The 144,179-nt window shown below is 37.2% G+C and overlaps 1 pseudogene; it reads right to left on the bottom strand.

Moving 5' to 3' along the window:
• Window positions 1–116,968: 116,968 nt before the first annotated feature.
• LOC118835513 lies at window positions 116,969–121,320 on the bottom strand (annotated as a pseudogene).
• Window positions 121,321–144,179: the final 22,859 nt, after the last annotated feature.

Here is a 144,179-nt window from a genome sequence, read left to right as displayed (position 1 = left end):
TCCATGTGTTCTTTTCTCTGTTATGTTTTTCTCTTTCTCTCTCGTCTCTTTTGAATTATTTCAGCGAGGAGTTGATCCAGGCCCCTATTATTTTCCCCAGGGAATTTTCTTTTACTCTAGAATCATGGATAAATTACAGTGGGTTTCAAGTATTCATTTATCCAAATTTATGTGATGCTTTTATAAAAACAGCAAAAATGACTATTTCAGGTTTAGCACTTTGATATACATAGGGTCTGATACAACAAACTACCTTCATTGTCTTGTTTAGAATACAGGCCCCATTAGTGTAGAGAATGTGGCATTCATTGTATTGTATAAAGAACCCAGAGCCTTGGAGAGGTTGGTTCATTTATTTCATTTACTAGAACTGTGTCCTCGTGAACTGTTTGAAAAATGGGATGATTATTCTATTTTTCAGCAATTATCCAGAGATATCAGGGGCTGTAACATTGAAATTTCAAGGGGACAAGCAGGGATAATCCAGCTGCTCACATAAGATGAGAAGTTTCTTTAGAGAACATTATTTTTTGAGTGAGACAATGGAAGCCAGTGAAAAGTGCTCAAGTGCAAAAGATGATATGAATAATACACTGGAAATGCAAAATGAGCAATGGGAAGGAATGAATATAACCTTGTCACCAGATGGTGAGGAGAGTGGCCTGATGGAAGCAGACAATTCATATTGGGGAAGAGGTGGGGATAAGGTTGGAAAGGTGGATTGGGGCCAGACTGCAGAAGCCAAAAATGATTGTACTTGGCCCTGTAAGCATTGACATACTTAAACCTTTCTCTAGGAATTAACTCTTGTCCTATGGATCTCAAAATTTTAGCGAACTTATTACTCCATGACTATCACAAGTCTGACACAAGTTCAGAAGTGCAATTGCAGTGAACCATGCACTTCAGTTTTATTTTTGCATATGAAGGGTCACTGTATACCTTTTAGCAAACAGAACAGTAGGAATTCCTTCAGCTCTTTCCCATATTATTTCTCTGGTCCTGAAATGAATGGAGAACTTGTTCTAATCTTTAGCAGATTCCATGGCTTTCAGAAATGAAGATTTTTTGTATATTTTACTCTCTATATTTTATATTTTCAGCCCAAGAACAGCTACTATATTGCTGTTGCTGTTTGTACTTTGTTCTCAAAGAGGACAGTGACTTCAGGGAGGTGATGCCATGATATGCAAGTGAATTGGATTTAAGTGAGGGGGTGCTATGCAAAGTCACCAGCCTCACTTTCTCCTCCGGAGCCATCTGGGTCCAGTGGCCAGAAACGGATCAGGATAACTGGAGATGACCCAGGATGCAGTGGGGGACTTCGGCCTTTTCAAACTAAGGTCTTTAACAGGTCTCAGTTTGATTGAGGCAGTGCACATTCAGTGACTGAGGCTTAATAAAATGAGGCAAAGAATGGCCTCTTTAAAAAAATAGATCTGGGAGGGGAAGATCCTCAGGATTTCTGGCAAAAAAAGAAACAATTGTTATTTACATTCATTCTGAGCCAATCAGGGCCCAAAGGGTAACCAAGAAAGACTTGATCTGGGACCAGAGTGAGTTGGGGTTAAGGCTGGTCTTTAAGAGAAACAAATGAAAACAAGAAAAAGAAGTTTCAGAGATTAAAGATCCACCTGCAGGTAGGGGTGTGATACCCTCTGTGGAAAGAAAGAAAGAAACAAAGAAGAAAGAAAGAAAGAAAGAAAGAAAGAAAGAAAGAAAGAAAGAAAGAAAGAAAGAAAGAAAGAAAGAAAGAAAGAAAGAAAGAAAGAAAGAAAGAAAGAAAGAAAGAAAGAATGGAAGAAGGAAGGAAGGAAGGAAGGAAAGAAAGAAAGAAAGAAGCAGGGAGGAAGGAAGGAAGGAAGGAAGGAAGGAAGGAAGGAAGGAAAAAGAAATAAAGAAAGAAAGAAAGAAAGAAAGAAAAGCAAGAGAAGGAAAGAACGAAAGAAAGAAAGAAAGAAAGAAAGAAGGCACGGAAGGAAGGAAGGAAGAAAGAAAGAAGAAAGAAGCAGGAGGAAGGAAGGAGGAAGGAAGGAAGGAAGGAAGGAAGGAAGGAAGAAAGGAAGGAAGGAAGGAAGGAAGGAAGGAAGGACGGAAGGAAGGAAGGAAGGAAGGAAGGAAGGAAGGAAGGAAGAAAGGAAGGAAGGTGAAAAACCAGAAAACTGTAGGACCAGTAAGTGCCACCCTGCTTCCAGTTTGCTCATGCAAGTATGAGGAGCATTCTTTCTTAATAAATTACTAAATTGGAGAAGAGACTATTAATTCTGTAGTTTTATGACTGCCCTGTTTGCCCTACCAACAAAGAGTCTTAATAAATGTGCCAAGTGGCCAGGAAGAAGCTAGACAAGTATTGATTTTGCAAGGAATAGCAAGTCACTTATGTCCTTGACCTCTTTTCCCACTTTAAAATCAGCTGTCTCTCTCTCTCTCTCTCTCTCTCTCTCTCTCTCTCTCTCTCTCTCTCTCTCTCTTTCTCCCTCATTCTCACTCTATCTGTCTGTCTGTCTGTCTTTCTCATACACACACACACCAAAGACACACACATGAAGGAAAACCCTGACCCTCAAATATGACCAAGGCTTTCTATGAACTCTATCACAAATTATCAACATAATAAAAAAGATCACCTAAGAAAGCTGAAAAGGTCACTGTCTTCCTGATTGTCTATATCTTATAAATCCCAGAACATAAGTATGCTCTCAGAGAAAGTCTTCCTGCTGTCTTTATCCAGAAGTCAATGGCCTTTTCCTCCTCCAGTTTTGCAAGAACACTCATCTTTGAACCTACTGTACATAGAACAGCAATTAAAGGTATTGTGGTGGCAGGCCTGCTATGGAGAATCTTTTCTTTTTCATTCTTGGAAATAGGTGGACACTTTTAAACTGTTTCGAAAGCCATTTCAAATCTTACCCTCCAAGCAGCTGAGAAACATCTTCAAGAAATTCTTAAGACAGCACAAATACATATTGCTTTTTGTAGCAAGAATCCAATGTTATTTTGACTTTGTAAAAAAATCTAATTAAAGGGGAATAAAGTTTACATTTTAACAACTCAAGTCCAAATCAATCCAAACAAAATGTTTGAGGCAAAAGCAATCTAATAAATAAATGGCACAACATGGATTATGGGAAACTCAGTTTTGCACTGCAGAAAAATATGACAGGATATCAGAGGCATTCCGGTTCTTATTTCTGAAGTAGATGGTAAATAAATAAGCCTGACTATGAAATCCATTTTATGACGAAGTCTCTAGAGAGTAATTCCTGATGTGTACTCAAGATTAGAACATCTGAAAGAAAAGCAAGTTCTTTCCAGGAAAGCAATGATAGATAGTCATGGCAGATAATCAACCCAACAATCATTTATCACATGCCTATTGTATGCCAGGCATGGTACTAGGGGAAAGGGCTACAAAGACTAATATGAAACAGTTTCTGTTTGCAAGGAGCTTCTGGTCTATAGAGGGAAAGAGTACATACATACATATATATATATGTATATATATATATATGTATATATATATACATATATATATGTATATGTATATGTGTGTGTGTGTGTGTGTGTGTGCAGAAAAAATGCAAAATAAATACAAGATTTTTTTGAAAAAGGGTGGTACTAGCAGCTGTGGGAATGAAGAAATGTCACATATGCAAGGCGGCACTTGAACTAAGTCTTGAAGGAAACTAGAGGGAGAGGTAAAAAGAGTGTATGGGGTAATGACAGTAAAAAGGCATGCAGACTGGCAATGGAATGTCCTGTATGAGGAAGAGGAAGGAAACTAGTTTGGCTGGAGAATAGGATACATTTACAGTTGAAATGTATATAAAGCTAGACAAGTAAGTTTGGACCAGATTGTGAAGAACATTAAGTGTCAAATAGAGTTTATATTTAATCCTAGAGAAAACAGATAGGCCCTCAAGTTTCAATAAGGATGTGACAGGGTCAGATCTGAGTTTAAGCAAATTGCTTTAGCAATATGGAGGATAGATTGTAGAGAGGAGACTTTGGAAGCAAGATCATTTAGGTTGTATTTGATAAGTTGGTCTACCATAGACATATTTTGGAAGCAGTTCTGTGATTAATGTATGAAGATTAGATTAGGGCAGATTTTCTCATATGCAATGATATTCTGTGGTCATTGTGGCTATATTTGGCCTGCTGAAAATGAGAGTTTATGTGTTACAGTGTGAAAAGTTATGGCTTGACATTGCAGAATCTGGTTCTGAATCTCTATTCTACTGTATACTAGCAAGGTGACTTTGAACAATTTATATAACCTCTTTGGGTGTCAGTTTCCTCATATATAAAAGGCTTGAGTTGGATTATAAGGTCTCTAAGGATCCTTCCAGATTTAAGTTTTACAAACTATAGATTAACATCCATCTTTCTGCTGTGGTGCTCCTACCTCCTTCTATGCATCCTCCCACCATGATCTCTAGCCCCTGACATAAGGCCACGCTATGTGGTAAGAACTTGCTCTATTTACCTGACACCAGCCACAAAGTCATGCTATCTTTCTTTGATGCTATTCCTATTTCTCTCCATCAGCTAACCCCACTCCCCATTCCTTCTCTCAATCTGAGAGCAATAATTGAATCAAGACTATCATTTCTCCTTGAAAGAATGCACATTAAGATCCATCATGGCTCTATTCACCATCACTGTTCAATGTACCTTGACCACTACCTCCTCACATACATTGTTCCCTTTAGTAGAATGTAAGCTCTTTGAGAGCAAAAATATCTTTCTTTTGTATTTTAATGCCCAACACTTTACACAGCATAATCTCCTAAAGTGATTTTTCAATATTTCATTATAGCATAATTTTTGTTTGCTTAAGTAGGATACTCTTTTCAAATTGGTCAAGACTTGTGATTTCATATGTTTAGAGCATGTCTCTTGAAGAAACTCCCTCTTATCAATGTCAATCTGCAACTCTTATTGAACTTTTAGTTTTAAATTTTTCTGGAGTGCTGAGAAGTTGACAGCTTTGTTCAGGGTCACATAGCCAGCATGTGTCAGAGGCTGAATGTGTTCCTAGTTCTTCTAATTCCAATGCAGCCCTGTATCCATTATGCCAGCTTGCCTCTTGTGAAGTATACACAGTCAGGATAAAATAAAGGAAATTCAACTCATGCAATGGCTAAGACTTTTAGTAAGTAGCTCCATCTTATTCCTTGTGGGAGAGTGACCAAAACAAAAAAGTGAGGAAGTTCTTCTGCTCCTCATTTCTTTCAATCCCCTGCTAAAGCTTTTTCTAAATTACTCCCAAAGAATTCCATTTCCTTTTTGAGATTCACTGTGGTTGTGCTAGAGGCAAATTTAAACAGAAAGTCATTTACTTCATGGTTGCATAAAGATATCGAGTTTAGATAGATTTGATATGTCAATAGAAGAAGGCTGTGCTGAATGCAAAATCAAATTACCCCTTTCCCTATTGGGACTTCAACATCTGCCTCAGCATAGATTGATTAGAGCAAGGCAGGTCATCAAAAGCCCTTTGTCTATGTTTGACTGGGTGAAACAGCTGACAAGTGGCCATCAGATTACCACAGTGGGGCAGCTGCTGTGATAGGTGTTTGACAGCTGACTTCATTAGAGTCCCTAAGATGCATGCAGGAATGGATTTGTCCTTTAATTGAGCTGGACCAGCAAGCAGCCCACAGAAGAAATGGGAATTAAAGTGGTTGGAGACTGATAAAGTAACCCAAAGGGAGGACAGGTGAATCTTCGTGTATGACACTACATAGTGTACTGATATACCTTTGGATGGAAATGCTGTTGGTAGCTTGTGTGTGCTTAAATGATTTTATTCATGAGGACAATTGGTATTGTCTGTTGGAATAATTAAAGAAGTTATTTATTAATAGATGTTATCTATTAAAAGAAGTTAGTTACTAAAAGGGATCTTTTGCTTTAGCAGATAAGGCCCGTGATGGAAGCCCACTGATTCAGCAAACCTGGAAGTCATCTTTTCCTTCCTTTTCCATCCTTTATTTCCTTCTCCTTTTTATCATAGTACTTTGAACTCCTCCTTTGCATTTTTTGTTTTTTTTAATAATAAATTTATTTTCATTTTTAGTTTATAACACTCAGTTCCACAAGTTTTAAGCGTCCCAAATTTTCTCTTCCTCCCTCTCCTCCCCCCTCCCCCACAAGATGGCATGTAATCCAATGTAGGTTCTATATACACCTTCACATTGAACTTATTTCCATAATACTCCAGTTGTAAGGAAGAATTGTAACCAGTGGGATGAATCATGAGAAAGGAGAAATGAAACCAAAAAATAAGGGAAAAAAAAGAGAGCAAAAAGTTTGCCTCCATCTGCATTCAGACTCCATACTTCTTTCTCTGGATGTGCATAGCTTTTCCATCATGAGTCTTTTGGAGCTGTCTTTGAACCTTTCATTGCTGTGAAGAGCCAAGTCTATCAAAGTTAGTCCTTACAGATACTGTGTGTCTGTAATCGTGTATAATGATCTCCTGGTTCTGCTCCCCTCACTCATCATCAGTTCATATAAGTCATTACAAAAACCAGTAGTTTTTAACCTTCTGTGTGTCATGGAGCCCTTTGGTTGTCTGGTGAAACCTACAGATCCCTTTTCAGAAAGACGTTTTAAAAGATTTTGTTGTAATCAGCCAAAATCTGCTTTCTCATCTCCCTACCTGTCTTTTCTGTTTCTCCTTTTCAAAAACGAGCACACCAATAAAATAAAACCCATTGCAAACATGATCGGTCAATCAAAACACGTCTGCATTGGCCTGTCCAAAACATTGTTTTTTTTCTCTTTTTGCATTTCGAGTCCTTCATCTCCCTCTCTCAGAAGGTGGGCAACATTTTTCATCATTACTGTCCTAGAATCTTGACTGGTTATACACTGATAAGACTTTAGCACAACATTATTCCATCACATTTATGTACCATAACTTGTTCATCCATTCCCCAATTTATAGGTACCCCCCAGATTCCCATTTATCTCACTCAAAAAAGCTGTATTTTGCTCAGAGCTAATTCATCCCTTTATCCTCTCTCTAATTCCCCCCCTGCCTTTTCCCCTTTACCTTCTATTTACCCTTTGAATGAGATGTACTTGTGTGCCACATATGACTCTGGGTTCAATAAAAAAGGGCCCATTTAGTAGATGTTCTGTTATTTTGCTTTGTGAGCTCCTGCCCCAGCTGGAGTTCTCCTTGTAAATGCAGAATTTGTGCCATGTCCTGGTCTTCACTTTAGGAAGCTTTTTCTAGGCATATCCTTTATAGAACAGGTGAAAGAGAGGCTGAGGTCTATGGATTTCACTTCTTTTTAAAAAATATTTTATTATTTATTTAATATTTTTAGTTTTCAGCATTGATTTCCACAAGATTTTGAATTACAACATTTCTCCCCATTTCTACCTTCCCCCCCCACTCCAAGGTGGCATATATTCTGATTGTCCCATTCCCCAGTCAGCCCTCCCTTCTGTCATACCACTCCCCTCACATCCCCTTTTCCCTTATTTTCTTGTAGGGCATGATAGATTTCTATGCCCCATTGCCTGTATACCTTATTTCCCAGTTGTGTGCAAAAACAATTTTTTTGAATATCTGCTTTTAAAACTGAGCTCCACATTCTCTCCCCTCTTCCCTCCCCACCCACCATCCCTAAGAAGGAAAGCAAGTCAACATAGGTCACACATGTATCATTATGCAAAACACTACCATAAACACTTATGTTGTGTAAGACTAACTATATTTTGCTCCCTCCTATTCTGTCCCTCTTTATTCAATTTTCTCCCTTGACCATGTCCCTTTTTGAAAGTGTTTGCTTTTTATTACTTCCTCCCTCTACCTGCCCTCCCTTCTATAATCCACACTTTTTAATCCCATTCCTCCTTCTTTCTTGTGGGGTAAGATAACCAATTGACTGTGTATGTTATTCCCTCCTCAAGTCAAATCTGATGAGAGCAAGAGTTACTCATCCCCCCTCACCTGCCCCATCTTCCCCTCCAAATAAGTGCTTTTTCTTGCCACTTTTATGTGAGATAATTTACCCAATTCTATCTCTCCCTTTCTCCCTCTCTCAACATATTCCTCTCTCCTCCCTTAATTTTATTTTTTAATATCATCCCTTCATATTCAACTCATGCTGTGCCCTTTGTCTATACATACATACATACATACATACATACATATATATATATATATCCTCTTCTGCTACCCTAATACTGAGAAAGGTCTCCTGAATTGTACACATCATCTTTCCATGTAAGAATGTAAAGAAAACAGTTCCACTTTAGTAAGTCCCTTATGATTTCTCTTTCTTGTTTACCTTTTCATGCTTCTCTTGATTCTTGTCTTTGAAAGTCAAATTTTCTATTCAGCTCTAGTCTTTTCACTGAGAAAGCTTGAAAATCCTTTTTTTATTGAAAATCCATATTTTGCCTTTGAGCATGATACTCAGTTTTGCTGGATAGGTGATTCTTGGTTTTAATCCTAGCTCCATTGACCTCTGGAATATCATATTCCAAGCCTTTAGATCCCTTAATGTGGAAGCTGCTAGATCTTGTATTATCCTGATTGTGTTTCCCCATTACTCAAATTGTTTCTTTCTGGCTGCTTGCAGTATTTTCTGTTTGATCTGAGAGCTCTGGAATTTAGTGACAATATTTCCAGGAGTTATCTTTTTGGCATCTTTTTCAGGAGGCAGTCTGTGGATTCTTTCAATTTCTATTTTACCCTCTGGCTCTAGAATATCAGGGCAGTTCTCCTTGACAATTTCTTGAAAGAAGATGTCTAGGTTCTTTTTTTGAACACAGCTTTCAGGTAGTCCAATAATTTTTAAATGATCTCTCCTGGATCTATTTTCCAGGTCAGTGGTTTTTCCAATGAGATATATCACATTGTCTTCTATTTTTTCATTCCTTCGATTCTGTTTTATAATACCTTATTTTCTCATAAAGTCACTAGCTTCCACTTGCTCCAATTTAATTTTTAAGGTGGTATTTTCTTCAGTGGTCTTTTGGACCTCCTTTTCCATTTCACTAATTCTCACTTTCAAGACATTCTTCCCCTCATTGGCATTTTGGAGCTCTTTTGCCATTGGAGTTAGTCTATTTTTAAGGTGTTATTTTCTTCAGTATTTTGGGGGGAATCTCCTTTAATAAGTCATTGACTTGTTTTTCATGGTTTTCTCACATCACTCCCATTTCTCTTCCCAACTTTTCCTCTACTTCTCTTACTTCCTGTTCCAAATCCTTTTTGAGCTCTTCCATGGCCTGAGACAAATTCATGTTTTTCTTGGAGGCTTTAGATGTAGTCTCTTTGAATTTGTGGACTTCTTCTGGCTGTATGTTTTGGTCTTCTTTGTCACCAATAAAAGATTCCAAAGTCTGAGTCTGAATCTGAGACCGTTTTCACTGCCTGTTCATGTTCCCAGCCAACTACTTGACCCTTGAGTTTTTTGTCAAGGTAAGACTACTTGCAGAGTAGAGATTACTTTGTCCCAAGTTTGCGGGGCTGTGCTGTTGTTTTCAGAGCTACTTCTACACAACAAGCTCTGCCACACCAGTGCTCCTTCTCCCCCAAGTATTGCCAACCAGGACTGTGGGCCAGATCCAGGCAGGGCAAATCAGGCTTTCCACTACTGCTCTAATCTGCTGCTTAATTCCTCCCACAAGGTGGGCCTGGGGCTGGAAGCAACAGCAGCTGTAGTTCTGGAAGCAGCCTCAGAGCTGCACCACCTCCACCACCCCAGGGGCAGTGGCCAACTGCAAACTTTTTGCTCTGTCCCAGCAACTTTTCCCAATAACCTGCCCCAATATCCTTGGTATCTGTGGGTTGGGAAGTCTGGTAACTGCCACAGCTCAATGATTCAGAATCCTATGACCGGTTCCACCTGGCTTCCGGTCTGATTGGTCCTGGTGGAGCCCAGGCTGGGCTCTGCTCTGTTCTGCTCCCAGCTCCATGTGACAGATCTTTCCTACCTACCATCCAGGCTGTCCTGTGCTGAAGCCCTGCTTCCCTCTGCTATTTCATGGGTTCTGCAGCTCTAGAATTTGTTCAGAGCCATTTTTATAGTTGTTTGGAGGGACCTGGGGGAGAGCTTAAGCAAGTCCCTGCTTTTCAGCTGCCATCTTGGCTCTGCCCTTCCTCCTTTGCATTTTTTTTATTCTTGCAATTGGACTATAATCTCCTTGAGGGCATAGAGTATTTAAATTTTAATTTTTTTTGTATGTTGAATGCCTGTCACAGTTCTATGTAAATGTTGTTGTCATGCAGTCATTTTTCAGTTGTGTCCAACTCTTTGTGACCTCATTAGTGTTTTCTTGGCAAAGATACTGAACGGTTTGCCATTTCCTTCTCAAGCTCATTTTACCGATGAGGAAACTGAGACAAACGTAGTTAAGTGACTTGTCCATGGGCACACAGCTAGTAAGTATTTGAGGCCAGATTTGAACTCAGGAAGGTGAGTCTTCTTAACTCCAGACCCAGAGCCCTATTCACTGAGCCACCTGGCTGCCTCAGGTATGCCCATAGTAGAGATTTAATGAATATTTCTCAAATTGAATCATAGGGCAGAGTGATATGAGACAAGATGAGCTTTTGAAACAGCAGCATTGAAGGGAAAACGAGGGTTACAAATAAAAGGGAAAGGAGGTTGTGGTATTTCATGATATGCCAGAAGGGTTTCCTGGAAGAGAAGGGATTAGAGTTCACTAAATTAGATGGTTCATACTAAATTTCATCTTTCATAAGCAATCAGTTCAGGAACTTATGCTAATACTTTTGAGTGATGTGCAGATGACAAAAATGATTAAGGCATTTGAATTTAATAAAACACATCAAAATAATGCATTAATTCACTTTAATGCAAAGACAATCACAAAACTGACTAGGATGGATAGTTTTATGCTACAGATTTGTCTTTTGGAGAAATAACTTTTAATTGAGGCATCAGCACTAAAATAGAAGAGCTTCATTTCTCTGTGCTATTTGTATCTAGGACAAGATTCTATATAAGATCAGTAATAAGAATTTCACACATATAAAGATTTTTTTTAATTTACTTTGACTCTTGGAAATTTTTTGGCAGAGTTACATTCATACCACTATATACTTTACTGAAAATAGTCAAAGGTAATTTTTTAAAACTGGCACTGGGATAACTAGATACACTAACAAATATCTTATTTTACTCTATCTTTATATATCTTCATAGGGATTTGCTGGTAAATGTTTAACAACTGCCTATGTGATATTCTTAAAATTTAATATTTATTACTCATCTTTTCTCTATCATTTTATTAAGTTTTAAAAGTCAATAACAATAAGTCAAATCTTGATTTTTAGTGGTTGTTGATTTTTGAGGGGTCAATGCTTACACTGAAAATTAAACAATCAGCTCTCCTGGATCAATTTTAGATGGATCTGGTATACTCCTGTTACTTATCCACCAATTTTTTGAAAATGATCTACCATAAAAAGGAAATGATTCATTTTAAAATGACAATTCCTTTTACCTACTTTTTCCTTATTTAAGGTGATGTTAAAAAACAAATGACCAATGACTAGCAGCCAAGAGAAAAGTAAGAGATTTGGGCAATTAATTGAATGGACAATCAACTCATCAACAATTGAGAACTGGTTACACTAAGGCCTAGCTTCAAGTAAGAACTACAAAAGATATTAGATGCTATCTAGTTTATTTTCTGATATGGATTAGGAAACTGAGTCTTGGGGTGGTTAAATGATATCCTCAGGGTCATACAGATAATTGGTTGATGACACGGGCCTTTTAACTCTGATTCAATTCTTTTTTTTTTTTTTTACAATGTCATGCTGCACAGATTACCTAGTCCAACTTCATTTTAGAGATGAGGAAAGAGAAACAGGGATGTTATATGACTTGCCCCAATTCACATTGGTAGTAAATGATAGAATTGAGGTTTACTGGTGTCCTGACTCCAAATCCAAAATTCTTTTCACTGTACCATTCTCCCTTTCAATTTTCTTTGACAGTAGCTGTAAAATTTGATGTCAATTGCTTAAAAAAAGAAGAAACTAATAGAATGAAATGTATATGTTGTCCCTTTAAAATATCTTGATGTATAGTTCTTGCTTCACATGCATGTGTTTGACCAACCAGTATGTCAATGACTAGATACACTATAGTTTGATTGAGTAATCCTCAGTAATAATATATTCCAAGTCCATATCTCTGAAAAATGGTGTGGTATGAAAGGCTGAGGTCTTCATGTTATTCAGGTTTGTGCAGTGTATTTACAGTAAAATGAGTTTATGTGATGCCTTTTGTTTGGTGTAATGAACTGACATGATATAAATGGAATAAACCCTAAGAGGTAAATGTGGCTCGTCCAGTGGTTTGTGCTAATGTCACAAAAATCAACAGTGACATAAACACTGCAATTACATAATGATGACTAGCCAAAGGAAAACTAGGGTGTGGGAAAACACTGATGCTAGCTTCATTTTGAGGAGAGTTATAATATTCAACTAAACATATCAGTGTCTCTAAGCAGTGTCTGAGTCAGACCTGCCTAAAACAAAAACCAATGTGAAAACCACAATCCTAGTATTTACTCATGATTCCTTTGGAATTAGAACGTAGGAATTGGAAGGGATCTTAGAGATCACATAAGGTCACCTAAGTCACTGATATGTAATTGAGAGAGCACTGTACTTAGCAATAGAAAACCTGGGTGTGGGTCCTTCCTCTTCTGCTTCTTGGCTTAGTAACCTTAATTAAGTCATTTAATTTCTCTGGGACTCCTTGTTATAAATTTTAAGATAGAGGTTGTTAATGTATTTGTGGCACCTTAGAGGGTTATTGTGAGGAAAACACTTTATAAATTGGAAAAAAGTCTATAAATTTGAGCTGTTATCTAGTTTAACTCTTTCATTTTCCAGATGAAGATACTGAGGTCTACTAAAGTTAAGTGACTCATCCAAAGGCATAGAGCTAATTAATGGCCAATTCCTTTAGAAAGGACAAACTATGACCTGGCTTCATAAGGCAACTCATTAAGTATAAGTTCTCCTATGGACCTGTATTATAATTCAATACTTTTGTAACTACAGCTCTTTTCCATTTGATGGTATTAATATAAATTAATCATTTAGATACCATTTATTTATGTGGGATTATTCTCAAAATAGTAATTGTATTAATATGTGGAAAATGGACACAGACAGAAAAAGAGAGAAAGAAAGAGAGCCAAGGGGATAGAGAGACAGGGAGAGAGAGAGACAGAGACAGAGAGAGAGAGACAGAGACAGGGAGAGAATGCAGTGGTGCAAACTGACCACAATATTTTTCTTCCTTTGTGTTTCTCCTATGAAATAGCCTACTAATTGGCATCTCTGCTTCTGGCTTCTCCCCTCTCCAATCCATCCTTCACACAGCTGCCAAAATAATCTTCCTAATTCATGGGACTGTTGAAAAAGCCTCACATGCTCTGCAGTCTAGCTAAACTAAACTGAACTGGTGATGCTTTCATGTTACCCTGCCCCTCTCTGTGCCTTCACGCAGGCCATTCTCCTCTGTCTGAAACACACTTAATACTCATCTCCACCTCTTAGAATCTTTCTTTGCCTTCAAAGTCTAACTCAGGCACTACTTCTTCTGTGATACCTTCTTTGATCCTTCATTTGAAAGTGATTTTCTTCCCCCATCAAATTATCCTAAGAGCAATTCCTGACTCTCTCCTTTTCCCCTAACTTATTCTTTCTCATGTAATGTTTATTAATATACAAGCCTTATTCACAATGTTAGACTCTAAATTAATTCACAGAGGGGATTGTGGCTATCAGCATTGTGTACTTAGTGCCAAGCACAGAACTTTGTATATAAATGGGGTCTTAGTAAATGTTTGTGGTTGTTATCGTGTGGCACATCTTTATAGAGTTAGCAAAGATGAAATTAGCAGTGTTTTGTAATTAGACTAGATTCTAGGATGCCTTCATGCCTCTCATATTTACTTTTGGAATCAAAGTTGATCCAGGATTTTTGGAGAACTTAAATCCCAATATTGTTAAGAATATAAGCTTATTCTTACCCTCAAGTTATCCAAATTCATTAAGTCCAAATAAAACAGATCCAACTCCAGGATTTGATTGGGTGAGTTTATCATAATCACTTCCATTCCATGTAAGTAGGGGAACTTCTGGATTTTGGTTCTGCAGCTAGGTTGTATCAGGGTAACCTGGACTGAAGTTGATTGTGCTGGACCAGTTTGCCTGAAATTCATGGAGGCAACCACAACAAGACATTAGGGTAGCTGGGAATCTAATTCAGGTTTTTATATATTTCAGTCCCTTATTCTTGAGGTGGTGAAAGTGATCTCCATTATTTTGAGAGATGCCTGTTCTCATATGGGAGAATGAGGTGTACACTTGACCTGTGCAGATCACATTTTCCCCCTGCTCTTCCTGCATGTGTCATAACATCATCAACTTTGCTAAATATTTTATTTCATACAGAATTAGCAATAAAATAACCCCAAGGTAAAGCATAAACTTTAATTTTTAGGACTACATAATTCTGGTCATTGCCTGGGACTGAAGGATAACAGTTTCTGAATCCTCAGGCCAGGCCTATATTCTGAGTTTTAGACATCAAAGGTGAATGTCATGAGCAGCCTCTGGCTTTCACACACCAAATTGGTAGAATCAATCATTGAACCAGACAACTGGATGGCTCTCAAAATGGTTGAGGCCTGGGAATATGGAAGTAAAAGGATCTCCATTTTGGTTTAGCTGGAAAGACATCTGTGCCAAAGGCACAGATCTTCATAATGAGCTGGCTGGGCAGTGATTTGTTGACATGAGATCTGCCTTTTGTTGAGAAATTTCCATAGTATAAGCCTATTTTATCACCTTTAATTAGGTTTTAATTTTTAAATGTTATTGTTTTTTTTTTCAATCATCAAGAAAGATAGAAAGTTCCATGTGTAAATATATATATATATGTATATGTATATATGTATGTATGTATATGACAGTAATATATATGATGGAAAAAGCTCCAAATTAAGTGGATGTCCTTTAGTCAGAAAATAGTAGAATAAATTTTGATTTGTGATTATAATGGACTACTACTTTGCCATAAGAAACAAATATTCTATAAGAAACAAAAATGACTTTTCCAAAGAGGCATTAAAACATTTGTATGAACTGATATAATATGAAATGTACAGAACCAGAGCCACGGTTTTTTACTCTGCACAAGATTTGTGGGATTTGTGTGTGTGTGTGTGTGCACACATGTGTGCCCCCACACATGTATGTTCAATATAATCATAACAATTAATATTAATAATTTAAATTTATTGTTATTGTTTGAAAGTGAGCCAGAGAATCTGACTAGACTTATGTTAAGAACATTAGTCACCTGCCTATTCACAGGGATTGACCCATTTAGAAAAAAAAGGGTATTAGAGTACAGGACAGGCAATTTTGCTGCAGAAAAAGAAGAAAACAAACTTATCTGCTGTTGAAGTGGTTGTGCTTGACAGAGAGAGAGAGAGAGAGAGAGAGAGAGAGAGAGAGAGAGAGACAGTGAGACAGAGAGACAGAGAGAGACAGAGACAGAGACAGAGAGACAGAAGTTGAATACAGAAATGATTTTTTTCCTCAGAAATAGCTGATAACTCACTCTTTTCCATTCTTTTATGGCTGTGAAGATTTATGATTTATTTGATCTTATTGAGATTGTACAGAGCCCCTTTTTATGCTTTACATTGTCATCCTGATTTGCCAGTGAATAACGCATTCCATGTTCTGATTTGATGTGAACTGTATGCTGGGAGGAAGCAGCAAAGTGGCATAGAGGATAGAGTGCTGGCCCTGGAGTTGGGAAGACTCAAGTTCATGAGCTAAAATCCAGCCTCAGATATGTAACCCTGACCAAATCACTTTACCCTGTTTGCCTCAGTTTTCTCATCTATAAAATGAGCTGGAGAAGAAAAGAGCAAACTACTGTAGTATCTCTGCCATGAAAATCCCAAATGGGGTCATGGAGAGTTAGACATGACTGAAAAATGACTTAACAATGATGACAAGAGTGAAGAAGGGCTGGAACTGTATATATGACCCCTGCTGTTAGGCATCAGCACATTACTAGAAGTCTTATTGATGGCAAAGGAGAGTAAATAAAGAAAGAATCACATCATGGCTTCCCGTATCTAACACCTGTGAGGTCCCATGAAGGTATCTCAGCCCTATGCACTTCCCTACCTCCAGAATCTGTTAGAACCATAGGAGTAGGGATCAGTAGATCCCTTGAAGCCCCAAGTTACACCAAGATGTCAAATGGTAGATCTGCTTTCAGGGCAGGGAAATTCCTAGGGTTGTGAGTACAGGGTGGGGACTCTTAGACACTTAAGACATATCTGGGAATTATTCTTTTAGTAACCTCCCATCTCCCTTGTATTTTCTCAGTGTTCTTTACAATAACTGAATGGGCTACTCTTATTTCCTTAATATGCAAAGCTCATGAAAGGATGTCACCATTCATAAAACTTTTTCTTCTTTTCTTTTTTTCTTCCCTGCTAGGAGTTTTGGATTTTCCAGCAATAATCTAATCAAGCTCTTGTACCCTTTCTTGTAAACGTAACTGTTTTAAGATGAATTGTTGGCTTTAACTATGCTGTGACCAAAGTAAGAGTGAAAAATGTATTGTTGTTCAGTTGTGTCTGACTCCTTCTGACTGCATTTGAGGTTTTCTTGACAAAGATACTGGAGTAGTTTGGTTTTTCCTTCTCCAGCTCATTTTAAAGATGAGGAAACTGAGGCAAATAGGGTTAAATGACTTGGCCAGGATCACACAGCTAGTAAGTATGTGAGATCAGATCAGAACTCAGAAAGATGAGTCTTCCTGACTGCAGGCCAAGCCTGGTGCTCTATCCACTGCGGCATCTAGCTGCTCTACACACATTAATGAAAATTGTATTACTTCACCAGAAAAGGAGGGGCATTAGCACATATAATGGTATATGAACTCTTCAAGGTGAAGTACACTGAAATCTGCATTCATTATGTCATGTATCTAAAAGATGTAGACCTGTGCAGAAGATGGATCTGAGGCAAGTGGGGTGAGTGGTCCATCAAACATTAGATAGCATATCTCTGCTGTCAAAAGGAAAACGATTCCAGCGTTTGAATAATGTGTTGCTCCTGCTAACACCATTTATTCATTTGCTATTAAGACTACATATGAAATAAGACATCCAGCAAAAGGCCTGGTAGATAAAGAAGCAATCTTCCATCATTCATTTCTTTGCTGGCTTCCTGCATCCACCATTTCAATTTTTTTTTCCTGCTGAAAATCCTCCAGATTCAAATTTTCTATAGAATTTCAATCCCATCTATGTGTTGTTTTGCTTTTAAATCCTCCCCTCCTTAATTTACTGGCAGCCAGATTTGCAATTTCTTGCAAGGACTTGGTGGATTTCAGTTGACTTTGTAATATTTCATGATGCCAAGTAATAAAGGCAGCATGGATGAATAAGGTTTCTCTTGTATGTAATAAGGGTTTTCTTCTCCACTAGTAAAGGTAAGTAGGGAGAACAGAGTCTGCCCCACTTGTCTGATAGGGTCAGATGGTTGAGTACCTTTTACGTGTGAAAGACTAATATCCCAGCTGCCAAAAGTTTAGGAAGTTTGATTGAACTGGATTAAGACTTTGCCCCAGATGTTGGCCCACATTCTGGGATAAAATGCAGCAGTTGGTAAAGTGCTGCGTCTGGAATCAGGAAGACTTGAATTAAAATTCAGCCTCAAACACTTACTTAACTAGCTGCATGACCTTGGAATGACAATTTAACCTTTGTCTGCCTCACCTTCTTTATCTTTTTTTTTTCTTTGTTTAATTTCATACTTCATTATTTAATAGTTTTTAGTTTTCAGCATTAATTTCCACAAGATTTTGAGTTACATATTTTCTCCCCATTTCTACCCTCCCCCTACTCCAAGATGGCACATATTCTGATTGCCCCATTCCCCAGTCAGCCCTCCCTTCTATCGCCACCCTTCGCCTCCCCCCATCCTTTTCCCCCTTACTTTCTTGTAGGGCAAGACAGATTTATATGCCCATTGCCTGTATATCTTATTTCCCAGTTGCATGCAAAAACAACTTTTTTTGAGCATCTGCTTTTAAAACTTTGAGTTCCAAATTCTCTCACTTCTTCCCTCCCCACCCACTCTCCCTAAGAAAGCAAGCAATTCAACATAGGCCAAATGTGTATCATTATGCAAAACACTCCCATAAATAGTCATACTGTGAAAGACTAACTTTATTTCCCCCCATCCTATCCTGTCCCCTTTTATTCAATTTTCTCCCTTGACCCTGTCCCTTTTGAAGAGTGTAAGCTTTTGATTACTTCTTCCCCCTATCTGCCCTCCCTTCTATCATCCCCCCTTATTTATCCCCTTCTGCCTACTTTCATGTGGGGTAAGATATCCAATTGAGTGTGTGTGTTATTCCCTCCTCAAGTCAAATCTGATGAGAGCAAGATTCATCTCATTCCCCCTCACCTGCCCCCTCTTCCCCTCCAATGAAGTGCTTTTTCTTGCCACTTTTATGTGAGATAATTTACCTAATTTTATCTCTCCCTCTCTCAATACTTTCCCCTCTCCTCCATTAATTTTATTTTATTTTTTAGATATCATCTCTTCATATTCAACTCACCCTGTGCCCTCTGTCTATTTATATATATATATATATATATATACACATGTATATATATATATATATGTATATATATATATACATATATATATATATATATATATATATATATATATATATATATATATATATATATGTATGTATGTATGTATGTATATCCCCTTCAACTACCCTAATACTGAGAAAGGTCTCATGTATTACACACATCATCTTTCCATGTAGGAATGTAAAGAAAACCGTTCCACTTTAGTAAGTCCCTTATGATTTCTCTTTCTTGTTTACCTTTTCGTGCTTCTCTTGATTCTTGTGTTTGAAAGTCAAATTTTCTATTCAGCTCTGGTCTTTTCCCTGAGAAAGCTTGAAAGTCCTCTATTTTATCAAAAATCCATATTTTGCTTTGGAACACAATACTCAGTTTTGCTGGGTAGGTGATTTTTGGTTTTAATCCCAACTCCTTTGACCTCCGGAATATCATATTCCAAGCCCTTAGATCCCTTAATGTGGCAGCTGATAGATCTTGGATTATTCTGATTGTGTTTCCACAATACTCAAATTGTTCCTTTCTAGCTGCTTGCAATATTTTCTCCTTGATAGGGAGCTCTGGAATTTGGTGACAATATTCCTAAGAGTTTTCTTTTTGGGATCTTTTTGAGGAGGTGATCTGTGGAGTCTTTCAATTTCTATTTTACCTTCTGGCTCTAGAATATCAGGGCAATTCTCCTTGACAATTTCTTGAAAGATGATGTCTAGGCTCTTTTTTTTTTTTGATCATGGCTTTCAAGCAGTCCAATAATTTTTATCAGGTCGGTGGTTATTCCAATGAGATATTTCACATTGTCTTCCATTTTTTCATTTCTTTGGTTCTGTTTTATATTACCTTGATTTCTCATAAAGTCACTAGCTTCCACTTGCTCCGATCTAATTTTTGAGGTGGTATTTTCTTCAGTGTTCTTTTAGACCTCCTTTTCCATTTGGCTAACTCTGCCTTTCAAGGCATTCTTCTCCTCATTGGCTTTTCGGAGCTCTTTTGCCATTGGAGTTAGTCTATTTTTTAAGGTGTTATTTTCTTCAGTATTTTTTGGGTCTCCTTTAGCAAGTCATTGACTTGTTTTTCTTGATTTTCTTGCAACACTCTCATTTCTTCCCATTTTTTCCTCTACTTCTCTTACTTGCTGTTCCAAATCCTTTTTGAGCTCTTCCATGGCCTGAGACAAATTCATATTTTTCTTGGAGGCTTTTGATATAGTCTCTTTGACTTTGTGGACTTCTTCTAGGGGTATGTTTTGATCTTCTTTGTCACCAATAAAAGATTCCAAAGTCTGAGTCTGAATCTAAGACCATTTTCACTGCCTGTTCATTTTCCCAGCCAACTACTTGACCCATGAGATTTTTGTCAGAGTATGACTGCTTGTAGAGTAGAGAGCAATTTGTCCCAAGCTTTACGGGCTGTGCTGCTGTCTTCAGAGCTACTTCAACACAGCAAGGTCTTCCACACCAGTGCTACTCCTCCCCCAAGAACCACCAACCAGGACTGCAACCCAGATCTAAGCAGGCTCTGCACTCCCATTCTGATCCACCACTTAATTCCTCCCATTGGGTGGGCCTGGGGCTAGAATCCACAGCAGCTCGAGCTCTGAAGCAGCCCCAGAACTGCACCACCTCTGCTGCCCCTGGGGAGGTGGCTTAACCACAAACTCCTTTCACTCTGTCCCTGAAGCTTTTCCCACTAACCTTTTCTGTTGTCTTTGGCATTTGTGGTTTGAGAAGTCTGTAACTGCCACAGCTCATTGATTCTTGTCCCTACTGCCTGTTCCGCCTGGCTCCTGGTCTGGTCGGTCCTGGCGCACACCTCACTGGGGGTATTGCACTCCGCTCCCAGCTCCATTCAATAGACCCTTCCCACTGACCCTCCAGGCTCTCCTGGGCTGGAGCCCTGCTTCCCTCTGCTATTTCATGGGTTCTGCAGCTCTAGAATTTGTTCAGAGCCATTTTTACAGGTGTTTGGAGGGACCTGGGGGAGAGCTTAAGCAAGTCCCTGCTTTCCAGCTACCATCTTAGCTCTGCCCCCACCTCACCTTCTTTAAATGTAAAATGGGGAGAATAATAACACCTACCTCCCAGGGTTTTTGTGAGGATCAATTGTGATAATATTTGTAAAGCTCTTACAGTAGGTGTTATATACATGCTAGCTTTTTTGTGTTTTTAAATACAAAATTTGAATTGTATGTCACAGAAAAACATTTGGCTAATACTTTGTTGTCTTGAGTCTAGTCCTGGAAAACATTAAAACGTGCTTTGATATAAATTTTATCTTATTTCCAGTCAAGAACATTTGTCATTTTCCTTTTCTGTCATATTAGCCAACATGATAGGTGTGAGGTGGTGCCTCAGAGTTGTTTTAATTTGCATTTATCTAATCAATAGTGATTTAGAGCACTTTTTCATATGATTATATAAATACCTTTGATTTCTTATTCTGTCTCTTTATTGATCTACCACTCTATTTCTTACCCAGTACCAGGTTGTTTTGACAGCATCGACTTCAAGAAATTAGGATCGCTTACATGTCCTGATGAGGAATTAGAATAAGACTTTAATTTCAATTGAGGTAGTTTTCAATTAAAAAAATAAAATGATGTAATTAAGCATATAACTAAAGCAAATATCATCATGTTAAAGGCAATGATATGGAAAAATTTACATGGCACTAGAAGTGACAAAAAGGGAAGATGTCTGAAGATGAACAAGGTCTGAAGATGAGGTTGGTAGATCTAATTAAATAACTGGATTTTCTCCTGTTCACTTGTGTCTTGTGGACTGTCCTTTTCCTAATACATAATGTTGCAAGTAAAGAAACAACTTCTTATCTGACTACCCTTTAGGGGAAAGAGAGGGGAAGTAAAGGTGTATATCTAGAAATCAGCTAAAGGAAGAAAGAAGGATTATAATTCTAATCGAATAACAGGATTTCTGTTTGCTTCTGACTTAGGGCAAGACAGCAATGTACTAATTGCTAGTTAATGGCAGCTGAGAAGATTGGATCATCTTGTCAGAATACTTTGCAAGCCCTGCCTAAATAAATTAAGCTTCAGGGCCTCCTGCAATAGATGTTTCAGTACAGTCAATAGGCATCAAAATCAGAAGTTTTGTATATCATTTAGACACAGTTTAGTAAAAAAAAAAAAGTACTAGAAAGCAGACAGAAGTCTATGGAGTTCACTTCAAGCAATAAGGAAGGACAAGGAGAATTTTCCTGTTCCCCAGAGAGAATGTGCTACATTTATGTTTTTGTCAGCATCTAGGAGCATCTATACCTGTATAAAGTAAGTGAAGTCTGTCTCCATTGCAGAAGAGAAAGTCAAAGGACTGGAGGAAGTTATCTCTGCTCTCCAAGTTATCAGGTATAAGGATGTGTTTATTAAATCAATCAAAAAAATTACTCAAAATAGTGAACAAATAATAGAGATGATATGAAGAAATAGAGGGAAATCTGACACATACAAAGAAGGTCCAGGACAGCAAAATGTGTGACGCAGAAATGAATAAGAAGAAAGACCATTAGGTGTGAATCCTTTCCTATAGATTAGGGATTTTAGCCATCTCAGGAGTAAGTAGCTTCTTGAGCTCCAAAACAGATGATAATGATCCCCAATAATCTTAGAGGTCAAGAGTAATGATCAGAGGAAGAAGAGACAATAGAAGATAGTGAGTTACTGCATTAAGGGATATTGGTTGCCTTCTGGTCTTCAATCTTTTCTTATGTACTTTCTCCTTTGAAATTTGCTACCACTTGCCTAGGCCTTTAAAAAATCTTACATCTTAGATCCTTTAAAAAAATCTTCAGTGAACTCTATTTTCTTTGACTGCAAAACTTCTAGCAAGAATACCCTATACCTACGGCTGCTAGCTTCTCCCTGAGCGCTCATTTCTCAATACCTCATCACTCCTACCAATATATTGATTCTGCTTTCTCTAAGGTCTTAAGAATTTCAAATACTAAATCTGATCTTGACTTCTTGACATCCCCAAGCTTTTGATGCTTTTAGCCACCATCTTTCTCTCACTCTTCTCTCCTTTACTGGCTTCTGAATTCATGTTATGCTGCTTCTTGTCAGAAGAGCTTCTGAATTCATGTCAGAAGAGTTTGTCAGAATTCTCCTTTGCTGTATACTCATTCTCAAATTCTGAAGCATAATTGTCCTCCAAGGCTCCATTCCGGGTTTCTGTCTCTACACTCTCTTCCTGATATCAACTTCTTCCACAAGTTCAATGATCACATATGTATTTGTGAGTATCAAACATATACATGCACCCTTGTGTGTGTTGTTGTTATTGTCTTTTGTTTTCAAAGAGAATCAATTCTCATCCACCGAAGTTTAGCTACAAAGCATAGAAGAGATGTAGGTCTTGTGTGGTTAAGCTCATTTTTGCAGTATAAACCAATCTTCTTAAAATCTTTGGTTCTTTTAGTCTTTTTTTCTTTTTCAATCTCCTCCCACCCTATTTCTTTACTCCCTTTGTGATTGTGATTTCACTGGGGTCTGAACCTCAAAGCATCTGTGCAACCTTTCACACCGGGAAATTCACCATTCACCAACCTAGATCTTCGCCCCCGCTGAATTGTGGGTGATCACAAATGATCTCAGCTAAATTCTGTGCTTTTTTCCCTCAGTCCTGGTAGTGCTACATAGCTCCCCATATGCTCGGTATCCTGTCCTGGTGACCTGTCTAACTTCCTCCATCACTGAATTTTCTGGTTTGCCAGTGCTTCAGAGGCTGCTTTTCATGGCAATAGAAGAACCTGCTTTCTCTGGTATGAGCAGTTCAAGCTTTATAGTACTGGTGCTTCCAGGTTGAAGCCCCCAGAAAGCTTTTGCTCATTGAGGCTTGACCAAGCTTCCCAGGCTAATCTAAGCACCAGAAAGAGGGATTGGGGAACAGGGTGCAGGGGTAGGCTTTGATGTAAAACCGAGTGGTTTCTTTTCTTCTCTGTTACTGTGGCTTCACTTCCAGTAGTGCAGGAGTTTGGGGTGGGTTGCTGAACGAGCTCATGATCAGTGAGCGCTACCAGTTCTTGGGTTTTGGGTTTTTTTTTTTAATCTTCTTTTGGATTCTGGGCATTCTAGACCATTGAACCAGCTAAAGCTGCTTCATCTTTTATGCATAATTTCTGTTTTAAAAAAGTATGAGAGGTTGTATAGATCAGAGAAAATGTCTAGCCCACCATCTTGTTTCTCATAAAACCCAGAAATCATTCCTGTATCTTTTCAAAATGTCACCATCCATCTAGTCATCAAGGCTAGCAATACCCCCCACACACAATTGGTTATTTTTAAAAATATATTATTTATTTATTTTTAATATCTTTTTCTTCTTTAAAATTTCAGTTCCAAATTCTATCCCTCCCTCCCAATTCCTTCCCCACCCACCAAGGGGGCAAGCAATGAGATATCCATTACATATATGAAATCATACAAAATATATTTCCATATTATCCATATTTCAAAAAAGTTAAAAAAAGAGAGAAAATTATACTTTAATTTGCACTCAGAGATACCAGCTCTCTGTCTCTGTAGGTGAGTATCATTTTTTCATCATGAGTCCTTTGGAGTCTTGGAGCATTGTATTGATCGGAGTAGCCATATCTTTCACAGTTCATCCTCGTTACAACATTGCTGTTACTGTGCACAGTGATGTCCCAGTTCTTCTCACTTTCATTTTGCATCAGTCCATATAGGTGTTCCTGTGTTTTTTTTTTCCTGAAACCTTTCTTACCCCTCATCATCACCTATAGAACAATAGTCCTCCATCATAATCATATGCCACAACTTGTTCAGTTATTCTCCAATTGATGAGCATCCCTTTGATTTCCAATTCTTTGGCACCACAAAAAGAGTTGCTATAAATGTTTGTACATATAGGTCCCTTGCATTTTTCTTTGATCTCTTTGGGATATGGACCTAAGAGTAGTCTTATAGCCCCTTTGGCCTAATTCCAAATTGTTCTCCAGAGTGGCTGGACCACTTTGATGGAATCCTAATAAAGCTTCCCCTGGCCCCAGTATTCTAACTTCCTTATAGGCCTCACTGAATAGCCAGCCCATTCCACCTACCTAGCCACTCCCCCCCCCCACACGCTCAATATCCTAAATTCTTCATACATGCCTCATCACTTACTAGAACAAGCAGGTGTGTCCATATGAGGTGATGCCAGCCACTGTCTCTACCTAGGAACTGCCCCTGGACCCATTCCCACAGAAATAGGTGTGTCCATGCACTCAACCTCAACCACATCATCCATCTTGACCAGACAGGACCACAGCCAATCAGAAGACAGCACCACCAGGATATACAGCAGGATGTGGACCCCAAAACAATAGAAGGGACTTTCCCTAAGTAGGCACCTGTGCAGTAATAGTAAAAAACTGACCTAGAGTAAAGGTATGACATAGACAAGCTTATTATAATATCATTATCATACATATGTACCCCCCAATGGGTTTTCTGTATGTATTGTGGGTAATCACACGTGCAGTTCCACTGTGGCTGGAATCCCTCCTCCATTACCTAATCCCTTAACAACCTCCTCTTGCCTTTTTAATATTAATCATGTTCCTATATTCTATGCAAATTTTGATTGTGTAACTGCATCTTTACACTATTCAAATCCATCTTGCTTTCTGTGAAGTTGCTGGTTCCTCTTGGAAATTAGTCTACTTAATGAGAGGTGTCAGTCTCCATAAATGCCTGTACTTAGATTAGAGGTGGTTGGACTTAATTCTTTGAGATGGTTCCACCACAACACATCATGAAACCACAACAAGTTCACTACTCCATCAGTAATTCATTAGTATACCTAATTCCTTTATCTATACCTATTCCTTTATCGCCTCCAGCACTTTTCATTTCTGCACTCTAAATTCAACTCAGACTGGACTAGCTGACCAAAATTGACGCTCTATCTCCATGCCTTAATGTGGTGAATTCCCCATGTCTGGAATACATGGCCTCATCATCTTTGCCTCTTAGAGTTCTTACCTTCCTCTGGTTTCTTCTCTTTTATGAAGCTTTTCCTGACATCACTTGTTGAGTGCTCAAATCATCTCGAATTTACTTCATCCCCCTCATCGACTGCATGCCCACTCTCCCAAAGCTGTTATTGTGTGTCAAAGGGTAGAGCCCATCAGACTGCCACAGGGCCCCTTCATGCTCCAAACATCCTGAACTGAACCATATCCACTCAGAGTCCAGATCAGAGATTTGTAATGATCTCGCCTTACAAATAGTCAACTCTAACGTCTGCCTCCCCCACTCCCAGACTTTACCATAACTTCTACTGCAACAACACAGTGACGACTGGATCTTTCAATCCTCCTTATCACAGATCCATGCTTTATTTGTTATCTCCCCCAATTCCATTGGGAGTTCTTTGAACACAGGGCCTGCCTTATGTTTCTACAGGTATTCCCAAAGCTTAGTATACTGCTTGGCATATAGCAAGTGCTTAATATATTTTCCCCCATCTCATAGTATCTGTGTAGTTTTTCCAGTCCTGGGAATGTAATCTTGAGGGTATTGATATCTTCAATTTTGACTTTTTTTCTCCAGAGGAAAAAACATATTAATTCCAATAAACATTAATTTCATTACATTTTATTGATAAAAAAACTATTTTTCTCTTAACCTGAATTAATATAATTCTAGTGTTCAGAATGAGGTATGTATTTATTACATACATATTCTGCATTGGTTGCATATGTCTATGGTTCTATGACAATTTCTGGGTACCACAGTTTAGATGGTACATAGGCAAGCTAAAGGGTATAGATAGCCTGTTAGCCAGGACAACTGAAAGAGTGTAGATTCAAGATTAACTGAAGGAACAGGGATGTATAGTATAGAGAAGTATGCTAAGGTGATATGTGATGATTTCATGATAGCAAGCTTCATGTTTTTGAAAGGCTACTTTTTGGAAGAGGAATTGAATTTATTCTGCTTGGCCCCAGAGGGAAAAATTAGAAACAATAAGTAAAAATGACAGACACTGATGAAAACTTGATGTAAGAAAAAACTTCCTACCTGTTACACCTGCCAAGAGACAACTAGGTGGTGCAGTGGATAGAGAGTTAGTTCAGGAAGCCCCGGGTTCAAATTTGGCCTGAGATACTAGCTGTGTAACTGTGGACAAGTCACTTAACTGCTGGCTGCCTCAGTTTCCCCAACTGTAAAGTGAAGATAATAACACCTACCTCATTAGATAGTTGTGAGGATTAAATTAGATAATGTTTTTAAAGTGTTTAGCACAGTTCCTGGCCCGTAATGGGTTCTTGATAAATACTTATTGCTTTTCTTTCCAAAAGTAAAGTGGTCTGCCTCAAAGGGTAAAGAAGTATCTCCCCTCCCCACAATACAAGATATAGTCAAACAAAGATATAAAATAGCTTGCCAGAGGTGTTGGACATTCTTGGTGAGATCTGGCAAGGAGTAGATGGCCTCCGTGGTACCTTTCATTTCTCAGATCTATGAGACATGATTGACTTACTGTCTTTGGATATGGAATTTGCCTTTAAATTTCCTGGCAGCTAAGTCAAAAAGGAAATAATAGAAACTTTAACTCAAGGATAATTTCCATAGGTGCTTATATAAGGTCAATGAAGTCTGCTTTATGTTCAGTTGGCCTGTCAGTCAGCAAGTATTTCTTAAGTGCTTGCTATGTGCCAGGCACTGTGCAAAGGGCTAGAGATACAAAGACTGGCAAAACCAAACAAAGACAGCTCAAGGAGCTCACATTCTAATAGAGAAGACAAAAACTGTGAAAACGGCACATAAAAGATATATACAGTGCAAATGAAAGGTAATCTTTGAGAGAAATCAATAACAAAGGAGTGGGAAGAAGGGGGAAGGGAGGAAGAGGCCTCCCCCAGAAAGTGGAATTTGAATTAAGTCTTGAAAGCAACTAGAGAATCCAGGAAACACAGGTAAGGAAAGAAAGCATTTTAGGAATAGGAGTTGGCTGAAAATGGAGTGTTATTTGTAATGAACAACCAGAAGATCAGTCCCTGGATTATAGAGAATGTAGAATTACAAGTGGCTTGTAAAGATAGGAACAGGGCAGGTTCTGCAGTCTGCAGGACTTTGAATGCCAGTAAACTCACTGAAGTTTATCAGGGTGGGGAATATGGCTATACCTGAACTTTAGGAAATCACTTGGAATATACAATTAAATACATGCACACAGAGAGAATTGCTACTTGAACATCTGATTCTCATATCAACCCTCTACTTGAAAGCCTAACATTACATTATAATTTATTGAGTTGGGCAGTATGGGTTAGTGGAATAAATCAGTAGATTTGGAATCAGGTCTGGATGAAAATCCTGACTCAGACAACTTAGCTATGGGACCATTGGAAAGTCACCCAACTTTTCTGGTCCTCCTTTTTTCCTAATGAAAATGTAGGGTTTAGACTCAATGACTTCTGGGGTACTTTCCAGTTCTAAATCTATGATCTTTTGAAACAGTGAAGGCATTTCAGCAGGCAATGGGGGAGAAAAGCACTGAGGTAATCTAGTCAGGTTACTTTTTTTCCTGGTAATCTGATTTGATACCAATAGAAAGTAAAAAAATCAGGATGAATTAATAGTTTACAAATCCATCAGATTATCTCTCTCAAATATCAGCTGTCTTAACTGAACTTTTTTGGCAGATGGTGGATTACAATCAATTCATTATTAGATTCCATAATGAATTCTTTATATATGTATGTTGTTACTTAAAATGAAACTCATACCTTAGAGATCGGAAAGGAGTGCAGAAAAGTTGTCATTATGTAGTAACAGCTTCAGAACTAGACTTGCATTCTCATCCAGACTAGTCACTTTCAGCATGGATATGGGCAACAGAGGAGCTTATATCCTTGCGGGTGGGGGGTGGGAGAGAGGGAGGGAGAGAGACAGAGACAGAGACAGAGACAGAGAGAGTCACGGGACAGACACACAGAGACAGAGAGATAGAGAGACAAACATAGAGTCAGAGACAGACACAGAGAGACACATACAGACACAGAGACACACAGAGAGACAGACAGAGACATACATAGACACACAGACAGACAAACATTGAGAAACAGAGAGATGCAGAGAAAGAAAGAGTGTTACCCATTAAACACCTTCACAAATTCTTGTGTGAGATCTCTGGTTTCTGCATAATGTATCAAAAAATATAGTTTTGACAAGATTTAGGTGGCATATTACTAATTGGTTGATATGCAGAAGTATGCTGATAAATGTTTAATAACTGGCTTTTTGAAAAAAAGTACCAAAATACAATTTTAAGTTTGCTTTACACTATTAATATTTTCATCATCTCCTAAGTCTAGACAAATAACCAAACAATAAACCAAACGCTGATTTGTAGCATTTACGAATTTCTGAGTTGCAAATGCTCATGCTGAAAATATAAAAATTGGCTTACAAGCTGGTTTGATCTAGCACCAGAATATCCCTGTTTTTATTTAAAGGAGCCTCAAAATAATCCCTAACAGAAATTGAGGTTGTAAGTATAACTGCATTCCCATGGGCTCAATGGGATGACTTAGCTATAAAATATTCCTTTTAGTTGCCAGATAAATTGACTTGTTGGATGGGGTTATTTAAAATTGCCCACTTAAATGTTGGAGAATGTCTACCAAATGTGACATTTTCAGATTCAATGTAATTGATGCAGAGCTGTCCCTTCTGCCAAAAACTAGCCAACAGGTCCAAATTCTTATGACCACTACTAGTCAGAAGCAATAAAATCATGACATCATCTTGGAATAGTGTATTTGTCTACTCTTTTGTTAGACCCAGAGGACATGCATTCAATTAACTTAATGGCTACACATTTATTTGAAACTAGAAAATAAGAAAAAAAATGTAGTTTAGGATAAAGATCTGTGTGACAGAATTTCAAAGTGTGATTTCATATGCCAAGAGAAAATTTCCAACTTCAATTTTAACATTAGTATAACAGTGGAAGCTCCTAAAAATAGACTGGCATCTCCACTGATGTACGGTTTGGTCAGTTAATGGCTTCTGCCTATTGAGTCAAAGGCTAGTAATAGATTGATGAATGCTGCAAAGAACATCACATTCTTAACTGTTTTCTCAATGAGATGGAATAGAGCATAGCAGTGATCATTGGTGGAATAATTGTGCCTGAAACCTGCCTATTGCTCATGCAAAGTCATTAGCTTGGAAAACCCAGTTACTGCTGGGATTTGGAAACTGTGGAGCAAAGTTCTTTTAATAACCTCAGAGCACTCCTTTGGAAAATCTTACCTTTTTTGCTCTATTTCTCCTAGAAAATATTATTCTGCATGCATCAGGAGTCTAAGTAACCAGGAAAACATTTCCTCAAATGACAGGTACGTACTAATATCAGTAATTATTTTCTGGTCTCCTTGAGGGAATTTAAAAGGCAACTATACCCTCCCTATAACTTGTCTTCTTACATCACTCTTGGATATGGAATACCACACTGGATACATTACCAGTCTTATCTTCATTATTTCATTATCTGTTTCTTTATAAGATATCTGTCCTCCTATCTGTGAAGGAAAGTGACTTCTTTCAAAGCAGAAGAGGGGGATATAAACTCTGTTAAACCAGTTAAATTCTTAGAAGAGAAAACTACTTTCTTTCATAATATCTTCAATTGATGCAAGCTTATTATTATAAAATCATAAATACAGTCATCGGGAACCTTGAAGGTTATCTGTTCTAAGGCCCTTGGTTTAATTTATAGATCAGAAGCAAAGACAAGATGGATTAAATGATTTGCCCTGAATCTTCAGGCAGTAAGGGTCTGTGGTACAATTTGAACTCAGCTCCTCTGACTTGGGAGTCATTGCTCTGTCCTCTGCATCATTTTATTTCTCTTTTCCACTGAAGCCTTACTCTGATGACTCATCACAAAATTGAGCTGTCCCTGAGTTCTTGGAAGCTATGCCAGTAGATGCAATCTCTAGCAGGTCATACCAAGATGGAAAAGACTTTCAGCATGATTCCAGGGGTGGACTGTGCCTCTGTTGCCAGAGAACTAGCCTATTTAAATTTTGAAAGGTTGGTCACCAGATAGTGAATTTATTTCACCACAGAAATTCTGAAAAGAAATTACTGAGTTGGGGAGGTATCATAGCCCACATAGGTGGAAAGAAGGTATGACCACACTGTTGAAAAAGATATTCCAGAAGTGTAGAAGATGTTCCCCTAATAATTATACTTACACATCCAAAGCTCTGTATAATTTATCATGCCCTTTTGCATTCATTATCTCATTTGATACTCATCTCTGAGATAGATATTCTTTCTACTTACAGAAAAGTGAGATAGGAGAAAGATTAAATTATTTGCCCATGGGTATATACTAAGAAGGGGCAGTGTCAGGATTTAAACTTACTCTCAAGTCCAATGCATTCTCACCACTCCATACCTTCTCTCTTTCTTAAAATAAACGTAGTTTAAAGTACTCCGCTTAAAATGGAAAACTTTGACTATTTCCAAATGCAGTTCAATTCTGAAAGAATGAAGGTTTTTCTTTTCTTTTTTTTTCTAGATATAAAGATTTTACAAGAAAATTAGGAGAACATGGAACATATAACTTATAAAACATATGGATATGAAAATAATTTATAAATAAACAAGAGATAGAGAGCAAACTTAGGTATAAAATAGTTAATTTCAATTGTGTTAAATTAAAATGTTTTGTGCAAGTAAAACAAATGTAGTCAAGAACAAAAGTTTTGTCCTGGTCTCAGATTCTTCCACATTCAAATGAGGTATAATGTTTTCTAGTTTACTATCTTATCATCACGCAGTCATAATGCAGATGCCAATGTTTATGAATATTCAATTTAATCATTTAGTAAATGTCTAGTATGTGCAAGGCATAGTTTTGGATAATAAAAGCACAAAATTAAACACAACTTGGACCTTCCTTATTCTCAAGGAATTTTCAGTCATGCAGTAGGAACTGTATGTATCTAGAGTCCTGCAGGATCACCTATATCTGAGTGGTGGGCCCCACCCAGGGATTTGATACATTGATTTGCAAATGCTTTTGTTAAATTTTTAGTATGAGCTTTTGTACCACAGAAATTGCCTAACACTACCAATCAGGGATGTGTTTATTGTTTTGTTGATTGTCTGGATTTAATAAAATAATGGAGAAAATGTTCATAATGAAGATTAAACTTAAAAGTGTGTATTAGGTACATTTTCTTTTCCTGGAGAGCTGGTTGTTAAACATTTACCACCACTCCCTGAGACACCACCCAAATTGCTACGTTAACAATGGCCATGAGCAGGGATTGTTACCTACACAATTACAAACAAACAGCAGCAAAAAGAAACAGTTTTGAGGAGTTAGGATGAGTTTAATGAATCAGAGACACTCCATGTGTTTTGGTTCTTGAAGTCATAGGTGCACTCAGTTTTGAATGTAGGTCTGGTGATATGATATAAAGGAGGAACAATTAGGTGCTTCACCTAGTTGAAGTAAATTTACAGCTGTGAATGGTTATTAATTACCCCCTGGGTTATAAGAAGGTAGTGAGCCCATTCTCCTGATACTGATAAGCAAAAAGGTAGGCATAGTTAGGAAAATAGCCACTGCTTCCGTGAAGTTGGAGCAAGAAATTGTTGTTGACTATATTTAAAGAACAGGAATAGAATAATGGTGAGAAAGCCAAGGGGAGAGAAAATTCTAGAAGCAAATGACAAGTGATCCATCCAGAGTTGTGACGGAAAATGTTTAACAATCAGCTCTTCCAAAATGCAGGGCACACTTTTAAGTTTAATTTGTAATATTAACATTCTGCCCACAACTTTTTTTTCATTCTAGACAATTTGCAAAACAATAAACCATGCCCTGCCTAGTACTCTGCTGATGGCTGAGGTATAAATGCTTACACTGAAAATTTCACAACCAGTTAGAGCTGGCTCCAACACCCCCTTAGAAACTGAGGCAGCTGTGAGAAAGTGCAACCTGTGGGTGGGTTTAGGTATGAATACTTGCCAGTGTGGGGCAGTTAGTTGGTGAGATACTATAGACCAAAGGTGTCAAACATCTGTCCTTCTTGAAAAACTCCTCAGCAGGCAGAACCAGATTAAAATGTAATTGGGAAATGTTCAGCAAAATAAATTAAAAATACAAAACAACATAGATAATATAAATTTGTAGTTTTCTAAGTTGTCAATATGACTCCTGAAGGGATCCATTTCTGTTTGTTTTTGACACCACTGCTGTAGACTGCATTATAGGCCCTAGTGCCCTACCCACAGAGGAATTCCAGAATTTGTGAAGCAATGAGGAGAGAGTAATTTAAACTATGTTTATTTTAAGAAAGAAAGAAGGTATGGAGTAGTGGGAATATATTGGACTTGAGAGTAAGTTTAAAGAGAGTAAGTTTGCCAAACTATTTGAATGACAGTTATGAGCCCCGATTAATATCTGCCTGTGAAAAGAAAAAATAAGAAATAATATGACAAGGCAAAATAGTAAAAGACCCAGAGCTTAGATAATGACTGATAGCAATAAATATTAGGTATTCTTAAAGCTCCCATAAGGCCTTTGGAACACTATATACATGCATATACACACATATGTCTGTATATATACACATACATATATAAACATATAGGTATGTATGTATGAATGTATGCATGTGAATGGGTCTATATGATAGCTACCAGAAGCTACAGTGGAGGCAATTCCCCTTCTCTTATCATTTTAGAGGGATTAGTCTGTGAATGCATGTGCAGGGGAGGATTATGCAACTTAGAATACTTATGGCAGTATCATCTACTGATTTGAAAGCTTATAGATAAGAAGACTCCCCTAGGGCAGAGTATATGAACTAATTATGTATTTTTTTAGGTAAAGCAAGAATTGACAGTAGAGTTGATGCATAAACAACCTTTCCTGGAGTCCACTAAACAAGAATTACCCATGTCATACAGGTGCCCTTGCCCTGGATATATAGGAAATTCAGTGGCTATTTACTGATATGGGTCCAAGAACTTCGATTCCATTAGTACTTGGTGGGCTGAGCTCCAGATAGGAGACAACACTCTGGAAGATCAGTGGTGGAAATGATCATGAGAGGTCAGACAGAGTACTCAGATTCACTATGGAGGCCATCTGAGGCTGCTCTGAGTCTCTGATTTCATTTTAAGTCTAGGGAATTTTGCTTATTGGTGCTGGCAGCTTTATGCCTCAAACTGAACTTTGAGGGGTAGGGCTACACTACCTAACACACACTACTTAAGAGCCACTGTGAACAAGTGGTGCCTTAGTCCATAGTCACTGGATGGTAAAAAGGATAATGGTGTTCCAAATGAGGCTCAGGGGTAGGGGAAAGGAGTTTAATGTTCTCTTGTCCCAAAGGAATAGGCATAGGAAGCCATACCTCTAAATATTCATTGCAAAGAGGTATTAGCAGAGTCAGCTGAGGAAAGGCTTGGCATGCTTTTCTATGTTCCTCTCTCCATATGTTATTGATATCTTTTTTTGTTTAAGTATCATTTTCATTTCCAAATATATCCCTTCTCCACCCACCAGTTAAACCATCCCTTGCCACAATAAATAGATAAATACAGAAATAATAAGAAGTAAATAGTTAAATAAATGCATAAAGATAAGTAGAAAGATATAGGCAAATAAATTAATGAATAGGTAAATAAATAGATAAATAAAAAATGAATAAATAGATAAATGAATGCATGCATGAATGAATGAGGGAACAAACACACAAATAAATAAATAGATGAAAGGAAAACTAATCAACATATAAACCAAGCCTGATAGTATATGGAGTGCTCAACACCCATAGTCCCCCAAGTCTCCAAAGAAATAAATATGATAAAAAAAATAAGTAAAAAGAAATAAATATGATATGCATACAGAAATGACTGTTGGGGTACAGCCAAGATGGCAGAGTAAAAGCAGGGGCTCACCTAAGCTCTGCCCCAAAGCCTTCCAAATACCTTTAAAAAATGACTTTAAACAAATTCTAGAGCAGCAGAACCCACAAAAATATGGAGTGAAACAAATTTCTAGCCGAAGACAACTTGGAAGGTCAGCAGGAAAGATCTGTTGCACCATGTTGAGAGAGAAGCTCAGTCTAGTGCAGGCCACACCAGCACAGACCCAGCCCCAGCAAACCCAGAGCAGGGCTTGGGGCACCTGAATCACTGGCAGCAGTGGCATTTTCCAGACCTCTCAGCACGCAGATGCCAAAAGCAGCTTGGAAGGTTAGCGGGGAAAGGTCTGTTGAAGCTATGTGAGAGTGGAGCATAGTCCAACATAGGCAGTACCAGCACAGCCCCGCCCCTAGATAACCAGGCCTTGGGAGTGATTGAATCAGCAGTGGCAGTGCCTGCTTCTGGAACTCTCAGCCCACAGATGGTAAGGGGATCAAACAACAGGTCAGAAAGAGATTACAGGAGTCTTTTTTGCTAGCATTGGGGCAGGACTCTGTTGATTTGCCCATACTTGGATCTGGGTCAGAGTCCCGGTTGTAGTCCCAGGGCAAGGAGGAACACTGGCACAGCAGAGATTGTGGCCACAGTGGAGTGGGGACACTTCACAGTTCCAGGGTAGAAAAGAGTGCTTGTTGTCACTCATAGACCAGAGCACAGACCAGAAGAGCAGTAAATGCCTCTCCTTAGATCATACTACCTTGGAAGAACTTAAAACTTATAGGTCCCTAGAAGTATCGATGTAAACAGGTGCACAAAACCCCTGAAGCTTGGGACAGTGAACCCTCCAAACTGGAAGAAGAGCACTACCATAACAAAGAGTTAAAAGGCAAGTAATAGGCTGGGAAAATGAGGAAATGACAACAACAACAACAACAAAAAAGCTCTGGCTATTGAAAGTTGTTATGGTGCCAAGGAAGACCAAAACACACACTCAGAAGAAGGCAACAAAGTCAGAGCTCTTTTATCCAAAGCCTCCAGGAAAAATATGAATTGGTCTTAGGCCATGGAAGTACTCAAAAAAGATTTTAAAAATCAAGTAAGAGAAGTAGAGGAAGAATTGGAAAGAGAAATGACAGTCATCCAAGAAAATCAGGAAAAACTGAGTCAGCAGCTTCATAAAGGAGATGCAAAAAAATACTGAATAAAATAACACCTTAAAAAACAGACTATGCCATATCGGTAAAAGAGGTCCAGAAGGCCAATGAGGAGAAGAATTCCTTAGAAAGCAGAATTGGTCAAATGGAAAAGGAAGCCCAAAAGCTCACTGAAGAACATAACTCTACCTAAATTAGAATGGAGTAAATGGAAGCTAATGACTTTGTGAGAAATCAAGAAAAAGTAAAACCAGAAGCATGAAAAAAATTGAAGACAATGTGAAGTATGTCATTGGCAAAGCAACTTATCTGGAAAATAGATCCAGGAGAGATAATTTAAAAGTTATTAGACTACCTGAAAGCCATGATCAAAAAAAAAAAAGAGCCTATATATGATCTTTCAAGAAATTATTGAGGAAAGCTGGCTGGATATTCTAGAACCAGAGGGCAAAATAGAAATTGAAAGAATCTACTGATCACCTGCTGAAAGAGATCCCAAAATGAAAACTCCCAGCAATATTATAGTCAAGTTCCAGGGTTCCCAGGTCAAGAAGAAAATATTTCAAGCAGCTAGAAAGAAACAATTCAAGTATGGTGGAGCCACAGTCAGGATAACACAAGTTTTAGCAGCTTCTACATTAAAGGATCAAAGGGCTTGAAATATGATATCCCATAGGGCAAAGAAGCTATAATCAAGAATCACCTACCCAGCAAAACTGAGTATAATCCTTCAGGGGAAAAATGGACAGTCAGTGGGACAGAGAAATTTCAGGTATTCTTGAGAAAAGACTAGAGCTGAATAGAAAATTTGACTTTCAAATGCAAGATTCAAGAGAAGCATTAAAAGGTAAACAGGAAAGAGAAATCACAAGGCACTTAATAAGGTTAAACTGTTTACATTCTTACATGACAAGATGATATTTGTAACTCATAAGACCTTTCTCGTTACTGGTGAGTTAGAAGGAGTAAATATAGACAGAGAGCACAGGTGTGAGTTGAACATGAAGGGATGATATCTAAAAAATAAAATTAAGGGGTGAGAGAGGAATGTTCTAGGAGAAAGAGAAAGGGAGAGATAGAATGGGGTGAATTATATGACATAAAAGAGGCAAGATGAAGCTTTTACATTAGAGGGAAAGAGGAGAGAGTTGAGGGGAGGGAGTGAACTTTACTCTCATCAGAAGTGGCTCAAAGAGGGAATAACATGCACACTCAATTGCATGTAGAAATCTGTCTTGCCCTGCAGGGAAAGTGGAGAGGAAGGGGATAAAAGAAGGGGAAATGAAAGAAGGGAAGGCAGATTGCACACACACACACGCTCAATTCTTACGTTTTCTTTTATTTGAGTTTTTTAAATTAGAGAATGAGGGGGATGGGGTGAGGGCATGTGAGATAGAGGGTACTAAAGTTACTCTTGATAATATCCACCTACCAGGCCCAAATGAATTTCATCAGTCAGTTAAACAGTCAATGAGAATTCTTTAAACACTTACTGTGTTTGAGTCGTTGTTCTAGGTGATGGGATACAAGAACAGATATAAAACATTTCCAGTTTAGCTGTTCTAAAGCAGTTTGCATTCTGATAAAACAATATAGGAACATATAGGTAGATGATAGATAGATAGATAGATAGATAGAGATATAGAGACATAGACATAGATATATAATTCAAGGCAATTTGGAGGGTGAGGTCAGAGCTGCTGGCAAGTAGGTATGGGTCAGGAAGACCGAAGGAAGAGTTGACACTTGAGCTGAACTTTGAAAGACAGCCAGAATTTCTAAGAAGTGGAGGTGAAAGATACCATAATAGATCTTTATGACAGCCAATGTAAAAACACAGTGATAAAAATGTGCTGTGTAGAGGATAACAAGTAGGCAAGTAGGTTTGGTTGAAGTGGAGAGTTTGTGGAGAGGAGTAATGTGCCATAAGTCTGGGAAGAGAGGCTGGAGCCAGATGGTCAAATATTTCTCACATATAACAAAATATTCACAGCAGCAGGTTTTATGGAGCAAAACAACTAGCAATTAGGAGGTGCCCATTTATCAGAAAAAGAATGAGCAAATTGTTGTATGTGAATATAAAGAAATATTATTCTGCTACTAGAATAATGTGTATTAGGAATTCAGAGGAACACAGAAATACTTTCTAATCAACTAATAGAGAGTGGAATAATCAGAACAAGCAAAACAACATACATAATGGCAAGAATGTAACTAAAAGGACTGCCAAAATAAAGCCCAAAGCCATGTCACCATAGCAGGCTATGCGATGCAGAACATCGCTTTTACTTTCAGTTGTGGTCACCATAATGTTAAGAAGGGTGGGACTTTTTTACTGTTTTCTTACTGTTGGTTCTGCTTAACCAAGTTGGTTGGTGGTTGGGGTGGGGTGAAGATATATACCCAGAAATGACTATAATGTTAGTGAAAAGATACAAGGACAAAGAAGAAGATGGAAAAGGATCAGGAGGAAGAGGAGGAGAAGGAGGAAAAGAAAGAGAATATCATCATCATCAGCATCATCATCTACAAGGTATATTAAGAGAGGCAAAGCATTCAGGTCAAGGGATTTTGTATTTTCCCTGTTCTTTAATCTGATATGACCACATCTAAGTGTTTCATTTTAGGAAGGCTATCAATGTGCTGGAGAGTTCAGCAGAAGGTAGCCAGAATGCTGAAAGGCTTTGAGTTCATAACACATGAGCCATGGTTGAGTGAGCAGAAAATGTTTATTCCACAGTGGGGGAGGGGAAGGAAGAAAATTTAAGGGGAGATGTGACAGCTGTCTGTAAATGTTTGAAAGCTTGTCACATGAAATGTCACATTTGGTCTAATTGGCCCAATTTTGCTTTGGGTTACAGTTTAGTTTTTTTTTTTTAATTTGAAAACCCAAATAAGGATTTTATTTGGACAGCTCCCATAATGAAATTATTACAAACGACAATTCATTAAAAAGAAGTGTAAGCAACATCAAGAACTACAGACTCTATGGAACATATATATTGATAAAAAATGGGATGAGTTGAGAGCCTAGGTTGTGACCATATTAGAACTCAAGAAAACATGTCATTTGTAGAGACAAAGAATGAAGGTGGGCAGGGGGTTAGGGCACCATTATAAACCCCTCTGGCTTTATATGAATTTATAAATAGATGAGAGTACTTGGCTGCATCTTCATTGTCCCTTCCCATCCCTCTTAGAAATCAGATTTAAGCGCTTCTCATTTAAGTTTAGGAAAAGAGTAAGCAGTTGTTCTTATGCTATATCAGAAGAGAGTGCATTGGTTTTTAACCTTGCTCACAAATCTAAATTCTTTGTATTAGAAGTCATACAACAATATCCTCACCTTCTAATGTAGTGCAAAGTGTTCTATAAGAACAAATATGGATAGTAGTTGAAAGCTGCAGAAATTTAAGCTTGATGTGAAGGAGACTTCCTAACAATTAGAGCTGATGTCAAAAATGTGGGATGAGCTGCCTCAAGAGATACTGGGTATCTGCTAAGTGTAGGTCTTCAAGGACAATCTGGATTTCTACTTTTTCGATATGTTGTACAAGAGAATTTTACTTTGCTCAGGGTTGGAAGAGATGGTCTTTGAGGTCCTTCCAAGTTAGAGATGATTGGTTGTGTGATTTCCAAAATGCTTTCTGTATTCTCAATAGATCTTCTTTGCTTCTTGAGAGAAATCTCTCAACAATTCCTGGATTTACTGTGTTTCTATTTCAGGAGAGCCAACATGACTTGATTAAGGTTTTTGATTTTTCTTCTCTGAGCTGAATTTTTTTGAGTTCTTACTATTCCAGGAGAAGACAAGTCAAGGAGAAGTCAAGCTCTAAGTTTTTAGGATAGCATGTTATCACCACCTATAGATATATGTCACCACCGCATATGTACATTATTTGTTCAGACAGCTCCTTTCCAGAAACTACTATATAAACATTATCTCAAAGTGAATATACCTTTGCATGGGGGATTCTTATTTTACAAGAAGAAATTGCAGAGTTAGGCATGAACTATTGACTTTAAGACTAGTCAGTACCCATTCCATTATATGGTACTGCCTCCACTCCGTAGTGTAAATTCAGTTTAGGCTATTTTCTGCCAGGAGTAGAATGTTTTGACCAGTATTGGGTGCATTCCCACTCCTAGTAATTACAAGACGTTTGCATTTAGATAGGTGGGAATGACAATGGCAATCATAAACCATAATGAATCCTGGCTAGGGACATGACTTTGAATAGGCAGAGTGTTACATATTTTGTCAGAACAATCTGTACTTTCATAGAAAGACCCCAAAAGGAAAGAGCAGATTAAATGCATCTGGCATGACACTGGAATCTTCCTGTCACATTCAGGCAGGTTACATAGAGGTGGTTTACTCTAGCTTATCTTGCTAAATCTTATTTGGCACCTTGAGAATGACATTTCTTTAATCTCCTAGGGTTTTATACAGGGTGAGGGGAAGTGAAAAAGGTAGGGAAGAAATAACTGATGACAGTACCTATATAATGAGATGATTGAAAGAAAATGATCATTGTTTACTGCTTAGTTATATGCCACAGGGCCTATGGGGTTCTCAGGAAGGACCAGCATCTCTGATGTGAGGGCTTGCTATGCCCTTTTCAGGGCTTCTCATTCACCTCTGGTGTCTACTTATCACCCAACTCTTACCTGTGTCTCTAAGAAGCTGTAGTATGTCTGGGCAGAAGGCCTAAACCAGATTAGAATAACCTACAGGCCTCAAGCCCTTTGGTGAGTTAGGGGAAGATCTACCCCAAGCATATGAAGACCTGCTCCACCCACAATGGGTAGATGAGAATAATTCGTTCCAATGGCCATGAAGGCAGATAGCTGAAGCAGGTGCTGTGGAGCACTTAGAGCTTGGGCAAACACTGAAGATGCCCAGGTCATCCACTGCATTCCAAGCCATTGGCAGTCATCTTGACTTTTGTCTTGCTGTTGGACTTTAATGACTCTGGAAGAAAAAGTGAGGATGACAACTTTGTGCAACTCTGCCTCACTTAAATCCAATTCATGCACAAGTCAGGATATCACCCCTTAATGTCATTGGTCCTCTTTGAAAATTAAGGTAGAATATATACACACACACACACACACACACACACACACACACACACACACACATATATATATATATACACATATATATATGTACATATATATATATATTTAAAAAGAAAATGGGTGAAGAACAACTTAAATTTCAAGTTCAAATTTTGACTGAAGTTTTCCTGATCCCTAAGGTATCTACTATATCACCTAGATTCCTTAGCGCTAGCTGTCAGATCTCCCATTTCACCACTGGCTACTTTCCCAAATCCCTGTCCAGACCTACACGTTCCTGGCACAGTCCCTAGAGCCCACCCCTAATTATCAAACCTTGTAACCAAACTTTTGCTATAAGATGTCTTTTCTGAAATTTATAGTCTGTGACAGCATACAAGGAGCAACAAAGCAGACGAGTAGAAAGATTACATGATGAAAGTACTTGAAACGCAGGATAACACGACATCCCTCAGAACACTATCACATGATTTTTGCATTCTGTTGACACCGATAGTGAAGAGATTATCCAATTTTGCCATATACATCTTCAAGTCAAAATAAGGAAATAAGAGAGAAAACAATGTCTCCCTCTCATTGATCAAAGCCTTCTCTCTCTTGGCCATCCGTGCCCACCTCACAGAACGTTTTTATGCTCAAGCACTCCCTAGATTTTTAGGGGGTAAACTAAATGCAATGGAAGGAAAGAGCCACAGGTAAGTAGAGTGTCAGCAGAGTTTGAGACAGTATGTTTAAAGGTATAATATATTTCTGGAAGAGTCCTGAAAAACAGTAGCCCAAGTTCCTTAATTCAATTCAATGTTTGTTAAACATTTGCTGCCTACAAGATACTGTGCTCGATACTAGATACAAAGTCTGCTTAAATAGTTCCTGCCCTCGAGATGCCTACATTCCACTTAAGAATCTACAACAATATTTACAAAGAAAAGTAAGTACAAATAATCTGAGGGAAAGTCCTAAAGACTGAGTGGCACCTGACCTGAATCTTACTAAGTACAATGATCCCGCAAGGCAGGGGGGAGGAGCTCATGCTTGTGTACTCTAAGCCTGAGGGGTGACTTTTGCAAATGCATTGAATCAAGTAATGGGATGTAGAGTTCTGAAAACACAGTGTCACAATAGGAGTGATATGAAATTAGGCTAGAAATATAGATAGGAATCCAACTATGTTGGAATATGCTAAGTCCTACATAATATTTTATCCTATAGACAAAAGAACCAAGGCTTTTTTTTTAACTAGGGAAGTGACCCAATTGTAGCTGTGCCTTAAGAAGATTATTTTCCCCAGATGTGTGGAGGATTTATCAGAGAGATGATAGCTTGGAGGCAGGGAAAGCATTTAGGCTATTGTAAGCAATCAGGTGGTTAGATGATGAGGACCTGAATCAGAGTGATTTCTGAATGAGTGGAGAAGGGCAGTGATGCAAGATATTTGTAGTTATATTAGATGAGACCTGTGAAGGTAGCATAGAAAACATAAGTAATTGGATATAGGGAATGAGAGAAAGAAAAAGCCAAGGATGATAGTAACGTTACAAATCTGAGTGACTGGGCAATTGGTTGTGCATTCAGTGGAAGTAAAGATGCTTAGAGGAGGTATGAGATGGAGAAGAAGATTTCTTTTAACGTGTCAAATTTGTGATGCTGTTGGTACATCTAGGAGGAGCTTTATGTGAGTATTTAAGGCTGACTGTAGATTTAGAAGTCATCTGCTTAGAAATGATATTTGAACATTAGAGATCTAATAGGGAGAGAATATAGAGTAAAAAAAGAGCCTAGGATAGGGCTTAAAGGGATACTCACATATATGATAAAAGAGATAGATGATAACCAAGAAAAGGATACCTAGAAGGGTATGAAAAAAATCAAATAATTGTGTTATCATGGAAACCAAAGGAGGAGAGAATATCCATTAGGAAGGTTGCTGACAATAGCATTGAAAACTGCAATGAGATTAAAGAGAATGAGTTCTGAGAGAAAGGCATTGAATTTAGGTGGCCAACATTTTAGTAAGAAGAAAATTCCTTCCAGAGGCTGAGGATCTGGGTTCAAATCCTGCCTCTGATGCTCACTCCCTTTTTCACTGTATGCCTCATTTTTTTTCACCTGTAAAATGAGGAGGTTGGCTTCAATGGCTTCTGAAGTTTCTTCTAGCTCTATATCTACTGTTTGATGCTATGATACTCTTAAGGGACCATTAGTAACTTTGAAGAAAACAATATAATATTGAGAAGTGAAGGGGAATAAGCATTTATAAGCATCTGTTGTGTGCCAGGCACCATACTAAGTTTTTTTTTTTTTTTTACAGATATTAACTCATTTGTTCCTCACAACAATGCTGCAAGATGGTTCTTACCATTATTCCCATTTTACAATTAAAGAAACTGAGGTAATCAGAGATCAATGGACTTGCCCAATGTCACACACCTGGTAAGCATCTGAGGCCACATTTGAGCTTAGATCACCCTGATTCCAGGACCAAAGCTCCATCCATTGCATTACCAGTTGTCATGGCATTGGAATCCATTTTCAAGAACCTGCTATAGGGAGAAAGACTATTTTTTTTCTAGGAGTTTGGCAGTAAAATCAAGAGGGTAGCAGAGATATGTGAAAAATTTGTTTGCTTGTTTCTTTGCTTTTAAGGATAGGTGAGACCTGAATATGTTTGTAAGTAGCTGAGATGTAGTTACTGCATAGTGAAAATGACAGAGGGAAGAAAAAGAGGGAACTCATGGAGGACATAGTAGAGTATGAGTTCTAAGGCACAAGTAAATGTCAGAATTATCAAGGAGGAGGCCCCTCTATTCCCTAGAGATGAGAGTAAATGAGAAAAAGATGAAGGAAAATATAAAGGGAGAAGCTGAGAAGAGGAAAAGGGCAAAAAGGAATCTCATGGGAACCTCACTTTTCTCAGCGAAGTAGACCTCATGAAAAGGTAGTAGGGATGGCCTTGTTGTGGGAGTCACTGAATCAGGTCCTTACAGATACTAGTTTGAATGAGACCTTTCTTCTCAAGGCACTTAAAAATTATAGAGAATGGAAGAGCAGAAATTTTCTGTACCTGAGAAGTCACTTTATACATGCAATACAGAAGTCACACTATTCCAACAACTTAACAATAAATTGTGGAGCATAAGCCAAAAATGGTAGGGAAGATAATTAGCATAGGTAGATGAAAATTCAGAACAAATGAATCATCAGCTCAAAAATATCATATTCACAAGTCATAGGCAAGAACTGGTTCGTGCCCAAAAGGGGTTTCTCACAATTCATGACAGATTGTCATCTTCCATTAACAGGAAAGTTAGGCCAAAGAAGCTGTAAAATTAACAAGAATTTAAATTATGGGCCCTTGAGCAAAAGTTTCAAAGACTCCTCTTGCTCTTTTTTAACTGAAAGATAAACATATCTCTGGAGGAGAAAGGCCACATGCTCCTCCATCCCAGAAATATGAGGGTTGCTTAACTGTATTAATATCCATGCCTCTCCCTGATAACTTTCTGTGCCTTTCCTTAACTTTTTACATTACATGAGCTGGTGTGCCAACCTCCTGCCTAACAGCTGGGAGCATTTTAAAGTAAGTTGTGACCCAAAATAACAGTAACTAAAAGTCAAGATCATTGTGTGTGTATGTGTATGTGTGTGTGTGTTTCCATGCAAATAATAACTATCATATTTTCACAGACTTAAGGGCATATCTCAGTGGAGAGCAAAAGGGAAAAGAGTGAGACACTCAATCTGCCCCACAATTTTTCATCAGCTGTTGTGGAAATAATAACTCATGTTTAAAGGTGGCTTCCATATCACCATAACACATGGCTTACCAAATTGGATTTCCAAATGGATATAGCCATCTGGGTTCTATGTGGTGCAAGTGATCAGAACAACATATAAAAAAACTTGCAGTCGGCCAGATTTCTTACTAACCACCATTGGGAAAAGTAAACTCTGCTTTGACCAAAAGGAGAAGGATAACATTTACATCTCTACGGAAGCAACGTTATCACATTACAAGAAAGAATCCTGGACTAGTCAGAGGAACAGGGTTTGAGTCTCAGCTCTCATGCTTAAAGCAATTACAAAATATTTTGTTGCCAACTGATTGATAAAAAAATGAGTATAAAATGAAAAAGTAAACTGGGAAAACCTTCTGAGTTTCAGTTCTGCTTCCTGGCTCTTCTTCTGATGCTCAGACTATGCCTCCGATGCCATCTTACCCTGGAATTACTTTCAGTACTTGAGGTTTTCTCACCCTGAAACATTCCTCCATTTTGTTGGCCTTCTGTTCCCAATGGTGAGTTTATGTTGGGGGAGAGGGGCATCCTTCATTTTATAGGGGCAGCTGGGTAGCAGAGTGGATAGAACCCTGGGCCTGGAGAAAGAAGTGAATTCAAATCCAGCCTCAGACATCTACAAGCTCTGTGAATCTGAACAAGTCACTCAACCTCTGTTTGCCTCAGTTTCTTCACTTGTAAAATGAGGATAACAATAGTATCTACCTCCAAGGGCTGTTCTAAAGATCAACTGAGATGATAATTATAAAGTACTTAGCATAGTGCCTGGCCCATGATGTATTAGAAGGGCCCAGGCTAGCCAACCCTTGTTTCCCTCTGTCTCTGCTTCGGACGTGCAGGACTTCAGCGCTATGATCCCACATGGTTGTCTTGGTCCCCACATACATTTTAGCTCCCTTTTGTGTGTTGTCTTCCCCTATTAGAATGTAACCTCTTTGAGGATAGAGGCTGTCTTTCTTTTCACTTATGTTTATATCCTCGGTACTTAGCACAGTGCCAAGCACATAGTGCTTAATACGTTGCCTTGCCTTTCTTAATTTTTAAAATTATATAACACCAGCCTCAAAATAAAAAGCACTCCGTATTTTAGGGCTATTATTATTAATATGGTTAATGACTAGATGTTACTAAGGATATGGCTAACAAACATGTAAAAGTGGCAGGAGTAAAGGATATAAGCTAACTTTCTGGCAGACATAGTGGTGTTGGTGTAGAAATCCAAAGAGGAAAGGTAATACACACACACACACACACACACACACACACACACACACACAAAAACATATACACACACATATCCATATATGTGTGTGTATATATGTATATACATGTATATGTATATATGTATATACACACATATGTATATATACACATATACACATATGTATATGTGTATGTATATACACATATGTACATATACATACATATGTGTGTATATGTGTGTACATGTGTGTGTCTGTGTGTGTGTCTGTGTGTGTGTATGCAAGTGAGAGTTGCTAAAATTTTTGATATCTGGGAAGCCAGTAGAATGGAACTTGTGGCAGAGGACAGGGCTTGGAGGTGGCTAGCAAGAGAAGGGAGGAAAGGTAGAGAGGGAGAAAGGGGGGCGAGGAGAGAAAGAAGAGAAAGAGAAAGGTAAAAAGAAAGAGAGAAAGGGGGAGGGAGGGGGGAGGGAGAGAGAGACAGAGACAGAGATAGAGAGACAGAAACAGAGACAGAGACAGAGACAGACAGAAAGACAGAGACAGAGAAAGGGAAGAAGACTCATTTGTTTTGCTTGACTGCTATTGGCTTCCAAGATTGCATCAAGGTGAAGGTCATTAAACTTCCAATTTATTTGTAGTCTTAAGAACATGCCCAGTAGGGCCAATGGCACTTAGAATGTTTACGTTTTATGACTTTATACAATCCTAAAATTCATACTTGCCTCACAGGGTATTTATCAAGAAATCACTTAGTAACCATGAAATGATATGTAAATATCATTTGTTGTTATTGTTGTTATGATTGCATAGTATTATAATCGGATAGACCTTAATAGTCTGAGTACAGTTGCTTCTTTTTGCAGATGATAAAATGGGGCCCAGAGGGGTTACCTAACTTGCTTGTCCATTTTACTAGGTTTTTATTGGACTATTTTTCCTTGTTGTCTGACTCTTCATAATCACATTTTGGGTTTTTTTGGCAAAGATACTGGAATGGTTTGCAATTTCCTTTTCTAGCTCATTTTACAGATGAGGAAACTGAGGCAAACAGGGTTAAGTGTCCAGGGTCACATAGTTTGAGGTCAGATCTGAACTCAGGTCCTCTTGCCTCCAAGTCTGGTGCTCTATCCACTGTGCCACCTAGCTGCATCATCAGAGACTATTGTAAAGCATAAAAACCTAGTAAAATGGACAAGCAGCTACGTATCCTCTCTGGACCCTGTTTCCTCATCTCATCAAAGACTAGTATGAAATATGGGCAGCTAAGTGGTGCAGTGATTAGAGCACTAGTCCTTGAGTCAGGAAGACCTGAGTTCAGATCTGACCTCAGAAACTAGCTGCATGACCCTGGACAAGTCACTTAACCCTGTTTGCCTCAGTTTCCTCATCTGTAAAATGTGCTGAGGAAGGAAATGGCTAACCACTCCAATATTTTTGCCAAGGAAATCCCAAATGGGGTCACAATGAGTTGGAAAAATCTGAAATGACTGAACAACTATAGCAACAGCACTATAAAGTATATATACATGGGTACTCTCTCGAAAGGATCTATAAACTCATTAGTTTGAGAGCTCTCTCTCTCTGTCTCTCTCTGTCTCTGTCTCTCTCTGTCTCTGTCTCTCTCTGTCTCTCTGTCTCTCTCTGTTTCTGTCTGTCTCTGTCTCTGTCTCTGTCTGTCTCTCTCTCTCAAAGGCTCAGATCCCACCTGCTTACTCTATGTCCTTCCCTAAATCCAATGTAAAAGGTATATTAGATATACTAGAGGCCTTTATCACTGCTTCCTCCTGTTATGAGGAAAGTAGGGGAGCCCTCTGGCTCTTGCCCTTACCACGTGATCAGCCTATCTTCTCCTTCTATGAGAGAATTAATTACTTCATAACATCTTTCCATCTTTCATTCTTCTTTTGCATTCCTCCTGGGTTGTATGTTGCTGATGGGACCACCTCTCAGGTTCCTCTCTATTTTAAATTCTTTTCATTCTGTGTCTCTTTGTCACACTGGCAGAATGTTGATATTAAATAGATGGGTTTTGGTTTCCGTGGGAGACATGGGTCATTAAACAAGCTTTGCAATTTCCCTAAGGCCATACAGCCTGCACTACGTACAGCTCCTGTTCAACTGAGGGCTCAACTGGTTGCATCTGTACTCATTGTGCAAGTATCAATACTGAGGGATACATTCTATAACTTGTAATGTTCTAATCAGGGCAAAATATATTCTTCAACTGTTTGGTCTTTCCAGTAAAGTCAAACTCTTTTTAGTAGTTATATATCTCCACAGCAGGCTCCGGAATGTTCCAAGACCTGATGCAACCATCATAATGCCATTTGCAAACAGGAACATAGACACATGCACATGCATGCACATACACACATGTACATATATACACATATACACATACATACTATACATGATAAACATATACATGGATCCCTAATTTTCTTATATCGAAGAGTGTATATATATGTATATATACATACATAAACATACACACATATGTATATATGCATATAAACATGTATATATAGTTTACACATATACATATCTCTAATCCTTCATATAGAAGTGTAAATAGATATATACATGATATGTACACATACATTCACATATATAGATATACACATATATATATTTATATATACATATATTTAGTAAATTATGTCACTAGGGATATAAAATGAGAAATATCATGGTCTCTGCCTTCAAAGAGTATAGCATCTAATAGGGGAGTAGTGGATGCACCCTAGACAGTCCCCTCTTACTTCTCTCTCAAGAACTCTGTCCTGAAAAGTAGAGTTGCTGTAGGAGAGTGGAAGCCAGATATCATGGGTACCCCCCTGCCCACCACTTCTCTACAGTGGAAGCAGGTGTTGAGCACATTTTAGTCATCTCTTTATTGCTGGCTTTAGTAGCAAGAATAAAGCATAACCTGCAAGGCCTGATATCACTTATCAAGAGCCTGAGAAAAGCCAGCCAAGGTACCAGCAGCAGATGGCACAGTGGGGTAGAGAAATCTAGGTGATACAGTGGAACAGCGTTGGACCTTGAGTTGAGAAGAAAGGAAGGAAGGAAATAAGCATTTATTAGGTGCCCACTATGTGCCAGACATTGCACTAAGTTCTTTACAAATATTATTTCATCTGATTCTCACAACAACCCTGGGAAGGAGATGTTATTATGAAGCCCATTTTAAAATCAAGAAAACTGAAGTAGATGAGGGTTAAGTGACTTCTCCAGGGTCACATGGTAAATAAGTTTCTGAGGCTGCATTTAAACTCAAATCTTCCTACATCCAGGACTAGTGCTCTGTCCATTGCACTATCTAGCCACCTAGGGAAGTCTTAAGGTCAAATCCTGCCCCAGACATCTAGTAGCTGTGTGAACCTGGGCAAGTCACTTAATCTACTTCAGTTCCCTCAACAGTGAAATGGGGATAATAATAGCATCTACCAATTGAGTAGGTTATGTAATAATATTTGGAGGACTCTTTGCAAACCTTAAAACCACTCTACAAATGCAGGTTTTTATGTTGTCATTGTTGGTAGTGGTGGTTAATGTTGTTGCTATTCTTCTGGACCAATGGGGTAAAATAGTTCTTGGAGCATTTCCAGAACTAGGATGACATCAAGATGAGGGAGGTGCATGTTTGTAACTGGATTAGTCTCACTGAGACCTTCAAAAAGATGGGAAAAAAGTCAATGGAAGACCAAGCTAAGTTAGCATAAAACCATAATTAGAAGGAAAGTGATAGAAAAGGCTTGAGAGTATCATATCATAACTTTGTTTCTTTGATTGTCAGAGACTACCTGAAAGGGAGGGCATTTCCATTATGGAGACAAGCGAGATGAGATAAAATGTTGAGACTAGGTGACTATTTGTGTGAGGGTCTCATCAAAATGCAGGGTTGTGATGCTGACTCTTAGTAAAAAGAACATAAGGTATGGCTATTCATTCAGATGAAGTGATTTGCTCCAGGGGGTGGGCAGTGGAGCAGAATCTGAAATGAGGATAATAGGTGTACTAATTACACTAGTAGCAAATGAGTTAGTGTCCAGAAGATAACAAATAGAGTGGTCTAAGAGATTCTGGGAGAAGGGGCTTAGTTTGAGAAGAAGGAATTAGGAAAGATAAGATAGGGAAGGTGGTACCTGAGTGAACTTTAGAAGACAGAGAAGTCGCAAAGTCATAAATGGAGTGAATGAAACTCAGTTCTGATAGAAAACAAACAAATAAACAAAGGAACTATGTTTTAGATAAAGAAAGAGAATAATGAAGAAAAATGAAGTAATTCAAAATGTCAAGAGTAATATTAACTAGCATTTATCTAGCACTTCAAACTTGGCAAAGTACTTTATAAATATTATCTTATTTGACCCTTACAACACACTGAAGGGGGAGGTGCTATTATCATCATCAGTTCATGGATGAGGAAACTGTCTCACTGTCTCAGAGAAGCTAAATGACTTGTTCAAGGTCACCCAGTTAGTAAAAGCCTGAGGCCAGATTTAAACTCAGTTCTTCCTGATTTCATATACAATCCATTATCCGCTGTACCACGTAGCTACCTACAGACTGAACAAGTGTTGTACTATGAAATAAGGCTGGAAAGGTAGCTTGGAGCCAAATTATAGAGGATATTAAAAGGTTGGATAGGAAATTTGCATTCCATTGTGTATACAATGCCCATCATGGCCTGTTATGCAATTTATTTTAGTAGACAGTTGTCCAGAACAGTGAAAAATGACTTGCCTGATGTCATAGAATGCATCAGCAGCACCATTTGAACCCAGGTTACACTGACTCCAAGGCCATCTCGCTACCTATTATGCAATACCACCTTCTCGTATCAGAGGTAGAATTCACTAAATTATTCAAATATTATTATGCAAAGATAATGGAAGGGGAAAAGGCCAGGCAGGAATAAGTCCAGGAACTTAACCTTAGATGGTATCAATAATACCAAAAGGAAATTTAGGAAAGGGGAAAGCTTTGGAGGGGACATGAGCTCTGTTTGGAACATATCAGTCACATCAGTGAGATATGCGACTGGAAACGTCCAGTAGATAGATGGTTAGAGATGCAAGACTAGAGGATATGAAAGGGGTTGGCCTAGGAATACAGATTTTGTAGAAAGAGGATAAATGATGTGATAGATTTAGATGAAATTGCTCTGTGAGAGAAATGGTTGGAAAAAGAGAATTTAGAGTAAGTAACAGGCTTCCGGGGTAAGAAACCCTAGAGAGAAAAGGTTCCTATAATATCTAAAAGGAAACACAAGGAGAAAATGGACCATGCTGGCAAACATGGTGGCAATACATTTTCCTAAAATGCATCTATTGTGGAGTTAATAGTCAATTTTTTTATGAATCTCAGGTTGACACACACTGTAATTTCCTCCATTTTGTGGAGAATTGGAAGTTTGCTATGACAACTGGTAGGGAACATAAGGTTATAAAGCATACTCCACACAAAGCAGCACACGAGCAGTCTGAGATTATGGTCTTGTAATTCACCCGCCTGCGTGTAGTCAGTCATTTTTATTGTGGCCATTTGGAAACCTTCCTTTCTTCTGATTTTTAGTGTCACATTCATGCTTACAAATGAAATAAACATATTACTAATGAGGTATCCACACCAGAATGAAATGGTTGCTTGACCAATAATGTAACATTATAGACAGTTTGCAAGATTTAGGAGTCCACAAGAATGTAAATAACCTCTTCCACACAAAGGCAGAGTTTGCAACTGGAATGTACATGACTTTTAAGCGGGAGAGTTTCCACAAATGTGGAGAAGTACAAATGTTACCCTGATTTTTAAAACTGGAAGAAGCCATATTTGCAGCTTTATAGGCCAGAGAGCTTGATATCAATCCATGGGAAATTTCTTTTGAAGGGATGCTCAATAAATATCAAAAGACAGATATTGGGGTCAGAAAGCGCTAGTCATACTGGGTTCATCAAGAACAGATTAGACCCTATTTAATCTCATTTCCTTTTCTGGGACAGTATTAATGGAGTGGAAGCATTTTACAAAATGACTCATATTGTCTTTGTGGATGGCATTGGGGGTGGAGAGGTTGTTTTGTGGGATGGCTAAAAAAAAATCTGGGCTATTCAATAAAACTTAGGTGGGTCCAGAAATAGGTAAATGACTATACCCAATATAGCTTGATGTTACTTTAGAGAGAGCTGTCAAGTGAAGTACCCAAGAAGTCTGTGGTTGACCTTAGGCTGACTTCTTTTTTGTCAGAGAATGAAGGGAGAAATGAAAATTTGCAGGTGATAGAAGGGGAATAGGGAAAGGAACAAGCATATATTAAATACCTACTATGCACCAAGCACTGTGGTAATCTCTTTACAAACACTATATCATGTGATCATCACTACTATCTTGTAAGGGCAGCTATTATTATACCCATTTTACAACTAAGGAAACTGAGTTAAACAGAGTGTAAGTAACTTGGCCAAAGTCACACAGCTAGTCTTCTTGATTTCAGGAGGAGGACTCTATATGTTGTGCCACCTATCTGCCTAGTCACAGTATTTAAAATAGTTTTCAGATGAGGTACAGGGAGCAAAGACTAGTTGGTGGAGTATAGACCACAACTTAACTACTCTCTTTCAATATTCCCCTCCAAACAACTTTAAAATAATACCTCAGATCAAATTTTGGAGAGGCCGAGCCAAAGAAAGGTCAGAGGGAGACATTTTTTTTTCAGTTTGACAACTTAGGAAGTTTAAAAGAGAGGTCTGTAAAACTAGGGTGAGCACAGGCCCAGACCATGGCAGAAGCACCATTGGTAGGCCTAGAAGGCAGCTGTGATAGCAATAGCAGCAGCAGCAGCAGCAGCAGCAGCAGCAGCAGCTTTGGGAGCTCTCAGCCCAGAGATAGTAAGAGGATTAGATATCTGGTCAGAAAGAGATTACAGGGGAACCTTTGCTAACACTGAGTGCAGCTGGTACTGACTGGTAACTATTGCCCATAAGCAGTTCTAGGTTGAAGTTCCAGGGCAAGGTAGAACACTTGTGATCAGTCACAAGGGAGTAGGCGCTGTGGTCATAATTCATTTGCAGCTTGAGGGAGTTGGGGGGGAGGGACTTGGTCACAGTTGCAAGGCTAAGAAGACTGCTTTTACTTGTAGCTTCAGGAGTTCAGGAGACCTGGTCACAGTCGTAGGATCAAGAAGAGCACTAGTACTTGTGGCTGCAGTGGAGTAGGATTCCTTCCCAGGGAAAGAACAGAGCACAAACCATGACAGCAGTGACCACTTCTCTCCCACAATAATACCATCTTGGAAGCACCCAAAACTTGCTGACCCCCAGAACTAGCTCTGAAAACAGTAGCACAAAAATTCCTGAAGCCTCCATACCCCCAGGTGATCAGAGTTCAACTTCAACATAAAGTTCAAAGTGAAGAAATACCTGGGAAAATCAGCAAACAACAAAAAGAACTTGACCATAAAAAGCTACTATGGTGGCAGGAAAGATCAAGACATAAATTTAGAAGAAAATGATAGTGTGAAAACAGCTACAAACAAAGTCTCAAAGAAAAACACTAATTGAACCCAAGACCATCAAGAATTCTGGAAGAGTTAAAGAAAAAGATAAAAGTGGCAGAAGAATAATTGTGAAAACAAATTGTAGTGATGCAAGAAAATTATGAAAAGAGAATTAACAGCTTGGTAAAGGAAGCACAAAAAATACTGAAGAAAATCACACATTAAAAAGCATAATCGTCCTAATGGTAAGAGACCCACCAAAAAATTACTAAAGAAAACTATTCCTTTAAAAGCAGAATAGGCTAAACAGAAAAACAAGGTGGCACAAAAAATCACTGAAGTAAAAAAAATCCTTAAAAAGCAGAATTGGAAAACGGAAAAAGGGTACAAAAAGTCATTGACAGAAATAATTTCTCGAAGATTAGAATTAGGTAAATGAAAGTCTCCATGAGACTTAAAGAAACAATAAAACAAGGTCAAAAAATAAAAAAATAGAAGAAACTGTGAAATATCTCAATGCAAAAACAACTGATGTGGAAAATAAATTAAAGAGAGATAATTTAAGAATTAATGGACTACTTAGAATCTACAATAAAAAAGAGTCTATATATCTTATTTCAAGAAATTATCAAAGAAAACTGCCATGATATCTTAGATCTAGAAAGTAAAATGGAAATTGAAAGAATCCAGCTCATTTTTATATACTACCATCAAACCCATCAGGAAGAGCTAGAAGGAGAAATTCCATTTAAAAAAAATGACAATGTAAAATACTTGGAAGTCTACCTGCCAAGACAAACCCAGTGACTGTGTGGATACAATTACACAACACTTTTCATGGCAATAAAGACAGATCTAAATAATTGAAGAAATATTAATTGCTCATGGCCAGGCTGAGCCAATATAATAAAAATAACAATTCTACTAGATTAACTTATTTATTCAGGACCAAGACAATCAATCTGCAAATGCATTATTAATAGAGCTAGAAAAAATGTAACAAATTTCATCTAAAAGAACAAAAGGTCAAGAACATCAAGGGAATCAATGAAAAAAAAATGTGAAAGAAAACAGCCCAAAAGTTCCAGATTTCAAAGTAAATTACAAAAACTGGTGATACAATACAAAGAGTGTCAGATTTGGACTCAGGAAGACATCCTCCAGAGTTGAAACCTGACCTCAGACACTTACTAGCTATGTGAACCTGGGCAAGTCACTTAATCCTGTTTTCCTCAGTTTCCTCATGTAGAAAATGAAGTGATGGAGGAAATGGAAAATGACTCTAGCATCCCTGCCAATAAAACCTCAAATGGGGTCACAAAGGGCCAGACATGCCTGGAAATAAGTGGAAAAACTTACAATAATAGTAATAGAGTACATTATAGTAATAGGGAACATTACAGGATGTAAAATGTATAATTTTTTTTTAAATTTAAATTTATTTATTTATTTAACATATTTGGTTTTCAGCATTGATTTTCACAACAGTTTGAATTACAAATTTTCTCCCCATTTCTACCCTCCCCCCCACTCCAAGATGGCATATATTCTGGTTGCCCTGTTCCCCAGTCAGCCCTCCCCTCTATCACCCCCCCTCCCCTCTCATCCCCTTTTCCCTTCCTTTCTTGTAGGGCAAGGTAAATTTCTATGCCCCATTGCCTGTGTATCTTATTTTTTAGTTGCATGCAAAAACTTTTTTTGTTTTTGAACATCTGATTTTAAAACTCTGAGTTCCAAATTCTCTCCCCTCTTCCCTTCCCACCCACCCTCCCTAAGAAGTCGAGCAATTCAACCTAGGCCACACATGTATCTTTATGTATAACCCTTTCACAATACTCATGTTGTGAAAGGCTAACTACATTTTGCTCCTTCCCAACCCATCCCGCTTTATTGAATTTTCTCCCTTAACCCTGTCCCCTTTCCAAAGTGTTTGTTTTGATTACCTCTACCCCCATCTGCCCTCCCCTCCATCATCCCCCCCCTTTTATTTTTTTTTATCTTCCTCCCTCTTCTTTCCTGTGGGGTGAGATACCCAACTGAGTATGTATGGTATTCCCCCTCAGGCCAAATCTGATGAGAGCAAGGTTCACTCATTCCCCCCTCACCTGCCCTCTCCCCTCCTCCCACAGAACTGCTTCCTCTTGCCACCTTTATGCAAGATAATCCACCCCATTCTATCTCTCCCTATCTCCCTCCCTCACTATGTTGCTCTCTCATCCCTTAATTTCATTTTATTTCTTTTAGATATTTTCCCTTCATCTTCAACTCACCCTGTGTCTGCTCTCTCTCTTTTACACACACATATATATATATATATATATATATATATATATATACACATACACATACACATATATATATATACACATACATATAAACACACATATATATAAAAACACACACACACATATATATACATACATACATACATATACATTCACCTATATATATACATATATGCATGTTCCCTTCAACTGCCCTAATACTGAGGTCTCATGAATCATACACATCATCTTTCCATGTAGGAATGTAAACAAAACAGTTCAACTTTAGTAAGTCCCTTGCAATTTCCGTTTCTTGATTACCTTTTTATGCTTCTCTTGATTCTTGGGTTTGAAAGTCAAATTTTCTATTCAGTTCTGGTCTTTTCACTAAGAAAGCTTGAAAGTCCTCTATTTTATTGAAAATCCATATTTTGCCTTGGAACATGATACTCAGTTTTGCTGGGTAGGTGATTCTAGGTTTTAATCCTAGCTCCATTGACCTCCGGAATATCGCATTCCAAGCCCTTCGATCTCTTAATGTAGAAGCTGCCAGATCTTGGGTTATTCTAATTGGGTTTCCACAATACTCAAATTGTTTCTTTCTGGCTGCTTGCAGTATTTTCTCCTTGATCTGGGAGCTCCGGAATTTGGCAACAATATTCCTAGGAGATTTCTTTTTGGGATCTATTTGAGGAGGTGATCGATGGATTCTTTCAATTTCTATTTTGCCCTGTGACTCTAGAATATCAGGGCAGTTCTCCTTGATAATTTCTTGAAAGATGGTATCTAGGCTCTTTTTTTGATCATGGCTTTCAGGTAGTCCAATAATTTTTAAATTATCTCTCCTGGATCTATTTTCCAGGTCAGTGGTTTTTCCAATGAGATATTTCACATTGTCTTCCATTTTTTCATTCCTTTGGTTCTGTTTTATAATATCCTGATTTCTCATAAAGTCACTAGCTTCCACTTGCTCCAATCTAATTTTTAAAGTAGTATTTTCTTCAGTGGTCTTTTGGACCTCCTTTTCCATTTGACTAATTCTGCCTTTCAAGGCATTCTTCTCCTCATTGGCTTTTTGGAGCTCTTTTGCCATTTGAGTTAGTCTATTTTTTAAGGTGTTGTTTTCTTCAGTGTATTTTTCAGTATTTTTTTGGGTCTCCTTTAGTAAGTCATTGACTTGTTTTTCATGGTTTTCTCTCATCCTTCTCATTTCTTTTCCCAATTTTTCCTCTACTTCTCTAACTTGCTTTTCCAACTCCTTTTTGAGTTCTTCTATGGCCTGGGGCCAGTTCATGTTTTTCTTGGAGGCTTTTGTTGTAGGCTCTATGACTTTGTTGTCTTCTTTAAGCTGTATGTTTTGGTCTTCTTTGTCACCAAAGAAAGAATCCAAAGTCTGAGACTGAATCTGGGTGCGTTTTCGCTGCCTGGCCTTACTCCCAACCAACTAACTTGACCCTTGAGTTTTTCAGTGGGGTATGACTGCTTGTAGACTAACGAGTTCTATGTTCTACGTTTTGGGGGGAGGTGCCAGCTCTGTCAGAGCCGCACTCCTCCTTCCCCAAGAACCCCCAGTCCAGACTGGGCTTAGATCTTCAGCAGGCTGATGCACTCCTGCTCTGATCCGCCACTTAATCCCTCCCACCAGGTGGGCCTGGAGCCCGAAGTAACAACAGCTGTAGCTGCCCCACCTCTGCTGTCCCCGGGGCTGGAAGCCGAACAGAGAACTCCTTCCACTCCCGCAGCTTTTCCCACTAACCTTCTCTGCAGTCTTTGGTGTTTGTGGGTCGAGGGGTCTGGTAACTGCCGCAGCTCACATATTCAGGGCGCTAGGGCCCCCTCCGCCCGGCTTCTGGTCTGGATGGTCCACGCCGCTCATGCTGGGCTCTGCTCCACTCCGTTCCCAGCTCCCAGCTCCCAGCTCCCAGCTCCGTGTGGAATAGACCTCACCCAGAGACCATCCAGGCTGTCCTGGGCTGGAGCCCTGCTTCCCTCTGCTGTTCTGTAGGTTCTGCCATTCTAGAATTGGTTCAGAGCCATTTTTTATAAGTTTTTGGAGAGACTCGGGTACTGAGCTCACTCTAGTCCCTGCTTACCAGCTGCCATCTTGGCTCCGCCCCCCCAAGATGTATAATTTTAATTGCATGAAATTACAAGGCCTTTTTCCAAATAATGTATTGGACAGGGAAAAAAGTTTTACAGCAAATATTTCTCAAATATATAGGGAACTTAGCCAATTTTTTGAAAAGAGCCATTCTCCAGTTGATAAATGGTCAAAGGATATAAACAAAGTTTTCAGAAGAAGAAATCAAAGCTATCAATAGTCACAAGGAAAAAATGCTCTGTCACTACTGATTAGAGTAATGCAAATTAAATAACTCTGTGATTCTACCTCACATCTATCAAATTGGCTAACCTGAGAGAAAAGGAAAATTACAATTGCTGTAGGTAGAAAAATTGGGACACTAATGCTCTATTTGTGGCATTGTGAACTAGTCCAACCATTCTGGAGAACAATTTTGAACTATGCCCAAAGGGCTATACAACGGTGTATATCCTTTGACTCAGCAATTCAACTATTACTATCCCAAAGGCGAAAGGACTTATACATACAAAAATACTTATAGTAGTTCTTTTTGTAGTGGCAAAAAATTGGAAACTGAGGACCCATGAATCAAGAATGGTTGAACAATTCATGGAATATGATTGTGATAGAATACTTTTGTGCTATAAGAACTGAAGGACGGGATAGTTTCAGAAAAACCTGGGAAGGCTTATATGAATTGATGGAAAGTGAAGTGAGCAGAACCAGAATACTGTACACAATAACAGCAATATTGTAAGGATGATTAACTGTGAAATACTGAGCTATATACGCACACACACACAATATATATATATATATATATATACATATATGTATATATATGCCTATAGATATATAGATAGATATCAAGGTACTGTGCTACTCCACCACCTAGTTACCTCTAATAGAGATAATTCTAGGCTGGTACCTCCTCTCTGAGAAATCCAGATTAACCAGCCTTATATTCCATTCTGCTCTGCTCCAGGCAGAAATCAAATTCCTCTTTGGAAAGGAGTGAGCAAGATTCCTGAAATATCTATCAACAAGTGTCTGTGAGTCTCATTTAGATAAGCCCATGTGGACGTACATACAACCTACATGAGCAACACACACACACATTCATTTCTAACAATCAGACCTTTTAAAAAAATGGAGTGTGTTTCACTGGGAGAGGAGGGGATTCCCCTTCTATAAAGGGAGTTGTCACCGCATATTGGTTATATTGTAGAGGGATATAAGATACACAAGAACAAGTTTGCTGAGATATTCCAACTCTGAGATTGAAATTCCAACTCTGAGATTCTATACTACTCTAAATCCAGGATTCACTCAGGAATGTTTAATATTATGGATTATTAAGTTTTCCCTTTTATGTGAACATCAACAAATAACAGAAGAAACTGAATACAACCGCTCACAAAATCATATGGAAGTAAATGGAATTTAACCTAATTTTACTTGTCTCCTGCTGCCTAATATTTTGCTGGCTTCAGGCCAATGAATGCTTGCTGATGATTAAAACCATAATATCAAATATTTGGCACAGTGTACGTTTATCTACCCACCAAATATCAATTGATACAACTTTAGCCAGGGGTGAATAAAATGTTAATTTCCAAGGGAAAACAATGAATTAATTGCAATGTAGTCAGTCCTCAGTTGATAATGTTTCTACTGCAATTATCTTTGTTGGGTGCAGGCTTCTAGTACCCAGTTTAGGTAATACACAGATTATTTAGCTGAGTCTTTGGAGCCTAAAGCAGCCTTTATCAGCCTATGTAGGAGAGATATATGTTCAACAGAGATTTCATTATGTACACCTTGAAGGAAGAAACAAATCCAGTATATTTCCAAGAGAGGAATTGAAAAGTGATGAATGTTGATTAAATTGTTTCTTCTGGAGAGCTTGAGTCATTTTCCCATATGGTTTCTTGGACATAAACTGGCCATGGACATCAAGAGGTTTTTGGGTTTTTTTGTTTTTGTTTTTCCTGTCATTTCATTGCTGTTCAGTTGTTTCAGTCATGTCCAGCTCTTCATCACCCCATTTGGGGTTTTCTTGGAAAAGATACTTAAGAGATTTATTTCCTCCTCCAGCTCATTTTACAGATTAGGAAACTGAGGCAAATAGGGTTAAGTGACTTGCCCAGGGTCATACAACCAGTAAGTGTCTGAAGCCAGATTTCAACTCAGGAAGATGAGTCTTCTTGACTCCAGGCCCAGCTGGCACTTTATCCACTGGACCACCTTGCCTCCCTTTCTGCCGCTACTACCATAAAATCTATTTCTATGACTATGGCTAGCTCAAATTTATGTAAACACTTTAAGGATTGTAAAATGTTTTAAATAATTACCTCATTTGATCTTTATACCCTTCTATGAGATCACTATTATTATTCTACACATATTGCAGATGAGGATACTGAGGTTCAGAGTGGCAGACTTGCCCAAATTCATCTATTCAGTAAGTGACTGAGGCAGGATTTGAACCCAAGTTGTTCTCTGCAGGCTCAGCACTCTACCTCTTACAGGTATGCTTACTGACAGAAGTTATTAGATGTTATTTTTTTTCTTTTCAGGATTTTTAGTACTTAATGGCTGTTCCAGAGAGGCAACATTGCATAATGGTTAGAGAACTGGTCTCAAAGTTAGGAAGACATGGATTCAATTCAAGCCTCTCACATATAGTAGCTCTGTGGCTTTGGGCAAATAACTCCTTCAGTGCCCCAGGCATCTCTCCAAGACTGCTGTTAGTTTGTATCAGCTGATATCCTTGGACTCAAGCCCATTAAAGGAATTGGTTGAGTATACCTAGAAGATTAGCAAAGGAGAGGTGATCTGGTGATCTGAGTGCTGTTGACCTGAGCATATATATGGAGCTGTTACAGGCTATAGGGAAATCCCAGGTTCAAACCAAAAAAAAAAGTTATTCTATCATTTAGCAAACACTGATGTATGTCTTTGTGCTATCTTTTGCATTTTTCGGTGTTTGCTTACATGTAATATCTTTCCCTATTAGAATCTAAACTTCTCCGAGGGAAGAACTGTCTTTTCACTTACATCCCTAGCAATTGTCACAATTCTTGGCACAGACTAAGTGTTCACTCTTGTTGCTGTTTTTCTTTCATTGATTAATACATTAATTATTGTTAATTAGATTAGATCACCTGAGAGAAAGGACTGTATTTTATTCAGGGAGCACGAATAATGATTTGATTGGATTATCCTTTTCGAATCTTAGAGTCAAGGTGCCTTTTTGACAGGTAACTAGTGATTGTAGGGGGTAGATAAGGTGATGGGAGGACTTGTTTAATAAGTAAGGAGTTCAGTCATGAATAAATCATTCAGGGATGTGTGGGAAGGAAGTGGGCAGCACCTTTCAACAACCTGTTCCTTATCTTCCAGGGGAGAGAGTCCTAACCTCCGTCACCATGACTCTACCATGTCAAAGCACTTTGCAGAGCTGACAGCTGCCAAGGCAACAACTATTATAATAGAGAGGAACAGATTTTTTAAAAAAGGTTTAAGGATTCTTCCTTTCTCAATTCTCCATCTTTGGTCTGTTTCATGAGCTCTTTCCATAGCAAAAATGAAAAACACATGGTAAGGACACAATTTTTTCTTTAGCCTCTAAATGATTTACCTCAGTGGTGTCAGGCTCAAATAGAAAGGTGTGAGGGAGCACTAAAACATGAATTCCTGTAGGCCGCATATTGATTTATTTAGTTGGTTAAATATTTCCCAATTACATTTGGTTTGGACCATCCTTGGGATTGTTGTGAACCTCATGTGACTTGACACAACCGATTTACATAATCCAATTGAAAATAAGGCAAACTTTCATAGGATCATGTAATCTGAGCTGGAAATGACCATAGGAATCATGTAGTCAAACCACCACATTTTACAGATGGGGAAACTAAGACATGAATGGAAATATAAAGGGACCTCCCAAACACAGGTGATGGTATCAAGCATGACTATGAGCTGCTGGGATGTTTAATCTGTTTTACAGCCAGCTGCCTTGTTTGATTCTCAAAACTACCAATTCATCAGAATGAAAATAAAAATTCATTCTAATCTCAGGTTATGAAACCCCTTTATATTGATATAATGTTAGAAATCTGATTTGGAGCATTTAGTTCTCTGTCATCCTGATCTGTTCCAGTCAACAAACCACAGCCTCAGCAGCCTCTAAGTTAAAAGTCTGTCATTGATGTTGTATTTTGAAAAAGTCCTAGGATTAAGCAGCAAAACCCCAGGCAACTTAGTTCATTGAGGCCTAGAGTAGCAAGTCTAAAGAAGAGCTCCATAAATAGTTAAACTTTCCATACTAAACTTGCACGCTAGATTAGCACACTCTGAATTTCCATGTTATCTATGAACCTGAAAGGAAGAATACTTTTTCCCCCCAAAGAATGTCAGCCATTGAATAAGGCAGGATCTTGTACCCAGTTCCTATAATGTGATATTTCCCCCCTTTTTGACCTTGTAAAATCCTTCAAGTGCATTTTAAGCCAAAGCACAATTTATTCTCAAGTGGTAATAAAGTAATAAAATTACTTCTGGGGAAGGCTCTAACTCCACATGCAAGGAACCACAGCCTGCCAATTTCTCCATAATAGTCTATGATTCAGACTTTAGGAGACCAAAGTTGAAAATATACAAATGGCTTTCACAGCTGATTTAGGGTAAAGAAATTAAGAGGTAAATCAGCCTAGTTAGGGTTGAGTCAACCTAAAGAAAGTGAGGTCTGAAGACTTGAAATAAAAATTTTTGGCCTTTCTACATATCTGGGCACATACTTTTCTTTTTGGAGATACTGTGAGTGCACTATCCCTCTTCCCCAGAAGCAAGACAACACAGAAGCATATAAAGGACTTCTTGGCAATTCTTATGGAATCTAAAGTGTGTCATTAGACAAGAATCGCTTTTGTTCCTTCTGTGAGGGCATGCAGGGTGCTGGTGCCACCAGGCCTTTGAGAGAGGATGATGACAACGGAAGAACTTTCACTCATGGTGCTATAGCAGCTTCCTTTTTCACCCAAAGCTCTTTTCCAAGCAAAACTAGGAGCATTGGATGTAAATGTTATGCTTGGGTAGATTACTCCTGGATATGTGTAGTGGCAAGCAAAGTGCGACTTTTTGATGTTTTTTTTTTTGGAGTGCTTCTCAGCACTAAGGCAACCAAGCGCCTTTGATTGAGTCTTGTCTTTGTTTGAATCAAAAGCCTTTGATTGAATCAAGAATCTTTGATGACCTGTTTAAGTCACAAGAAAGACTAAGACCCATGACTTTGAGTCACATGATTGTGATACCCTCTGACTCTGAAGAAGTGTATATATACTGTAAGATTAGCATTTTCCTTTGGGGGCTCACTCATTGGAAGAATGTTTGTGTGATTGGCCAGATGAGACTCTGGGTAGCCATTGAGGAGCCCCCCAGCTTTGAAAACCCAGATGTTGGTGATTCTCTCTCCGGTAAGTATGTATTTATTGTTATGGACAGACAGTTAGAAGCCCTATCTGCTGATTTGTGTTATTTGCTCTGTTTATATAATTTCTGCTTGTAATTTCTGTTTGCGTTTTCTCTGAAGTTCAGGGCACTAACTTTTCCCCCTGAACTAAGTGAATGATATATGTAAGTTTAATTAAAGTGAGGTTGTAAACTCATTAAAGTTGCTTTCCTTAGAAAACAATATCAAAAAAACTTTGCTTGCAGCCCTATGTGCTGGTGTTATTGGTCGTACAGCTCCACAGAAGCTGCAAGCAGCGCTGTTGTTAAAATATGTTCACCTGCTCTCTGCACCTTAACAGAGTAAACTGAAGGATCTTAAATTACACAGAGCCAGAAGTGGGCAAAAACCTGAAATAGGTAGAGTTTCCCTCCCTTAGGCCTTCCTTCCTTTGTCTTTTATCTTCCCCTTTCATTTTTTTTAAACTTACTGTTACACCATGCATCATCATGCCTAACCAGTGTACTTATGCTGGCATCTGCCTGCTAACATCTTTTTCCCTACTTTGTACCTCATCCAGAATTGTTCCCCTAAATTACTTCTCTCTCTATTCTTTTTAGAATCTGTAATGAAACAGATATTACTTAGATGTTAAAATAAAAGCAGGGCGATAAAGTCATTCATACTATGGTAAGAATGACATGTTTTCAGGATTCAAAAAATAAGATAATTTCATTAAATACATTTCTAATTACTGGCATTATTAGCATTCAGACAAAATGAACCAAAGACCATCTTCAGGGTCTGAGACATTTTTGAGTAGGGAGGTCTTCTCAGTTCTTTCAAAGTCATACCAGGTAGGTGCCTATCATACAAAGAGAGTCATGCCCACTGTGTTGTCCATTCCAAGAAAAAAAACAGCAACAACAACAACAAACATTCAAGGTAGCATTGTGTAGTAGAAAGGGGCCTACACTAGGAATCAGAAGACTTGTGTACTAATTCTGACCTAACTAATAACCCATTAGGTCCTTGGGAAAAACATATTTCTGAACCTCAACGAAGTTGCTAGATTAGTTCAATTCCTGGGTTCCTTGAACTCTAATGCCCTATTCCATTAGACTCTATGCTGTTAGTATAACTGTGTTAGTGAAGAACATATTTCTTAGAGCTAGTATGAAACTTAGTGATCATCTTTTAGCCAATCTCTTTATTAAAGATGAGGGCATGATAGCTAAAGAATTTGCACCAAGGTCAAATAATAATAAAAGAAAGATATAGAACCAGAAGAACCTGGATGTCTCAACTCTCACCTTTCTCACATATAGCCTTGCCTATAGTAGGGACTTAGTGAATATTCATTAAAATTAATTGAGTGCAAAGAACCAACTCTTTGTCGCAACCTGTAGGTTGTTGTTCTTCATTCCTTTGAGTCATATTGAACTCTTCATGACCCTGATTGGGATTTTCTTGGCCAAGATGCTGGTGTGGTTTTGCCATTTCCTTCTCCCACTCATTTTGCCCATGAGGAACTGAGGCAAACAGGGTCAATTGGTTTGCCCAGGGCACATAGCTAATAAGTGTCTGAAGCTTGGTTTGAACTCATGAAGATGAGACTTCCTGACTCCAGGTATGGCACTCTATCCACTGTGCCACCTAGTTATCCCTGTAACTATTATACCATGGTATTATACTCACTAGATTTTATACATAGGGTATTACTTTACTTCATATAGAGTGACTGGTTCAAGATTAAGCATCAATCTTTATAATAGAAATTTCAAAAGACTTTCACTTCATGAGAATCTGAATCATATTATGTGTGTGGTGTGTGTGTGTGTGTGTGTGTGTGTGTGTGTGTGTGGTTTTTTCCCTGACAAAGGTAATATGCATAGACATTGAGGAACAAATGGTATAATTTTTTAGAAGATTATGTATTGAGCTATTTATTTCTTTTTTCTTATCCTTCCCATATATTCTGACCACTGATTGTTCCTTTAATGCGTGCATATGTTCTATTCTATCTATCTCTATCCATCTGTCCATATATGTGTATATGTGCCTTTGTATAATTTGTGTATATTATCTACATATAATTAGCATCGATAGTGGGGTAGTGGTGGTGGTGGTCCTCACTAGGAACTCCTTCTACCAATAAGACCATAGTCTGAGCCAGATACTACCTTTATAATACATAATAATAGAAACATAAAGATCACTAAATATTATAATCTATATACATATTTATATGTAAGCTTATTAATGATATAAAGTAGTAGTTGAATAATACATAATAATAATAATAATATAACATTTATACAGTCTAGACTTGAAGTTTCATTTATGTAGGGCACTCCTGTTAAAGACTCTCTCTCACACACACAAGTTCAGATTTGTAACTGTTCTACAATATAGCCCCTAGAATTGCCTAGGGCATTGAACAGTCAAGAGAATTATCCACATTTACATAGCCAGTTTGTGTCAGAGTTTGGACATGAACCCAGGTCATCCCGATTTCAAGGTCAGCCATTTTATTCTTTTACATACCAAGCTGCCTCTCATGTTTATGTATTAACAGAATTTCTTATAATCTTTGTCTACAAGAGTCAACTTATTCACTTAAGAGAAAACCCGAGGCAGTTCAGAATGCTTGCATTTATCAAAGATGCTTCCAAATATCCCAACTATTAAAACTGTCACCTCTAAAATCATGATCGACATGACCTGAAATAAATGAATAGTGCCTTTCAGGCTTAAACTGACCAGCGAGGGTTGTTTCAGTACCCAAAATAACTGGTGACATGAGGGATTTGTTTTAAAATGACTATTGCTTTGTCTAATTGCCCCATCATTATACATTTAATTGTTCCATTTATGCACGTACAAGTCAATATGCATCATAAGAGCGGTTTTAAGAGGTCTGTCACCAGGCTGTGTCTTACTTTTGCTCTTTTAAATAACATAAAAGTCCCCAGAGAGTTGTCAGCATCACAAAATAACGATTAAATAACTATTCTTTTAAGTCTTCCTTAAAAAAACAAAGCAGTAAAATCAAGAATATTCAAATCAAAGACCCTACCATACCAGCAATTAAAAAAAAAAGCATCCTGTCCCCTATCCCCTCAAACTCACTCCCCTACTCTGGGTGATGTCCCCGCCTTATCTCTGGGTACTGGACCCTTCAGTGGTGCTAAGTGCCAATTGTCAATCTGACATCCTCTTTTATCATAAAAACCAAGATGTCCTCGGTGTTCTGGCACTTGTGTCAGGCCCCTAAACATTTGTTTCATCTTTTGTATTGAATATAAATTCTGGTTATAAAAACCTTCAGATATACAATAAAAACACACACAGGAGGGGAAAAAAAGACCTATCTCCATTGAGCTTAACAATCAGCAGGGCCCAAATTACCTCTTATTAGCATTTATTTTACAAAAGAGGCAGGGTATAATTTGGTGATAGATTCAGATTTGGAGAGGAACTATAATCAGCCTCCTGAAGTGCTTCTGCCTGAAGTACATGGCTGCTATTTTTTGTAATATATTTCTTCTCCCCCCTCCTTATCTATGTAGTCTTTCAATGCTATCTCCTATGCTTCTCTCTCCCTCCACCTTCATCTCCTTCCTTCTATGTACCACCACCCCCCCCACTCTCCTCCTTCCTCCCCTTTTCTCTCCTTTTCTCTCTCTTGGCCTCTTTGAATAATGCAGTTGCTTTCAATAGCCAGGCAGTCCTGAAGATTAGGGAGCTGTTTGTGGAGATGGGGGCCAGCTGAATAGGAGCAGGAGGCCCCACTCCCCTGGAAAACAAGGCTCTGGGAACTAGGCCAACTGTGAAGAGCATGTGCTGCAAGTAACTGAATAGGCAAGCAGCAGGCTGGCCCATATGTCAGACTGTGCCACAAAGACTCCTCTGCACATCTACCATGACAAACAGGATTACCGAAGACAATTAATCTGGCACGCTTTATCAAAATCAGCACTGACCCCCAACCTCTCCCCCTCAGTGTGCAGCAGATGCCACGCTCCAATTCAATAGAGCTCAAGTGTTTCCTTTCTCACTTCTGAAAGGAATCCAAGGCCTGAATAGGGCTGGCGTGGACTAATTGCCACCACTGTCTGATGGTGACAGTCCTAATCAAATAAGATGAGCTCACCTTTTCTCTAGGTTTTAATGGAGAGACTGTCTACAGCTTCCTGTCAGCTACAGAGAAAGAAACGCATCAATTTTACTTTCGTCTTCTTGTCTGGTGAAAGTCGCTGGTTGGGAGAAAGCAAGATGGAGCCATTTGGTCTGTTCTGGGCACCATGTTTTCAATAGGATGCTGACAAAATGAAGGATATCTAGAGAGAGATGGGTGAATAAGATAGGAAGGGGGAGGTGAGCTAGAGACGGGCGAAAAGGTTTAGTTGAAAAAATGGGGATGGTTAGCCTAAAATAAGAGGAGTGGGGGGGGGGAGAAACAATAGCTGTCTTCAATGATTTGAATGACTGTCATGTGGAAGAAAGATTAGACTTGTCCACTTAGCCCCAGAGGTCCAAACTTTAGGGAAAGTGGGTTAAAGTTCTTAAGAGGAGGATATCAGCTAGATAGAAGAAAGAATTAAAAAAAATAAAACTTCGTAACAATTACAGAGATACAAAAGTTGAATAGCTTCTGTAATAGCTAATGAGTTCCTTACTATTGGTGATCACTAACAGAGGCTCCTGAAACTATTCAATATAGTACTCTGCACTGCAATACACCTTTTCAAAACACCTACTGGGTACAGAACCCCCTTGACTAGACTGTTGCAGAGGCATATCCTGTTCAGGTGGAATTTAAATTGATGACCTGTAGGTACCTTTGAGATTCTATGATTCTGTGATTATTTATTCTCTGAATGTCTGTGGCTTGTACAAAAATCATGGGCTTGAAATTTTCTTGCTTTCCATGAATTACCTGAGCTCTCTCTGGATATTTAATTTTGGAACAAAACTTGGAAGATAGGAGGGAAAGACTTTAAAAAAAGCGATGTTTTCTCAAATCAACATTTTCTGATTTTATTCAATTATTAATAGTGTAAACACATTTCACAGAATGCCAACTGTTGGGTTTGTGGGGACTGTTTTCAAACTTAGAACCTTCTGTAAAACATATATTGACCCTTGCTACCCAGTCTTTCTGTGGGAAACATGGAATTTGGCTCCTTTTGTCCATGACTAGGGTCTTTTATGAGGAAATCAGGATTAAAGTTGATTCTAGGTCTCTATAGTTATGGGTAAAGGGGACTGCAATTCTAATGCAAGCACTCAGGTTAATAAATATAGGTCCATTACAGGACTACAGACTTCATTTTATCTCATAGAAAGAGATAATACAACCAAAGGGATCAGAGAAACCACAAACAGACATGATAAGTCTCCTTTATTTTCCAGTGAGTTCTACTTTTCCACAGGAACCAGTGATCTTCATTATTTATGGTGCTTCCCCAAGTTTTGAAAAAGGGATTTTTCACTTGGAGTTGATAGAGAAGAAAAGCTGCTTCCCATCAGACCTTTACAATCCTTGTAACTCAGGACGGCTGTAGAGAGGAAGGCCAAGGTTCACTCCTCTTTATCATTGTTCATCCTCTTATTGCTCCTCCACCTATGGGGCCAAGTGTTTGCTTTTCATCCTTCTTCAGGACTGACTTCAAGAAGTGTGCTTAAAACTCTCCCATTTCTCTCTAGTTGGCCATGTCTAGGACATTTGCTACTCTGGTTCTTCCTCTGACAGTTATCATCACTTGAATAAAAGTCTCTACCATTGCCTCTCCATTCCTTCTGTTCAGGAGACCAACTGTTTACCTGGATGGCTATTGAGATGTCCAGGCTTCATTATTCAGGGTCCTGAACACACTCAAACTGTATCCTATATGCATAGCTTTTCTGGTAATATGTATGCTCTCAGACCCATACCCCTCTCATCTTCAACTCATCTCTAGTTCAATGATCAGCCTTTGACAGATATGTCTATTTCCTTTAATAGGCTGGAGTCCAAGGATATTGTTCATATCTCTAATGCGCTTGGCCCAATCAATCATACCCAATGGTTAGTCTATAGTATTCACAAAAAGAAGTCTTTAACAAAAGAACAAATGCTTCTTCCTTTAACCTCATTAAATTGATCATGCTGCTTATTTGTAGCCCATTATGTGAATATCCTTGATCATCACATTATTATACAGGAAGATGTCTTTAGGCTAGTCTTGGTTGTATTCTTTGTAATAGCATGTTTTAACACTTATTGTGTTCAATGCTCTCCAATGAGATACAAATAACATAAATTTCAGGTTTGTAGAAGACACATGCAGTTTCTGTAGATAAATTGGCATCTCGAAATTTTTGTGGGAAGGAACTTCTTTTGTTCTCTTTAGCCTGAGATCATCATGGTGTTGACAGTAAAGCACATCAGCTGGGAGGCCAGAACAAGGAGAGCAGACAGAGTTTCTTGACATATGATTCTTCCCACTTGAAATATCTTAGAAGGGGGAGGAGGGGAACATGGGTAGCCCTGATTCCCTGAGGTAACAGTGATCTCTCTATCCTCAAATGTGCTTAGACACCTGATCTAAACACTCCCTTTGCCCCTCCTTCCCACACTCTGTATTGTATTATACTTTCTTTAGTGCCTATTGTATAATTCCAGTAAACTACAAGCAACTTTAGGGTAGGGAATATGTCATTTTTCATCTTTGTATCTAGAAAGCAAAATTGAACAGGAAGAGGAGAGCCAGTTACATTACTTTTAGGAAATGGTAACTGATTTTCTATTGCTTATATTAGATGTATTATAAAGGACAGTTTTTAACTGTAGATTTTTAAGAAAAGGGAAAGGGTTCATAGTGAAACACATTGGAAGGAGTACTGACTTGAGAGTCCCGCTTCTAATCCCAGTCTCTGCAGCTTACAAACTGTGTAGCTGAAACACTTAATCATGGTAGTCAGTTTGCTAACTAAGTAACTCACCTGCCTTGTAAAGGCAGCTAGGTGGCACAATATATAGAGCAGTGGACCTGTAGTTGGAAAAACCTGAGGTCAATCCACCCTCAGACATTTCCTAGCTAAGCAACCATGGGCAAGTCACTTAATGTCTCCATGCTTCACTTTCATCATCTGCAAAATGGGGATAATAATTTTGCTTTCCAGAGTTTTTGTAAGGAGGAAATGACAATATTTGTAAAGAGGTTTTGACAACCCTTAAAGAGTTACATATCACTATTATCATTATTATTATATTATATTATAATCCTAATATTCTGACACCCTTAAGAAAGGAAAGAAGTCTTTGGATTTCCAGAAGTAAAACACCAACGTGGTATATATATATATAAAATTTATTTTATCTCAGTTTTCAACATTCGCTTCCACAAGATTTGAGTTCTTAATTTCCTCCCCATTTCTTCCTCCCACTACTTCCAGGATGGCATGTAAATTCACATAGGCCCAACATGTACATTATATTAAACCTATTTTCATATTAGTCATGTTGTCCTAAGAATTAAAACCAATGGGAGAAGAAACCAAGAGAAAGAACAAAAAAAAAGGAAAAAAAAAGAAAGAGAGAGCAAATTATATGCTTCAATCTACATTCATGTTCCATAGTTCTTTCTCTGGATGTAGATAGATTGTCCATCATGAGTCTTTGGAGTTGTCTTAGATCTTCCATTGTTAAAAGGATACATCTATCAAAGTTAGTCATCATATAATGTGGCTGTTACTGTATGCAATGTTCTCCTGATTTGGTACACTTCACTCAGTATCAGTTCATATAAGTCTTTCCAGGTTTTTCTGGAAGTCTGCCTGCTCATCATTTCTTATAGCACAATAGTATTCCACTTTCTATATACCACAAGTTGTTCAGCCATTCCTCAACTGATGGGTATGCTCTCAACTTCCCGATTCTTTGCCACCACAAAAAGATCTGCTATGAATATTTTTGTACATGTCAGTCTTTGCCCAATTTGTATGGTCTCTTTGGGATACTGCCCTAGAAGTGGTATTGCTTGGTCAAAGGGTATGCAAGGGGCATAGCCCTTTGATCATAGCTCCAAATGCTTCCAGAATGGTTGGTTCAGTCACAATTCCACCAACAATACATAGTGTTCCAATTTTCCCACATCTTCTCCAGCATTTATGATTTGTCCTATTTTGTCACTGTGTGCCAATTGATAGGTGTGATGTGGTACCTCAGAGTTGTTTTGATTTGCATTCTCTAATCAATAGTGATTTAGAACATTTTTTCATATAACTATAGAAAGCTTTAATTTCTTTCTCTGAAAACTGACTGCTCATATCCTTTGACCATTTATCAATTAGGGAATGACTTGTATTCTTAGAAATTTGACTCAGTTCTCTATGTATTTTAGAAATGAGGCCTTTATAAGAGATACTGGTTGTAAAACTTCTTTCCTACATTTTTGCTTCCCCCTAATCTTGATTACACTGTCTTTGTTTGTGTAAAAACTTTTCAATTTAATGTAATCAAAATTATCAATTTTGCATTTCATAATGTTCTCTATCTCTTTTTTGGTCATACCATTCTCCAAAAATCTAACAGGTAAATTATTTCTTACTCTCCTAGTTTGCTTATAGTATCAACCTTTATATCTAAACTGTGTACCCATTTTGATTTTATTTTGGTATATGGGTAAGATGTTGGTCTATGCCTAGTTTCTGCTATACTATTTTCCAGTTGTCCCAGGAGTTTGTCAAATAGTGAGTTCTTATCCCAGAAGCTGGGGTCTTTGGGTTTATCAAATAGTAGATTACTATAATCATTGACTACTGTGTATTGTGTACCTAACCTATTCCACTGACCCACCACTCTATTTCTGAGCCAGTAGCAAGTAGTTTTGATGATTGCTGCTTTATAATACAATTTAATATCTAATATGGCTAGGCCATCTTCTCTAGTATTTCTTTTCATTAATTCCCTTTTAGTCTAGTCCTTTTGTTCTTCTAGATGAATTTTATTATTATTTTTTTCTAGCTCTATATAGTAATGTTTGGGTAGTTTGGTTGGTATAGCACTGAATAAAAAATTAATTTAGGAAGAATTGTCATTTTATATATTAGCTTGGCCTACCCATGAACAACTGATGTTTTTGTGAAAAAGTATTTTGTAATTGTGTTCATATAGTTCCTGGGTTTGTTTTGGCAGGTAAACATATTTGTTTTTAAAAGAAAATGGAACACATAAAATAAAATAATTCTCCTTTTTATTCACCCATAGTAAACTTACTATAAGGTTTCAAATATTCAGAGAGTTGTGGTCTCACCGATGAAGCTGTTCCCTTCATTGTGGCAGATCATGGCCCATCTGTGCCTTCCTATCCTGTACAACTTTAGACCATGTCCTCCTACAAGTTTGCCATGGAATTTTTCTATCCAATTTGCTGGATGCTTTTATCACTTGGTTTTGACATTTAGGGGATTTCCAATAGCATCTAGGCAGTGCTGGTTATTTCTCACTCTTGCTACCTCACTATTACATCTTCTCTTTGACTCACAAGTTTCTTGGACAAGACCCAAGGTTTCTTTCATTCATAATTCCTCATCAAGGCCACCATTCTTCTTGTCCTTTGCCCTTTGGGAGATTCTCAAGTTCAACCATTCAGAGTCTTTATTGTTCCATGATTTATGGCCATATAATAACACTGAAAAATAAAAACAATATTGCCATTACCAAGATGGACCTATCTTTTGAGGGGTAGCTTTGTATCATTCAAAGGACTTTATAATATGTCAAAAGAAAACAGCACACTCTCCTCCTTATCATTAATTCTGGGCCCAACTCATTGTCCGTTTGAAATATCTGACCAAGTTGTTTAAATACACACATGATAATTAAGTGCTCATTATATTCCTGGTACAGTGCTTAGTGCTTGGGAAATAAATACAAGCAAGTAAGATACTCTCTGATCTAAAGGAGTTTATGTACTAATAGGGCAAGACAACACTTATCTTGAACCAGTGGCCAGGAAACAGTATTTTCATCAGGAAAGTCACAAGAATGTTGATTGGAGCCTTCGGGAATGTTTTAAACCCCTGTGCAAGAAGGGTAATGTTATCATATTGTGTTCTTAAGCTATAGTTGAAAAAAAAAATTATTTAGATGGGATAACATGGAGATGATCTGGAAATAGGAAGATGGGTCAGATTCTGAGTTAGTCATGATAGATGCTTACTAAGAAAACCCAGAGTCCTAGGGTGGGAACTGTAATTCCCAGTCAGAAGTGGAGTTCAGAGAACAGGATCATAGAAATTTGAAGATGGCTAGCAAGCAGCTACATTTTTCAAAAATACATATTTTGAATCCTATATAATTTTGACCTTTTCATAAGAGGAACATTTTTTGAGGAAAGCCTAAATTGCAGTGTTTTCTTCTACAAAGACCTTTTTTTAATAGTCAAGAAGCAAAAGAACAAAGAAATATGTTATTCTTCCCACCTTTCAAACAATTTTCTGATGTCAAAGATGTGGTCTATTATGGAATATCACTTGATAAAACCTGATTTTCTATACCTCCTGTAAGGATATCCTTCATGTATGTGTAAATAATCTTAATAAAATTTTATACAAATTACAAAGTAGAAATACTTTTATTAATTCTTAATGTTCTCTCAACTATCTTTTGTTTTCCTTAGGCAATGAAAAGATGATATTTTTATTTTTATGTCTTTAATATCATCCTCTCCTTCAGATACTTTGAAAATCGATTTCTCAAAACCTTAAAATGTTTTTGCTCCAGTATGGATACCTTTTGTATATATTGTAATAGTCCATCTGCTTTTCATTCATTTTTTTCAACTATTTACATTTCTTCTAGGAATATATTCTGGACTGGGATTTTAGAGTCTTCATGGGATGGCTCCAATGTCCTTGACGGTGAAATAAGTTTGTTAAAATGAAAAAAATAATTACAGTCCTTTTTCACATTTATTTCTGTGTGTGCCTTTCAGTTTCATCTTTAAATATCCTTGGAATACTTCATTCATTTGGATCTTCTAAAGAGGCTTTTATTCCCCTGACTGATTCTCTTTGTTTTCTCAGGTGATGTTTATTAAGTGATATAATATTGTACTACCCTCATCCATAAAATTTTAAAAACAAGATTATATTTGAAATCAATTGTTTCCTTTGTCTTCTGTACACTTTGATTGACAAATAGGACAAATAGTTCTTTCTAACATAGTTTTAGGTCCTCTTGCTTTCCTTGTTATGGCACTTGATTTACGTTGGTTAAATTTCTTTATGAAAAGCCAAGATGGCAGCTCAAAAACAGGGACTTGCTTAAGCTCTTCCCCTAATCCCTACAAACACCTTTAAAAATGACAGTAAACAAATTCTAGAGCTACAGAACCCCCCCCCCAAAAAAAAGAACAGAGGCAAGCAATTCTCCATTGCCTGGATGGTTGCTTGGAAGGGTTTTTTTGCACCATGCTAGGAGCGGAGCATAGCCCAGCATGGGCCTTGCCAGGACAGACCAGGCTGGAGAACCAGGCAGAGCAGGCCTTAGAGCCCTGAATCACTGCACTGTGGCGGTTACCAGATTTCTCAAAACACAAATGCCAAAGACAAGGGAGTGGGTCAGTGGGTAAACTGGATCTGGGTAAGGGAAGTTCATGGTCTGGCCACAGTCTCAGGGTGGCAGGAGTGGCTGAAGTGCAATGACAGCAGCAGCAGCAGCAATGACAGCAGCAGATGCAGTGGTGGCTTCTGGCCCCAGGCCCACACAGTTGGGGGAATCAAGTTGCTGATCAGAGCAGGAGTACAGAGATCACTGTCCTGGCACTGAGGCAAGGTTCTCTTGCTTTGACCTGCTTGGATCTGGGTCATGGTCCTGGTTGGCAGTTCTTGGGGGAGGAAGAGTGCTAGTGTGGCAGAGCTTTATGGAGGCTGTGGAGAGGGAGTCCTCCTGGTGGTTACATGGCAGAAAGGAGTGCTTGCACTCACAGACCAGAGCACAGGCCAGGAGAGGAGTATCATACCACCTCAGAATAGAAATAGCTCTGAAAACAGCAGTGCAAAACTCCCGAGCTTGGGACAAACACTCTCCACTCTGAAAGCAGTCACACCCTGACAAAAAGCTCAAAATGCAAGTAATCAGCTGGGAAAATGAGCAAGCAGTGTGAAAGGACTCAGACTATGGAATCTTTCTTTGGTGACAAACAAGGTCAAAACATACAGCCAGAAGAAGTCAACAAAGTCAAAGAGACTATCAAAAGCCTGCAAGAAAAATATGAATTGGTCTCAGGCCATGGAAGAGCTCAAAAAGGATTTGGAACAGCAAGTAAGAGAAATAGAGGAAAATTGGGAAGAGAATTAGAGTGATGTAAGAAAATCATGAAAAAACAAGTCAATGACTTGCTAAAGGAGACCCAAAAAATACTGAAGAAAATAACACCTTAAAAACAGACAAACCCAAATGTCAAAAGAGTCCCAAACAGCCAATGAGGAGAAGAATGCCTTAAAAGGCAGAATTAGCCAGATGGAAAAGGAGGTCCAAAAGACCACTGAAGAAAATACCAACTTAAAAATTAGAATGGAGTAAGTGGAAGCTAGTGACTTTATGAGAATCAAGATATTATAAAACAGAACCAAAAGAATGAAAAAAATAGAGGAAAAATGTGAACTGTCTCATTGGAAAAAGCACTGACCCAGAGATAGATCCAGGAGATTGAGATAATTTAAAAATTATTGCACTACCTGAAAGCCATGATCAAAAAAAGACCCTAGATATCATCTGTCAGAAATTATCAAAGAAAACTGCCCTGATATTCTAGAACCAGAGGGTAAAATAGAAATTGAAAAGAATCCATGATCACCTCCTGAAAAACATCCCAAAAAGAAAACTCTTAGGAATATTGTAGCCAAATTCCAGAGTTCCCAGGTCAAGTAGAAAATTTTGCAAGCAGCCAGAAAGAAACAATTTGAGTACTGTGGAAACACAATCAGGATAATACAAGATCTAGCAGCTTCTACATTAAGGGATCGAAGGGCTAGAAAGATAATATTCTGGAGGTCAAAGGAGCTAGGCTTAAAACCAAGAATCACCTACACAGCAAAACTGAGTATAATACTTCAGGGCAAAATACAAATTTTCAATAAAATAGAGGACTTTCAAGAATTCTTGATGAAAAGACCAGAGCTAAATAGAAAATTTGACTTTCAAATACAAGAATCAAGAGAAGCATGAAAAGGTAAACAGGAAAGAGAAATCATAAGGAACTTACTAAAGTTGAATGTTTTCTTTACGTTCCTATATGGAAAGATGATATTTGTAACTCATGAGACCTTTCTCAGTATTAGGGGTAGTGGAAGGGAATATACTTATATATAGACAGATGGCAGAGGGTTAGTTGAATATGAAGGAATGATATCTAAAAATAAAATTAAGGGGTCAGAGAGGAATATACTGAAATATGGAGAAAGGCAGAGATAGAATTGGATTAAATTATTTCAAATAAAAGGGGCAAGAAAAAGCAAGTTATAATGGAAAAGGAAGAAGGGTCAGGTGAAAGGGAATAAGTGAATCTTGCTCTCATCATATTTGAATAAGGAGTAAATAACATACATACTCATTTGAGTATCTTACCCTACAGGAAAGTAGGGGGGTAGGGGACAAGGGTGAGGGGTGATAGAAGGGAAGGCACACTGGGAAGGAGGTAGTCAAAACATACACTTTTGAAAAGGGACAGGGTTAAGGGAGAAAAGCAAATAAAGGGGGACAGGATAGGATGGAGGGAAATATAGTTAGCCTTCCACAACATGATATTATGGAAGTGTTTGGCATAATGACACATGTGTGGCCTGTGTTGAATTGCTTGCCTTCCCAAGGAGAGTGGGTGAGGAGGAAGAAGGGAGAGAATTTCAAATTCAGAAGTCTAAAATCAAATGTTTTAAAAAAGTTGTTTTTACACCAACTGGGAAATGAGATACAGGCAATGGGATAGAAATCTATCTTTCCCTACAAGAAGTAAGGGGAAAAGGGATAAAGGGGGGGGGTGGAGTGGGGTGATAGAATGAAAGGTAGACTGGGGAAAGGGGCAGTCAGAATTATGCCATCCTAGGGTGGGGGGAGGAGGGTAGAAATGGGGAGAAAATTTGTAACTCAAAATTTGTGGAAATCTATGTTGAAACTAAAATATTAAATTAATAAATAAATTTTAAAAAATTCTTTATGAAATAATATAAGTAGAGCTGATGATCTTTCCTTTATTCAGTTCTTATTTTTTGTCATCAATAAGTCATTTAAAGAAACATAGTTAAACCTGTTTGTTTAGCAGGTCATATCTTTTTTTTGTTCTTTTTTAGCATTGTATTAATTTTGAAACTTTGATTAAACAAGTCAATAATCTAGTTATATGAAAATAGATGATTCAGAAATAATTACTATATCAATAACGTAATTTATTCTCTATTAATATATAACCAATTTGATCATTTTTGATTGTATTTGGTCCTTAAATGTTCAATATCTGCTGATTCTTTTCCCAGAGAAATTATTTATGACATATAGGTATATAGGCTGATGAATTTTTGAAACTCTTCTATTCTGTATTCACAATCCATATTTTCCAAAATATTTTTATTATCTTCCCCTATTTGTACTATAGAGAATAGTTTTCAATATGGACATCAAATACTCTGGCTTCTCATTATGCTTAGGTTTATTTATATATTTTCAGTGATCTTCTTTCTGAGCTGCATTGCTTCATCCTCAGTCTGTTACCCAGCATCCATCTTCTATCTCAGGGCTCTGGCCTGAATTTTGATAATTTTCCGTATCCAGACTGGCCCAGTCCAATCCTACTGCTCTGATCTCATCTTTACGCCAGGTAACCTTATGTGTATTCTTTAAGTTGATCAGTTCTATGAAAACCTACAACATCTGGAATCATACCCAAAAGTCACATTCTTCCCCAGGGACTTGGAATGCTCCAGTAGGAAGTCAAAGATTGTTCAGATACAAGGCAAGTTTGGCCTGGGAGTACAAAATGAAAACAGGGAAGGACAGAGGTTGTCAACATAATTCACTGTTCCCAACAAACACTCCTTTTGAACAGCCCAACATGACTTTACACAGGGCCATCACCAGGTGGTCATTATAGAAATCAGATTGATTATATACTTTGCAGGCAAAAGTGGAAAAGTTCTATACAGTCAATTAAATTAAGACCTGAAAGCTAACTGTGGATCAGATCATGAGCTTCTTATTATAAACTTAAGACTTACAATGAAGAAGAAGGGAAAACCACTAGGGCACATAGATATGACGTAAATAACATTCCTTATGAATGGTGAATAGATTTAAAGGATCAGATCTGGCATACTGTTCCTGAAGAAACTATGGATAGAAGGTCACAATGTTGTACAGGGAGTGGTAATAAAAAAAAAAAAAACATTTCAAAACAAAAAGAGGAGCAAAAAAAGCCAAGCAGCTGTCTGATGAGGCTTTACAAATAGCCGTGGAAAGAACCCAAAAAAGAAAGGAGAAAAGGGAAAGATATATACAATTTGAATGCAGAATTTCAAAGAAAAGAAAGGAAGAGATAAGAAGGTTTCTTAAATGAGAAATGTAAAGCAATAGAAGAAAACTATAATTGGGAAAGACAAGAGATATTTTCTTTTTTTAATTATTATTTATTTATTAATATTTTTAGTTTCAGCATTAATTTTCACAAGAGTTCAAATTACAAATTTTCCTCCCCATTTCTACCCTCCCCCCTCCACTACAGGATGGCATATATTCTGATTGCTGCATTCCCCAATCAACCCTCCCTTCTGTAACCCCACACTCCCCCAACCCCTTTTCCTTTACATTCTTGTAGGGCGAGATAGATTTTTATGCCTCATTGCCTGTATATCTTATTTTCCTAGTTGCATGCAAAAGCTTTTTTTGAACATCTGCTTTTAAACCTTTGGGCTCCAAATTCTCTCCCTTCTTCCCTCCCCACCCACCCTCCCTAAAAGGCAAGCAATTCAACATAGGCACACGATACACATGTTATGAAGACTAACTATATTTGCTCCTTCCTATCCTATCTTCCTTTATCCATGTTCTCCCTTGACCCTGTCCTTTTCAAAAGTGTTTGCTTTTGATTACCTCCTCCTTTTATCTGCCATCCCTTCTATCATCCCACCTTTTTATCTCCTTCCTCCTTCTTCCTGTGGAGTAAGAGACCCAATTGAGTGTGTATGTTATTCCCTTCTCAGGCAAATCTGATGAGAGCAAGATTCACTCATTCCCCCTCACCTGCCCCCTTCCCTCCCAACATAACTTTTTTTTTTCTTTTTTGGGGGGGAGGGGCTTTTTAAAAATTAAATATTTATTTTTCAGCATTGATTTTCACAAGAGTTTGAATTAAAATTTCTCCCCATTTCTACCCTCCCCCCCCACTCCAAGATGGCATATATTCTGGTTACCCTGTTCCCCAGTCAGCCCTCCTTTCTGTCACCCCACTCCCCTCCCATCCCCTTTTCTCTCCCCTCTTCCCTTCCCACCCACCCTCCCCAAGAAGGAAGCAATTCAAGCATAGGCCACCACAGTGGTATCATTATGTATAACCCTTCCACAATAACTCATGTTGTGAAAGGACTAACTATATTTACTCCTTCCTAACCTATCCCCCTTTATTGAATGGTCTCCCTTGACCCTGTCCCCTTTTGAAAGTGTTTCTTTTTGATTATCTCCACCCCCATCTGCCCTCCCTTCTATCATCCCCTCTTTTTTATCTTCTTCTTCCTTGTTTCATGTGGGGTAAGATACCCAATTGAGTATGTATGGTATTCCCTCCTCAGGTCAAATCTGATGAGAGCAAGATTCACTCATTCCCGCTCACCTGCCTTCTCTTCTCTTCCTACAGACTGCTTTTTCTTGCCACTTTTACATGAGATAACTTACCCTATTCTATCTCTCCTTATCTCCTTCTCTCAATATATTCCTCTCTCATCCCTTAATTTGATTTTATTTCTTTTAGATATCTTCCCTTCATCTTCAACTCACCTTGTGCACACACTCTTTCTCTCTCTCCCTCCCTCTCTCTCTCTCTCTCTCTCTCTCTCTCTCCTCTCTCTCTCTCTCTCTCTATATATATATATATATATATATATATATATATGTATATATATATGTACATATATATTATATATAATATATATAAAATATATATATTTACACATACATATATACATACATACACACACACACGCACACACACACAGACACACACACACACACACACATATATATATATATATGTATATATATATATATATATATATATGCATATATATATATATGCATATTCCCTTCAGCTACCTTAGGACTGAGGTCTCATGAATGATACACATCTTCTTTCCATGTAGGAATGTAAACAAAACAGTTCAACTTTAGTAAGTCCCTTGCAATTGCCTTTTCTTGTTCTTTTTCTTGATTACCTTTTCATGCTTCTCTTGATTCTTGTGTTTGAAAGTCGAATTTTCTATTCAGCTCTGTTCTTTTCACTGAGAAAGCTTGAAAGTCCTCTATTGTATTGAAAATCCATATTTTGCCTTGGAGCATGATACTCAGTTTTGCTGGGTAGGTGATTCTTGGTTTTAATCCTAGCTCCATTGACCTCTGGAATATCATATTCCAAGCCCTTCAATCCCTTAATGTAGAAGCTGCTAGATCATGTGTTATTCTGATTATGTTTCCACAGTACTCAAGTTGTTTCTTTCAGGCTGCATGCAGTATTTTCTCCTTGATCTGGGAGCTCTGGAATTTGGTGACAATATTCCTAGGAGTTTTCTTTTTAGGATCTTTTTCAGGAGGTGATCATTGGATTCTTTCAATTTCTATCAGTTCTCCTTGATAATTTCTTGAAAGATGATATCTAGGCTCATTTTTGATCATGGCTTTCAGGTAGTCCAATAATTTTTAAATTGTCTCTCCTGGATCTATTTTCCAGGTCAGTGGTTTTTCCAATGAAGTATTTCACGTTGTCTTCCATTGTTTCATTCCTTTGGTTCTGTTTTATAAGATCTTGATTTCTCAAAAAGTCACTAGCTTCCACTTGCTCCAGTCTAATTTTTAAGGTACCAATTTCTTTAGTGGTCTTTTGGACCTCCATTTACATTTGGCTAATTCTGCTTTTCAAGGTGTTCTTGTCATTGGCTTTTTGGAGCTCTTTTGCCATTTGAGTTAGTCTATTTTTTAAGGTGTTATTTTCTTCAGTATTTTTTTTGGGTCTGCTTTAGCAAGTCATTGACTTGTTTTTCATGGTTTTCTCACATCACTCTCATTTCTTTTCCCAATTTTTCCTCTACTTCTCTAAGTTGCTTTTCCAAATCCTTTTTGCACTCTTCCATGGCCTGAGAACAGTTCATGTTTTTCTTGGAGGCTTTTGATATAGGCTCTTTGACTTTGTTGACTTCTTCTGGCTGTATGTTTTGACCTTGTTTGTCACCAAAGAAACATTCCAAAGTCTGAATCTGACTCTGAGTCTGTTTTCCCTGCCTGGCCATGTTCCCAGCCAACTACTTGACCCTTTAGTTTTTCATTGGGGTATTACTGCTTGTAGAGTATAGAGCACTTTGTCCCAAGCTTGAGGGGTTGTGCTGTTGGTTTTCAGAGCTGTTCTACACAGCAAGCTCTGCCACACCAGTGGCCCCCTCCTCCCCCAAGAACCTCCAATGTGGACCGGACTCAGATCTTCAGCAGGCTCTGCACTCCCTGCTCTGATCTGCCACTTAATTCCTCCTACCCTGGGGCATGGGCAGGAAGTAACTGCAGCTGTAGTTCTGTCCTCAGAACTGTACCACCTCCACTGCCCCTTGGGTGGTATCTGAACCTTGAATTCTTTCACTCTGTCCTTGCAGCTTTTCCCACTAACCTTCTCTGTTGTGTTTGGTGTTTGTGGGTTGAGAAATCTGTTAACTGCCATAGCTCACTGATTCATGGTGCTAGGGCCTGTTCTGCTCAGCTCCCAGATCTGTTTGCTCTGGGCGCAGCCCATGCTGGAATCTTCTCTGTTCCGCTCCCAGCTCCTTGCAATAGACCTTACCCAGGGACCATCCAGGTTGTCCTGGACTGGAGCCCTCCTTCCCTCTGCTATTCCATGGGTTCTGCGGCTCTAGAATTTGTTCAGAGCCATTTTTATAGGTTTTTGGAGGGACCTAGCAGGGAGCTCACCCAAGTCTCTGCTTTCCACCTGCCATCTTCTCAACAAGAGATATTTTCAAGAACATTAGAGATATCAAGGGAAAGTTTCATGCAAAAATGGTTATGAGAAAAGACAAAAATGGTAAGTATATAATAAAAGCAGAAGAGATTAAGGAGAGGTGACAAGAATCCACAAAAAAACTATATAAGAAAGATTTTAACATCACCAATAACCATTATAATATGCTTACTGATCCAGAGCCAGATATGGGCCTTATGAAACGTTGTTAACAATAAGGCTAGTGGAGGTGATAGAATTCCAGCTAAGATATTTAAAACCCTAAAAGATGATGCAGTTAATGCTGCACTCAATAGGCAGACAAATTTGGAAAAAAAAAAACCCAACAGTGGCTGCTGGATTGGAAAAGATTTATATCCCAATCTTAAAGAAGGACAATTCTCAGGAATGTTCAAATTACTGAACCATTGTACTCATTTTACACACCAGTAAGGTTATGCTTAAGTTTCAACAAGCTAGGCTTCAGCAGTATGTGAACCAAGCTTTACCAGAAGAGTGGGTTGGTTTTTGAAGAGGCAGAGTAACTAGCAACCAAATTGTCCATGTTTGCTGGATTATGGAGAAAGTGAGAAAGTTCCACAGAAACACCTTTTGCTTCACTGACTACACTAAAACTTTTGACTATGTAGAACACAGTGAAATGTGGCAAGTCCTCAAAGAAATGGGAGTACCACATCATCTTACTTGTTTCCTGCATTCAGTCCAAGAAGCAAGTTAAAACCAAACATAGAACAACTCATTGGTTTAAGACTGGAAAAGCAGTACAAAAAGGCTGTGTGTTGCCACCTTATTTATTTAAATTGTATGCAGAGTAAATCATGTAAAATGCCAGATTGCATGAATTAAAAGCCTTATGACTCCACCTACCATTCCCATGACTTCTCAAAGGAAAACACATTTTCCTGGACACTATTCTAATTCCAGTTTAAATATGTCCATTTACTTTTCAAAATCATTTAATTTTCTCCTATTTATTTTATGATCAAGTAGAATTTCTGGAATTTTATAAAGCTCAATATTTCTTCCCAATGAGTAAGGGAGCATACTTTTCCTTTTGACCTCAGTTTCAGAGGAGAGTAGGCTCAGACTTAATATAGTTTTGTTTTGTTTTCCCATAGCATTGGTCCCATTGATCCTAATAAATTTGGGTCCAAATGCCAAAACTCAGCATAATTACTTGAAGATTCCTTACCTCAGACACTCACTTAATGCTTAACTGAATTGTGAAGATTGTTTTTCAAGGCACCAATGCTTGACTGCCTTTGTAATCCCAGCATAGACTCTATTACCAGACTTTCTGATTTCTGGACCTTGGGTGATTGCTTTCCTTTCATTTTGAAACTCACAGGGTTATAGTTTCAAATTTCTTTTACCTGATAGAAAAAAAATACAAGAGAAATCATCTAGACAATAGAATTGAGGCATATATCTATATGCAGGCCCCAAAGGCTTCTCTTTTTCCCATATTGTCTTTCAATGGATGCTGTCTAGCAGGGGACAAAGTCAAACCAATAGAAAAGAGCTATTTTGTGCACTTAAAATATTTATTGATGCTCTTTTCATCATTTCTATTGTTACTCAATAATAACCTTCCCCTCAACCACACTGAGTAGAAGCCCTCCCTTGTTACATACACAAACACACACACAAAGAAAGTTATTTTCCTGGTTCTGCTCTTTTCATTCTGAATCAGTTCATATGAGTCTATTCTTTATTTTATCCAGACATACATATATGTATATACATATATGTATATGTATATTCGTATAAAAGTGTATGTGTATGTGCGTGTGTAATTTATATGGTGCAACAAAACCCATTACTTTCATATATTAGACTTTGTTTACATTCATATATCAGTATTTGTTTAACCATTTCCCAATTGAACTGGCACCTATTTTATTTCGCAATTCTTTGCTAAACAAAGAGTGCTCCTATAAACGTTTTCAAAAATATAAGTATGTCTTTCATCTCTTTTTGATATGTACCCTAATACAACCCAGAGCAAAGGTTAAGTGGAATTTAGTGACTTTTGTCACCCAATCTGTTTCTTTGACTTTTAGTACCAAGATCGCACTAACCAGGGTTTTAACCCGAACATTGGTGCATAAGAGCCAACATTTTGAGATTTTTATTATTGTTGTAATGATGATAATAATGCAAATGATAATAATGTTAGCACAATTTCTTGATGTTAACAACTAATTAATCCAATAAATAGAGAATGACCAAATAAATTACAGTAGTATAAGTAGATTATTTCTGGACCATAAGGAATACTAAATAAGAAGAATTCAGAAAATCATAGCAAAACTTTCATAAACTGGTGTGCTATGAATTAAGCTAAAACATGAAAACAGTATACATATTATAAGTAAAATGACAAAAAACAAAAAAATTAAAGTTTATGAAATAGAAGGAGCACTGAGTTTGAATTAGAGGGTCTGTATCTAAATCCTGGCCCTGGGCAACTCACCTCACCTCTTTGGGCCTCAGTTTCCTCATCTGTAAAATGAAGGAATTGGTATAGACTCTAGCTCAACTCCCTTCTAGCTTTAAATCAATGAGACTTGAAAAAGTGAACATTATGCACTTATAATGACCAAGCTTGACCACAGGTAATTCCTTTCATTATTTGAAGAGCTGGGAAGCCAAGGGTATGAAACAGTCCATAGAGTTTTAGAATCAATTAATGTGCTAATTTTTCTAGCTATTTCTGGTTCTTTATTATAAGGGATATAAAGATAATAGGGTTTTACATACACACATACACACACATACATATATATATATATATGGGTTATAAAGATAGAACAAACTTTCCAAAATAAATTTTAAATGGCAGAAGAGAAAGCAAAATAGGGGTGAATATGTCTGCTCTATGTAAGTTCTATATTATCTAACATATATGCCTGTGCTGAGATCACCTGTTACATGTGGTAAAGTACTCGAAGGGTAGGAGCAGTGTGAATATCACTTGCTTTTTACAAGACCAAGGATTGTACCATTGATTTTCTGGACCCTTTATGCCATTGAATTTAATGCTGAAAAATAATAACTAATACAATACTCTGCTTTGTTACATATGAGGAAATTAAGCTCCAGGAGTGAAATTACTTGGTTAGGCACCAGTCTTCTAACTCCAAATCCATCATTCAAAACTCTTCAGTGACTCTTTGTTGCTTCTCAAATAAAGCACAAATACCTAGACCTGGCCTTTAAAACTCCATACCTACCTTGCCAAACTAATCTCATATCCCTCCCCTTTATGCACACTGTTAAAGATAGACCAGCCAATTAGTTTTTTGCTCCCTTCATTTATCTTCCTCCATCCCAGGTCTTTGCCTTTGCATTACCTGTCCTCCATACCTGGAATGCCCCCCCTTCACTTCTATCTCTGGCTCAGCTCAAGAAGTACACTCCCAAATGAAGCCTTGCCTGATTCACACATGAGATACTGTCCTTTTTCCTGAAATTATTCTGTTTAATTATTTGTATATGTGATATGTTCCTTTCAACCCAGTAGTTTCTAAGCATCTTGAGGACAGGTACTATTTCATGTAGTTTTTGTATTCCTAGTGCCTAACAGAGTACCCGGTACAGTGTAGGTGCTTAATAAATGTTTGTAGAATTGAATGGGAGTAGATTGATCTTCCTACTCACTATATAATGCTCTCTCACAAATTTCAGGCACTTTGAGATAAACCCAACTTGTATTTTCATAACTGAGGAGATAATATAAGCTGTAAATATCTTAGCAATAAATAATCAAACAAGACATGATGCAGTTTTGAATGTTTAGGTATTTTAGGTATGTAGACAAATAGTTCTTTGAAGAAGGTTCATAGCCCTTTTTAAAAATAGGCATGACTTTTAATTTTTTTATCAATAGTAAAAGGTAAAATTGGGCCTTATTCAAAATAGTGTTTCTCCCATAAAACTTTGACATCAGGCTTTGATAGGACAACTTAACCTAATTTGCTATTCTTTTTTTTCCCTTCCACTGTTTAACACCAGTCATAGTGACTATTTTAATAGGTTTCCTTTACACTCAAGGAGTGTCTTCCAGTATAAAGGAGCAACTGGTACATACTTATCTTGGGCTTAAGCCAACTCACCAGAGTGAAGGGATATTTTAAAAATTCTACTAGGATGACAGCTGTTCCTAGGGGCAACTTCACTGTTTCCCTTCTATCTTTCAGAAATGCTAGCTTGAAGTCCTACCACATAGCAAAATAATGGTCAAAGCCATGAGATTTGAAATAAATGCATGATATAAATATACAAAGCTTACCAATTTCATTGATGATTTTAACAGCAGAATGTAGCTCTCCATTTCTGAAAAGGAAAAAAAAAACATTTTAAACACTCAAAACATATGGGTGTAGTCACAGGTGCATTATGCTCTTAAGCAACAGATATTTACTTGCCATACAGTTGACTGAATATTTTTGGATGCTGGAACTATTTTCCATTCCTTCTTTATGATTAGTTTTTTCCAGTTTTAAGACATATGAACTTGTATTATTCACTTATCACCACAAATAAAAGGAGTTTTGCTCTAGTTTGCTATTTCAAAGACAGATCACAGGTAAAGGTAGGGATCTTCGAAATTAATGGGGATGTGGAGTTGGGGGGAAGTATGAAAAGCTATAGAGCTGACAGCAACCTTAGAGGTCATCTCATCCATCACCCAGCCCCACCAAACTTTACAAATGAAAGGACTAAGACTTACAGGGATGAAATGATCCACCAAAGTCTCAGGACAAATCAATCTAGAATTCAGATTTCTGGTCTTTCCATCTAATACCCTTTCCACAACAACATGTTCCTAGAAAAGAATATCCTGTCAAGAAGCTAGGTCTTTGCTTTCTGGATTTGGAAGTGGAAGATGGAGTACTGTGTTCAGTGTACCTCTGTGTTCTTGGATTATTTTTTGGACTCATAGAAGCACAGTAGGCAGTAGCTGCTCAAGGTGCTTGTAATAGAAAAAAAACTAGAAACTTAGAACTGTAGGATGATTATGAGTTTCTGGGGTTATTTCTGAGGGTCAACATCTTTTAGGAAGATACAATCATTTCAGTGAAATAATCTTCCTTCCTTCCCTTCTTTCCTTCCTTCCTTCTTTCCTTCCTTCCTTCTTTCCTTCCTTCCTTCCTTCCATTTCTTCTTCCTTTCTTTCTCTTTATTTCTTTATATACGTATGTATAGATGCATTTATTTTATTATTTGCTTCTTCATTCATTAATTTATTTTTGTTTGCATATTGTCTGTATGTCTGTCTGTCTGTTTGTCCATTGGATGCCTAGGACTTTGCACTGTGAGAGCATTAGCAAATTTTGCAAGTGCCATCCGACTTCATGGGATAAAATGGGAGAAAATCCAGTGGAGGATAGTCATGGAGGGCTCTCTGAATACAGAAAACCTTGTGGTAACCTGCTATAGTTTGAACAATAGAATATTTCTTTCTTCCCTTTTTATCTGCCATCTTTTGAATCTTTAAATGGTTATAACACCCAGTGAACACCAAGATAAACTGCTATTCATATAATTCACTGTCAAAAACACTGAGCATACTTTAGGAGGATGGCAGTGGTAATGGTCTTTTGAGTGCTGCTGCACAAAAGCTGAGCCTATCAAGATTTTTTGGCAGGCTTTGCCTTTATGTTGTCATGTTATATATTGCTGAAATGCAATTCAGGATCCTATATAAATCAACTAAGGAGCCTCGGGGAGCTTGAGGTGTGCAATAGCAGCACAGGGGCCTAACTAAAAAGGTAGTGTTCTAACATTGTCCAGTAGACTAGGCACATGCACACCCCTACCCCACCCCCCATACACATATATATATATATATATATATATATATGTGTATTTATATATGTATATGTATTATATATATAAATACACATGTTATCTCTATGATCATTGAGTTGTCTTTTAGCGTCTTGAAAAAAAGGATATTGTTTAATTTTTCCTACTCAAAGGCAAAACATAGACAAGTCTGAAAGGTTATACTGATATGCCTTCTAGGAAATGAAAATAGTAAGGGAAAAGAAATCAAAGGATGAGCTTAAAATTTCTAGAGCAGATAGCTAGACAGATCTGTAGAGAGGATTTTGCCAGTGTTCCTTTCTCTGAAGAACATCTTTGTATAAGTAGTAAAACCACACTCAAAAATCAGCCTCAAAGTCCAGGAGAGGGAAGCAATTCAGTTTGCTTCTAAGAAAACATGGTGTCTTGGAGAAAGCACTTAATTAAGAACCCAATAAACTGGCTTTTAATCTTTGCTCTCTTCCTAACTGGTAGTGTGAATTGCTCAGTTCCTAGAGTTGATCTCTTCCAGCTCTAAAATTCTGTTCTGCTATATAGCATGGCTATAATTCCCCCCTTCCTAGAAAGGAGTCCCTCTTAACTCCTTCTGTAGTTTCTTTCAAGGCTTGTATCAGGTGCTGCCTCCTAATGGAGCCTTTCAAGATCCCTCCTGACTCCCAAGTTACTGTTCTCTTCCTATAGAAACTGTTGTTGTCATTGTTACCGTCATATGTTGTTATTATTATGGAGGTTGTCGTCATAGAATTTGTTGTTGTCGTTCAGTTGTTTTTCAGTCTTGTCCAACTCTTTGTGACTTCATTTAGGGTTTTCTTGGCAATGATACAGGAGAGGTTTGCCATTTCCCTCTCCAGCTCATTTTATACATGAGGAACAGAGACAAACAGGGTTAAGTGACTTTCCCAGGGTCACACAGCTAGTGAATGTCCGAGGGCAGATTTGAACTCAGGAAGATGAGTTTTCCTGACTGTAAACACAGAGTTTTCTCCACTGTGACACCCGGCTATCTTTCTATAGAAATTGCTCCATTTTAAATCACTGTATAGATTATGAACCCTGCGCTAGCCTCAGGAGAACACAAACCCTTTGAAGACAAGGATCATTTTGTTTGGTTAATGTTTCCTTAACTCAAGAATTACTTCTATTGCCCCCTCTTAATGCCTTAGCATATAGAAAAGTTTACTTTTATCTGAGGGACACATATGTCACTTTTATCAGGGCTTCCTGGTGAGGAGAAAACATATTGGAATAAGGAAACAAATTATCTTGGCTTAAGCCATTAACCAAATCAGTACAAATGAAATGTGAACACTTCACAACATAAATCCTATTTAATTTTATACATGGCCCCTCACTTAACTCTGTATTGTTGCCTGATGTAGCACAAATCCATTAGCTCTTCTTCTGTTAGAGTGGTTCTCCTGAAATTAATTTAGCCTAAATTTGACATACATGATCCAGAATGAGTGCAATTATCGCAATCATTTTATGAAAGAATGCCCTTCACATAAGAAGAAGCAAAATTTAGTCAAATTGATTCATTTGACACCTGGCAAGGAAAGGAGGTGTTTCTTTTGTGTTGGTACTATAGGAATATGTCTGAAATTTCATGTCTGGGACTTGCTAAATAATGCCACATTTTCCATTCTTTCCATGGTATCTTATTTTTTTATATCCTTACCCCACACATTAGAAATAAAACTTCATGCATGACTTCTAATATCATTAAGATCTTTGTGAAAGTTCATTCCATCATAGCAGATGCATTTTAATTGCCACTTCTTCTCATAGAGCTCTACAGCCCTGCTTTTATAGCTTCAAATTAAACCTTTTGTTATTAACGGCAAGATCTGTCAGTGCTCTAATAAGTTAGATATGAAAAAAACAAATTTGTCGTTTTAAGATGTGCAAATTAGAAGGTAGCAAAAATGGCTTTGTAAAGAAAAATGCTGATTTTTTCACTGTCTCTGCTGTTTACAATAGGGAGGAGGAGATGTCTGACTCTCCCATATACCACCCCCACATGTCCTGGCTTCTAGACATCTTGTCCATTCCCTAACTTCAAGGACCAACCTACACATGGCTTAGAGTTTTCATTGGCCACTTGCTCAATTCAAATGGAGACCTAGATCTAGCTACAAGACATAGAGTATCACATATAATCAAAATAATTCAGCTTGTTACATAGAATATTTTACTTGATTTTCTCAACAAGTCTGTGAGGCTGGTAGGGGAAGGGAACCAGTAGTTACATAGCACCAGGAGCTGTGCTAAGCACTTTACAAATATTATCTAATTTGATTCTCACAAAAACCCCGTAAGGGAGGCAATATTATTATCCCCCTTTTACAATTGAGGAAACTGATTCCAATGGAAGGTAGGTGACTTGCCACTTGTCACACAGCTAGTAAGTGTCTACAGATGGATTTCACCTCAAGTCTTCTTGACTCAAGGCTCAATGCTCTATCTATTCTACCACCTACATGACTATAGCTGAGTACAATTGATCTGTATCCCCATTTTATAGTCGAGGAAACTGAAGCTCCAAGCAGTAACTTAAATTAGATACATAACCAATAAGTGTCAGAGGCAGAATAAAGGTAAATATGGAATTAGTTGTCTTCTTACCTTTTTTTGAAAGTTATTTGTCTTTTCTCTTATGCCTATCATTCTTATCTAATTTCTTAATGTATTTGTGTAAATGTAAAAATTATTTGAAATTAAGATATTTTAAGTTAATTATTGAGGTGTCTTTCTCTTGATTCTCTGTGCCTATGCCATTTTTAATGTCTGCCTTAAAAAAAACCAACATCTTGAGAAAACCTTTCCTCTCTCTTCCTCAGTATTCATTATGGAGGGACAAGCTAAAACAAATCCAGAAGGGTACAAACAAGATACTCATATTTCAAGCTCTTATCAGTTCTTCAGAGAATATTTATTGAATGCCTGCTATGCTCAAAGCACCATGTGAATTCCTGTTATTAGTCCTTGAATTTATGCAAAGATACCCTCAATGAGCTTACAATTTGATAAGGGACCTAGGACTCTCCTTCCATGATATCATGAAAGCTACATAATGATTAATCAGTATCTTCTTGTCATTTGAATTTTTTATGTTTACTTCCAAATTTTCCTTCCACCTCATTCCTGACTCTGGAAATCACTATAATTACCTTGACAGTTCATTCTGCAAACAACAAAATGAACCAAAAAAAATCTCTTGTGTTATATTCAAAATTTATTTAAATTACAGGGAACAAAGTAAGCTATAAGTAAAGCTTTACATAGGTTCTGATTAGAAAATCCTAACTTCCAAAACTATTTCACTAAATATGACTGTATATAATTTTTGACTAATTCTCATGAACGCAAGGCTTCTTATACTATTAAAAAGAGCATTTCCAGCCAACCAATATCCATTTTATAATTCAAAGATCTCTGATTTCAATGGTAGGGATATTCTCTCCAAAAATGAAAAAGACATTTCCTTGGGAAACAATTTCTACTTGTAGTAGCTGAAAAATATCATCATGGGGGTGACCAATGTGCCAGTGTTGAGCTTTTCCAGATTTAGCTAATGTGGTCCTTGGATGACAGTCCATCAGCAAGCTTGTATTTCAAATCTTTCAAGCTTGGTAGTGTCAAGTCCTGAAATAAATCAAAACCATGAGTGGAGGAATAAAGCATCTTTAATTGAGATAACAGAGTAAGAAACCTGCCATCCTGTTAGATGTCCCATGAATGCAGAGGATAATGGATTTCCCAACCAAAGAGACCCATGAAAAAGTTTTTATAGTTTTAGGAGGAAAGGAGGAGGAGGTAGGGGGAGGTGGTAATGTGAAGTAGCAAGGACTGGTCATGAGGTAGCAAGACATGGTCATGAAATCCCAGCCACCCTCAGCAATCCAAGCAAGAAGAACCTCTTCATTCTGGCTGTCTTTTCCTTCATACTATCAATCCCAATAAAAGGGGGCAAGGACATCAAAGGCTAGGTTCTCCCACAAGGCAAGATCTCAGGATGGGACTGAAGATCTGATTGAGCTTAACCTAATCGATACCATCTTGCTAGGAATGCTACTGACATTCTGACATTGCTAGGATCATTCAGGAAGTAGCAGGTAACATTACATTTGGTATTAATATTTTCTGTCCTTATATTAGTAATTCTCTGTCAGTAGAATCTTCCAGAGTTTGTGCTAGATGGGGCAGAGGATAATCCTGGAGTCAGGAGGACCTGAGTTCCAAACTGGTTGAAGGCAGTTATCATTTCTTTAGCCATTGGCTATATTTTGCTCCTTCCTAACCTGTCCCCCTTTATTGAATTTTCTCCCTTGACCCTCTCCCCTTTCAAAAGTGTTTGTTTTTGATTACCTCCACCCCCATCTGCCCTCTCTTCTATCATCCTCCCTTTTTTATCTTCTTCCTCCTTTTTTCCTGTGGGGTAAGATACCCAATTGAGTATGTATGGTATTCCCTCCTCAGGTCAAATCTGATGAGAGCAAGATTCACTCATTCCCCCTCACCTGACTCCTCTTCTCTTCCTACAGAACTGCTTTTTCTTGCCACTTTTATGCGAGATAATTCTCCCCATTCTATCTCTCCCTATCTCCCTCTCTCAATATATTCCTCTCTCATCCCTTAATTTGATTTTATTTCTTTTAGATATCTTCCCTTCATCTTCACTCACTCTGTGCTCTCTCGCTCTCTCTCTCTGTATACATATATATATATATATATATATATATATATATATATATATACACACACACATACATACATACATATATACATACATACACACTCACATATACATATATACATAAACATATATATATATATGTATATATATATATATATATGCATATTCCCTTCAGCTACCCTAATACTGAGGTCTCATGAATCATACACATCATCTTTCGATGTAGGAATGTAAACAAAACAGTTCAACTTTAGTAAGTCCTTTGCAATTTCTTTTTCTTTTTCTTTTTCTTGATTACCTTTTCATGCTTCTCTTGATTCTTGTGTTTGAAAGCCAAATTTTCTGTTCAGCTCTGTTGTTTTCACTGAGAAAGCTTGAAAGTCCTCTATTTTATTGAAAATCCATATTTTGCCTTGGAGCATGATATTCAGTTTTGCTGGGTAGGTGATTCTTGGTTTTAATCCTAGCTCCATTGACCTCCGGAATATTGTGTTCCAAGCCCTTCGATCTCTTAATGTAGAAGCTGCTAGATCATGTGTTATTCTGATTGTGTTTCCACAATACTCAAATTGTTTCTTTCTGGTTACTTGCAGTATTTTCTCCTTGATATGGGAGTCCTGGAATTTGGCAACAATATTCCTAAGAGATTTCTTTTTGGGATCTATTTGAGGAGGTGATCTGTGGATACTTTCAATTTCTATTTGCCCTGCAGCTCTAGAATATCAGGGCAGTTCTCCTTGATAATTTCAGCACTCTTCCTTCCCCAAGAACCCCCAACCTGAACTGGACTTAGATCTTCAGCAGGCTGTGCACTCCTGCTCTGATCCACCACTTAATTCCTCCCACCAGGTAGGCCTAGGGCCAGAAGCAACTGCAGCTGTAGTTCTGTAGCTGCCTCACCTCTGCTGCCCCCGGGACAGTAACCAAACCTTGAACTCCTTCCACTCCTGCAGCTTTTCCCACTAACCTTCTCTGTTGTGTTTGGTGTTTGTGGGTTGAGAAGTCTGGTAACTGCTACAGCTCACTGATTCAGGGCGCTAGGGTGCGCTCCACCCAGCCCATGGTCTGGTTGGTCCATGCTGCCCATGCTGGGCTCTGCTCTACTCTGCTCTGCTCCCAGCTCTGTGTGGGATAGACCTCACCCAGAGACTATCCATGCTATCCTGGGCTGGAGCACTGCTTCCCTCTGCCATTTTGTGGGTTCTGCAGTTCTAGCATTGGTTCAGAGCCATTTTTTATAGGTTTTTGGAGGGACTCGGTGGGGATCTCACATTAGTCCCTGCTTTCCAGCCACCATCTTGGCTCTGCCCCTCCCCCCCCCATGTTTTCCTAAGATCTTGGAGGTCATCATTTCTTATAATTCTTATAATGATATCTAGGCTCTTTTTTGATCATGGCTTTCAGGTAGTCCAATAATTTTTAAATTATCTCTCCTGGATCTATTTTCCAGGTCAGTGGTTTTCTCAATGAGATATTTCACATTATCTTCCACTTTTTCATTACTTTGGTTCTGTTTGATAATATCTTGATTTCTCATAAAGTCACAAGCTTCCACTTGCTCCAATCTAATTTTTAAGGTAGTATTTTCTTCAGTGGCCTTTTGGACCTCCTTTTCCATTTGGCTAATTCTGCCTTTCAAGGCATTCTTCTCCTCCTTGGCTTTTTGGAGCTCTTTTGCCACTTGAGTTAGTCTATTTTTTAAGGTGTTGTTTCCTTCAGTGTATTTTTCAGTATTTTTTTGGGTCTCCTTTAGCAAGTCATTGACTTGTTTTTCATGGTTTTCCCACATCCTTCTCATTTCTCTTCCCAATTTTTCCTCTACTTCTCTAACTTGCTCTTCCAAATCCTTTTTGCACTCTTCCATGGCCTGAGACCAGTTCATGTTTTTCTTGGAGGCTTTTGGTGTAAGGTCTTTGATTTTGTTGACTTCTTCTGACTGTATGTTTTGGTCTTCTTTCTCACCAAAGAAAGATTCCGAAGTCTGAGACTGAATCTGGGTGTGTTTTCATTGCCTGGCCATGTTCCCAGACAACTAACTTGATCCTTGAGTTTTTCAGCAGTGTATGACTGCTTGTAGAGTTAAGAGAACTATGTTCCAAGCTTGGGGGATTGTGCCAGCTATGCCACACCAGCACTCCTCCTTCCCCAAGAACCCCCAACCCGGACTGGACTTAGATCTTCAGCGGGCTGTGCACTCCTGCTCTGATCCGCTACTTAATTCCTCCCACCGGGTGGGCCTGGGGCCAGAAGCAACTGCAGCTATAGTTCTGTCGCTGCCTCACCTCCACTCCACCCGGGGCGGTAGCCAAACCTTGAACTCCTTCCACTCCTGCAGCTTTTCCCACTAACCTTCTCTGTTGTGTTTGGTGTTTGTGGGTTGAGAAGTCTGGTAACTGCTACAGCTCACTGATTCAGGGCGCTAGGTCACGCTCCACCCAGCTCCTGGTCTGGTTGGTCCATGCTGCCCATGCTGGGCTCTGCTCTACTCTGCTCTGCTCCCAGCTCTGTGTGGGATAGACCTCACCCAGAGACTATCCATGCTATCCTGGGCTGGAGCACTGCTTCGCTCTGCTATTTTGTGGGTTCTGCAGTTCTAGAATTGGTTTAGAGCCATTTTTTATAGGTTTTTGGTGGGACTCGGTGGGGAGCTCATGTTAGTCCCTGCTTTCCAGCCGCCATCTTGGCTCTGCCCCCCCCCCCCATGTTTTTCTAAGATCATGGAGGCCATCATTTCTTATAGCACAGCATTATTCCATCACAATCATATATGACAACTTGTTCAGCCATCCCCCAGTTGATGGCCATCCCTGCAATTTCTGCTTCTTTGCCACCACAAAGAGAGCTGCTATAACCATTTAAGAACATATAGGTTCTTTTCCTTTTTCCTTAATCATCTTTGGAATGATATCCCATTTACTTATCCACTCAGACTGACCTGACATCTGAACCTGTGCAACATATATTGTCTCCGTGGGCCAACAACAATAACCTTTTCCACCTCTCATTGGCACAACAATCAAATAAATACTGCCTCCTGGAAAGGATTTATCAACTTACTCCCCTGTAGATCAACTCACTAACCCCATATATCTCTAGACCAAAGCTCTCTTCTTCGGTAAACTCACTACATGTGTTGTCACCCCCCCCCCCCATTTGAATGTAACTTCTTTGCACAGGCTCAGTCTCATGCTTGTATTAATATACTGAATGCTTTACACATTTTTGTACTGGTACTCTCAATACTTACCATAGTTCTTGTTACACAGTATGCACTTAATAAATACTGTTTTGTTTGTTCATTCTTTTTCATTAAATTTTTGGCAATAGCAATTCACAGAGATAATTTTCTAAGGCATAGATTTATTATAATAGTTATCACAACATGTCAATTATCATATCATATATTTTATTACTTTATATTATGTAATGTTCCATTAGGTTACATATTATGTTAGATTGAGTTATAGCCAACTCTATTATATAGTATTATATTATATCATAGCATATCCTATATTATATCACAGTATGTTATGTATCACATTATATTATTTATTATAATATAATACTATTAAGCATGCTGTTATAGTAATAATTATATTATGTTTATACTTATATAATATCAGGGGATGTGATATGATATGACATAATGTGGGTAGCTATAATGGTGCTCCAGCAAGAGTAAAATATTAAAAGACATAGAGGAAGGCCTTTTCTACATTAGATAAAAACTTTATAGAAGACTAAAAAAGGGTTTGGCCCAAATCTTTTTGTTGGCTGAAGAGATGTGACTGCTTGCATTTGTCACTTGATCAAGGATCTTATAGACCACAGAACCATCAAAACAGCACAGTATTATTTGTCCAAGAAAATCTGCATTATATTTCACCTTTGAGTATAGTATATCGCTCATCAAATATTTCAACTACATTGTTATTTTTCTGATAGTCTTCTGCAAAACAGTTTTGAATCAGTGTTCAGAATGAATAACATGTTATTGACAGAACTTAGCTCTGACTATATTGGAAAAGATTATATATGGGAGAAAATTAATTGTCTTCATGAATAACCGTGTATTTTACATACATATATATGCATACATATTGAATTAAATTGTATTGCTTTCAACTAACAAGTATTTATTTTCTCTCCCTCATTCATCTTCTTCCTGAAAAAAGGGAAAATTTTTAAAAAAAGAAATATTATGCATTAGATAGTAAAGAACAAGTATTAAGAAGTAATGAATACTCTGCTGGAATTTATGTTGAACCTCAAACATTTTAGATTTTTTTCAATGAGCATATACTAGGTTTCTACCATTATTATGCATTGTGGTGACAACAATGAAAATGTCATTTTTTTTTTGGTCTTAAAGCTCACAAAGTGTTTTATGAAGGTTATCTCATTTCATCCTCACAGAAATTCTGGGAGGTAGGTGCTCTCACTATCTGTCCTTATTTGGGGAAACTGAGGAAAAGAGATCTTAAATGACTTACCCCAGGCCAGACAGCTTGTGATTGTCTGAGGCTTGATCTGAACATTCTTACTCCAGGTCCAGTGGTCTATATGCTATGCTATATAGCTGACTGATGGAGAAAATAATAAAGTAAGATATGACCTCTGGTAGAAGAAGCATTTAAGCCAGTTAAGCAGAAATGGTTAACCTGAGAATATATCAAAAATGATAAAAGACAGCATATAATCTAGTGACAAATTTTGTGATGTAAAAAAAATGTTCTAGGACTTCAGAGAAAAAGGTATTGTAGAAGTCAAAAAAAGCTTCTTGGGGTAAGGAATATGGGAAATGAACTTTACTTGGATAGGAAAAAAGGGAGAGGTCGTTCCAGGCAGGGTGAAGAATTTGAATGAAAGTTAGAGTCTTATAGCACAACAACAGTATAGATTTCCTATTGGGAAGGAGTGGGGAAGAGTTGGGTTGAGAAAGGGTAGACATCTTTTAAATGTATACTGATACCTCTAATTTTTGACCATCATAGACAATAACAGACAATAATAGACAATAACAATAATAATATATTAACATAGCCTAACCTAACCTAACATAATAATATTATAATAAAACCTAACATAATATAATATATATAACAGAATATAACAGAACAACATAATATAGCGTAACATAATATAATAATATGATACAACTTAATATAATATGATAATATAACATAATATCATATCATATCACAATATATATTATAATATCATATTATAATACTATATATTAATATATAACATAATAATAGACAATAACAATAATAATATATTAACATAGCCTAACCTAACATAACATAATAATATTATAATAAAACCTAACATAATATAATATACATAACAGAATATAACAGAACATAATATAATGTAACATAATATAATAATATGATACAACATGATATAATATGATAATATAATACAACATAATATCATATCATATCACAATATATATTATAATATCATATTATAATATTATATATTAATATATAACATAATAATAGACAATAACAATAATATATATATATATTTGCTTTTAACGCTTTGACTTTATTAAAAAAAATTTAAATATTATTTTTAGCATTTAAAAATTTTTTGAGTTCCAGATTTTCTTGCTCCTTTTTACCCCTCTCCCACCAACTGAAAGACAAACTGATATGAATTATACATGTGAAATCATGCAAAACATTTCCATATTAGCCATATCACAAAACAATGCATAACAAATAAAGGAAACAAAAAAGTCTCCTTCAATTTGCTCTCAGTTCATCAGTTCTTTCTTTAGAGGTGGATAGCAGTTTTTGACTATGAGTCCTTTGGAACTGTCTTAGATCATTTTCTTGGTCAGAATACCTGAGTCTTTCACAGCTGATCCTTATTACAACATTGCTGTTCCTACACACAATGATCTCCCGGTTCTTCCCACTTCACTTTGCAATAAGTTCATATAGATATTGCCATATTTTTCTGAGACCACCTCCTCTATTATCATTTCTTATAGTACAATAGAAGTCCATCACAACCATATGCCACAACTTGCTTAGCCATTCCCCAACTGATGAGCAGCCTCTCAATTTCCAAATCCTTGCTACCACAAAAAGAGCTGCTATAAATTTTTTTTGTTCATTTAGATCCTTTATTTCTTTGGCGTAGTGTGAAGTCATGAAAGACCTAGTAGTAGTATTCTGGAGTATGCACAGTTTTATAGCCCTTTAGGAATAGTTCCAGATTGCTCTCCAGAATATTGGAACAGTTCACTACCCAATGGATAGTTTGTTAATGTACCTATTTTTGCTTATCCCTCCCAACATTTGTCATTTCTGATAGATGTGAGGTGGTACCTCAGAGTTGTTTTAATTTGTATTTCTACTAATCAATAATGATTTAGAGCATTTTAATTATACTGTAGTTAGATTTGATTTCTTCTTTTGAAAACTACCTGTTCATGTCTTTGACTATCAGTTGGAAAATGGCTCTTATTTTTATAGATTTCAGAAATGACACCTTTATTAGAGGAAATTGCCATAAATTCTCATTGTCTATGGTACCTTTTAGCAAAATGCAGTTTTCCTGATTATCTCTTTCAATTAGGTCTATTTTTTGCTTTTGTTTAGTCTGAGATCATGATTACTACCTCTGCCATTTTTACTTCAGCTGAAGCATAACATATTCTGTTTGAGCCTTTTTATTTTTAACTCTGTGTGTGTCTTTTTGTTTCAAATGTGTCTCTTATATACAACATATTGTTGGCTTCTGATTTCTTTTTTTTTCTTTTTTTTGTTTTTTTTTTTAGTTTAAATTTATTTATTTAACATATTTGGTTTTCAGCATTGATTTTCACAATAGTTTGAATTACAAATTTTCTCCCCATTTCTACCCTCCCCCTCACTCCAAGATGGCTTATATTCTGGTTGCCCTGTTCCCCAGTCAGCCCTCCCCTCTATCATCCCCCTCCCCTCTCATCCCCTTTTCCCTTCCTTTCTTGTAGGGCAAGATAAATTTCTACGCCCCATTGCCTGTGTATCTTATTTTTTAGTTGCATGCAAAAACTTTTTTTGTTTTTGAACATCTGATTTTAAAACTTTGAGTTCCAAATTCTCTCCCCTCTTCCCTTCCCACCCACCCTCCCTAAGAAGTCGAGCAATTCAACCTAGGCCACACATGTATCATTATGTATAACCCTTTCACAGTACTCATGTTGTGAAAGGCTAACTACATTTTGCTCCTTCCCAACCCATCTCCCTTTATTGAATTTTCTCCCTTGACCCTGTCCCCTTTCCAAAGTGTTTGTTTTGATTACCTCCACCCCCATCTGCCCTCCCCTCCATCATCCCCCCACTTTTATTTTTTTTTTAACTTCCTCCCTCTTCTTTCCTGTGGGGTAAGATACCCAACTGAGTATGTATGGTATTCCCCCTCAGGCCACATCTGATGAGAGCAAGGTTCACTCATTCCCCACTCACCTGCCCTCTCCCCTCCTCCCACAGAATTGCTTCCTCTTGCCACCTTTATGCGAGATAATCCACCCCATTCTATCTCTCCCTATCTCCCTCTTTCAGTATGATGCTCTCTCATCCCTTAATTTCATTTTATTTCTTTTAGATATCTTCCCTTCATCTTCAACTCACCCTGTGTCTGCTCTCTCTCTTTTACATATATATATATATATACATATATAAACACACACATATATATATATATACACACATACATACATATACACATAGATATATACATACACATTCACTTGTATATATACATAAACATATACATACATACATATGCATATTCCCTTCAACTACCCTAATACTAAGGTCTCATGAATCATACACATCATCTTTCCATGTAGGAATGTAAACATAACAGTTCAACTTTAGTAAATCCCTTGCAATTTCCGTTTCTTGATTACCTTTTCATGCTTCTCTTGATTCTTGTGTTTGAAAGTCAAATTTTCTATTCAGTTCTGGTCTTTTCACTTTCAAAGTCTGAGACTGAATCTGGGCGCGTTTTCGCTGCCTGGCCATATTCCCAACCAACTAACTTGACCCTTGAGTTTTTCAGTGGGGTATGACTGCTTGTAGACTAACGAGTTCTATGTTCTACGTTTGGGGGGGAGGTGTCAGCTCTGTCAGACCCGCACTCCTCCTTCCCCAAGAACCCCCAGTCCAGACTGGGCTTGGATCTTCAGCAGGCTGTTGCACTCCCGCTCTGATCCGCCACTTAATTCCTCCCACCAGGTGGGCCTGGAGCCCGAAGTAACAACAGCTGTAGCTGCCCCACCTCCGCTGCCCCCCGGGGCTGGAAGCCGAACTGCGAACTCCTTCCACTCCCACAGCTTTTCCCACTAACCTTCTCCGCAGTCCTTGGTGTTTGTGGGTTGAGGGGTCTGGCAACCGCGGCAGCTCACATATTCAGGGCTCTAGGGCCCCCTCCGCCCGGCCTCTGGTCTGGATGGTCCACGCCGCTCAGGCTGGGCTCCGCTCCACTCCGTTCCCAGCTCCCAGCTCCCTGTGGGATAGACCTCACCCAGAGACCATCCAGGCTGTCCTGGGCTGGAGCCCTGCTTCCCCCTGCTGTTCTGTGGGTTCTGCCGTTCTAGAATTGGTTCAGAACCATTTTTTATAGGTTTTTGGAGGGACTCGGGTACAGAGCTCACTCTAGTCCCTGCTTACCAGCTGCCATCTTCCAATAATAATATATTAACATAGACTAACCTCACATAACATAATAATATTATAATAAAACCTAACATAATATAATATATATAACAGAATATCACAGAACATAATATAACATAACGTAATATAATAATATGATACAACATGATATAATATGATAATATAATATAACATAATATCATATCATATCACAATATATTATAATATGTATAATATTATATATTAATATATAACATAATAATAGACAATAACAATAATAATATATTAACATAGCCTAACCTAACATAACATAATAGTATTATAATAAAACCTAACATAATATAATATATATAACAGAATATAACAGAACAACATAATATAACGTAACACAATATAATAATATGATACAACATGATATAATATGATAATATAATATAACATAATATCATATCACAATATATATTATAATATTATATCATAATATTATATATTAATATATAATGTAATAATAGACAATAACAAACAGACAATAGACAACAACAGATCTTTGAAAGCCATACAAATGAGACAATCTAACTTCTGGAAAGTCTTAGCAAGAAGGTAACAAAATAAAGACCTGGTGATAGATTATGTGAGTATAATCTGTTTGGCCAAAGTATGAAGAGCTCATTAGCAGTAGCCACTCCCACAGTATATACATTAAAAATACAGTGGGGTTATGGTCTGCTTTGGAAGAGGAAGTACGTATACCCACAAAATTAGAGATCTTCAATATTTTGAAGTATCACAATCAGGACCTAATTAGCATTCAGAAGTGGTGTATCACCCTTCTTGAACTTACTAGCAGAATCATGGCCCTTGGAATATGGTTCTGTGGAGAATCACTCATTTTCCAAGATAATTGTTTCTATCCATCCCTTCCTCTCCCACCCCGCCCCCCCTCTTTTTGGCAGTGGTGTTATTTTCAGACATAGAATCTCTAAGTTGGAAGGGAATTCAAAGGCTTTACAATCCAACCCATACCTGAACATGAATCTCCTCTGAAGAATCCTTGATAAGTGATCCAACCTCTTCTTAGGCCTCTAGTAAGAAGAAATTGCCAAATTCCCAAGACAAAGAATTCCATGTTCAAATAACTTTAATTTATCATTATTTTTGTTTTCCTTTTATCAAACCCAAATTGCCCTTCTGAAATTTTTAATAACAGCCATCTACTCTGCTGAGGTCTATCAGAAAAAAAAAAAACATCCAGAATAGCACAAAATAATCCTTTCATGACATGGCTTTTTGTTCGTTATTTGTTTTTTTGTTACCATGCTGGTTACCATCCTTTGCATATGGTCCAAATTGTCTCTGTCCTTCCTTATGTGTGGTGCAGAGAGAGGAACATGATTTTCCACATGTTCTGATCAAGGCAAATTATTACTACATTCATTCTATATACTATATTTCTATTAATAGAGAATATAATTGAATTAATCTGTTTTTTGTTTTCCATATTGGCAGGACTACTATGTCATATTATTTCTTATTGAGGTTCTAGCTCATCAAAACACTAAGTTCTTTGTCATATGAGCTATGGCATGACCATTTCTCTTCCATTGTTTACTTGTACAATTGATTTTTTAAAAGCCAATTGGTAGACATTACATTTACCCCTATTAGTTTTCATTGTATTAGATTTGGTTGATTTATCTATCCTGTGGGCATCTATTTGGATCCTGATTCTGTCTTCCAGAGTGTTCAATATCCTTTCCAGTTTCATGTCATTTGCAACTTCAATAAACATTGAGCCTTCAATGCTTTAAGACCCCTGGGCAAGAGTAGAACTTGTTTTCATAACAAATGTAAACAAAAGGTGGGATAAGCAAGCAGGATTTACTAGCAAAAAGCTAAAATATTTAGATAGTGTTTTAAAAGTTCAAATAAACCCTTCACCTGTCAGGAAAGGTGTATTAGGAGGGCAGAGTTTATAATCTCAAAGAGGATCATATACATGTCTGAAAGGTTCGGAACCGCCGGATATAAGAAACTCTCAAAGTAGAAGGCAGAAGAATCAAAACATATATTTAGGCTCCACAGTAACCAACCCATGAACCAGCAACCCCATTTTGATATATTGATCAAAAGCTTCCAGGCCCAATAAGTACGCCTCGAAAGAGTAACCAGGAGGCTACAGAGAAGCATGATTGCGTAAAGCAAAATCATGCTTCCCCCTCTATGGTAAAAAGATTACCCACTGGCCTGAAGTCTTTGTTCAGCTTCCTCCTGTAGGTCAGCTCTGCTACTGGCAGCTCCTGCTTCAGCTTCAGCTGTGGCTGTAGCTATATCAGCCTCTGGCTCCATCGGGAGCTGCTTTTAACCATCCAGCTTCTGCGGGAGTGTAAGGTACGCCGGGGAAAGCACAGGTTCTTTCAATCTACTTAAGCAAGGTGAAGGGGTTGACCAGGAAAGCACAGGTTCTTTCCATCAGCTTAAGCAAGGGAAGCAAGGTGAAGGGGCCGACAAGCTTACTCCAGTCCAACATACAAACAGCATTCAGTTCAGGGGAAAAAGCCAAACTAGTCAAGGGCACTTGTTGACTAAGTGCTAAGGAGCCCATTTTTGGTTGCCAACACAAAAGGACAGATCATTTTTATTTTAAAAAAAATTAAATGTTGTACCTGATTGCCATCGGAATGCAAATGTGGTTTTTTTGAAGACACACCAACAATTGATTTAAAGACATTTTGATACATTTAACACCTCATTTAGGCAGTGGGCTCAACTCTTTTTGAATAGTAACTCACCCTTGATTATTCTTCTTACAGATTTTAAAAATCCAATATATAATACCATCATAGATAGATTCTATGGGGCTATTCCACTAAGGGATTCCACCAGTTCTGAATTAAATAACTATACTATTGTCTATCCCATAAGATATTATGGGAGACTATATCAAATTTATTGCTCACCTTTTTGTAATTGAGTAGACAATATGGTAGAAATGTGTTAAATCTGGAATAAAATAAAATGCATTTTCTGTCTCCAGCTCCTATGGAAATTTTCCTAAAGATTGGGATCTTGGTAATGGGCTGTGTGACTAGAATCTGAAAACAAACCAAGCAAAGTTCAGAGTGGCTCATCAAGAGAAGTATTGGCCACTAAGAGAATGTGTGTATGTGTGTGAATGTATACACACACACACACACACACACACACACACACACACACACATTCAGAGCCATAGCAGCTTCATGCAAATTCATTTGTTTGGGGACTGCAAACACATTTGAATCCAGGGATTTTCTGAAGTTAGAAGAAGTATTGCAATGCAAAGAATAAACGGAGAGTAACACTTGTGGTAATTTTCCTTTTCCTATAAATTACTGATTGAGGGACTGACTATTTAATAGTTTCCCTCTTGCCCGAATCTTCTTGACTGCATAGATTTACCTCTGCAACAAACTAAACAAAGTAAACTTTTTTTGGTAGAGATGACAAAAGAAGCAAAGCACTTAAAAATACCAATGGATCATTGCTTATGGGCTCCTCTCAAACACAAATGACTGCTTATTAGTATTAGGTCTTTCAGGCTCTAACAAGATTGGCAAACTGTGGGAGGTGAGATTGCTTATTGAAAAGTAGCCATGATCTGCTTAGCTCAGCGGACACATGGTAAATGGCCTGTGGTGCAGTTGTACCTGCATCAGGGTGATAAAGCTAGGCTTGAGACAGGTTCCAGTTAGCAGTCAGAGAGCACAAATTGCAAGGAACATCTAATTGGAGATGACTTGATATAGCTGTTGACTAACTCCCTGGTTCTTGAGTCCTTTCTTTCCTCTCTTTACTGTAAATAAAGGAACATGACCACTCCTAGTCAAAAAGTATTCTTTTTAATACAATGTTTTTCTTCAAAATGAAGAATAACTTTCTATCTCTATGCTATCAACTGAAAGCTAGTTTTGAAAGGAGGCAGGGTAGATTCTACTATTAAATCTATATATCCCTCTTTGAGATACACACAGAAAAACAGGACTATTCCTTTAAACCAGGGGTGGGGAAGCTACAGCCTCGAGGCCATCAAGGCCACTTGTGGCCCTCTAGGTCCTCAAGTATGGCCCTTTGATTGAATCTAAATTTCACAGAACAAATCCTCTTAATAAAAGGATTTGTTCTGTAAAACTTGGACTCAGTCAAAAAGCCACACCCAAGGGACCTAGAAGGCCACATGTGGCCTTGAGGCTGCAGGTTCCCCACCCCTGTTTAAACTGAGATGTACTCAAATTTTGCTGTAAAATTGGGAGAGAGTCTTTATGTTTTGACTTCAGATGGTCTTCTATATTTAATTAACCTGCAATTATCCCTAAGTATTCACATGCTTCTTACTTTCATAGGACTTAACCCCTTAGAATGAAATACTTTGAATTAGCTGTCCAGTCCTTCCACTGGACCATCCGTCACTTTGCTGCTACTTGAATTTCCATCTTTGGTACTCTCTTGCTAATATCTTCCTAATCTCCAGGAAAAAAAAAGTTGGAGCTAGAAGAGAATTTTGACTATTCCCTTTTACTGTAGAAAAGTGAACTAAACTAAAAAATCTAATATAGTGTGGATAAAAGTAAAGAACTTACCTGAAAGTGAGATCTAGGGTATAATACTGCCTATGATACTAACCCAGTGTTATTTCAGAGTTACTTCATTTTGTTTTTTTGTTTTTCTTATGCTGAGCAAGTTATTAAAGCCTCTAGTCCCTCTTTTTTAGCATTAAAATGATGAGATTGGATTAGAAGGTCTCTAGGGTTCCTTTTGGACAGCTAAGTGGCAGAGTGATTAGAGCACTGGGTTTGGAATGAAGACCCATCTTCATGTGCTCAAATGTGACCTCAGTCACTTACTAACTGTGTGGCCCTGGGCAAGTCACTTAACCCTGTTTGCCTCATTTTCATCATCTGTAAAATTAGCTGGAGAAGGAAACGGCAAACCACTCCAGTATCTTTGCTAAGAAAATGCCGAAGGGGTCACGAAGAGTCAGACACAACTGAACAACTAAAAAGGTTCCTTCTAGCTCTGTGATTTTATGTCTGGGTAATTCTAAACTTTACAAATCTGCTCTTCTCTAGCAGCTACAAACATGGCAATGACCAGTGGAACTTATGAAAATTGACAATTTGGTGTGTTTCCTTTTCAACTGTTTTTTAAAGCATCTCATCCATACTGTAATTAAGCCATGATGAATATTTTGTTCATTTTTGTTCATTTTTTATTTCAATGAATATACCTAGACACACAAAAGTGAAGCGGTTTTTGTAACTTACCTTTGAACTTATGCGTAACACTTAGAACTCTTCTTTCTTTTTTCATTCTTAGACAAAAAGGTATCTTGACTTTTTTAATGACCAGGAATAGTTCAGAGTGCAGAACTCTACATGGTTGCTCTTGAAGGAGTGTTATTAAGTATCTCAAGGAGCTGATTATATTCATTAAAAAGTAGTTTTAAAGAATTTGGACTGTGACTATCAATCAGTCCTTTAAACATGCACAAGAGGAAAAAAACAACTACCTAAAAACAAGGCTGCTGCTTTAGATAGTAATAAATGTAGGATTTAAAAGTGGGCATTCAAGGAATAAACACTTCAGAGAAAAAAGAGCAAGAGCGGCTGTCAAAAATAATCACTCTCTTTACAAGCCAGGATTGAGAAATGAAGTTGTCAGTTTCCGTTATCTTTGCCAGGCAATGGCAAGAGTACAGGGGTAGAGAAGTGAGGGAGGTAGCAGGGGATGGAAGAAGGGAAGGGAAAAATTCTGCCAGCAATTTAAATAACCTAATAGAAAAGCACATTACTTTTTTTGTACTGGGATATGTGAGGGGCATTCCAGAACCATATTTCTACAAAGCCAAATAGAGACCATTTACTGTAGCTCTTAAGCGTTCTTTTATTCCTAGAATTCATGCATATTCCCAGCCTTTGCATCTGTCCCTTTGTCCTTACTGAAACTGAGTTTTACTTTGTCTCTCTTTTCTGGACTGAAATACTAACAATAAATAGCATGGTGGAAAGCTGGCCTTTTTAAAAATCTCTGGCATTTTGAAAGAAAACAGAGCATTAGCTGTATATTTGTGTTTTTTTTCTGCTCATGAGTTTGGTTTCTGATGAAGAGCATGCCTCGTAAGCATTGGATAGAAATCCAGAACTTTGGTAGAGCAAACCATAACTGCTGAGGAATTATTATGAGATATGACCAACAAGATTATACAAATTTGGACCTTTAAAGGCCAGGAGAAAACTTATCAGCACCTGCCTCACAGGGCTGTGAAGATGAAATGAAATGATATAGTACGAACTATGAAAATTTTAAATTAATAAATACATGCTAATTGCTTTGTCTATATGTAGTTGCTCTATTTGGAAGCCACCTGATAGAAGTTGAAATCACCCCACTCTTGGCAAATAGTACGATCCAATGAACAAGGCACAGTTATATTTTTTACCTTTCCATGGCCATTCTTGCCCTTAAATTCATTCCATGCCTTAAGCTCTTAAAAGTAAACCCTTGGATGGTGGCAAGATGGTGGAGTAAAAGCAGGGACTTTCTGGAACTCTACCCCAAACCCCTCCAAACACCAATAAAAAATGACTCTAAACAAATTCTACAGCAATAGTATCCACAAAATGACATAGTGAAACAAATTTCCAGCCCAAGACAACCTGGAAGGTTGACAGGAAAGGTCTGTTGCACTAGCCTGAGAGAAGAGCACAGTCCAGTGAAGGCCATACCAGCACAGACATGGTTGGAGTAGGCCTCAGGGGACTGAATCACTGGCAGCTGTGGCATTTTCCAGACTTCTCAACCTACAAATGCCAAAGACAACTTAGAAAGTCAGTAGGAAAGGTCTGTGGGACTTGGATAAGAACAGAGCAAGGTCCCACCCCAACCCTGGAACGGCAGCGGTGGTGGCAGAGGCAATCAGGGTGGCAGTGGTGGCAGTGGTGATGACTACTTCCAGAGCTCTCAGCCCAGAGATGGTGGTGGGAATTGAGTGGCTGATCAAAAGGGCATTGTAGGGATCTCTTTGCCAGTGCTGAGGCAGGATTCTCTTGCTTTGCCCATGCTTAGATCTGGGTCACAGTCCTGTGTGGCAGGCCTATGGTGAGGAGGAGTGCTGGCCTGGTGGAGCTTGTGGCAAAGGTGGAGAGGCAATCTCTTCACAGTTCCAAGGCAGAAAAGAGTGCTTGTGCTCACTAACAGAGCAAAACACAGGTCAGGAGAGGAATAAATACCTCTCTTTTAATCATACCACCTTGGAAAAGCTGAAAATTGACAGGTAACTAGAAGTATCTCTGAAAACATCTAGAAAAACCCCTGAAGCTTGGGACAGTACACCCTCCACACTAGAAGCAGAGTGCTAACTTAACAAAGTGCTAAAAAGTCAAGTAATTAGGTGGGAAAATGAGCAAACAGCAGGAAAAAAATCAGACTACAGAATCTTACTTTGGTGACAAAGAAGATGAAAACAGACAACCAGAAAAAGACAACAAATTCAAAGCTTACAAGAAAAATATGAATTGGTTGATTCACAAACCTCTCAGCCCTGAACTGGGATCTATCGGAGCTGGGTGAGAAAGAAGTGCAAGGCCTGTGGCAGTGGCAGCAGCTACTTCTGGGGCTATAAGCCCACAGACTAAATATTTAATAGTCACCTATTTGAACTTCCAGGAGCCAAGATGGTGGAGTAAACTGTAAGTGCTCTTGTTCCTGAGGGGCAGAGCCAATATGGCTGAGTAAAAGCAGGGACTTGGTTGAGCTCTCCTTTAAATCCCTCTAAACTCCTGTAAAAATGATTCTAAACAAATTCTAGAGCTACAGAACACCCTAAATGAGAGAGTGAAACAAGTCTCCAACCCAGGACAGCCTAGAGGGTCGACAGGAAGGGTCTATTGGACTGTGCTGGGAGCAGAGCACAGCAGCCTGATCAGACTGGGCAGAGCAGGCCTCAGGGCACTGAATCACTGGTAGCTGTGGTAGTTTCCAGACTTCTCAACCCACAAACACCAAAGATAACTTAGCAGGTCAGTGGGAAAACTGTTGGACCTGGGTGAGAGAAGTGCACCATCTGGCCACAGCCCCAGGGCAGCAGAGGTGACTATAGCAGTGGCAGCAGGTGCAGCAGCTTATTCCAGAGCTCCTGGCCCATAGAAAGTGGGGGAATCAAGTGGCTGATCAGAGCGGGGGTGCTGGGATCTCTATGGTGGCATTGAGGCAGGATTCTCTTGCTTTGCCCTGCTTGGATCTGGATTGCAGACCTGGGTGGTGGCCCTGGGGTGAGGAGGAGTGCTGGTGCGGCAGAGCTCGTGGTGGCTGTGGAGAGGAAGTCATCCTCACAGTTCCAAAGCAGAAAAAAGGGCTCTGGTCACTCACAGACCAGAGCACAGGCCAGGAGAGGAGCAAACACCTCTCCTTGGATCATATCACCTCAGAAGAACTGAAAATTTACAGGTGCCTACAATAGCTCGGCAAACAACTGTGCTAAACCCCTGAAGCTTGAGAGAGAGCATTCATCACTCTGGAAGCAGAGTTGTACCTTGATAAAGAGCTCAAAAGTCATGTAATTGGCTGGGAAAATGAGCAGACAGCATAAAAAAACTCAGACTGTGGAATCTTACTTTGGTGACAGAGGATATCAAAATATACAGCCAGAAGAAGACAATAAAGTCTAGATCTTACAACAAAAGCCTCCAAGAAAAATATGAATTGGTCACAGGCCATGGAAGAGCTCAAAAAGGATTTTGAAAATCAAGTAAGAGAAGTAGAGGAAAAATGGGGAAGAGAAATGAAAGTGATGCAAGAAAATCATGACTAATGAGTCAATAGCTTGCTAAAGGAGACCCCCCCAAAAAAAAAACTGAAGAAAATAATACCTTAAAAAATAGAGTAACCCAAAAAGCAAAAAAGGTCCAAAAAGCCAATGAGGAGAAGAATGCCTTAAAAAACAGAATTGGACAAATGAAAAAAGAGGTACAAAAGGTTCCTAAAGAAAATAATTCCTTAAAAATTAAAATGGAGCAAATGGAAGCTAATGACTTTGTGAGAAATCAAGAAATTATAAAACAGAATCAAAAGAATGAAAAAAAAAGAAGACAATGTGAAATACCTCACTGGAAAAACAACTGACCTGGAAAATAGATCCAGGAGAGATAACTTAAAGATTATTGGATTACCTGAAAGCCATGATAAAAAAAAATTTCAAGAAATTATCAAAGAAAATTGCCCTTATAATCTGAACCACAGGGTAAAACAGAAATTGAAAGAATTGTTCTTGGAACATAATATATGGAAGAGCAAAAGAACTGGGGCACTGGCCAAAAATATACCCTGCAAAGTTAAGTTTCATTCTGAATGAAAAAACGGACATTTGATAAACTCTCAAACTTTCAAGATTTTGTTTAAAAAAATTCTGAACTTAATAGAAGATTCAATATACAGGAACCAAGAGAAACATAAGGTACATACCAAAGAATAACTATAAGGCATTCATAAGGGCAGACTGTTTACTTTTTATGTATACACACACACACACACATTATATATATATATATATATATATATATATATATATATATATATATATATATATATATAGTTATATTTGTGAGTTATATTTGTATTTGTGATTAAAGTGGGATTATTAACACCTTAAAGTTACTTTCCTTAGTAAAGCAGATCAAAAGAACCTGTGTTAGTGGACTTCTGTATGCTGGTTGTTGTTGGTTTTACACAGCCACAGTAGCTACTAGCAAAATTGTTGTTACAAATCTATGTTTAAGATTCTTATTATAATTGAAAAGCTTGTAAGAAAGATTGTGGTAAATCTGACTATTATATGAATTTAAAAGGTAAAACCATTTAGGAAAAGCTAAAAAAGAATAATTATTTTATACAAACAAGGTGCAAGATTAAGAATGGATACAGAGGAATTAGACTGGGGTGGAGTGCGTAAGGAATAACATACATACTCAATTGGGTATGAAAATCTTTCTTATTCTACAAGAATACAGAGGAGAAGGGGTTAAAAGAGGAGGGGATGATAGAAAGGAGGATAGATTGGGGGAAGGGATAATCAGAATGCATGCCATTTTGGAATGGGGGAGGGGAGATATGGGGAGAAAATTTGAACTCAAAATCTTGTGGAAGTGAATGCTGAAAACTAAAAATAAATTAATGTTAAAAAAAAAAGAAAGAGGGGTGAACCCAGCCACTGAAAATCCCTCCCCACCACCTCCTTCTATAAAATTCAATACTTGGGTTAAACAAACTGCTTTTCAATGTAAAAAAATAAACCCTTAACTTTTCCCACCAGACTGTTCTTATTAAAGACTCTTAGAGTACTATAAGAAATTGAAAACACATCCAGCTATTAGCCACAAGAATAAGCAAATAAATCAACAAATCAATCAATCAATAAAAAATAAATAGGTAAAAATAATCTGGAAACACAGCTAAGATTTCCCAGCCTCAAAACCACTGTTTTGATATTGTCACTAACCCTAGAAGAGGAGAATAGCCACCATTACATTGCAAAAAGAAGTAACAGTACAGACACAATCTACTCTGTCATCTGCTCATTGGATTATAGTTTAGTAACACCACTTGGATGAGATCGATGCCACCATTGTAAAATCCCTGAAACTAAATCAAGATATACTTTCATAGTAAGTGTCTTCAGTACAATGCTGGAGATAGAGACAGATGGGAGTGGGTGGGGAAGAAGCATGTTGATAAACACAGTTCAGTTTTTAACTTTTTTATACAAACAAAACCAATGCAGCCAAAATTAAGAAGAAAGCAGTAAATTGGGGAAAACATTAATAACGAGTTTCTCTCATAAAGGTCTCATTTCTCAAATATATATAGATATATAGATATAGATAGATAGATAGATAACTGAACTAAATTTATTTTTTAAAAAAGATACAATATCCAATTAATAAATGGTCAAAGGATATGAAAGTTTTAAGAAGAAGAAACTGAAGCTATCAGTAGTTATGTAAAATACCCCAATTCATGAATAATCAAAGAAGTGTACATTAAAAAAAACCCTGTGTATGCCACCTTATTTTCATCAGATTGGCTAAGATGATAGAAAAGCAAAATGACAAATTCTGGAGGAGTTGTGGCAAAATGGGTATACTAATACACTGTTGTTAAAGCTATAAACTGATCCAACTGTTTAGGAGAACAATTTGGAACTGTGTCCAAAGGGATATTAAGCTATGTATATCCTTCGACCCAGCAATACCACTACTACCTCAAAGATATCAAAGAAAAAGGAAAAGGACCAACATGCACAAAAAATATTTGTACCGACTATTTTTTTTGGCTTTTGTTTTTGTGGTGGCAAAGAATTGGAAGTTGAGTGGATGCCCATCAACTGAGGAATGGCTGAACAAGTGGTAGCTTATGATTTTGATGGATTTCTATTGTGCTGTAAGAAATATCAAAGTAGATGGTTTGAGAAAAGCCCAGGAAGATTTATATGAGCTATTATTGCCAAGTAAAGTGAGGAGGACTAGGAGAACATTGTAGATAGCAACATTGATACTATAATGACAGTCAGATACTCTGATCAATACAATTAGACATCACAATTCTTAAGGACTCATGAGCAAAAATGCTATCAATCTCCAGAGAAAGAACTGATAAACTGAGTGTAGATTGAAGTATATTTCCTTTCATTTTTTCCTTTATTTTTCTTTTGTAATATGGCTTATGTGGAAATATTTTATATGACATTACATGTGTGATCGACATTATATTTCTTGCCCTATAAATGGGTGGAGAATGAGCAGAAGGGAGAAAGTTCAGAACTGCAAATAAAATTTAAGAAATAATTCAATTTAATTTCTAAAAGAAAACCACAGTTCAGGCATAAGAAAAGAGACAGATCAAAGGCATTCAAACTATATGAAAACATCAATATTTTTGTGATATTTTCTTGGAGGAGAGTAAGGAAGAACTACTAAATAACAACACACAAAAAAACAAAAGCCATTACATTTCAAAAAAAGGAAACATTAATTTCATATTTTAGAGCTCATTTTAAAATCAGTTGTGTGTAATAAGACTACCAACTTGCTAGAACAAAACCCAAAATCAATATCAAGAAGAAAAAAATTTTAAAATGTGGTTATATGATATATATATATATATATATATATATATATATATATGTATATATATTCTCCAACCCGATTTATTTATACAAACTATTGATACAAAAAAAGGAGCAGGCAATGGATAAAAGAGAAGACATTGACACAGTATCACTATTTCCTAAGAATGATTAACTTTTATAAGTAAACTAGCAAATGAAGATACCAAATTCCTGTAAACTAACTCAGTCAGCAAATACTTGATGTCTCTGACAAGTGGAAAGAGATAGCAGCCAATGCTAACACCAGTTCAAAGTATGAACTCACTTTTGAAAAATTACAGACAAACATGTTGGAAGATAATTAGAAATATTATATCGTAAAACAGGGTGGGGGGACATTTGCAGAAAACTTGGCAAGAGAGCAAACAAATCATGCTGAGAGTATCTAAAGATGAAACAGGAAGGTGGAAAAAGCAGATAAAAATAGAAAATACCTGAAGATATTTCTAAAAAATTGTCGTTGTTGCTTTTTCCATCAAGGAGAGTGGGGCCAACATATCAGGCCTTCAGCATATTCTTTAATGTGCTGCATGAAGAAACAAACTAACACTAAAAAATAAATAAAGCAAAATTAAAACTAAAAGATGGATATCTGGACTAAATCAAATACATATGGAGAAAGTCAATGCTAGGGGTAACAAAATTTGGACAATTGGAAAATTTATTTTCATAATACTGGAAAGAGAGAAGTACACAAAATTTTTGAAAGAAAGATATACATAATCATTAATATCTCTGAAAAGGTGATAGAATACACATTCATATACACATAGACACTACAAACACACACATATATTTAACTACCAACTCATAGGCCAACTTTCCTCCTGTACAAAAACATTTACAAAAAGAGTTTGTACACTTAGGAAAGGTATCCTTGATGATGATTTAAGAAGAAAATCAATGAGAGTTCACCAAAAATCTATATCTGTCAAAATTAATTTGTAAATTTGGAGAATGCAAGATCCAATTATTTTGTTTTTCTAAATGAAGCATTTGATGCAAAGGAGGTACATGCCACCATACAGGTTCCACAAATGTATCTCATGTGTCTATCCCAAAATCATATGCCCTAAAAGCATAATTTATTTGGCCCTCTGATTACTAACATCAATCTGTGAATCAAGGCATAAAATAGGATTATATATGTTCAAAGATATTGGTCACTATTATAGAGGATGTCTAACTAAAGAAGCTATTTGACTCTCTGATTACTAACATCTATCTATGAATCAAGGCATAAGATAGGAATATATGTGTTCAAAGGTATTGATCACTATCATAGAAGATACATAACTAAAGAGGCCAAAAGGACATGTGGAGAGAGATGCTATTTGCATCTAGACAAAGAACTGATAAATAGAAGTATGTATTGCATGATTTTACACACACTCACAACTAAAATGGTGTGTGTGTGTGTGTGTGTGTGTGTGTGTGTGTGTGTGTGTCTAATGGTAACCATCTCTAGGGCATGGGGGAGAAAAAAGGGAAAAATTTACATGATAACTTTATTAAATATTTAAAAAGAATAGCAAGTCACACATAATAGATTTGCAATTTCATGTGCAATCATCCTTTTTTTTTCTTTTAATTGTCCTATGTTATGGAAATGCTTCCTTTATTCCATAAATTAAAAAATTAAATAAATTTAAAAAAATTGAAGAAGGATTCTTTGTTGATAGTGAAACTAGATTTCCCCTCATTATGGATGACATTGTACCAATTGCATTAAGCTAAAGAACACTGGACAGTCTACTAAATGAGATCTGTAATTACCGAGAAGAGTTTAGTTTAATTATTGATACAGAAAGATAAAAATAAAAATTCAGTTAATGAAGAATGCCTAATGTTAACAGAAATTCAGAGTTTCTAATGAAATCCTATTTCTTGTTCTCCTTTGTATACTGAAACTTGTGTTTGTGGATGATTAAGTTAACTACACAAAAACAAAATGTAAAAAAAAAAATTAAAAAGAATATTACTTGGCATTATTATACAGTTGGATGAGCAATATATAGATCAGTTCGATCAATCCATATGTCTTAGTCAGAAACTATGAACGGGCAATGAAATGGGATGGGCTCAGAATTCAATAGGAAGGGAAAAGTAGGCTGGCTTGCTTTTTTTTTCCAATGAATCCAAGCTTTCTTACTAAAAATAAAAGGTCTTCAGAATTATTTCAATGATGCTCTATGCCTGAGTCACAGAATACTGTAATCTATGACAACTAAATTTATAGTTTCACCAAAATGGGGAACCTCACCAATGGGTGAGGTGCATTGTGATCATGTATGGATAACAAAAGGAAGAATAGGCCCCTCAATATTCTGCTTTAAACAACTTTAAAATAGTACCTCAAGTCAAATTTTATAACAGTAGAGCCAGTAAAAGGTCAGGGTAGACACTTTTCCAGCCTAAGAAAACTTAAGAGGTATGTAGGAGAAGTTTGTAACATCAGAGTAGAGGCCTGTCCAGAGTTTACAAAAGAGGCAGCAACAGTACCTGCAGCAGTGGTTTGGGGAGCTCTCCATTATAAAACAGTAAAGGATTTAGACAATTGATCAGAAAGTGATTGTGGGGGAATCTTTTCCAGCACTGGGTACAGCTGGCACTGATTACCAACTCTACTGCTTATATGCAGTTCTGGGTTCAAGTTCAGGGCAGAGAAGAGCACTGGGGGAACAAGGGAACTGGGGCTATGGTTTCATTTCCAAGACAAAGAGGATCACTAGTGCTTGTGGTATAGGGGACTAGGGCCCCTTCCTGGGTGAAAATCAGTGTAAAGACCCAGAAAGCAATGACCACACCTCGCCCTAGATCACACAACCTTGGAAACACCAAAAACTTTCAGACCCCCAGAACTTGCTCAGAAAGCAACATCACAAAAAAGCCTAAAGCTTGAAACAGTACTTCAACACCCATAGGCAAGCAGAGTCCAGTTTTGACATAAAATTCAAGGTCAAGAAATAGGCTGGAAAAATAAACAAAAAGAATAATTTTACCATAAGAATTAAACTGGTGGCAGGGAAGACAAAGACATAAATAAACTCAGAAGACAGCAATGTAAAAGCAGCTACAAACAAAGCTTCAAAGAAAAATGCTAATTGAACCCAATGCCAGCAAGAATTCTTTAAGAGTGAAAGAAAGAGGTACGGGTGCTAGAAGAAAAACTGGGGGAAAAGGAGATTTTGTCTTGGGTTTTCATGAACCTGAACAAAAGCCTTTGTCCTGGCTCCTTCCTGATAATGTTGAGTTTGTAGTAGCAGCGAGGGGCTCAGGACATTTGTTCATAGGTCATGTTTGTTTTGTTCTTGTGATTTCCCCACAGTCAAGCCAGTCCATTAGAATCCACTACCTGGAATATTTTGGGTTCTTTGTCCTCCCATCAGATAAAATTTTCATACCAGCTGTCAGAAAGCAACTGATAGACATAGTCCCAGTGCAGTCTGCAGTCTGCTATTCATAGGCATGGAATTCTCCTCCAGCAGGGAGATGAATACCATGATGTGGCTCATATATGCCAAGTCTTCCTGGTGTGACAGGTTAACAGGCTTCCCTTCCCTGTGTAGTCTATCCTCTGACAGCCTGGAACTTTTTGAAATCCACTGAGTGCTGGGGGTTCAGTATCAAAGGGTTCATGATAGGGCTGGGCATCAGCTGAATGACCCATGTTCTCCTAATGAGGACTAGATGTCTTTGGGTGGGCTTCAGAGAAAGGTAAGCATGATTGTTCTCCATGGGAGACACTGACAAAGGGCAGGACTCTTGGTGGTTGCTCTCCTGGTGAAGCCTTGGGCCTGGGATCTGCTCAGAAGGAGAAAGGCGATGGATCACGTTGTCCAGAGGACTGGATGGGCTGCTGGTCAGGGTCAGGGAAAGGCCAGTGGTTGGTTGTAACAGGTGACCCGGAATGATGCTAGAGTTCAATGGTTGGAGGATTGTGCTGCATACTTTCCACCGACGGCCTTGAAGATCTCTGGACAGAACTACCTTCGTCATAAGTCTTTCCCCTCTACTTTCCTGTAGGACAAGATAGATTTCTATACCCAATTGAGTGTGTATGTTGTTCCCTTTTTGAACCAGTTCTGATGAGAATAAGGTTCACTCACTCCACCTTACTTCCCCTTTCTTCCCCTCCACTGTAAAAGCTTTTTGTTGCCTCTTTTATGTGAAATAATTTTACCTCATTCTACCTCTCCCTTTCCTTTTCTCCTAATATATTCCTCTCTCACCCCTTAATTTTATTTTTTAGATATCATCCCTTCATGTTCACCTCATGCCTGTGCCCTTTGTCTATATACACTTTAACTGCCCTAATAACGAGAAAGTCCTTATGAGTTATAAGTGTCATCTACCCATGTAGTAATTCAAACAGTGTAATCTAATTAAGACCCTTAAGATCTTCCTTTTTTCTTTACCTTTTTATGCTTCTCTTGAGTCTTGTATTTGGGAGTCAAATTGTCTTTTGAGCTCTGGTCTTTTCATCAAGAATTCTTGAAAGGCTTTTATCTCACTGAATTCCCATTATTTCCCTGAAAGATGATACTCAGTTTTCCTGGGTAGGTGATTCTTAGTTGTAATTCTTGCTCCTTTACCCTATGGAATATCATATTCCAAACTCTCCAGTCCTTTAAGTTACAAACTGCTAAATCTTGTGTTATCCTGACTGTGGCTCCAAAATACTTGAAATATTTCTTTCTGGCTGATTGCAATATTTTCTCCTTTACCTGAGAACTCTGGAATTTGGCTGTAATGTTCCTGGCAGTTTTCACCTTGGAATCTGCTTCAGGAAATGATAGGCAGATTCTTTTAATTTCTCTTTACTTTATGAATCTAAAATATCTGAAAAGTTTTCTTTGATAATTTTATTGAAATTTGATGGTTAGGCTTTTTTTTAAATCGTATCTTTCAGGCATTCTAATAAATTTTAAATTATCTCTCCTGGATCTAGTTTGCAAGTCAGTTGTTTTTTCCAATGAGATATTTCACATTGTCTTCTATTTTTTATTCTTTTGGTTGTGTTTTATTGTTTATTGATCTCTCATAATGTCAGTACCTTCCATCTGTTCAATTTTAATTTTTAAGGAACTATTTTCTTCGGTGAGCTTTTGTAATTCCTTTTCCATTTGGCCAATTAAAGTTAAGGAGTTTTTTTTTTCCTTCAGTGAACTTTTGTGCCTCTTTTTCCATGTGGGAAATTCTACTTTTAAAGGTATTCTTCTCATTGGGTTTTTGTACTTCTTTTTACCATTGAGCTTAGTTTTTTTTTAAGGTTCTATTTTATTCATTTTGTGTGTGTATGTCTCCTTTACGAAGCTGTTGACTCTTTTTTTGCACAATTTTCTTGCATCAATCTCATTCCTCTTCCCAATTTTTCCTCTATCTCTCTTACTTGATTTTCAAAATCTTTTTTGAGCTCCACCATGACCTGGGGCCAATTCATATTTCTCTTGGAGGCTTTGGATATAGAGTTTTGACTTTGTTATCTAATGAGTAGCCACACCACAGTGAAACCATCTTGTCAGATGGGCTGAACCAGGTTGAATATAACTGGCAGGCCTCAAATCCATTGTTGAGTTAGAGAGATGTCTACACCAAACATTTCCACCTGACATACTAACATCAATATTCATTTCATGAGAACAAACTGGCATACTGATCTTGGAGTCTGGCTTGGATGGAGGTCCCAGGACTGAGCTCACTAGCTATGTGATCCTGGGTAAGTCATTATCACCTTGGCTTTGACAACTTCAAAATAGGGATAATAATCTTTTTACTACCTAACCACTGAGGTTTGTTGTAAATAAAGCATTTGTGAGACTGAAAGTAGTATGTAACTGTGAGTTGCTGTTGGTTTTGATTCCAGCCCATTCTGGATAGAATCCTGTCTCTCACTATTTAGGTAGCAGGTACTGGTCATGAAAGAAATGAGTAGTGGTATCACGAATTCAAGAATTATAAAATAAGGATTTTTCAAGGCATGGCAAATAGTCTTAGGAGTGATGGAGGTGGAATACATTAAGTGAAGTCAGAAAGCTTGAAAAGTAGAGTTATTTATAAGTTATTATAGATAACTGATTCATAATGGTTAAAAACAGAACTAGGTATGGGATGGAATGAAAGTGCATGGGGTTCCAAGACAGGGGCCCTGAAGGTAAGGAAAGCATTTGCTTTAATTAAACCAGTTCCTAACTTCAAAAGAACATTCATTTTCTGCTCAGAAAAATGATGAGATAATTCTTAGACTAAAGGAATCAGTCTGTCCCCTCCCCCCAACTTAGATAAAACCACAAAAAATTGTTGAGACCATTATACTGAAAACAAAGTACAGCATGATATCAATGTTTAGAGATACTGCTAATATGAAAAGCATATCATCAGGTTCTGTCAATATATTACTAACACCCTTTCTACAATCCAACAGATTGGATTTTACTAAAGAAATCTCATCTGGACTTACATCAATACATATTCATAGGATAAATTTGAAATGTCAAAAGATAATGCTAGGTAAGGATTCCTTAAAAAATATGGTAATGTTATTACAGCATTCCTCTCTAATCCACCATTCTCTTCTTTGTATTGAGCTATTGCTTATTTTATACATTTTCTAATAGCACCCACTATGTAATTAGACTACAAGGAATAAATTGATTAGTCATATTGTGAAACATGATGTAGAATTGGATATAATTTATTAAGGATCAGTCAATACTACGTATTTGCATATATATATATTTTATTGAAGGACTTATAAATTAACCATTTGATTTGAAATAACAATTAATTTGCTAAATGAAGTGAAGTCTTTTTTAAATCAGCAACTTAGCATTTCCCTTTTAGCTGGTTGTCTTTTGATTCTCCAATAATTTTTAAAGTAGGATGACTAAGCCAGTAAGTTTACTAACATTTTAATGCCTCGCATAAATGCAACTTCCCTGGTATAATTACTCCCCTTCTGGTTACCACAAATGAATTGATCATAACCATTAGATTGTCTTCAAGAGCTACTCTAGCTGAAAAATTTCATCACCATGAAGCTCACCTCTTCAATAAATGTCTCTGAACTTAATTAGATCCACTTTAAGACCATGAATCTACAAATTGTCAGGCAGTCATAACTAAAAACTTTTCAGTTTTGTAGGATCTGCCAAAGATTATCCTCCATTGGTATAGACTTCCAGAATCCAGAACCATCTCCATGCTATGAAGTACCAGACCAAGACTTTAGTGGAGGTAGACAACTAAAGGGTATAAAATACATAAAAAGCCCAGCTGTAGTCCAGTACAAATAGCCATGTGGGAAAACAATCCAAGCAATCTGTGTGTGGTTAATTAGTGGAGGGTTAGGTGGGCAGAGAATGAAGTCTTCAGTTCATAGAACCATTGATTTTGTTTATTTGTATTGCTCACCAGTTCCTTTTCCTTCCTCAAAGTGGTTTGCATGTGTCGACTCCAAATGTTTACTTCTTCCTTACTCATTTTTCACATTATTGAAGATATCAGTAGCATTATAAGCATATTGAAATTCATATACACTATGATTCATTAGCCTCATTAAATTGATATAAACTTATATTTCTTGGTTCCTTTCTAATTGAGTATATTCTGTTCATGTTTTATATTTGTTTGTGTTTTTTTACTTTCAGCTGTCCTTGGCTCTTTGTGTTGAATAACCACAATTACAAGAACTTACTTGATACACATCTTCAGAAATTCTGCTCTTCAGGTAATGGCAAAATCAATGGTTTTGAAGGTTTCATGCTCTCAGTTCCCGTATCTCAAGTCTGCAGCTTTAACTATAAAAGAAAACCCAAACAGATACCTGCTCAGGCTGCTTTTTTCAAACAATAAATGGATCCTGATCTAAGCCATTTTGGAGGGTATGTTGGTGGAATGAGAGAGAAGGGAGATGACAAAGGGTAGGAAAGTAACAAAGTAGAGATACCAAAATAATTATATACCTGTCAATTCCTTTTTTTCCTATTAAAGACTCACCTATTTTTGCCTATGAAAAGTTCATTTAAAGCTGTCTCTCTCTAGAACTATAAAAAAATACCACAGTTCATTCAACAATATAATACACATCTAGTATGTTTTCAAATTTCCCTCTTTTGTGGGTTTGAGATTGACAGCTCTATAATTAGGAATAACAAAGAAGAAGGGAATTAATAAGATTTAGCAAAAGGCACCAGCCAGATAACTCAGGGGAGGGGGGTTATCATGGGGCATAAATTAGACAATCTCACTGAATTCAGGAGAAAAAAATGTTCAGATATGAGGCAACTAGACATGTTTGAGTATTAAAATATACAGTGAACTAGAGGCCACAGAGTATGCTATTTTAACTTAACCAAGATACTGGCCAAATTCTCTTCTTCAACTCATCTAGTACTTGAAGATGGCTTCATCTCCAAAGTCTTCAGAAGAGTAGGTTAACTAAATGTAACAATCACTTTGATGGTAAGAACTTAGAACCATAACACAATGAGAATGACCTCTACTGAAAGAACAAGCTATGTAAATTTGTGGTCCAATAATCAGAAAATACTCCATTTTTGGCTTTGAGAACTGTTTTACTTATACAAAGGGTGGTGGTGGTAGTGGTGGTGGTGGTGCTGCTGCTGGTGGTGGTGGTGGTGGTATGTGTGTGTGTATATGTGTGTGTGTATGTGTGTGTGTGTGTGCACGCATTTGTTCCCTTTATGACGCAGGGCATTGATCAGGGAATTTCACTGATCAGTTTGATGAGTTTATAGGGATTTGTATTTCAGGGGCAATTTTGATTGCATTTCCATATGAAGGGACATAACCATTTTACCCATTCTGGCCTTAATATGGATGGATTGAAGATGCATTGGTGAGCACAGAGAGCCGTGGAAGACTCTATCCTTTGTGTTTAGTGGGCAGATGCAGAGTTGACCATCTCAACCATGTCACCCCTTCTCTACATTATTTTGAGAGGGGCAGAGTGAACTCAACAGGGACAGCCTCCATTGATTGCCATGTGGCAGAAGTAAACGAAAGTTCCATGTGTCTTTGACTAGTTTAAGAGGGTTCAAGGACTACAAGTTATTAGTCCTAGGCTTAGAGGAGCAATAGCAATAACATCAGTCTGAGGGATGAGAATCATGGGGGAAACTAAAATAAGGCCCACCTGCCTTTGGTTCTTGGCTTTCTATCACTTCTATAGGGGAGAGAGAATTCCTTGCCTATTTGTCAATCTCGAACTTGAGAGTCATGGAATCTAGACCTCTAGGTAAAAAGAGGATTTGTTCTTTGCAGTGCTGACTTCTTGGGAAAACAAAAACAACCATAATTGAGCACATGGTTCCCAAAACAGTAGGATCAGCAAAAGTTTAATATGATGATATCAGTGACAAAAGAGCTGGACTTTGCTATTACACAGTGAAGGTCTAATATGAACAGTGTTACTTTTCCCTCAAATTCAATTTACATTTTCCCACTACGGGGTATTTAAAGACCTCAGAATAGTACTATATGTTTTGATGTCCATATGGGTCTTTGGATGAGGATTCACCAGAATATCAATGGATTTCTCTGTTAGAAAGCCCAAATTCCTTTCCCTTCCAAAAGGAGTCCAAACCATAGGGTGGTAATATGACTAAGGAGGATTATAGAGGCCTTGAAGGGAAAGTGGAGCACAATATAAAGAGAAAATATTTTATTGATTTTTATGACTTACTATTAGCCCTTTATGTCATTATTGCATTCTCTATGAGGTGTAGCAAAGTTTGTGCTATATTTGATATGCATCATTGCCTTAAGAATTCATATGAAATCTAGGGAATATTTTATTAACGTATAAGAAGATAATGATACAGGCTTTAATTGAGTTGTATCATGAGATTTCCCAGAGGCATCTTGGGAATACAATTCAAGAAGTTATTTGGGTAGGTGGCTACAAAATTAAATGTGGTCCATATAATAACAGAGTTTAGGTTGTTGGATTGCAGATTACACTTAATTTTATTCTATCATTAATATTATGAGATAAATAAGTCATAGTAGAAAGAGGAAAATGATAAAATTAGACTTTGCCTTAGAAAAAATGTCTTAGTGGTGTAAGGATCAAGGTGGGAAGATAAAGGAACCCAGTAGAAAGCTGTTGCAATAATCCAGGCAAAAGGGATGAGGACCTCATCATCAACTAAGAGATTAGTCTATAATGGAAAAGAGGAAGACTTATTCAAGAAATTGCAGGAATGTAAAGCAGCAAGATTTGGAAACTACAGAACATGTGAGATGAGTGAGAGTGATTATTTGAGGATGACACTGAGGTTGTGAATCTGGGTGGCTGAGAGGGAGGAATTGCTTTTAAAAATAACTGGGAAGTTCAGAAAGAGGAGAGATTGACCAAAAACAAACAAACAAACAAAACAAAACAAAATAAAAAAAATACCTGAGTTCCATTGATTTTAAACTTCTTACAGGACCTCAATATTTTATTCTACATTCTTCTACTAATTTTACTTACTTTACTCTAAACCATAAAAAGCCATAAAAGTCATCTTCCTAGTTTTGTCTGAAACTGTCCATTTTGTCTTCCCTTAAGGTACAATGATATTCCATAACATTAGTATGACAAAATTTGTTTAGCCACTCAGCAATGGAACATGCCTTTAGTTTCAAATTTGGGGCTACCATGGAAAGACTGCTAATAGGATTTTTGCATATATAGATCCTTCCCCAATATCTTAGATTTTGTTTTTGTTGTTGTTATGTATATATAGTAATAATATGGCAGGGTCAAAGAGTATATAAAGTTTGGTACTTTCTGGCCATATTTACAAATTTCTTTCCAAAATGTCTATATCAATTCACAGTTCTGCCAACAATGAAATAGAGTACCTGTATTCCCACAGCTCCTCCAGTATTTGTCGTTTTTCTTTTTTGTCTTTTTTTCCAATCTGATAAGTGTAAGTTAGAATCTCAAAGTTGATTTAATTTACATTTTTATAGTCATTGATGATCCAGTTCATTTTTCTATGATGTTGACAGTTTAGATTTCTTCCTTTAAAGCCTGGTCATAACCTTTGACTTTATCCACTGGGAAATTTCTCTAAGACTTATAAATTTGAATCAGTTCCTATATATCTTAGAAATGAAATGTTTATTAGAGGTTATTGTAAAGATTATTCCCAGTTTCACCTTTAAATTGGTACCTCATTAAATTTATTACACAAGTTTTGCATTTATTTTTACATAATCAAGATTGTTCATTTTAGCTTGTGATCCTATCATTTATGTCCTGACCTCCATCCCAGTTCATATAAATAAGAATTAATTTCTTCTTTGCTCTTCTAATTTGCTTATGGTGTGACTTTTTCTACCTTTATGCTTTAATTTAAAGTTTGTCTTGATTTATGGTATGAAGAAATAAAATCTAATTTCTGGCAGACTAGTACTCAGTTTTCCCAGCAGTTTTTGTCAAATACTGGTTTCTTCCACCAGCATTTTAGATCTTTTGCTTTATTGGACACTGCTGAAAAATTTCCTTTCTGTATATTCTGGACATAATCTGTTCCAATGAGCAACCTCCCATTTTTTTATCAGTACCAAATTGTTTTCATGATTACTATTTTGTAGTGCAGTTTGAAATCTGTTTCTGATATACCTTCTTTCTTCCCACTTTTTTTGAGGGGGGGTCATTTTTACCCTTAAGATTCTTAAACTTGTGCTTTTCTTTACAAATTTTATTTTTTCTAGCTCTGAAGTATAGTTTTTATGTGGTTTGGTTGGTAATGCACTGATTAAACAAATTAAATTGTTACTGTCATATTTATTATACTGCCTCTATCTACCTAGGAACAGTCAATGCTTCTCTATTTAGGTCTCTCTCTTTTTTTTAAATTTTATTTTAGACTAAAACACCAGAAAACAAACACAGAATAGAGGAAAGAAAAAAATAACATATCATGAACTCAAATGCTGGAACTTTAATACAAAGTAAGAAAATCAAATAAAAGCATGTCATGTTCAGAGCAGAGCATAAGAGGATTCAAAATATTATTAATTAGATTATAATTATGTATAGATATTACATACAATGCAGATATATTATATAGATATAGAGATAATAGATGCATATTAATTAGATTGTAAAGATGTTAGATATTATAGTAGAAAAACTATATAGAAAATTATAGTCACATAGTAGAGAAATTGTTCAATCAGGAGTTTTGGGATCTGATTTCTAATCTAGCCTTGGCTCGGTCACTAGCCATTAATATAACTTGCAGTAAGACATTTCAAATCTGGGAGCCTTAGATTCTTCATCTATACAATGAAGGGATTGGACTAGAACCTTTTCTAGATTATATTTCTGTATTGGGCTAAATTTTCTTTCCTTATCTGAAGAGAATTTCTCAAGTATTTTTGTCATTGTTTATTCAAGTATGGATTCTAGACAACTAAATCACAGAAAACCCATTCATTTTGCTGTCCTGTGGAATTTAGCTGATTCAGTGGACCATCAGAGATTGGTTGAAGTTAGTCATATGACAGAAAACTTCATTTTTATTGGTTTGGTATAAATAATGAATCTACTTAATCACATCTACCACATAAAATTAGCTTACTTATGGTTAGTCTTCACAGAATGTGTGTAAAATATTTAGGATTCATTATAGATTTTAGGGTTCAGGTTTTCTTTAATGAAGTATTTTGTTATTTCTAATAGATGTAATTGGATAAAAGAGAAAATTTTAAGGGACAAAAAAATTAACAAGCAAAACTCAGGGCATAAAAAATTCATCACTGTTAAGAGGCAAATGTCAAAGTGCAAATAGAATGCTTGGTAACCCTAATTTGGACTATTTCTCATGCTCTTCAGGTACAGTGTGAGTCACATCATACACTAAATAACAATTCCTTTATTCTTGCAAATTAGAAAGATAGTTAATAAAAAAACAACAGATTTAAAAACAAAAGGCCTAATTTAAAGGTAAAATGTGATACACTGAACTATCTAGCCCCCATAATGAGTTACATAAATAGATGTGAAAATATAAATTGTGTTTAATCATCTTATAAGGTATTCCAAAATTATTCCCAAAAATTGATAGGAAAAACCATGTCCTTGCCATAAAAAAATAGATATTTATAACATTCTTAGATTCTGAATAAAATAGACCTGATAATGGCATTTCTATTTTTAAATAAACCTTCTTTTATTGAGAGCTATTAGTTTTAGGCAATATCATTTTGAAAGACTTTTTTTCCTGTTAGTACTCTGTAATAGTTTTGTTTAGAATAAACAGTCTTACCCTTGCAAAAAAAAGTTTGAGAACAGCTCAACTAGATAATATGTAAGGTCCTTCCAGCTTTAATTCTAGCTAGGCTTCTAAGTCTGAAAAAACTCACAATATTTTCATGTTACATTCTGAATTAATATAGATTCTTGATAGATTTTTAAAATGCATGCAAAATGACTTGGAATAATTTAAACACAATTTTTAAAATTTATTTTAAATTTATGGAATAAAACAAACATTTTTAGAACATGGTATAATAAAAAGATGATTGCATGTGAAACTGCAAATCTACTATGCACAACTTACTACTCCTTTCAAACACACAGCAAAATTATCAACTAAATTTCTTTTTCTTCCCTCTCCTTGATTTTTTTTTAAAGAGGAAATAATTTCTAGATTTTCCTTCTTTTTTTTTTTACTTTTATCTCTTTTTAAAAATTAATTAATTTTTAGTTTCAACATTTACTTTTATAAAATTTTGAATTCTACATTTTCTCTCTTCTCCCCTCCACCCCAAGAAGGCAGGCCATCTGATACGTGCTATTCATGTACAATCACATTAAACATATTTCCACATTAGTCATGTTGTGAAAAAAGAATCAAAACAAAAGGGAAAAAAAACATGAAAAATAAGAAAAAGAGAGCAAATAGTAAGCTTTGATGTGCATTCAGACTCCATCATTCCTTCTCTGGATGAGGATAGTATTTTCCCTCCTGAGTCTTTTGGAGTTATCTGTAAGCATAAGCAAAGTATACTTTTGTTAGTATTTCTTGGAGCTTAGTATCCCAGGATCCATGGCCATAACAATTTCCTCTTCTCAGGTATTTTATCTTGCCAATCAGATGCTGAATCATGTAGGCTTTCACCTACATGTGTTTGGCAGTGAGCCAGTCAGGTTCTGAGTCCCATAGGATTTGGTACCCTCTGTCTCTGAGCCTATGTATTTTGGGAATTGATCTTTTTCCTGGGGCTCACTCATAGGAAGGACTTTTTGATTTCCTGGACTCTGAGAAGCCATTTGTTAAGGAGCCCCCTGGCTACTCAGATTCAGGTGCTCTCCCTGTTTGGTGATCTATGTAAATATTAAAGTGTGTAGCAAGATTACTAGGCAGATGGAGCATTATCTATTGGACCACTCTGTGATATAACTTTATGATTAAAGTAAGATTATTAACACCTTTGAAACTGTCTTTCTTTTAGAAAAGCAGATCAATATCCTGTGCTAGCAGCCCACCCTGTGTGCTAGTGCTACTACATTGTCTTGCTACTACATTGTCTTAGATGATTGCACTGCCGTGAAGAAGTCTATCAAAGTTGGTCATCACATATGCTGTTACTGTGTGCAATGTTCTACTGGTTCTGCTCACTTTACTCAGCATCAGTTCATCTAAATCTTTCCAGGTTTTTATGAAATCCAACTGCTCCTCATTTCTTATAGAGCAATAGTATTCGATTACATTCATATGCCAAACTTGTTCAGCCATTCCCCAGTTGTCAGGCATGCCCTAAATCTCCAATTCTCTGTCGCTACAAATAGAGCTGCAATAAATATTTTGGTACATGTGGGTCTTTTCTCTTTTTCATGATCTCTTTGGGATAAAGACCTAGTAGTGGTATTGCTGGATCAAGGGTTATGCATGGTTTAGTTGCCCTTTGCACATAGTTCCAAATTGCTCTCCAGAATGGTTAGATCAGTTCACAACTCCACCAACAATGCATTAGTGTTCCAATTTTCCCACGTCTTCTCTAACATTTATCAGTTTTTTGTTTTGTCATGTTAGGCATATGTTTTTCTTTCCTACAGCTGTATAGGAGTATCTTATAAAGTGCTACTAAAAGTTAAATGGTTATCAAAGACTAGACCATGAGATTTGTCAGGATTGCTTTGATTCCTATGGAATATACATTTAAAATTACATGTACTAGTTTCTCAGCTCTCCCATAATACATCAGTATTCAATGTTTAATGGGCTCCATCACCTCAAAGCAAAGAATAATACTGTGAATCAATAAAATAATGAGTAAATTAATTGTAAAAGCAAGAAGTAGCTTCAAATAAAGCCTGAGAGCAAGTTAATAACCTAATATTTTTCTTTCTTTATTATTTTTCCATTTATACTTTATTTCTGTGTGTCAACTCCAACCTTCTGTTTCCTTCTTATTTTCCCTTAGGGCTTTTTCAAACATTTTATGTATTTCTTTTTTACTTTTTTCATTCTCTCTTCCAATACATAAATACATACACACATGTGTGTATATATATATATATATATATCAAGTGAAGGAAATCACTTAGATGATTAATTTTCTTTAAAATTTTTATTCTTGTTGGAAGATGAGTAAATGTTAACAAAAACATGCTTCATAAATTTAATTTCCACCTGTGTCATTGCAAATAAAAGCCCATATCCACAAAATAAAAAGGATCATTCATTTTATCTGTCTGTGTGTCCCATAAAGGGACTACATGAAATTTACTCTGCTCATAACATTGCATGTTTATAAAAAGTTGACTTTGAAAAAGCCACACCAATCCACAAATCAATAAAATGTAAATTTATAAGGATTTTCTAGCAAAAAAATTAGGTTTTTTTTTTTTGCTACCTTAAGGATATTTGCACATTGTTCAATAGTTCTCTTATAAGGAATAATATCAAATTGTTAGTATCCCTTGTCCAATTAGGTAAGTATTTTATATTTTGAACTGGTTTACCCTAGGGGTTAATTTTCCATAAATGCAGATAGACAAACGAGAAGGCAAGCTTGTTGCCTCCATGCTATAAATTCATAAAAAATAAACCTAGATCTCTTGAGTTTCCATTAATCATACAAATTAATTGAAGTCTAATATACCAGTGCATAGATTTTGATGTGTCAATAAAGTTTGTTAAACAAGAAGTATTTTGACATGCAACTGAAGTCTATTGCAAAGGGACTGCAAGTAAAAATTTATAAACAAATTATAGGTACCTAAGCCCTTGAAAATGATTGGTTATTAGACTGATCTCCACCAAATTTCTTGCCAGTTAAGTGAATGATTTTTGTCTACATCATCCTATCACATGTTTTTTTTTTTTTATTTTTGGAAACCAGTCTCCTTGGATATGTAGAAAAATTGGCAATTTCTTACTTAATGAAAAAATTCAATTAATCTTCACCATGTCCCTATGAGATAAGGAGCAAGAAAGTTGTATTATCCCTATTTTAAAGACTGGAAAATGGCACAGGTGTTTAAAATGACTTCAGCACGTAAATAACCCCATACTATTAATCCACCAGCATCAGTAGCACCAGGTTCATCATTTGGGTTTTGTTTAGTTATTAGAAAAGTATTTTCTATAGATAGAAAGACCACTCCTGCTGTTGCTTCTCCCCCACCTCCACACCTTCCCTCCTCCCTTTCTTCTCCTTCTTCTTTCTTCTTTTCCTTATCAACAAAATCATCATAATCTCTATCATAGTTTCTCACATTAATATATCACTATTGTGATATATTAATATATCATTATTGTGTTTGATCAATAAATATCAAATAATAAAATATCCTCAGCTCTCTGCAGAACAGATGGAAATGAACTTCTACTCTATTAAATGCTACAGAAAGGACTAGGAAACAAATAAACACTATACATGTAAAGCCCTTAACATACCTTAATGTCCTAATGTCTGGGAGTCTGCCATCACCACTATTAGTTATTCCCCAGTTACTCAAGTGCTATTTCAGGACTGCAATACTAATGCGTGTGTGTGTGTGTGTGTATAAACATATACATATATATGTTAGAACATATAAATATTGCATGTAAAAATATTAGAATATGTAAATATATGTTAGAATGCATAAATGTTATTTATATTACACATACATATATATGTTGCTTTAGTATTCATAAGATTCCCTCAATATTTCTTTTGCAGGTATCTTTTCATGTATTTTTAAAAATGCCAATTTCTTTTGAATAGCTGTGAGAATGGGCAAAATGCTTCATGGCATTGCCTGGGGATTTGAAATACATTCAGTTTTTATCTTTCGCTGCAGTACACACACACACATTTTTATATCTAGCATCAAACAAGTATTATTCAACATTGTCCTTCCCTTCCTTTATTTTCCATTTCCCTCAGGACATTTCCTTCACTGTTAAGAAATTGAGGTTGTAGGGCATATCTATATGAGAATGTGTAGTTGCTACTTGTTCCTTTTCATTGCCTCTGGTCACTGCCACCAGGTGATTAGTGAGAATGTAGGAAATGCAAGCATTTAGACATCCTTCAGACATGAAGATTGACTTAGAAAACTAAACAGTACTTCACTTGTATATTTAAAAAATATACTTCTTCATAATAATAAATCATAGTTCAAAATCTTTAAGAATCCAGGGTTTCATCCATTTGGGAATAGCCTTCATTGATGCCTTCACAATTTAAATATTAGATTATCTTTTCAAGTTACTGGGTTTCAGGAAAAAAAAAATCACTTGTTGATTAACACACTGGGGATGAGCTTCTCTTCAAACTTAGGTCCTTAGATTATACACACTGGCCATCATTGAGCCTGTACTCAAGCCTTTTCAGTTTTGTAAGAGCCTCCTGAGCCTGGAATAACTTTTGATATACATAGTAATCACAATGCCACAATAAATGTAATAGAACTTGGTGGAGAAAAAATTCAACACATTTTTGGGACAAGGAGTGGAGGGTGGGCAGGGTGGAGGTTGAGGTGGTGGAAGCAGAACTTTTGAGGAATTTCTTTTACCTAATGTGAATTTCCACCTTCTCTTCAACTAAAAGTTCCCTGGGGCACTAGGAATTTAAGAGATTTGCCTAGGCCAGAGGTTCCCAAATTTATTTGGCCTACTGCTCACTTCTCAAAAAAAAAATTACTCAGTGCCCCCCCCCCCAAAATCTACTTTCGTTAACCCTTTAATATTTTTTTAATTGGCATCATTTCAAAAAATATTTAAAAATGTATTTTTTAAAGTGACACATCTTAAATTATTTAATAATTTATTGTACATTTGTGGTGTTTTTCCTTCACTGAAATTTTGATGGCCCAATTTTATGTCATGTGACCCTACAGTATCATACTGTAAACAAGTCATTTCACACACATATTCCTGTGGATGCATGCTCAACTTCCTGATAATGGGTGACATACTCAACTGCCCACACTTGCTTATTTTTACAGGTCAGTGGGCTTGACCACTGATTGGTTATAACTTGAATTTTGTGTGTTAATTTGGAAAATAATGGAATCACTATGACTTTAACTCTGTTATACAACAGATGAAACATGTGCAAATGGTTTTTCAAGATTTTATCTTCCCTTCTTTCCTTATGCTTCCACTGCCCCCTTATTTTCATTCAATACCCCTCAATTGAATGAGGATACTACTACCCTTTTGGATCTTTCTAGCACCCCCCAGGTGGGAGGTATCACCTATTTTGGGAAATTATGACCCTAGCCCATAACAACTCAAGCCCATGCCTTAGTAACTCCAAGGTCAGCTATTTATCCACTTCATTATTCTGCATAAATCAATTAAATTCACTTTTATACAAATACATAAATTATCTTAATACTTTGATGGGCACAGGAGATCATTGACATGGCTGTTTCCTCCCTTTTTGTCACAGGTAACCCACCCAACCTTTCCTCCTGTTAAGTTTTTGAAGCCTAGGCTAGATAAGTGCAGAAGCTTTTCACCAAACAGATTGATAAGTGACAAATTCTTAAGCCATGCCAGTAATAAAAGTGTTGTAAGACACACCTTAACAAAATAGAGCAAAAAATATATTGAAGAAATCCAACTAAGTAGCATAAAACATGTTAGATATAATAAAAGGTCTAATTCTGAACATTTATTTTCTTAGCCCCATCTCCTTTCAGGTTTGATATAAAGAGATGAGTTCCTCATAATTATAGATGTCACAAAGCAGAACAGCTGCTGAGGAACATAGTGGGCTTTTCTTCACTCAAGATCTTGTAGTGAAAGCAAGATGACTACTTATTGGGGATCATAGCTTCATAGATTTAAGACTAGAAGGGGCTGAAGAGGCCATCTAGTCATATCTCCTCATTTTCCAGATGAACAAACTGAAGACCAAGGAAATAAAGTGTCTTACTCAACTTTCTGTAGTTAGTAAGCACCAAAGGTTGAAATTGGAACTAGGTTCTCTCATTCTGGGATCAGTGTACTTACTGTACAAGTATAGGTTTGTTCCCAAAGTGCGTGATACTGCCCCCTGGGGGGTGCTGGAATGATGAGGGGGGAAGTAGTGGCCTTGGGTGCAATCGTAGGGTGTTGAATAAAAATAAGGGGGGTGGAAGCATAAGGAGAGAAGAGAAGAAAATTTTGAAAAAAAAATTTGTACGTGTTTCATTTTTGTAAAGCAGATTTAAAATCATAGTGATTAAATTATTTCCCTAATAAACACACAAAATGCAAATTATGACTAATCAGTGGTCAAGTCCACCAACAGGTCTTAATATGCAAGTGTGGTCAGGTGAGTGTGTCACATCAAGAAGTTCATAATGCATCCACAGAAATATATTTGTGTAATGACTTACTTACAATATGATACTACATGGTTATATGACACAGTATTGTGTCATCAAAATTTCAATGCAGGAAAAACACCACAAATTTAGAATAAATTATTAAATTTATATATATATATATATATATATATATATATTATATATATACATACGTATATATATACACACACATATATATATTCATATATAAAATATGAAATGATTCAAATTTAAACAAAAGAAGTTAAAGCATTAAAGAAAGTACATTTCCAAGAGGGCACTGAGTAAATTTTTTTGAAAAGGAGGCAGTAGGCCAAATAAATTTGTGAACCTCTGGGCTAGAGGAATCAGAAGGGTAAATCCAACTCAGATTTTGTAATACTTATTTAAAAGTTGTGGGTTTTTTTTTAATCTTTTTGCTGCTTTGGCCTTTGGTATCTTGGTTTATTCTTTGTATATTAGGCTATGACATTTAAAAAGTTTGAGAGATATAATTTCTGATTAATTAACCACTTTATTAGTAATGCTAGTATTCTAATAAAAGAGGTCACTGGTATTCTCTAATGCCAAAGACCTTCATTTTGGTAGGTTCAAAGCTTGTATGATCTTGGAAAAGTAAGTGTTCAGAGAGTGGCAATCAACTTTAATTGGTTAACAAATAATGAGAGGGGCAGCTAGGTGGTGCAGTGAGTAGAACACCAGCCCTGGAGTCAGGAGGACCTGAGTTCAAATCTGGCCTCAAACACTTGATACACTTTTTGGCTGTGTGACCTTGGGCAAGTCACTTAATCCCAATTGCCCTGCCCTCCCCCGGCAAAAAAATAAAAGGTTAAAAAAAAACACAAGTAATGAGAGAATGGATATTACAATGAGGGACTGAACTTATTCTAATGAATTTTGGTCATGTCATTATGTCATTCTAAACAAAGGCAAAAAACTCTAGGAGTCACAAACATAGGAGCAATGATAAAAACAAAGATTGGATGTTAATTGGCTTATCTGCCATAGTCTTCTAAGTATCTTCAAAATAATAGGGAAGCCCTAAAATATGAAACAATAAATTTTTTTAATAATAGTATGTATGTAACTGAAATAGAATGGTTACATTGCTTGAATAATTATGATTTAAAGACTACTTAAACTGAAATGCATTTGAATTAAAGCAGTATAGGATACATCCCAGTAGAATAATCATTGTCACAATGAAAATTTTTGTACATTATACATAGCCATTCCATTTTAAAGTAGTTTTCATATTCTCACCTGAACATGATAAATTTCCTGATTTTCCATTTTTATTTATGATTCCACCATAATCTGTCCCCCAAGACATAGAACTTGTAAATATCAACTATCTTTTGATACTAACATCCAATAAGTTGCTTACTCATTTTTAATTCTACCTTCATATCCCTATGACTTCATTAATTAAAACACCTTCCCTGGCAGTTCATTTTCTATGTGTGTTATCTCCACCTATTAGAATGTAACCTCTTTGAGGGTAAAGATGACCTCATTTTTTTTTTTTTTGGTATTTGTTTCGCTAGTGATTAGCACAATGCCTGACACACAGTAAGTCTTTCAACACTAAATACTATTCATCCCTTTGTTATGGTAATTAGGGTAGGACTTTTTTCTGTTTTCTCTTTTTTTAATGCTAAGGTAATCAAGTAGCTTTGAGGAGTCTTGCCTTTCAAATGTAATGGCACGCAAAGTGGACTCTTTGTTGTCTTTTGTTTCTTTGATTGAATCAAGAGTCTTTGACCTGCTTAAGAAACAAGAAAGCCTAGTTGAGGTAGGTTTGAGTCACATGGTTGTGACACCTTCTGACCCTGAGAAGGGTATATAAGATCTGAGGTTGGCATTTTGTTTTGGGGCTCTTATTCATTGGAAAATGTCATTTGACTTGACCAAAGGAGACTCTGGGTAGCCATTGTTAAAAACCACCCCTCACTCCCCAGCTTTGAAAACCCAGATGTTAGCACTTCTCTTTTGGTAACTATGTATGTGATGTCTTGATCAGACAAAGCCTGTCTGTCAATCAGTTTGTAGTTTCTGTTTGTATTTGCTCTGAAGTTCAGGGTGCTAACTTTTTCTGCTGAACTAAGTGAATGATACATGTACGTTTAATTAAACTGAGATTGTTAACCCCTTAAAGTTTCTTCCCTTATGAAAGCAGATCAAAGGACCTGTGCTAGCAGCCCTTCTGTGTGCTCTTGTTATTGGTCTTTCACCCTCACAACACCTGCTAGCAACATTGTTGTTACACCATTTGACAAAATTAAGAACATACTAAAAATCAAAATGTGAAGCAGTCCAAGAAACTCTGCTAAGTAACAGTCCCTACAAATCAGATATCTGTTAAATACTTAGCTTTTTAATGCTTTGTAAAATGCCTGGTAAAGTAATCAAATACCTTTGACGAGTCTTGCCTTTCAAATGTGATGGTAAGCAAAGTGGATTTTTTTTGTTGTCTTTTGTTTCTTTGACTGAATTAAGAGTCTTTGACCTGCTTAAGAAACAAGAAACCAGCTTGGTACTAAGTACCAAGTAGGTACTCATTGGATGCTTTTTCCATTCTTTAAAGCTTGAATAAATTGATTAAGTTTTTCATTAGCCTCAAACTTTGTTAGCACCATCTGTATTTGGTGGAGAGGGGCATAGGGACTTGGACCTGTAATTTTATTACTGTGAGAAACTTCTGGTAAGGAAACTCTCTCTATCAATGAAGATCAGTGGCTATTCTTCAACTTAAAAATTTTAAGATTTGCCCAGTATAAACTAATTTTTTTGGATATTTTTAGCAATATTTCAAAATAGTTTTCCTTCAACTTCTCATACATGTTAAATTCCTAGTTGTTTATTTCAGACAACTTTACTTTGTAATAATTGTATCATATACTACAGCATCCTTCAGTTTGCAGAGATAGTGCCACACATAACTCTGGCTTGGGCTATCCAGTCTTTACTTAACACTTGAAACTCACTCTCAAAGACTGTTGGGGTGGTTGTCAGGCAGTTGTCAGACAACCTTCAGGAAACTATCTAATTGTGTTCATGTTGAGCATTCTGGTCCTAATCTAATAGTCTATTTATTTAACTGTGTCTTCATATGGAGTTATTAACTGATCAAATAATGGCTGGCAGTGTTGTATTTTGATCAACATTTGCTAGTTAACTGGTTTTACCTGTTAGCACAACATACAGTAGGTTGTACTATGAATCTATGTGTCACTGACTTGGGGCAACAGTAGAATTTCGTAGCACTATGAGAATAGAATTTCTTTTTCTTTTTTTTTTTTTTTTTTGCATTTCTCTACTTGTCTATGAGTATTAGTATAAGGCCAGTACTATGTGGAGGTGAGTCCTGATTAAGTTAAACTACAGAAAATCAGTTAGTGCTAATGAAAATTGACTTGAAGCTAGTGTGTATGGATTAGCATATGAGAAGGTTTCTGATACTCTTCCTTTGTTTAAGAATAAAGGAACCAACTGGGGAAAGAGAGAAATACTCCTAAAGTCCAGTCCCTGTCTCACTATGGCAGAATAAAATATTGGAATTAGAGGCAGGAAGACCTAAATATAAATTCTGTATTCATCCCTTAGCTGGGCAACTCTGGCACATTTTATGTTTTCCCACTTAGCTTCAATTTCCTCATCTATAGAAATGAAGATAATAACAATAATACGTCACTTACATTATCATTGTAAGGGTCAAATGGGACCATGTCATCCGCAAAGTGCTATATAAATATTAGTTATTATACTAATCCTTTGCTTAGTATTTCTAAAACTAGACTTTTTTACTGGTTACCCATTAAAGCATAAAGTACAAACTCCTTAGTTTGTCAATATGAGGTGCCAATTTTCCATTTGGGAATGATCTCCCAACCCTATCATGTATATAATTCGTATTTCTATATTTTTACCAAAGAGGATTGATTGTTATCATTGTAACACACTTTTCTCACTTTTAAGCTTTTGCTGACACCATTCCTTATGTTTCTAATAACCTTTCCCTGCCTCCACCCTTCAAAATCCTACCCAAAATTCAAGGCTCAACTCACATAATAACTCCCCCATGAACTCTTAAGTAATTCTTGTCAGTCAGAAGTGTTTTCTTCATGCTCTCTCTTCCCTTAGGACCTTACCCCTCTCCTGTATTTACTGTATTTTATACTCGATTGTGTCTTTGCATGTATCCTAGCAAGATATGATCCCATCTTATTCTTTATATCTGCCAAAATACCTAACACATTTCACTGAACTCAATAAATTATTATTGAATTTATTAATACAAGAAATAGAGCAAGTACAAGTAATTTTTGAGGTACAATGAATGTGTAATGACTAATAGATTTTCCAAACTTTAGTATGGCATGTAAATAATTTTTTTTTTGAGGGAAAGTATCTCACCAAGCTTGGCAGTAGAGTAGCCACTCATGGAGTGCTTATACCACTACTGATTGACAGGGATTTCTTTTTACATGCTGTCTTTCTTATCCAGGATGTTTCACTATTTTTGGGATTCTAGCACCCACCTTCATCCCTTTCCCTTGATTCAGTATATTACTGAACTCAGTGCCCACATCCAAACAACATAGCTCACTGCTCAGAATTCCTGCACTCAAGCCATGGGTATCAGCCTCAGCTTCCCATTAGCAGGGATTACAAGCCTATATGCCTTGAGAAAAAAAAAAAGGAATTTCAATGAATGGAGTGGCATCTGCATTAGAAGACATGAACTTAACTCCATTTTAGCAGAGGAAACAATTAGTGAATGCATTTCTTGCAGCATCTGCAAGAACCATGAGCAAAACAAAGCTGTTGATTAACTACAATGCCCCTCTCCAGTTCTTTCCTAGATCTGTCATACTGCAAAGCAAGTTTATTTCTTTCCACAACCCTTTGCTAGGTTTCTATTTCTTCAACCAAAGCTGCAGTTACATTCTTTTCCCCTGGCTTTAAGTAATTCAAAACTCAGTTCTATATTAACACCCGCTGATTTTTCTTCTCCATACTTTATGGATTCTTCACATTGTGTTTCTTTTATTCCTCATGGACTAGTTCTCAGAACAATGTATTTTCTATTGATAGTTTCTAAGAGGCCTGATTGCATGGCTGCAAAACATACCAAGTTCCCCATACCACATGGGAATCCATGGGAGGAAGGGCTGCTGTGGGCAACTGTAACAAGTCATGTGTTCTAACTTCTACAAAGGGAAATTGAAATCAGAAATAAAGCATCCTCATGGAAAGCCATTAGCTGCATTCAATCTCCTCTTCTTTGCACTCTATCCTATAAAGGACACACACACACACACACACACACACACACACACACACACACAAACACGCACCCCAGAGCCAAATACCAAAAATTAAAAAGAATGAGTAAAAATCTTTACAAAGGAACACCAAATTTAAAGTAATTCTATCTAAAAAGAATGTTTTAAATCTTGACATAATATAAATGTGCTGTCATTATTGCAACACAAAAATAACATACTAAAACCACTGACAAGGAAACATCAAGAATGACTTCACATTGAAGTAAATTCATTTTGTTAATTTGTTAAAGGATACAAACTAATGAATAGAATAAATTTTTCTCAGTCCATATACTAAATGGAGATCTGCCTATCTGCAAAACATTCCCCCACAAATGTGCCATAACTGAATTATACACACTATTCAAATACCTATACATCCATGTATACCTATCTACCTATCTGTAAAATAGAATAGCATCATATACATTTTTAACTTATACAAATTGAACTGCAACTTCTGTGCAAAAAATAAATAAATAAACTGGGGGGGGGAGAGAGAGAGACAGAGAGAGAGACAGAGAGAGAGACAGAGAGATTGAGACTTTTTCTAACAGTATAATTTCATTCATCAATCCACTCAAGGAGTGTAATTGAATATATGTCCCAGAGTGAATGTGAGATGGGAGATATGAATACTGCCCTCAGTCTCACTTGCCATGTGCTTCACATAGTGTTAGCCTTTTGCTGTGTTGTGTGTTTATAGAATTTTATATGCACAGATATTCCTTTCATTCTGCCAGCTTAGGCTTGTAAAACTAATGAGTGGGCATTCTTGGGTGACCATCCTATCATTCCTGATGAGTTAAAATTCCCCTGCTGTGTTGCCCATTGATTTGCTTTTCTCTTTTCTTGCACTCATCTCCAATGAATATATATGTATGTATGTATTTATACACATATATACAAAAATGTGTGTGTGTATACATACACGTACTTATCTATGCATATATGCAGAGGAAAAAATGTAGGATTACACACATTATACATCCCCATATAGGAACACTTTAATACAAATCTTCTATATGTTTATGCCTGAAATATATTAGTGTGGCCTGAGGCTTGAAATGACATGTAGAATTGGTGTTGTGGGTATATATGTAATCTTGTTGGTGTATTACTTTTCTGACATTTTCTTTTTGCTTGTTGCCTAGAGGTTTCAGCTCATTACTGATATTAAAATACATTCATATAAGAGAAATCCTTCTCTATCTTTCTGTTGTTCCGCATAGTGTTTCCACCAATATTTCCCTATATCCTAGATTTTCTACTTTGTGTTGGTAATGAATGATATAATAATAATAGAGTGTAAACCTTATTGTAATTCATTTTGCATGAATATCATTTTTTTGTATTTGAAACTGCACAAAGAATACTAATCACTGAACTGGATGTATTTAATCTCTCTGTCATAAAGAAGCACCTTTATTTGCATATGCATGGTTTTCAATAATATTTGCATAAAGAGAAAGTCAGACATTTTGATTACTAGTAATCTTTTCACTACTTATAAGGATTTGGTGCTTGTAGGTGATTTCCCCCCCCATTTTAATTAAATTTTTCTGTCATGTTAAGTTTTCTTTCATTTTCTCCACCGTAGAAGATATTCCAGAAAAAGGAAAACGTGTCTCAAGGAGGTAAAATAGCAATGAGATATTAGGAAAGATTGAACTCAAAATTGTCAGTGCATTTTAATGAATTCTCCAAAGGGAGACATGGAATGGTCAAAGTGAATTCTAAAAACTTGGAAAATATAGTCAATAAATTAAACTTAAATCATGTAATTTAAATGTGGGAAATAATCTAGTTTGAACCCTTTTTACAATTATGGAAACTGAGACCAAAGAAATGAAGGGACTTTTTTAAAGTCATACAAGTAGCTGGTTCCAGATATGAAAACAGATCATCTGACATGAAGTACAGTGTTCTTCCATCCATAGTATTACCAATTATAATAATAAGAATAATTAGTAATATAGCATTTTAAGATATTCAAATTGCTTTACATATATCATCTCATTTGATCATCACGATAACCCTGGGAATCAGGGGCTATTATTTTCCTTATTTTTATATATGAGGGACTGAAACAGAGAGGGTCAGTGACTTGTCCAGAATCATGCAGCTAGTAGGAGTCTGTGACAGCATTTGATTTCAAGTCTTCCTGATTTCAAGGCCAGAACTCTCTCTACCATGCCGCCTAGCTGCAGCTCAATCTTGCTTTTAAGCCTATAGCTTCCTGTCTGAAATTTCCATCCACTGTTGCTGGTTCTCATCTCTGGGACTAGGTGGAACTATTTTCATTCCATTTACGCAACAGACCTTCAAACACTTAAAGAGAGCTTTCGTGTCACCATCAATAAGCCTAAGAGCTATTTTATTTTTAGATGAATTTTTATTGCTATTTCTATGATTGATTTTTTTCCCCTTAATTTAGTTTTCCTTCACATTTAACCTGAGGTCAAGGTATGTGTAAACTTAAGACCATTTTCTTTTAAAAAGGACTATGAAAAATGCTTTGTTTCTTCCATTGCATTGGATAGAAATCAAGTAGAAGCCAGAAATTTTGGTTGACTTTCACTGGTTTCCCTAGTAGTACACTAATAACACAGTTCTTACAAATTTGGTCAGACTTACATGTATTACCTGGGGCCTTGCTTTATCCCACTAAGCCTAAGTCATCAAGGCCTTCTTTTTGCTGCTTTAGGTTTGGCCAGAATTGTCTTCGGCACTCTTCTACCTCCCTGCCTTTTCTTCCTCAAATTGCTGCTTTTGGGAGAATTAGAGGCTGTGTGCAAAACATATTTCATGCTGGAAGAAGTAATTACCAGCAAACAGAAGTTGAGAGTGATTTTTTTTTAACAAAGATGGTGCTTTACAGATCCACACTAATAATAGCTAATATTAATAGTTAACATATTTATACAGCCCATTAAGGCTTACAAAACGCTTTACTTAGATTATCTTGTAGACTGCACTAAACATTTGTATTATAGTGAAATTCTTCAAAGCATGTGGACATTCATTTTTTCATTTCATTCTGACTTTAGTTAAGCAGGTAGCTTCATGCCCATCATACAGAACAAAGTGGTTATAGCCCAAGGTAGTACAACTAGTTAGTGGAGGAGGCAAAGATACAATCCAGGGAATTTGACTGTCAGCATAGTGTGTCTTCCACTAAACGGCCTCAATAGATTCTTCTTTCTTATTTCCAGTATTCTCTGACTCTCTCTGTCTCTGTCTCTGTCTGGCTCTCTGTCTCTGTCTCTCTGTCTCTGTCTCTCTCTCTGAATCTGTCTCTCTCTGAATCTGTCTCTCTCTCTCTCTCTCTCTGTCTTTGTCTCTGTGTGTCTCTGTCTCTCCATCTGTCTCCGTCTGTCTATCTCTTCCTGCCTCTGTCTCTCTGACTCTGTCTCTGTCTCTCTGTCTCTGTCTCTGTCTCTGTCTCTCTCTCTCTCACACACACACACACACTCTAATCTCCATTCCGAAGTTTATTAATTGTGACCTTGGGAAATTCACTTCACCAACTTAAGATTGATATTCTTTCTCTATAAAATTGTGGAAATAATCTTTACAGTACATACTTCATAGAGTTGTGAAAAAAGCACTTTGTAATCTGCAGAGCACTATGGAAATATGAGGGTTTTTATTTAAATTCTGCTGAATTTGACACAGCTAATATTTTCAGGAAAAACTCTTGACTGATCAGAATAGATGGAAAAGGAGTTACCTATATTTTTCTATGGTGAAGCAATGAGAAAGAAGATGTTCTTCAAATCTTTTGGCATGCAACAATAATAATTGGCTATGATCACAAAAATGCAGTCTGTTATTTCTTATTTAAAATATATTTAAACCCCAGAATAGAAAGGAAGAGGAGGAAACATGATGAACTTTGCTATAGCAGCATTTCATAAAAGATTTTTGCTGAAATATTACTGTCATAGTATTTTTTTTTCTTTTGAAAGAAGTGGTTGGGGCATTTTTGAGATAGGGCCTTTATTTCATTTCTATTGAAATACTCATAGAAGGAGTCATTCACTTTTCTAAAGACTTATCATAAAACTTTCCATAATGGGCGGAAGCTGATACTTATCTTGGGGTCCATTAGAAACTTTCCAAAGGCTTATAGTTGGATCTGTGGCTTGTACAGGAATGTGGTAATACTGGAAATTCAGAGAATTAATGGAAAATATCTCATCTGCCCTCATAGTTAATTGTTTTTCAAGAGTTATCCTTGATTATGACTTTTGACTAAATTTTATGTTTTGCATGTTATGACTTGCCTTCATGAGCTTGACTCTGGTTTCTGAGAGATCAAATCAGGGCTCCCACACTTGTGTTTTTGTTTTGTTGTTTTTTAAATATAAGGTACTAGTGACAACCCTGGGATTGTTTCTGAGCTCACACTTATACTAGAAAGCCACATCTGCAGAGAGTGGCTAGGTACAGCTACTCTCTCAGGAATTGAGGATTATGCCTGGAGAGTGGGGGGTGGGGCGGGTTAAATGAAATTTATTGGCGTCTTCTGCTGGAAAGGACCTGATCCTGAATCCTTCTCTTCTTCACCCAGAGAATAATCCCATGTAACAAAGAGTTATTCTCATTTTAAAAAAGGGAAAAAGTGGGAAAATATTAGCAAAATTGAACAATACTTCAAAAGAATATGAAAATATGATTGATATTCCACAACCATGGACTACCTACCATTGTAAAGTAGTTCAGATGGGAGGGGACAGGTATCTTCTCATATTTCTTCTTTGAGGTCATGCTTGTTCTTTGTAATTTTGGAACCTGAATTTTCAACTGTTTTATGATTGTTGTTCTCTTTTTATTTTTGTAGTCATTGTGTATATTGTTCTCTTGGATCTTCTTAAGTTCTTTTCACCTTCAGTTCATGTAAGTCTTTCCATTCATCATATTCATCATTCCATAGAGCATGCTGATATTCCATTAAATTCCCATGCCAAAATTTGCTTTGATTCCCCAATAAAAGGGCATCTACTTTGTTTCCTGTTCTTTGCTACCACAAAAAATGCTGCTATGAATATTTTGGGGTATTTGATTACGGTTTCTTTCAATACTATTGGCTTGTACCCTATTACTATGCATTATCCCTGATTTCAATTACTCAGTGAAAATTAATAGCTCAGAAATGTCAGTGACTGGGTTAAACCAATTAACTAATT

Source organism: Trichosurus vulpecula, chromosome 1 (assembly GCF_011100635.1).
Source record: "Trichosurus vulpecula isolate mTriVul1 chromosome 1, mTriVul1.pri, whole genome shotgun sequence".
Taxonomy (NCBI): Eukaryota; Metazoa; Chordata; class Mammalia; order Diprotodontia; family Phalangeridae; genus Trichosurus; species Trichosurus vulpecula.
Note: the sequence above shows the minus strand (reverse complement) of the source record. Positions and strands in the feature narration are given on the sequence as shown.